Source organism: Dipodomys spectabilis, unplaced genomic scaffold, assembly GCF_019054845.1.
Source record: "Dipodomys spectabilis isolate Male_0828 unplaced genomic scaffold, ASM1905484v1 ptg000163l, whole genome shotgun sequence".
Lineage (NCBI taxonomy): Eukaryota > Metazoa > Chordata > Mammalia > Rodentia > Heteromyidae > Dipodomys > Dipodomys spectabilis.
This window is the reverse complement of record NW_024870840.1, coordinates 13,219,647-13,363,825: the sequence shown is the minus strand read 5'-3', so window position 1 is coordinate 13,363,825 and position 144,179 is coordinate 13,219,647. Positions and strand designations below refer to the sequence as shown.

General features: G+C 40.0%; 1 protein-coding gene and 1 pseudogene across 4 annotated transcripts; one reads left to right on the top strand and one right to left on the bottom strand.

The window, feature by feature from the left end:
• Positions 1-38,034: 38,034 nt before the first annotated feature.
• Positions 38,035-108,049, top strand: Igf1 (insulin like growth factor 1). 4 transcript variants are annotated; one of them, XM_042693207.1, is made up of 5 exons: positions 38,035-38,207; positions 43,288-43,444; positions 92,556-92,737; positions 94,367-94,418; positions 106,971-108,049. In XM_042693207.1, exons 1-5 carry the CDS (start codon positions 38,145-38,147, stop codon positions 106,994-106,996), a joined length of 480 nt encoding a protein of 159 aa, XP_042549141.1. In that variant the 5' UTR covers positions 38,035-38,144; the 3' UTR covers positions 106,997-108,049. The 4 variants fall into 4 exon arrangements, with proteins under 4 accessions (XP_042549141.1, XP_042549138.1, XP_042549140.1 ...); XM_042693206.1 differs by lacking the exon at positions 38,035-38,207 and adding an exon at positions 39,186-39,272; XM_042693204.1 differs by lacking the exon at positions 94,367-94,418 and having other exon boundaries at positions 38,063-38,207.
• Positions 108,050-117,876: 9,827 nt separating this feature from the next.
• Positions 117,877-118,151, bottom strand: LOC122119303 (annotated as a pseudogene).
• Between the last annotated feature and the right edge of the window lie 26,028 nt (positions 118,152-144,179).

Below are 144,179 nucleotides of genomic sequence, written 5' to 3'. Positions count from 1 at the left end.
GTAGATGGAGGACTGAGTCATTTCATTTTGGCCAACGAAAGGTGACCAGAAAGATATGTATGACCTCAAGAATCAATGCATGGTAGCTTCATGATCTCTTTTCCCTGCCCTCAGCAGGTTGTGAGATGGCATTCCCATCATTCTGTGATGATCATCTTCCTTTTGCTAACTTGTTATTGATATCCCATGCGTGAGAAACAAACTTGGTGTTAATTGCTACGCTCTGGAAGTGTTGCTTGCTGTGATACAACCTGACCTAGCCTAACCAATGCTGACAAAGGCAAAGTAGCCTTGGAAAAGATGAGACTTCGGTTGACACTTCAAAGGTCGAGCTAGTTAAGCAAAGAAGGTGGCAAGTCTAACACACACACATACAGAGAATAACATGAGGACAAGGCTGAGAGGCATGAAATAGAATGAGATGTGCCAGGGTAAAAATCCTTTGGCAGTGCTAGACCCTCAATTCAAAGAGAAAAGTTCAGGAGGTGAGTCTTGTGAGTCAAATTGAGTCCTTGAGTGCTAAAGTATTTCAGGTTGGGGAGATGCTTTAGCCAAACCCATCCCCCTTGTGGGGCTCAGGCTCCAGGACATGTGTTTTGCATGGTATCTACTCAAGGGTCACAGAGCAACAACTAGATCTAGAGTATGGAGGTCCCTTCCTTCTAAAACATAATCTCATAACTCTTCCACCTGCTATTTCAAAACCAAGGTTGAGCATCTTTAATCTAGAAATCTGAAATCCAAAAAAAAAATGCTCCACAATCCAAAACTTTTGAGCAACTACCTGTAGCCACAAATAGAAATTCCACACTTGGCATCCTATGATGGGTCACAGACAAAACCAGGCTCATCAAATTCTTTGAGGGTCATATTGAAAAGATACATTGTACTCATACACTGACATGTTGAGTTATAACCCTTTTGGACAACTACATAAAGACTTTTTTTAAGTGAATGAATAATAAATAAAATTTCCTTCAGGCTAGGTGGGTAAGGTATATGTGAAACATGAATAAATTCTGTATTTAGATTTGGACCCAATCCTCAAGATATCTCAATATGCATATTTGTGTGTGTGTGTGTGTGTGTGTGTGTGTTATGTATGAATATTCTAAAATCTAAAACACTTCTGATTCCAAGCATTTTCGTGAGACATCTATTTGGGCCACCCAATTCTAAGCCTTTGGTAAGTACTATTCTATTTAATCATCACGGCAATTATTTATGGTAGGGATGGTCAGGATTACTCCCTATATACAGATGAGGAAACTGAGGCAGAGAGAAATGAATGACTTGCTCAAGGACTCATAGCTAGTTCTATTCTAGATGTGAGGTAGGCTGAATTCAGAGCCAAAAGGCTTGTGTGCTGCCTAAGCTGCTTCGGTGTCACACACAATGGCTATCTTTCTATCTCCTTCAGTATATCAAAGAACCAGATTGTCCTAGCTGTGATCCCTCCAGGCACACAGGAGCGAGGGGCCTGTGCCCATGGACATGAAGGCCTGGGAAAGCCATCTTGCTTCCAACAAACAAATGGAAAGGCTTCTTATCTAGCCAAGTCATTCCCTGCTAGTGCTTCCTTTCTTTGAGATTCAGAGGGTGTTATTGGGAGATGATGGGGTCAACCTAGATCAGCATTTTTCCAGTGGGAGTGGTGAAAACACTGCAAGAGGAGCTACTGAGCACATAGCTCCAAGGTCCAGCAGGAAATGCTGTTTCCCCTCTCCCTCTTTGAACACTCACAAGAATCTCTTCAGTATTAAAGGCTCTGAAATGTGGAATGGTGAAGATAATGCTTGCCCTAAACACAAAGTTTCCCAAGCAGATTTTTTTTTTTTTTGGTCAGTCATGGGGCTTGAACTCTGGGCCTGGGCACTGTCCCTCAGCTCTTCAGCTCAAGGCGAGCGCTCTTACACTTGAGCCACAGTGCCCCTTCTAGTTTTCTGAGTGTTTTTTGGGAGACAAGAGTCTCACGGACTTTCCTGCCCGGGCTGGCTTTGAACCGTGATCCTCAGATTTCAACCTCCTCAGTAGCTAGGATTATAGGCGTGAGCCATCAATGTCCGGGTCCAAGAAGATTTTTTAGCAAGGGAACTTTCCCTCATCCTTACAATACAAGCTGAGCCTTCTAGTTCAGGAGCTGGAGAAGCTTTCTAGTACTGATGTTATCAACTTCCTGCAATGAGTTCAGATCCAGTGACAATTATGTCTCCCATCTTGTTCTCCCTGGATATAAGAGCAGAGGTACTTCTGGATATTCTAAGACTTGGGGATTCTAGATCCCATATTCTTCTGCCTGTCCAGTTACTTATTACTATTCATTTCCACTTCCCTCTCTTATGTTTCAAATCAACACCCATCCTTATACCACCACCATAAACCATTTAGACATTGTCAGCTGTCTTACCCTAAAGAAAAACTCTCCCTAGCCCTTACTCCTCCTTCCAGCTATAACCTTCTTCTGCTTCCTCCAAAGCCAAACTTCAAGACAAGAGTCTATTTTGTGTCTCACATCTTTTCTCACATATTTATCTACCATGATTCTTCAACCTGGCTGTGGACTCCAAAACTCTACTACTTCCAAAGTATCTCTTGCTGGGGTCATCCACAAACTCTAGGTCCCTAAAATCCATCTTCTTGCAGCATGCCACATTGCTGATGGAGCCTTCTTTCTTGTTGTTCACTCATACTGTGGTTTAAGGAACACAACCCTCTTGGGAATTCCTATTTCTCTGACAGTTCCACCCAAGATATGTATCTCTGTCTCCACCATAGAGTGTCTGAATCTCTCAAAGGGAATTCCCACTATACTCAGAGCAAGTATAGTAAGCAAATCAGAAGCCCATATGTCATCCTTACTATCTTCATTTCCCTACTCTTTCTTTCCTTTTATCCCCAGATTATAAGTCAAGCTCTAGTTTCTATTTATTTCTTAAATATATCTAGGTCTCTCTGTTATGGCTTCATGCACCTTAGCTAAAACCACCCTCAGCTTTCATCTGCTGGACTATGACATCTATTCCCCATTGCTTCTCCTTCTAATCAATACTAGTTCTTTCCCTAGACCCAAGATTGAATTATCCTTTCCTTAAAACCCTTTGGTAAACTCCTGGTAGTTTAGGCTGAAAACTGAGGTCCTTAACATGGCCTACAAGATTATGATCCTGGATTATCACGGTTTGGATGTGGTTTAATTGTGTCCTCTCAGGGTTCACGTGATGGAGGCCTGGTCCCCATTAGGTCAGTGAGAAATGGTGAGGTCTTAGGAGACAGACGTAGTAGAAGGTGCTTAGGTAAGTTGAGGGCATTCCCTCAGAGGAGACTGTGAGACTCCTAGATGCTTTCTGTCTGGCAATGCAATCTTTTCTTCATATGCACACTTCCACCACAGTGTGGCACAGCCAAAGGGCCCTCACGAGAATTAAGCCTACACTGGTGCCAGGCTCTTGGACTTCTAGAAGTGTGAACTAAACACATGTCTTTTCTTTGTAAAGTTAACCATCTCTGGTACTTCATAGTAGTAAAAGGAAACAGACCAAAACACCCATTGAGTCCCTGATCCTCCTCCCAGCCTTACCATCACCCTGGCTCTTGGCTGTGATGATAAGTGATGAATGATGACAAATAGTCTGCCAAGTGCAGGACCGTCTCCACAGCAAAACCTCTGTTATCCATCGTGCCAAGGATGAAAACTCTGAGCTAAGCTAATAATTCTCACCAACTCCTCCCCCAACCTGTTAACAGTTGGTTTAAAATTTCAGGCTTAAGCCAATCAGCATAAGGCCTCCACCTGGCCACTATTGGTCTATGGGTGAGCACATGGTCCAAATTAAATTGGACTTCAAAGATTCTCTCTCTCTCTCTCTCTCTCTCTCTCTCTCTCTCTCTCTCTCTCTCTCTCTCTCTCTCTCATACACACCCACACCCTCCCCCACACAAAACAAACACACACCCTCAAGAAAGCATCCCACCCCACATACTAATTCTTGGAAATGTCTCTGGATATTGGAGTATAGGAAAAGGGCATCAACGCAGAGAGAATTCAGTGAGGCAAGAATTTAATTCTGCAGAAAGACATCCTATTGACAGGAAACAAGTAAACAAGTAATTAAGTGTGGTAGGTGGGCCAGTCCACTCAGGTGTTAATCTTAATGTGTTATTGCCCCTCAATCTGACAGGTTCATGGTGGTGTGTGATTGGCTAGTTTGAAAGGGTCAGAAGTTTATCTGAGCAATCAGTCAAAACCAGGACAACTGATCAAAGCTGAAACTTGTTATAAATTCTTCCAGCGTGTGTGTGTATGTTTGTGTGTGTGCGTGTGTGCACATGTGTGTGCGTGTGTGCGCGTGTGTGTGCGTGTGTGTGCGTGTGTGCGTTTGTGCGTGTGTGTGCGCGTGTGTGTACGTGCTGGTCCTGGGGCTTAAACTTGGGGCTTAAACTTAGGGCCTGGGTGCTGTCCCTGAGCTGTTGTGCTCTAGGCTAGCCCTTTAACCACTAGAGTCACAGCTCTACTTCCAGCTTTTTGGTGATTAGAGATAAGCATCTCATGGATTTTGCTGCCAGAGTTGGCTTTGAACTGAAATCCTCTGAGCTCAGTCTCCTGAGCTAGGACTACAGTCATGAGCCACTGGTGCCTAGCAGGAAAACAATTCTTACTCAGCTGGCACTTTAATACTTGAGTCATACCTCCAATCTCTAGAAAAACATTTCTTATAACACGATGAGGCTTAACTAAAATAGCTTCTGGTAACATCATAGTTATCCTGAAAATGGCGGTGCTTATGTCCAGCAATGCTTTAACAAAGAATATTCTAACTCCTACATACTGACAAACATCTTTATTTTTTTTTAAAAAAGAGCCTACAAACACATGTTTTACCATGGTTGGTAAATAGCACAAACAGAAAACCTCAACTCATAGCATTATGGAGCTATATCAACCAAATCAGAAGCTTACCATTCTGGCTAAACTTCTTATTACATGAGATTAATAAACCTCCTGGCTGTCTACATTATCTCAAATCTTATTTTTGTTACATGAGATGCTACCAAATTGGTCTTTATGGTTCTTTTTAGTCCTTATATTCAGTGGGCTTATGATTCTACACATGATCCTTGTAGACCCAGCTCTCTTAAGAGGAAAGGGAAATAAATCTAGTTGAGTGAGTGTTGGTAGAAGAGGGCAAAATCTCATACATTTCAAACAAATTAAAAATAGTACTTCTTTTCATCTTTCCTCCTTAGGGAAGCCCACATGTTCTATTCTTTTCAGATCTATCTCAGATACATTCAGGACACTATGGAAGGCAGATCATTTATTTTACTAAGAGGCTGGCAGGTGTGTTCGTGACCCCAGCGACCTTACCTTCTGCCTTTTTCTCTGGTTTCAACCCCAAACAGATGCTTCTTCATCCCTTGTGGTCACTGAATAGTCAGGAACCATCTCTCCATCATGCATCATTGTCCGCCCTGGCTCCAGCCACAGGACCAGATAACAGCCAAAAGACAGATGCTGCTGTCACTTGTTTGGGGCCATTAGATGATGAATTTGGGGACAAGCTAGACTACATGGCTGGGTTCTGTGTGAGAAAAGCATTTGAATCCTACCAGTGATGTCTAGGATTCTCCTGTGCTTATGATAACCAGCACTTAGCAGCTTACACATGCATCTCGTTGAATCTTCGCAGTCACTCCCTACCCACTCCCAGCTGCAGACCTTCTTAAAAAAAATCTTATTTTCCAGATGAGGTAACAGGCCAAGAGAGGTTAACTAATTTGCCAAAGTCCACACAGCTGGTAAGTGAAGCCCTGTTTCCCAGGTCATAGAGAATCAAGGTAGAGGCCCCTGTGATTTATTTTGCTTTAATTAAATCGGTCTTTTCTAAAAATTTCAATTAAAAGTAATAGATATGAACGATAACCCAACCAAAAGGTGTAGAGACAGAAAGCCTCTTCCCTTGGGCCTCCCTTTCTAGTGGTCCCCTCCAGGCCTGCAAGGATTGACATTGCTAGAAGTTTCGGGAACAATTTTGTGAAAGCTCTCTTTGAAGTGTAAAGATGTTGTTTCTCCTTTTAAGTCATCTTTTCCTGCCTTACTTCTTTCTCAGGGCCTGATTTATCTCCCTCACACAAATCATCTCTCTGCCTGGCTGCTGACTCTTTGAGACCTCCCTGGACCTCGTTGCCTCTTTGCAGAGGGCAGGATCTGCCTGTTGATACTTTCTTGCACAGACTGTGGGGGCACATTCAGGGAGGAGAACTCAGCCACCAGCACCTTGTGATGAAAGACCAACAAAACAAACCCCCAAAAAAGAACCCTGAAAAGCAGATGTTTCCTAAATAGTCCTTCTTGTGGCCCTACTAGGCAGCTGTCCTTTCTCCTGTCTGAGACATCATCATAAATTTACAAGCTCTGCCTTGTTGCTGAAATGTCAGGGTGAACCTTCTGCTGGACAGTTAAATAAAAGCACCAGGTCACTGGCAAGGAGAGATGTTCCCAGAACTCTGAGTTCTGGACCTCTGTAAGTGAAGACAAGCCATGGGGTTCATTTGGGGTTCTATCCTTTGTTGTATTTTTCTTGGGAGCTACATAACTTTGGTTGTTGTTTAATTGTAGTTATCTCAACAAAAAAAAAACCTCACCTTTCCAATAGTGTCTTACATGTTGGCACTTACAAATGCTTGTTCTGTCTGCAAGTCCCATTCCATACTAATCCCAGTCCCAATACCATCTCTCCACTGCATGTCAGACACAATAGCATCAGCCAAAGTAGAGTGCCAGAGTGACAAACTTGTGTGTGTGTATGTGTGTGTGTGTGTGTGTGTGTGTGTGTGTGTGTGTGTGTGTGTGTGTGTGTGTGTGTGCCAATACTGGGCTTGAATTCAGAGCCTGGGAATTGTCCCTTACATTTTTTGCTCAAGACTTGTGCTCTGCCACTCAAGCCCCTGATCCACTTTTAGCTTTTTCTTTTTCTTTTTTTGGTGGTTCATTGGAGATAATAATCTCATAGACTTTCCTGCCTGGGCTGGCTTTGAACTATGTCTTCAGATCTCACCCTCTTGAGTAGCTAGCGTTATAGTTTGAGCAAGGGGTGTCTGACTAGTGATAAACATTTATTCCTCACAAATCCAGATGGACATTGGGTGGTGGGTTTGGAGTCTCTTCTGAGCCAAATCAATACTGTTCACATCTCAGAAAGAAGCCAGGCTGTGTCCCGGGTAAATGGAATGAGTATGCTGAGTACACACTTGCAGGATTTGGTGAATCCGCTCATAATCCATTCTGACTTTGACTAAGTGATTAAAGTCTTCTTTCCAAGATAAAGTATAAAGTGTAAAACTCTAATCTTGTTTTAGATTCTTCTGTCTCCTGCATCACCTCCATTTTAATGATGCTCCTTTCCTCCCTGGTCACACTCTACCATTCCCTACCACCAGCATCCTTGCCTTCATTTCAAAATTTAGGCTTCAGCAGCCTCATATCCATTTACTCTTGGGCCTTTGTGAGCACCTGGAAAAGACCATGTATTACTCACTGCACTAGTCTCAAGAAGAAAAAGAGGGTGAACAAGTGCAACAGTGGTACTCACTAAACACTATACACTATACACCGTGTGGGTGGGGAAAGGAGGGGAAAACTGGGAAAGAGCAAGGGAAAGGGTGACGTTGTCCAAAAGAAATGTAGTCTTTACCTGACTCATGAAACAGTAACTCCTCTGTATATCAGCTTTATAATAACAAAACATAGGAAAAAAGAAGAAAAAAGCCAACTGTAGCTTTACATAGAACCATGACTACCCAATCACAGACCTACCACTAGAGCTGCTTGCCCAAGTTCATCCTAGATAAGCAAACCACACTGAATCTGCGCAAGTGTTAAGCAAGGATGCATGATTATACTTTAAGCTATAGAATATTAGGGTGACTCGTTATACCAGTATCACACTCCTGGTCCATATTCTTGACCACTGATTAAATTTATACACTTCCAGGATATTGGGAGATAAAAAGAAGGACCTTTATTTTTTCCTTTTGCTTTGTGAGACTTCCAGGTAAAACATCGGATGTCCAGTTAACTGACATTTCCAGTAAACACTGAATATTTTTAGTATTAGTATGTAGCAGGAAAGACTGCCAAGTATTTGTCCAAAATTCAAATTTGACTTGGCATTCTATATTGTTTGTTCAGCATGACAATTCTGTCCCTGTAATAGTAACTCTGGTTAATTCTGGAGAAACAGATACTCTACCTCTTCCACTTTACGCTTAAGGTCATATTCTATCACTTCATGAACGTTACTTGCACTGAATGTTTAGCCCACTTGTTTTGGTTTGGTTTGAAGTGCCTGCCCTGTGAATATTTTTCTCCAAGTTCCAAATCAGCAAGATGAGGGATGGAAGACACATAGAGATGTTCGTACCCCACATTCAGTAATGACACCATTTCTTGTGAAGGATGATTTTTTTTAATCTACTTTCAACATACTGAAGGTAAACAGAGTAACTTCTACCAGCCTACTGAGATTACAATTGGCTTCTTACCATTCCTTAGTTTGTGGCAGGGCTATATCTTTTATTGTCAATTTGATTAAAGGCTTCAGCTTCAAAATAAAACTCATGTCCAAGGGGGTCTCTCATTTTCCCTTTGATAAATGGGCTTAATTCACTTCTCTTTAATGTTATTCCAAATAACATTGAGTTACAATGGGGTTTTTGTGATTTAAAAAAAAAATAAAACATTTCTGAAACTGTTCCTATCTTTCCAGGCTCTTACTAACAGCTACCACAAGCAACATTCTCCTGGGCATAAGTTTGCCTGTAGTATAGCAAAGATTGAAGAAATAAGTTTTGTGGCCTCTACTAGTTGGATTTGAGGGAGGAAAGGTAGTACCTAAGTTCTTTTGCACAAAAACTTCATTAAAGAAATGGCTGATTGATGAGTGAAGAGGAGAAGAGCGGGGAAATGTGGACAAGAATTCAATGTATATCCAATAAAATACATAAGTGTGAGGGAAGGGGTGCCTAGGGATAGGATGGGTGAGAATGTTGAAAGGGTGACATTGCAGATATGTTGTATTCATAAATGGCTTTGTTAAGTGCCAACTTCTTTGTGCAAGTATTAAAGTTAATAGAAACTTTTTCTCTTTTTTTGTCAGTCATGAGGACTGAATTCTGGGCCTGGGTGCTGTCCCTCAGCTCTTCAGCTCAAGGCTAGCACTCTACCACTTGAGCCACAGCGCCACTTCTGGTTTTTTCTTTTTGCTTATGTGGTGCTAAGGAATCCAACCCATGGCCTCATGAATGCAAGGCAAGCGCTCTACCACTAAGCCACCTTCCCAGCCCCAATAGAAACTTTTTGAAAAGAAAAATTAATAGATAAATAAATATATGGCTAAAACATAGCATAGCAACTAATTCATTGTAGATTCACTAGGACTTTTCATTTGTTTGTTGGTTTTATTGCTTGTTTTGTTTTGTTTTTGTGCCAGTCCTGGGTTCACTGTCTGGAGCTTTTTCTCGAGACTAGTGCTCTATTGAGAGAGCCACAGTTCCAATCCTGGCTTTTTGGTGGTTAATTGGAAAGAGTATCACAGCTTTTCCTGCCTGGACTGACTTAAAACTATGATAAGCTATAACCTTCCTGAGTAGCTAGAATTACAAGTGTGAGCCACCAGCACCAGGCTACAGTTTTTTTTTTAATCAGCATTTTGTGAATAACTACTATGTGTCAGGTAACTCATACATGTTATGGTTTGGGTCTAAAATGTCCACCCACAGTCTTATGTGTTGAAGGTTTGGCCTTCAACACAGCAGGGTTCAGATATGAACCCTTGGGGGAGTGAGTGGATCTCAAAGGACTTTATCAATGGGAGAATCCACTGATGGCTTCATAACTTAATAGGGGTAGTGAAGATGATAGAAACATTACGGGGTGGTGCACAGTGGAGGAAGTAGGTCATTGGATGTCAGTGGGCTTCACAATGAATTCTTTCAAGGTTCTATTTCTTCCTACCTTGGGCCTGAAGTCTACTTCCTGAGGTTGTATGCTGTTTCTCAGGTCTTAGGTAGACTAGGCCTTATTCTCTTCTCTTCTCCCACATTCCTCCCATCTGCGGAATTTGAATTCTGGTCCTTACTCCGGTTCCTGGGACCAGATCACGCTGCATGATTCATCACAGACCTCATCTGGATGCACCCTCATATCTCACCATCAAAATAGCTGCCATTCTCCTCTCCCTTATCTTCTCTGAAAACAGCCAGAACCCCCAATGGTGGGCTATAGTAAGTGCTTCTACATCAAAAGCAAGCAAAACTTGGCTTTGCTGATCCTTTATCATAGAGAAAAGGGTGTTTACAAGATATTGAGAAGGAAGAGCAAATGGTTCATTCTCTTCTAAACACCTAAAAAATAAAATAAAATATAAATATACGTTAGCGTTTCATATTGGAACAATTTAGTTAAAGCACATGAAATCATAGGCATGCTACCTACCCAAACCTGAACTTCATAGCAGCCTAACATTTCATTCAACCTGCCTCTCCCATGAGGACATGATGCACAAAGGTATCATAGATTGTGGGAAGAAAATTTGGAATTAAGGAAATATGACATAAATTAAAAAGTTTAAATGAAGATTAATATTATAGCCATTGTAGAAAGCAGTATAGAGATAGATGTGCAAAGTAAATGAAATTAATACATCAAAGAGATACTTGCATACCTGTATTTATTGCAAAACTATTGACCATGGCCCAGATCTGAAGTCAACCAAAATGTTAATTGGCAAATGAGTGGATGGAAGGGGGTAGAATATGTGTGTGTGTGTGTGTGTGTGTGTGTGTGTGTGTGTGTGTGTGTGTGTGTGTGTGTGTGTGTGTGCAGAATGGAATATTAGTGGGCATAAAAAGGATAAAATATTGTTGTTTGCAGCAGTATGGACAGATGTTAAGTAAAATTAGTCATGCTTTAAAAAATACTGCATTTTCAAACTCACTTGTGGAAGCTAAATAGTTGATCACTGTTCTGCTAGAACAGAAAGTACCCAAGGCTGAGAAGAGAAGGGCAAAAAGAGAGTGGAGAATGAGTATCAAAACACACAGGAAAAGTAGTTGAAATAGCATATCACTCCAAAGGGTTACAACTGTCTACAGCCATCCTGCATTTCAAAACGAACAGAGAAGAAGAGTTTGGGTCCTCACACAGAAGTGCTCTTTGAAGCTCTAGACATGCAGGTTATCCTGATTTTATTCTGATACGTGTGTGTATATTTGAAATACTGTGTCCCATAAGTAAGTACAAACATTTTTAAAGATGCAGACTGGGACCAAACAGCTCTGTGGAGGACAACCTTTGGCCAGCTCTTATTGCTGAGGATACTGATGGCCAAGGAGAAGAAGGACAACTGGGCACACACTTGTTCACTCCTTCAACAAAAGTATGTTCAAGCCCTGCAGCATGCTAGGCATCGTGATGTCAACTTTTAACATTATTTTGACACCTAACACATAATCTCTGTCCCACCGTCCATTTTCAGGAAGGCCTTTGGCAATCATGGATTAGCTCCCAGGTTTGTTATTAATTTGTTGCATGGCCCTGGGAGACATTTCAGATGCTCTCAGAGTTATCAGTTTCTGCACTGATAAAATGCAACCTATGGTTTTAGAATGGCATGAGTTGATTCAGCTAGCAAGTGCCTCACTATAGGCAGACTTCCCCCAATTTTTTTCATAAATGCTTTTCTTACTCTCTACTGGCAGCCATGGCCCCAGAGCTTATCAAGTGTGCTCAGGTGCAAGAGATGCTTATATTAAGTGGGATGAGTCATGGGCATCCAGTTAAGATTTCTGATCTGATGTGTGCTTAAACACTTCAGCACCTCTGGATGACTCTGACCCTGAGTGATCAATGCTACTGTTTGATTTCCTGTTCTATTTTCAGATGGATAATAAACACACCAACATCACAGTGTAAGATCAAAATCTGACTGTCACACTGGACTTTGTCACTGCCCAAAGGCCTTGGCTGATCTAGTCACTGGTTATCATTAATTGCTGACAAATCTGCCAAGAGAAGTTACTCTCTTGCCTTGACAGAGGAAAGAAAAATTGAGAACCATTTTTGAAAGACAATGTAAACCATCTCCCAATATGCATGACATATCCCCTTAGAAATTGACCACTAAGAGTATCTGCTAAGAAAGCATTCTGGATTCAGAATATCTGGTAAGGAAGTAACTTATTAATTGCTTGTTTATTAAAAATTTGAGAGAAACCCTCAATATCCAACCAGAGAGTCTTGATGAAGAACATTTTAGCTACCCATAAAACAAACCCAAGTGATTACTGGACATCTCATAATAAAATGAAAAGGTTTAATCCACTGATGAGTGAATATAGCTAATAATGAAATAGCATAATACTTTTTAAAACTAAATATACTAAAGGCTTAACCACTGTAATAACTGCAGGAAGAAATTATCAGTGACCTCTGTCTTCCTCTGTGACTTTATGTAGTCTTTTCCAAATTTTCTACTATCTTTGTAAAGTGCTGATTCAAAATTAAGGAAAGTAGCAGGATGCCTCTCTTTTTTGTCTCTGGGTAGTTGGGTTATAAATAACCCTTGACATACTACCTGATGACAGGGAGGATTTCTGGGAATGATGGAGTCACTGATGGCCATTGTTGCATCATGGTTAGGAAAAGTCTAAAGATCATCCTTGGTGCTTCACTGTTCTGTATTTGGCACAGGCATCTAAGACTACTGGTGAAGGATTCCTATGACAGACTGCATTCAACTCAGTACACATACAAAAGAATATCAAAGCAAGAAGAAAGAAATGTTAGAATTCATTGTTTATCCCTCCTGACCCTTTTCTTAGCTGATGCATCCAAGCTCAGAGAAACCGAGCACTGTCCTGGGTGGCAAAGATACCCATGACTTTTATACATGCTACCCTGGAGCAGTACATTGGGCTTCTTATGACGAATGGGAAGACACTATCACAGACAAGCAGACTGCTCACAGAGCGACAAGGTGGTATAGAAAAACAGCAAGATTAAAACTAGCAGCCAGCAATCCTCTTTGGAGAAGCAGTCTGTTTCAAGGGATGCTTGAAAATGCCTTTGGAATAGAAGCTGAGTCCTTGGAGCCATGAAATGTCTGGTGCAAATGGTTTGGGGATGGGGTCAGAATCCCTCTACATAAGAGGAGAGAATTATGTTCACTCCCAGCAGAGGAAAGTATAGAGAGAGAGGGAAGAGATTTGAAATATTGGTTATAAAATGTTAGCAAATAAACATTTTTTATGTTAGGTTCATGACTACTTATTCTGGAGATGTAGTCTATTAGCATAGACTTTCCTGCCTAGACTGCTTTCCAGCTGTGAACCTCCAGATCCCAACATCCAGATTTTCTCAGGGTTTTAAGGAAAATTATTCTGGAGGAAGAACTGTCAATTTGGACTGAAAATCGCTGAGACTATAAAAAAAATATAAACAGTGTTCAGAACTGGGATGCAAACTGAGCAAACACAGACTATAGTTTGGAGGACATAAAGGGTAATTGAGCGTGTGGAACCAAGAGGCAAAGGAAGAACTGAGCATGCGGGAAACCATTCCTAAGGAGGAGGAATCTCACCGTGCCAGGCTGATTTCAAACTTCCTATGACCCCATAATAGTTGAATATTTCTCCTTTTCCCCTCTTTGAAATGTGGATAAAGATTTCTCTGTATCTGTCCCGTATTATATATTGGATGCGAGGAAGCAGATAATTTACCTTCTTAATCACAGGTCTTCAAAATGGCACTTGGTTGTCTATGCCTGATGGAATAATGGAGTGAGCTTATAGATCTTAGGGAGAGGGTTATGCTTATGTTGCATAGAGATAGGTAAGGATGTTTTTGTCCAGAGGGTAGATCATGGAAGATTTTGTTTCCTAAAATCAACCACAACAGTAACTTAAATTCCACATGCTTTTCTTACAAGGTAGCATTGACATTCTTCTTAATCTGTTCTGTGCCTCTTCAACAGCATATCTGAGAGTGGTTAATTCATAATGAACCCATTTTTGTGATAATAATGTTAATGCGCTCAACATTGAGATTCCACCTCATCCCTGTTAGAATGGCTATAATCAAGAACTCTAATAACAACAGATGCTGGAGGGGATGTGGACAGAAGAGAACCTTACTGCATTGTTGGTGAGAGTGTAAACTTGCTCAACCACTTTGGAAAGCAGTATGGAGGTTCCTCAAAAGACTCCACATAGAGCTCCCCTATGACCCAGCAATCCCACTTTTGGGCATTTACCCAAATGATCACAAACAAGACCATACTAAAGCTTCCAGCACAACTATGTTTATTGCAGCATTATTTACCATAGCTAAGATATGGAACCAACCCAAATGCCCCTCAATAAATGAATGGATCAAGAAAATGTGGTATATATACACAATGGAATTCTATGCCTCCATCAGAAAGAATGACATTGTACCATTTGTTAGGAAATGGAAAGACTTGGAAAAAATTATACTAAGTGAAGTAAGCCAGGCCCAAAGAAACATAGGTCCCATGGTTTCCCTTATTTGCACTAACTAGTATATGTCTGAGACAAGCAGAAACGGTCAGATAAGTTGATGTTAGGTGAAATGAACCCCACAATAAAGATTCAAATGTTTTTTCTTTCTTGTGATTGTTTCCAACATATTTATAAGATATTTCTTTGTTGCTTTGTATGTCCCTCCCCCCACAGTATAACCCCTGTTTTCATTGTATTTGATGTTGGTATACTTTGTGGAGGGGAAGGGAAAAAACAAATTGTTTAAATAGGGATACAGGTGGACCCATTGCAACAATGAGATGTATAAGTCATTATGTCAAAAAATGAACTTTACAACTTTGGTGCAGGGTGGGGCCGGGGCGGGGGGGGGGGGGAGGGGTGAGATGGGAAGGGATGGGAAAGGGAAACAAAGGAGGAGGTAACAATGCTTGATAAGAAATGTACTCATTACCTTGCCCATGTAATTGTAACCCCTCTGTATGGTATTTTCACAATAAAAAAATATTAATACACTCAAAAGGATAGAGGCCCTCAAGGTCTGACCACCTCTTAAAAGTCCCATCTTTTAGAAAAAGAGTACATGTTTTCTCTCATATGTAGAACTTAGTGGTAAGATATAAACATATAGAAAAACACAGACAGGGCCATATGCACATACATACAGTCAAACTGACTAAAACATCATATAAACAGAGTAGATCCCAAGGTGTAGTCTCTGAATTGTTAACTGACAGTTTACCAAAATGAATACCAGGAAGCCGAAACATGTCTTGTGTAAGGAGGGATGGGACTTAAGGGGAGTAGATGAATGGAGAGAGGAATGGTGAATGGCTGTAGCTACAATATTTGATGTCCATTGAATGAACTCTGAGACTAGAACTGTAGCTAACCAGAGGAGAATGGTGGGAGGTGTGTCATTCGTCATACCCATACATTAGCATGCTGAGTTGAAAACCCGTTTGTACAGATACTTAAAATAATAAAAATTAATTTTTTCAGCCCCATCTTTTAATACTATTACAATGGTAATCACATATCAACATGAATGTAAAGAGGACAAGCATTCAAAACACAACTACACTGTTCTATCAAATGTGATGCTCACGGCTTCCAACGTTATGTCATTCAAGGTGATAGAGGTCCTGCCTGGCTATTTTGGAATGTACATCCTTGGGATCCAGTCACCATGCTTTGAGGAAACCCAAGGCATCCTGAGGAGAAGTTGGTGTGAAGACTGTCCCTGTGGATAAGCAGGAAGTAGGTCTTCCCAACCTTGGTTGGGCCTTCTGAGCGGACACCATGTGGAGCACAAATGAACTATCCCACCAAATCCTGACTAAATAGCAGATTTCCCAACCAAACAAATGAATGGGGCTGTTAAAGCAATAGCTAAACAGTGGGACTTATCCTGGCATTCTGATTCAGAAGTCATGTTTACAGTTGATAAGCTGTAAATATATATTCTTAAATATACTCTAAATATATATTCTTAAAAAATAGGAAAATTGAGGCAAGGCTGGGGTTAGGAGGGATGGGTAAGAATGAAAAAGAGATGACATTGATCAAGATTTATTGTATTCAAAACCTCCTTTGCTGAATAGCAACTGCTTTCTACAACTACTTAAAAAGATAAAAATAAAATATAAAGTATAAAGATGCTATGCTCCCCAAATCCCAATTCAGAACTGCAAAGATGTGTAACCTCAAATACTACAACTGTTGCCCACTGATACCTCTCAGTTCCCAGTTCTCTAGAGTGATTGCGCTTGACTGAAAGAGCCACTTGGTTCAAAGTCATCCTCCTTCTCAGGGACCGTCTGCATTCATGGGCTCCTATAGAGACATAAAAGCTCAAGTCTCTTTATTCTAACTTGGGCCAACCCTAAAGGACTGCCCCGGCTTCAGAGCTCTCTGTGGCATCAGCTAAAGCTTTGTTGCAACTGAATCAGAGACCAACTTCCCTCTTTTGCTTCTTTCACTTCCTCCTGGATCCCAAAGCTCTCAGAAAACTTCTGCATGCAAATCTCCATTACTGTGTCTTCCGAGACTTTGTGACAAACCCAAACTATAGCACTATTCCTGACCAGGATGAAAATACTGATATTGGAATGAGACATTTACAAAAATGGTGACCTGGGAACATTCAGTCATAAGCACTTGACTGGAAAAAAAAGAGTAGAAGGAATTTAATCCATATAAACAACCTTTATTGAATGGGTACTGCTCATTGTGTATAAAAAGAGTCTATCTATATATTTAAAAAAAAAAACCATCATCTCCTAAAGGGCATAGGTGCTAGGTATTGGTGGTGGCTCATGCCTGTAATCCTAGCTACTCAGGAGGCTGAGATCTGAGGCTCATGGTTTGAAGCTAGCCCAGGCAGGAAAATCTGTGAGATTCTTATCCCCGATTAACCACCAAAAAGCTGGAAGCGGCGGAGTGGCTCAACTTGGTAGAATACCCACCTTGAGCAAAAAAACGGAGAGTGCAAGACCCTGAGTTCAAGCCCCACAAAGAAAAGAAGAAGAAGGAAGAGAACCGAGGAAAGGAAAACTCAGAATGAAAATGCATGCAATAAAAGCTATAATAGCAAAAGATTTTGACAGGACTGTAGGAATTCAGAGCACCAGTATCTCTGTGCTTGGAATTACAAGAGCATGTGAACTACATAATGCAGGTCAGTAAACGTTGATGAAAATACTGAAGTAGGGGAAATGTTAAGTGATGTAGGATATAGGAAAATTAGGTGCCATTGAAGGGATTCAAAAAATGGACCATCAGAGTTCAATTTCCCATTTTGGCAAGATCACCCACTACAGCCACAGTTTTGAATGTGATTTGTAGAAGTTGCATGACTAGAGACAGGGAGATCACTGAGCGGCCATTGCAATAATCCAAATGACAATTATGATTTGCCATTATTTTTCAGTGACAAGGAGAAAGAGGGATTGTGTATCTCTTCCCCTCCTTCTTGCCAAAAATGAAGCATTCCATGCTAAGTGTGTCTGTCTCTAGTGAATAAATTGAGCAATTAACTGATTAATCTCATTTGCCACTGAGAGGCTGAGACAGCAGAAAAATAACAATTCACCAGTTTCAGAAGGGCAAATTCGTTCCTCTACCTTCAGTTCTCCAGAGAAAAACAGTTCCTCAAAATGAAGATATATGCTAATTAGGCACTTCTATGACAAACCGATGACCAGCTACATGTCGAAACATTCTGGGCACCCCTACAAGAGAAGCCATCCTGCAGGCTAACAGTGCCAGGACCACTTCAGTGGTTTGGCAAGGATGAGAATACTTTTATTGGCCACATGTTATCAAGAACATCTAGTATTTCTTGAGTCAAACTTTATTTATTATTTGTGTTTGTCTGGACATTGATCTGCTACTGTGTCTTTGACAAAAAGCAATAGAGAAAAAAAAAACACCTAGAGGGGGTCACTTTCATAATTGGCTTGGAATGGAATAATCATAATTCCAGGAGCATCTGAAAGGGGAAGGGAGGCCTGTGATTCCATTGGATTCAAAGGTAGGGAAGAAGGGAGGGCCTATCTTGTTACAGTCATTATAATGTACACACACACACACACACACACACACACACACACACACACACCACAACTGCAATTCACTTAATGTATCAACTTCTTTAACTATATATAAACATGTTAGAATGAGATCACACAACCACTTTTAGTGGTGGGGGGAGGTTGAAGTGTTTATCTTCCACCTTCTCTTTCTTCTAAGTTCCTACATCAGGGAAATCACTGTTGTTGGATCCTTTGAGCCCTTCCAGTATGTTCTACTCACTCATAAGATATGGATGTACTCACAGGTAACTGCATGCCATTCCATTATTATGAGTAATCATCTTAAATTTTTAAATTTATTGTTGAAGCCCCTTCTGTTAATACATGTTTATCATTTAACCAGCTCCTTACCGATAAGCATTAAGATTGTGTCCAACATTTTGTGGCTATCATAATTTCTGCAGTGAATACCCTGGTGTTGATATGTGTATAGTTATCAAATATATAAATTTACGGAGTGTGGAATTAGAACACACAAGGGTAAATGTCTTGAAATGTTTGGAGGATACTGCCAAATTTTTTGGCCTTATTATTTTGCTCTTGATACCCCACCATTCCCCTTTCTACTCGTAACATCTTTATCACTGTGCTTCAGGGATTTTCCCTAGCAATTGGCATGCACCTTAAGATATGTCAGAAGCTGAAGACTGGTGTTTCATGCCTGTAATCCTAGCTACTCAGAAAGCTGAGAACCGAGCGTCATTGTTCAAAGCCAGCTTGAGAAGCAAAATCCATGAGACTTTTATCTCCATTTAGTTACCAAAAACCCAGAAGTGGAGATGTAGCTTTAGTGGCAGAACATTAGTCTTGAGCAAAAAAAATCTCAGGGACAAGACCTAGGCCTAGGGCTAGGCCCTGAGATCAAGCCCCAGGACTGGGGCTTGATGTTCATGTGCATGCACACACACACACACACAAAGATACATGATATATGAATCACTCAGGTCCTTTGCCCTTGGGCAGGCCACAGGTCTGTGTTTTCTCTTAAAGGTACCCAGTGCGATTGAAAGTCTGGTCACAGTGCTCACCTCCTTATTCATGTTATTAATGCACACGTTTGTCACTGTCTTCTCCTCCTTCCTCTTTCTCTTCCCCACACCCCATTTCTTTATAAGGATTGCTTCATGCCTGAGATCACCTCCCAAATAAATTACTGCTGTCGTCTGAATGTGTCACCAAAAGAACTCATGTGTTGGTAATTTAATCCCGAATGCAGCAGTGTTGGGAAGCACAGCCCACTGGGGGGCCTTGAGACCACGAGCCCCTGCCCCCACCATGAAGGCACCTATACCTATCAAAATGGCTTGCTCTCTCACAGGTTTGCTCTCCCATCTGGTGCATGTGAAGACACCACAAAAAAGGCCTCACCAGACATTGCTTACTTAACCTGGTGATTCTCAGCTCCTAGAATCGTAAGAAACACATTTCTGTACTTAAGAAGTTACACAGGCCAGGCACTGGTGGCTCATGCCTATGATCCTAGCTACTTAGGAGGCTGAGATCTGAGGATCACAGTTCAAAGCCAGCCTGGGCAATAAAGTCCATGAGATTTTTATTTCCAATAAGCTACTCAAAAAATCTGGAAGTGGCACTAGGGCTCAAGTGCTAGAGTGCTAGCCTTCAGCCAAAGAAGCTGAACAACACCCAGGCCCTGAGTTCAAGCCCTAGGACTAACACACACATACACACGCACGTGCACGCGTGTACACACACACACACACACACACACACACACACACACAGAGGAAGTTACTCAGTTAAAATGTTCTGTTGTAATATTACAAAATGGACTAAAATAACTACTCTATTCAAATACTGTCTCAAATTCAGCTTCTGGGGAAATTCAGCTAAGAGGTACCCTTCAAAAAAAGTAATAACAATTTATACTTCCTGCCACAATATCTGTTCCCCATCCCTGCCCTAATTCTATTACTACTCCAACTCATCACCATTCATTCATTCCTTAAATGTCTGCTGAGTAGTTCCTGTACCAGTCACTATTCTGGCCTCTCAGTGCAATGTAGACACTGGAGATGAGATATTCTTTCTCTACTGGCTGTACTCTTTCCACAGTTAAGTTGACATCTGTCTTAGTCCATTTCATTCTACTACAACAAAATACCTAAGGCTTAGCATTTTATAAAGAAAAAAAGTTCATTTAGCTCACAATATTGGAGGTTGAGAGTTCAAGATTGAGTAGCCCCTCTTGTCTGCTACTAGCAAAGACCTTCTGTCAGGGTCAAAAAAGAAAAAAAAAAAAGAAAAGAAAAAAGACAGATGGCATCACCCACAAGAACAAGTATGAGATAGATCATATGGCAAGAAGGGAAGTGAGAAAGTAAGCCAAGACATCCGAATTTGCTCAAGAATAATGGCTTTCCTGGTAAACAATCATGTCCATCAGGACCTAAACCACTTCCTGCAAGACAAGCATTAATTCTTCCAAGCATGCTGCCTCCGATGATCTAATTATTGCCTCTTAGAAAGCCCCATCTCTGCTAGTTTCCACTTCCACACAATACAGTCTCCTTGGGAACCAAGCTCCCAGTACCTGTGTCTTTGGAAGATCAGTTCATATCCCAGCCATGGCAACTGGGAATGTTCTTTGAAGGACGGAAATTCTAAGAGTCAGATCAAGGGCAGATCATGAATTAGGATTACCAGCAAGGTGTCATCAACAGCAACAGTACTGCCCATGGATTCCTTCCCAGGTTTGCTAAGACTCAGACTGGGGAGAAAAAGCCATGAGAGACCTTTGAAGTAGGTCCAGGGGACCTGGAACCTAACATAAAGCTTCAGAGATCTCACATGTAGATCTAGACTACAGTCTGGTCCAACACCAAAATGAATCTGCACACCAAACAATGTTGTCATAAGGCTACAACTGTTCTGCTGTCATGATTTATGGACATGTTTGTTAGTTTTTTTTCACACTGCTTGTTTGCACAATAAAGAACTATTCCCAAAACACTCATTAATGAAGGCATTCTTGTTTGCAGAACAAAAAAAAGGAAGAAAGAAAGAACGAAAGAAAGAAAGAAAGTCACCCCTACTTTGGAGAAACCCCGATTCTGCCTTCTGTGTTTCCAAACCAGGGCTGCAAAGCATTTTGGGGGAAGTCCTTTGTCAGGACTTCATCTGCAGCTGAGCTATGGGTGGTCTGAATAAAACTGATGTCTAGTCATGCTTTCCTTATTTTCTCAGCAGCTACTATACACTTACTCTTCTCTCTTGAAATCCCTTGCCCTTCTACTTTCTCCCTTGCTCTAAGCCCTTGAGTCTCTTTTTTATTTTAAAGGAAGGGGAGGAAAAACTGGGCAATCCAAACATGGGCTCCTCCATCCATAAATCTCTGCACAACTGCCTCCAGCCCTGCTCTTCACAATTGGTACCGTTGACCTGCAAACCTGTTTTCTCTGGTTCTTCAGCTTGTTGTACTGGCTTTCATTTCCCACTCCCCCTCTATCTCCTGCTTTTTATGACTTCACTGCACTTCTCTGTCTGGCAGCATCTAGTATCCACTCTGCACCAGCTCTGTGCTTGGTTCTGAAATACAATCGTGAGCCCCAAAGTTCCTAGCTTAATGGAGCTGCAATTCCAGAGGAAAAGGGAGATGTAGATAATAAATTGAATAAACACATGAACAAATAAGCAGACAAATATAACCATAGGAGTATAAGGTGGTGAAGAGTGATGAGTTTCTGGAAGGGAAAACAAGCTGCTCTCCCAAGAGTATTAGAATGTGTTAACAGACAGATGGATGAATTCTGGGTAGGCAAAATTAACAGATACCCTCCAAATTTCCTGGTTCTACCTTTCTAACCATTATCGTAATTTGTCTTTTGGATCCTGACATTTAATATGGTCATTGAAATGTCTCAAACTGATATCATCATATCCCTTACCTCTTTATTTCCTAGTCAGTGTGTTCAGTAAGAAAAATAAGATGTTTATTATCTTCTAACTCCTCACCTTGGAAAGAGTAAGTAATGAAAGGTAGCGGGAAGAAGCCACCAAAGTAGGAATGGAATTAAGATTCAGAAACAGTATTTGAGAATGCTGAGGGGGGAAGTTTGTTGGAAAAAGATGGTCAAGTTCATAAAAATGTCTTCTTCTGGGTGCTGGTGGCTCATGCTTATAATTCTAGCTATTCAGAAGGCTGAGATCAGAGGATCGTGGTTTGAAACCAGCCAGAGAAGGAAAGACCATGAGACTCTTATTTCCTGCTAAGCACTAGAAATGGATCTGTGGCTTAAAGTGATAGAGTGCTAGCCTTGAGCACAAACACTCAGGGACAATGCTCAGGCCCTGAGTTCAAGCCCCAAAACTGACAAAAAATTAAAAAATAAATAAAAGTAAAAATGTCACTCAGGCCAGACAATCTGTGAGACTATTAACTCCAAATAACCACCAGAAAACCAGAAGTGGTGCTGTGGCTCAAAGTGGCAAGTGCTAGCCTTGAGCAAAAAAGCTCAGGGACAGCGCCCAGGCCCTGAGTTCAAAACCCACCACTGACAAAAGAATAAAGAAATAAAAATATCCTCTTAAAAAATCTCCTTTTAGAAGAAATCCTAGTTAAAATCCTCAGTTTAGAAATTACAATTTGTCTGTTTCTTCTCAGTTCCCCTGATAGTCCATGCAATAAGCAAGGTTGATCGTCCAGTTGTTCCTAAGTCATCTACTTTTAAACACTTCTCAAATTTATGCACATTCCCATGGTCACTTTTCTAATCCATACCCTTACTGCTTTTTAAAAATCTAAATTTCTCATCCAGTTTTCTTGCTGCTAGTCTTGCATGCGCTCTCTCGCTCTCTCTCCCTCTTTCTCTCTCTCCCTCTCTTTCTCTCTCTCCCTCTTTCTCTCTCTCCCTCTCTTTCTCTCTCTCCCTCTTTCTCTCTTTCCCCCTCTTTCTCTCTTGATATCATCCATGTTATTTCTGGAAAGATCTTAGATTGCTAGTAGTACTGAATGCTAACCTGTTATTCTGGTCATAACTTCTAAAGTGGCCAGTGGCAGGTAGCTCATGCCTGTAATCCTAGCTACTCAGAAGGCTGAAATCTGAGGATCGTATCCTGTGTAGGAAAGTCTGTGAGACTCTTATTTCCAATGAATCACCAAAAAGAAAAAAGAAAACTGGAAGTAGAGCTATGGCTCGATGGTAGAATACTAACTTTGAGCAAGAAAGTTCAAGGACAGCACCCAGCCCCTGAGTTCAAACCCCAGGAATAGTACACGTGCGCATACACATACACACACACACACACACACACACACACACACACACACACACACACACACACAGTATCAAGGACACCTCTCCATGATTTCTTAACACTGCAATGCATGATACACAAGAAGAAAAAAGTAAACCATTTCTACAAAGAGTGCTTGACCAAGTTAATAGACTAGATAAAGGGTTTCTGAGCAAAAAGAAGTAAAAGAGAATGAAGAAATGGGTGATTTTGCTGAGGATGTGCTCTGCGATCCAGATGGCTCAGCAGAAGCAGAGGGTTTGTTCAGATCAAGAGACCTGCAGAGAAGTATAGTTTCCATGAAAGGATGTCCAGAGGGATCCAAAGCATGGAGGACTAGTCAGAGTTGTCTTCTAGACAAAAGTGAGTAACAGTTCTGACTGCCTCCTGTTTGAGCTTAGTCCTAGAAGCACCTTTCAGCGTAGAGGTGGGAGGTATAAGAAGGCAACCATCATGTTAACATCTGTATGAAAAGCTCCTTAGTGAATTCTAGCTTTCTGGTACTGCTTATAATTTCAAGGGGAATCATTTTCTAGAAGTAGACAGAAGGAAGGGCTTTTGAGCCTCTGAGTCTTTCCTTCTCTGAAGCACATTTAACCCTCATTTTTGCATCCACTTCAGCCAGCTAATCACCTAGACAGTTCATCTGTGTGGGAACTGCAAGGGGGAGGAATGAACTAGAATCAAGTTGGGAGAAGGTCTATCACATGTGTATGATGATGAAAACAAGGTGATAGAGAGAGAGTCAGCTAAGAAGCAGGAGAGCTGGGAAGCACTTCTAGAGAGAGATCCTTGAAGAGGCAGGAGGGATGCGAGTGGAGAGTTCGGAGGAAGGACCTCCATCTCTATTACTCCAAAGCAAAACATCATATGTGTGGAGTAGAAAGTGGATGGGTGATTGTATGTGCTGCAGGGGAGCTTACAGAAGGCCTCATCTGACCTGTAGGGAAGGATTGTACAAATGATAAGGATGACAGTGGAGAAATGGGTGAATTGGGGAGAGAATCAAACAACTGAACCAATATCTACAACAAAGCACATCGACAGAAAAGGGAAATGGGGCATAATTGCCAGGAAGGGCCCAGAGACCCTTCATTCCTCTGTGCACCTTCACAATAACCATGTAACAATAACCACATACCTTTGACATTGGTCGTGAACTCAGTCTAACACTGGAGGGTCTTATCACCTCTACTTTCTTTATGTGTCCTACCTTTTAAATAAGATAGTGAGCTCCTCAAGGTCATCAATCATTTCTTGTATTTCTGGGTGCCTAAAGTGCCTACCAAATGGCCCAGGAACATAGCAAAGGTTCCATCAATACTGACTACATTCAATTAGAACTCCCACTGATACTTCTCTTGAATCAGAAACTGACTTGGCATGATGGAGCTCATAATCCTGTCGGCACTGAGAAATAAGGCCCAGGATGGTTGGTTGTGAGCTCTTTGGTATTTCTGGCCTGAGGGTCATGATTGGGAGGCTTCCAGCTGAGATATAAATATCCACAGTGGAGTGTGGTCTGTCTGCCCCAGGTGGACTTCAGATTACACAGGTCACTTTGGAAGACTTTACATGCGTTCATTATAATGTTGCCTGGCAGGCATGATGAAACTTTATCTAGCCCATGGCAGAAAGTAATAAAATTTTTATATGTAACAGATAGATGAACTGAGATTTGTTCCTCATTCATTTGCTTGCTCATTTCTAAGGAAGACTGGAGTACTTGTTCCTAACTCCATACCTTAATGTGCAGAAACTACAACTCCTACGGAGATGAACAATGTGATTCAGCTTGTAGGTCTAAATTTATTCTGCCAGGTAAGAAGTTTGAGGTAATTTGACATGGTAGCTTTTAAAAAATCATTTGTTTCTTGAAAATATGAATATTATCAAAGTATTACAAAAGGCATTGCTTACATGTTCTATTATTCTATTTTTTAAAAAAAAGAACTACTTCTAGATTCTTGTATTTCTAATCTTATTACAACTAAAATTACCTATTACTTCTTAATTCTAGCCCATTCTCCACTTACATGTTAAAAAAAACAAAACTGGCTTGGGTTCAGGTTGCTCAGTCAACAGGCATAGAAAACCCTTTCTCTTTGTGTTTCCAGAAGCCAGATGTCAAGGTAGATCTATGCCATGAGCAACTAACCCAGGTACTAGGAAGAAGAATCCAGGTGACAGAAAGCTACATCTCTACAAACATGCTGGTGAAAGGGATGGGGCTCAGTCCTCCCAAATGTGGCACTTCAGAGACGTTTGAGAAAACAGCAGCAGTAGGAAGGTCTCTCAGACTGCCCCCACCCCTTCCTCTCTGAGTAAGGTTAACAGAGCCCTTCCCCTACCCTGTATCTAGAGGTGAGTAGATTTTAAATGGAATTAGTTCTTCCACCCTATGTCTGCACAGGTCATATTGACCATATTTTCCATGACTGTCCATATCTACTGTATCCAAATTTATCCACAGAGAGTTGCATTTCCTTACACAGATTCTTTAGCCATATAAAACATGTGTTAAGAAAACCAATATGCTTTTGTTTGTCTGGCTTTTGTTATAGGAAATTTATTCATAAACCTGTGACAAGGGAGGAAAAGATTTGTTGTTTTCCTCTTATACAATGCATCAACATATGCAATAGAGGCTTTAAAAACAATCATGGAAATGAAACAGAAAGAGGTCCCTCTTCTCTACACAGGGTCATCTGAACTCCATTCCAGTTCTCAGGTATGTGTCACTACTACACCAGTATATTTGGAAATACCAAAAGCTGTCCCTCAGTTTTGCTTTCTCCATTATACTTTTGAAAATTATCTTTTTATCATACTCATTTCTTAATCAGGTGTTGGAAGGAAGGAAAGAAGGAAGGTCAGATAAGTTGATGTTGGGGGAATGAACCCCAAGATAAGTATTCAAATGGTTTTTTTTTTGTTTTTTTTTCTTTCATGCAATTGTTTCTATCATATTTATAAGATGATTTCTATCTCGCTTTGTATGTCCCTCCCCCACAGTATAACCCATACTTTCACTGTTTTTGATGTTGGTATAATTTGTGGAGGGGAAGGGAAAAAAACAAATCTTTTAACTAGGGATACAGGTGGACCCATTGCAACAATGAGATGTACAAGTTGTTATGTCTAAAAACGAACTTAACAACTTTGGTGGGGGGGGGGGGGAGTATGGGAAGGGATGGGAAGGGGAAACAATGAGGAGGCTACAATGCTTGATAAGAAATGTACTCGTTATCTTTTGTTGTTGTTGTTTTGTTTTGGGTTTTTTTTTCTTTTTTAATTTTTCTTTTTTTATTGTGAAAATACAGTACAGAGGGGTTACAATTACATTGGCAAGATAATGAATACATTTCTTTTTTTTTTTAGAGTTCAGATAGACAATTTATAATGTTTTAGTATGGCATGTCCCAAGTATCGCATTAAATACAAGCATCTTGTGTTTTATCCGGCAACCTGATCAGGAACCAGCACCACTATCCTCCTCCTTCTAGACTCCAAATTAATGGTTTGATCCAGTGCAATGGTGGTTGAGATGAAGAGGGAGAGAGAGATGGGACCTAGCCTCCAATACCACTCCACTAACTTTGATCTACCATTTGCTCTGCTTGCTCCACTGGGCAGGAATACTTTGTTGTTGTTGTTTTGAGAGTGTGTTGCATGCATGTGTGTGTGCACACACATGTATATACACATACACTACCCCATTTCTGGTACCTTCTTTTTTTTTTTTTTTTTGATTGAGGACCAAAGTTTCATAGGACTTCCTTGACTGGGCTGGCTTGAAACCATGATCCTCAGCACGCAGCGTCCTGGGTAGCTAGGATTACAGGCGTGAGTCACTGGTGCTCAACTCTTCCTGTTGTTTTTGCAATTGCCCACGGCCATCTATATCTGACAGAGAAAACTGTGTCTCAATCTTCGTTCGGAGACTTTTTCACCCGTAACAACACTCCATGCCATAGATTCTCAAGACTGCTGTGACTGAGCCTTCTCTTCCATCAGCTTCCAGAACTCAGCTGGGAGCTCTGGAACCAGGGGAAGGAATCTGGTTCTTAACCAGCGTTGGGAGAAAGGCCTGCGGTGCCGTGGATGTCACTGTCACCACTGTGGCTTCAGTCACAGCGCGGTGAGTCCCGCCACGAACTCTTCAAAGTGTGACCCGAGTGCGCCCCGCGTGCCAGCCGCCACCCACAAGAGGTAAGTCAGTCAGAGAGCCCCAGAGTGCCCGGCCGAGGGCTCCGGGACCAACATCAGCTCATGAGTACATTTCTTATCAAGCATTGTAACCTCTTCCTTTGTTTCCCCTTCCCATCCCTTCCCATTCTTCCCCCCTCCGCCCCCCTACCCAATCCTCCCCCCCAGCCCCCCCCTAACCCCCCTGCACCAAAGCTGTAAAGTTCGTTTTCAACATAACGACTTGACTTGTACATCTCATTGTTGCAGTACTCGTTATCTTGCCCATGTAATTGTAACTCCTCAGTACGGTATTCTCACAATAAAAAAAAAAAAGGAAAAAAAAGAAAGAAAGAAGGAGGAAGGAGAGAGGGAAGGAAGGAGAGAGGGAAGGAAGGAGGGAGGGAAGATAAAAGAAAGAAGGGAGACACAGATGGAAAGGCCTGAGCTCTACGGCTCTGCCTAGAACTATGGGAGATAAAGGTATGTGCTGGATTAAGTATGCCCATAAGAAACAGAAAACTATGGCCAAACACAAAAATAGCAAAATCTTTGCTACCCTGAACAAAAAGTTAGCAATACCCAGCACATCATTAGGCAGGGCATGCTGTTATGTGCATGTCAGCCCAGCTAGGTCAAAAGTCTGAGGCCCAGCCTAGGCCAAAACCATACCTGAAAAATAACTAGCAAAAAGTGTTGGGAGCATGATTCAAGTGGTAGAGGCTCAGTGTTCCAATCCTAGCACCACCAAAGAGAAAGAGGAGAAGGAAGGAAGGAAGGAAGGAAGGAAGGAAGGAAGGAAGGAAGGAAGGAAGGAAGGAAGGAAGGGAGAGAGGGAGGGAGGGAGGGGAAGGAGGGAGGGAGGGAGGGGAAGGAGGGAGGGAGGGAGGGGAAGGAGGGAGGGAGGGAGGGAGGGAGGGAGAGAAGGAGGGAAGGAGGAAGGGAGGAAGGAGAAACAAGAAACACAGATTAACTACTCCCACCCTTTTGTCTATGCATTCTCAACTCTAAGCAAAACTCCCTATATCTCCTTGCAACTTTGTCTGTATTTTGGTCAGGTGCCTTTATGCATGCCTTTAAACCATGAACAAATAGCAAAATAGAACATCACTTTCATTCAGGGATGGTAGTGCAGCCACCAGTATCCACTCCCTGGTATGATTATTGGATTAATGACTATCTCTGTGCACTAGACAGGAAGTTTTATGAGAGGAAAGATGGTATGTGTTTTTGCCATTCTACTCCTAGTTATCAATGCATTGCCTATTATGCTCAATAACTATCTCATGAATGGAAGAACAGTTGCATATATGAATAAGCACATACTTATTTACATACGTGAGTACAAAAAGGAAAGACATGACAAGTTGATAAGGAGTGCATACAGATGAGCCATTCCTTCTAGGTGGTGCAAAGGTCAGGGGCACAAAAGGGATGCCACCATGATTGAAGAAGGCCAGATGACAAATGTGTTTGACTTTTCAACTAGAAGTATGGGAGACAAGGTGAGGATGGAAAGCAATACTTTTGTAGAAGTTAAAGGAACAAACAACATAAAACATGTTAGGGTGCAGTAAGCAGCCCAATGTAGACAGGAAGACAGATGAAATTCTGTAATGCAAAAGGCTCTGATCAAGCTGAATTGTAAAGGATTTGGGATGCTGTACTGGTTCTACCACATTTAATGACAACAAACAAACAAATAAAATGATGTGATTCAACACATCACACTCTAGGGAAAAGAATATTTTGAAGTAAGTTCTGGGGTCAAAATCTTTTCTAAAGGAACTTACAAGAAATTGCTTAGCACTAATTCCTCTGAGAGGAAATTCTGAAAATCTACACAGTACAACAAACAAAAGTATCTCTTTCCAATAGTGCAGGTCATTAAAGGGCCTGATTTTACCTAGGTCAGTTATACACTAATACAGTTGATCTGATTCACATCTGAATTTGCTTTGCAATCCTTCCCCATCCCCCAGAAACCTTTTCAGCAAAAACATGGGAAGAGGCACGGTGTTGTAAAGTTGAACTGAAAGGTGAAAGGCTTGTAGTACCCTATTGTCTAGTCTTGCTTGATTACTTGCTGTCTTACTTGCTTCCTTCTTTTTCTTCCTCTCTTATTTTCTTTTTTCTTTTTTCCAGTCCTGGGGCTTGAACTCAGGGTCTGGGTACTGTCTCTGAGCTTCTTTTGCTCAAGGCTAGCACTCTACCACTTGAGTCACGGTGCCACTTCTGGCTTTTTCTGTTATGTGGTACTGAGGAATTGGATCCAGGGCTTCATGTATGGTAGGCAAGCACTCTACCATTATGCTATCTTTGTTTTGCACGCATACAGTTAACTAGAACTACGGGATTCAGCGTTCTTATTCAAAACATATCAAATTTCAAGCATGTCTGTTTCAGTCACTAAAATAAATCTTCCTGGGCAAGAAGCAATCCTCTGCTTTGCTGCTGGAGACAGGTAGGGCTTTAAGGCACATCTGGAAGGTATATGTGGGTTCTTCTTATGATTACTGGTAGACCCAATCTCATTGTGTCCTTCCAGGATTATAAAACCCCTTCACATAGTCACCTCTTACAATTGAGCTAGTTTGCCCAAGGCATGATTTTACCACATGAGCAGTCACTTAAAAAGCCAATAACAGCCATATTCCAGGTGATGCTGTCCTTCAAGGAACCCATGTGAACAGAGCCTGGCCTTTCTTGACCATTTTCTGGTCTTCATGTCAACTTGTTTGATATTGAGCTGCACAAGCATATTCTCCTTGCCATCTAGGTGATTAGTTCCAAGACAATGAAGTTTTGCCCCCCAATGATGAGTTACATGCTTGAGGAAAAGCTTTCCTCTCCCAAAGTAAAGCTCACTGTGTATGATAAATGAGCATAGGCTCTGGCTTCCTGGCACCCAGGTGCCTTTGGAAAAGGTTTCAGGTGATCCTGTGGAACCGTTATTTACAAATGGAGAACATGCCAATGTGCTGAATGCTGATGCTACTACTGTCTAGTTGATGGTGACTGCAGTTAGTGTCTCCATTCATCCCTCCACTGAAGTGTCCCCTCAGACTCCAGGAGCTGTGGGGATTTGGGGTTGTTGGAACAAACAAACAAACCGTTTAAACAAACTGTTTAAATAGGGATACAGGTGGACCCATTGCAACAATGAGATGTATAAGATGCTATGTCCAAAACACGAACTTTACAACTTTGGGGTGATCCTTTTGCAACACGATTCTTCCCCAGGACTTCTCCTTTAGCCCTGGGTTATAGCATAATTATGGTCTGTCACTGCATTCTTACTACGCCCCTCCCCAACTATACTAATCTCTGGTTTATGTACCAATCTTTAATTTCAAGAGAAGCAGGAGGGAATGAAAGCTGTTTCTCAGCATTTCAACTATTGGAGGAGGTTGCCGGCAGGGAGAGAGGCGGGGGTGGGTGATCGAGGGTCTCCATGTGCAGAACTCTGAGCATAACCTATAGCCTCATCTCTCACATCATGCCAATACTAGGAATCTTTGGGATCCTATGGGAACCTCCTGGCTCTCCCCATTCCTCTGCAGGGAATAATATTGTTCACCATCTTGGGAGTGATCTCCCACTTCAAGGCCTAACTCAAGTGTTCTTCTCTCTGTCAAACCTTTTTAACATTTCCAGACTCTCTGACTGAAGGAAAAAAAAAGAATGAGCCCCAAAGGCTTCTACACTACCTATAAGTGTAATTAGCACATTTATAGAGTGAAATTTTTAAAATATACAGAAGCTTTGTTCCCGGCCTTTACATTGTGGCTCTGTATTTGTTTTTCCATAACAGTGGCCTATTATATAGCAGATTCCCAAATATCACTTACATATTATCATAACTGTTGGTTGCTCTAAATATATCTTTTTTTCTGAAAATGGTATTTTAAAGATTTAGCTACATATGCTTTAAAAACTTGCTTTAAAATATTTATTTTAGCTAGGGCTCTATCTCCATGGTAAAGCACTCATCTAGCACAGACAAGGCCCTAAGTTTGGTCTCTAGCACTGCAAAAAATATAAAGTGATATATATGTATATTTAAATACAGAGTCACTTATCCTAAAGAAAAGGTTATTCATTTTTAAGAATTTTTTTTTAAAATTTTGATAGAAACTGCATTTGTAAAGTCTCAAGGCTTCAAATCCATTCGTGTGTGTGTGTGTGTGTGTGTGTGTTGGTCGGTTCTGGGACCTGGAACTCTTGCTTGTCTTTTTTGTTCAATGCTGGTGCTCTGCCACTTGAGGTATTCCCCCACTTCTGGCTTTTTGATGGTTAGCTGGAGCTAAGAGTCTTATGAACTTTTCTGCCTGGGCTGGTATCAAACCTCAATTCTCAAATCTCAGCCTCCTGAATAGCTAGGATTACAGGTATGACCCAACAGCACCCAGCTTTGTTCAACTTTCTTTTAGTTAAAAAAAAAAAAAGAAGAAGAAGAAGATGCCAGGTGCTGGTGGCTCACACCTGTAAACCTAGCTACTCAGGAGGCTGCGATCTGAGGATCACAGTTCAAAGCCAGCACAGGCAGGAAAGTCCTGTGTGATTCTTATCTCCAATAAACAACCAGAAAACTGGAAGCGGCGCTGTGGCTCAAGCAGTAGAGCACTCTCCTTGAGCTGAAGAGTTCAGGGACAGCACCCAAGCCCAGAGTTCAAGTCCCATGACCAACAACAACAACAAAAAAAGAAGAACAAGAACAAGAAGATAACTAGGTGTTAAAGAGCTATTGGAAACACTAAAACCAGACTTGCCCTTTCTCCTTTGATAGAAAGAGAATTACAAATGGTATTACTAATATTCTTATTTAAATGGTTCTGAAATGCTATGGTCTTCTATCTTACATGTTCAGCCACATTTTCTACACTGATGTGGTAGAACACCTGCAGAAGAAACATAAAACAAAGAAAACTTTGTTTTATGGGATTCATCAGTTTTCTACCCAACAGCCTTTTCTTCCTATTTCATTTCTCTTCTAAATCAAGCACGTTGGTCATTTTACTCTTAGAGACTTTATGAGTTTTCCTATTCTACATTCGATATTATTTGTTTTCCACACTTCTTTTCAATAGGAAAAAAAAAAAACATTTTTCAGCCCATGTAGGAGTTAAACTTCGGTACTGTGGGCCTGAGGAACACATCTACGACATGACTTCATGAAGTTTATGGTCTTTCTTTTGCCCTTAGCCCTCTTCCCTCTTTTAGACGACAGTTGGTCAAATATCTCTCTGCTTTATTTAAAGACTTAATAAAACCAAAGACAAGTGCTTAAGTGTGGCTTTTATTTAAATTTAGAGCTTTTCCAATGCTACCTCCCTCCTCCACCCCCAGACCACACATGGACAGTGGCGGTGAAGATGGCAGTGTCAGTTTCCCAGAAGCCCACTAGAGGGCGCGCACATTTCTTCGATTGGCGCTGTAAGTTGAATTCCAGTCCTGAGGTTTGAGCCTCGTGTCTCCTTGCCCACTTTTCTATTCAACATGGGGTAACTGTGGTGAGCTCTCAAGTTCTCATCCTTGCCCCATGCAGTGCCTCCTCCTCTTGCCATCACGAAGAATTTCCTTTGCTCACAAAACCACAACAATTTCGTTTCTGTTTCCAGCATTTGTCCTTTTGACATTTTAGAAGAAATAGGATCCAAATTTGATGTTGAAAAGAAAGCACTGATTTCTTTAGAGAGACAGAATTTCTCCTCCTTACTCTCATTTTTCCCTGGCGGTGGGGAAAATTATTCCCTTAAGCAGTTAGAGCAGCTCCTTTGAGAATAACAGGGGCCTTCTGAAGAGATTCTTTGAAGCTCACAGTAGACCCCCTTGCTCTGTAATAAGTCGCATGGGGGGCGGGGTATGGGGGAGAGACACAGTCTTTTCCTTCAAGCTTTACATTCTGCATCAACAAGCTCTTCACCTCAAACACTGGAGAATCCACTCCTGGAACGACCCTTGCCACAAATCAAGATCCAAGACAAACAGTGGCGAGGTCCCCTCAAGTGCTTTGTCTTGAGCCTTTACCCTGTGTGAGATTCCTAAGGTCTTTCACCTCCCAGTCTCCACTCTGCGCTCTTTGTCCAGGGTCAACAAAGGCATGAAGGGCATAAATTGTGGCTGTGCCCTGTTGCCCATGACTTTCGGGTGAGCTCCTCTCCAACGGACCTAGGAAGATGGAGCCTGGCTAGAGCAAAAAGAGGGGCTTACTGGGCCTTTCTCTCCACCCTTTCTATGAACCTCAGCCGGCCTGCCCTTTTCTGGAAATGAACTGTTTCCCTTTATTTTTATTTCTTTTAAAAAGGTGTCAGAAGTCTTCTGGAGCTGTAGCTTTATGCAGATCGGCTCTACAACACAAGTGGAAGGCTTTAGGGGAGAGTTATTTATATCCCGTAGGCATCACACATGCAAAGGGTGAAGCTGTGAACCTCTGAATCTCCCATGATGAGCGCATTCTTGCAGGTAGCTATTTTTGTGACACACAGTTCCTGTATCTAACTGTCAGATTTTCTTTTCTTTCTTTTTCTGTCTTTTTCTTTCCAGACAGGAGACTGCATAAGCACTCAGTAATTTTAGAATTACCCTGGATATTTCTCTCCAATGAGGTTTCCAGACCTGGACTTTTCCTGAACATTAGATTTACTACCACCATAGAAGACTCTAGAAATAGAGCCACTCAGTCATTAAGATGTAATAATGGGTTCACCTGTATCCCTATTTAAACAATTTGTTTTTTCCCTTCCCCTCCACAAATTATAGCAACATCAAATACAATGAAAGCAGGGGTTATACCGTGGGGGAGGGACATACAAAGCAACAAAGAAATCATCTTATAAACAATCGCATGAAAGAAAATACATTTGAATACTTACCTTGGGGTGGACCCATTGCAACAATGAGATGTACAAGTCGATATGTTGAAAAACTTTACAACTTTGAGGGGGGGAGGGGACGGAGAGGGAGATGGGAAGGGATGGGAAAGGCAACAATACTTGATAAGAAATGTACTCATTACCTTGCTCATGTCATTGTAACCCCTCTGTACAGTATTTTCACGATAAAAAAAGAGGTAATAATGAGCTGAGCACTGGTGCCTCAATCCTAGCTATTTGGGAGGCTGAGAGCTGAGGATCATGGTTTGAAGCCAGCCTGGGCAGGAAAAACTTATAAGATTCTCATCTCCAATTAGCCAGCAAAAAGCCAGAAGTGGAGATGTGCCTCAAGCAATAGAGTATTTTTTCAAGAAAAAGTTAAGGGAAAGCAGGCTAGTTCTGGTTCAAGCCCCAGTACTGCGTTCACACATGCACATACACACACACACACACACACACACACACACACACACACACACACACAAATAATGTGGTACACTTACTGTCTGCTCATTTTCAAATAGACTCCTAGAAGTTACTGCTCTGGTCCATGACCATCTTGTCTTCCTGTGAAATGCAGACAATTCTCCAATCTCCAAATTGAAATAGACATTTATCACCCCTCCAAAACTTGTTTCTCCTATTGGAAACTGAGAGCTCACCTCAAAATATTTCCATAGCACAGGCAATGACAATTATGACTCACGGAAATGTCACTTTTCTTTGATTGTGACAGAAACACTGGGGCCTAAATTAAAACTCAATTATCCCATAAGGGTAATTGGGGTTATAAACCAAGAGAGTGGGTAGGTTGGTATTGTAGGAGATGCAATGACGGATGGACTGCTATGTGCTCTGTCCACAGTGCAGCCTCTCAGACGATATGATCGAGGTAAGGTAATCTGTGCAGAGTACATGCCAGGAAAGCATCCCAGGAGGTTGCAAACATGGAGAAATGAAATGAGCCTCTTAAAATGTGTTGGAACCATTCAAGTAAGCCTCAACTGAAAGAGAAAGGTATAGGGCTAAGTGACGGCTCACCTGCTGGTGAATTCATCACCAAGACTTTAAACTGACTCTCTGAGCTTACAAACCAAGGTCCTTTCTCACCTGGGAGAGAGAGGCGAGATCAAGTTTGGGGTTCCATATCATCTACATCATTAAAGTGCCTAAGAGGAGGTTGGACTGTTTTGTGTTTGTTTGTTTTAACAAAAGGCATAATCCATAAGAGCTACAAAAAAAGGGAAAAAGACTTGGGGTAAATTCAGTCATAAATCAAGTACACAAGACAAGCCTGTGAAAGGAAGCTTTGCATTCTTTTGTGCCAAGGATCACTTGCCCAACAGCAGATGGCCATGGGGTTACTGCTTTGGTGATGCACTTAGTGTGTTCCTTGGGTCAAATCTGACCCACGGAAACTCTCCAACTTCACACTCCAAGCCTCTCAAGACATAGTCCTTCTTCCTCTGTGTGTGTGTGTGTGTGTGTGTGTGCGCGTGTGTGCGTGTGTGTGCGTGTGTGTGTGTGTGCACGTGTGTGCGCATATGTGTGTGGGGGGGGTACCCATCCTGGGGCTTGAGCTCTGGGCCTGAGCACTGTCTATAGCTGTTTTGCTCAAGACTAGCACTTTACCACTTGAGCCACAGAAGCTCCCCCTTCTGGCTTTTGGGTGGTGAATGGGAGATAAGGGTCTCACAGAGTTTCTCGCCTGGGCTGGCTTCCGATGAAGATCTTTAGATCTCAACCTTCGGATTAGCTAGGATTACAGAAGTGAGCCACCAGCATTCAGCCATTCTGGATTTTTGAAGGAAAAACCAAAAGGTTTCACTTCCCTGCCTTCCCAGAGACTTTGCTGTCCCCTCCTACTCTCGTTTATTTAAAAAGAGTACATATCCATCACATGACAATGACATCTTCTTGTCTTTCTGTCTCGTCTCTGTTTCTTGAGAGATGTGTACAGCTAAGCACACAGTAGGTGCTCACAAAATGAAGCTAATGCCCTGGAAAGCAGTACAATTCCAGATTTCTGACTTTTATTTCAATGCTATGTGGGATTATCTACATAGAAGACTGGACAAAACCTCATTCCTCGCTTCCCACCCCCCCCAATCCCTTGCAAAACCAAAAAGGTTTTGCTTTGAGGACATCCACCTTTGTAAACACATTTCTGGTCCTGGGAAAACATGAGGAGGTAGAGTAAGGTTTCCAGCAGAGTCCTGCGTTCAGCTGACACATCAGTATCCTCACATCCTCTGATAATCATGAGAGGCAAGGTCCAGTCTCCCCCCCCCCCCCCCGCCCCCTACCCCCTGGGAAAGCATGCCTAGAAAGACAGCCAGGAAAAGTGCTATGTCTAACCTGGGCTTTTGCAATATTTATTTCCCAATCTACTGTCTTATCTACTGCCTCGAAAACCCAAAAAGAGACAGGTACAAATTGTATTGACAAAATAAATAAAAATCAGAACTTGATTCTCCGTAGCAAAGGCAAGTATACATTATAAATAGCAAAACAGCTGGCTTGGACCATATTGTGGGTCACTTACCCAATTGAGGGATTTGAATGACATCATAACCCTGGAGAGGGTATTGCTAGCCAGCTGGTGTTATTTAGGATACACAGAATTGGAGAGAGAAAACACACACACACACACACACACACACACTGATTATACAGAAAAATATAATAGGAGAATAGCTTGCCCTCCTCTGGTGCTTTCCCTGGGGTCTATGGAGGTGATGGACAGCCAGCCTAGTAGAAGGATTTTGTTCAAGGATTTTATTTTTCAGTTGGTTTTACAGCTCAGCAAGTCTTTGCCTTGTCTCTGGCATAAAGCTAGAGCCAGTATGTAAAAAGAAGCCCATCCACTGCTGTAAGTTTTAGGAAATTAGATCATTCCTTTCAAGCTGGCAAGTAGGACAAGGGGTCGGCTGAGGGCTGGCTTCCAACCTCATTCAATACAGTCACTTCAGGGTTAAACTTGTAGGGTTTGCTAGAGATAGTCTTTGTTTCTTTTCTTTCTTTGTTGTTTTCTTTTCTTAATAAAATTTTGCATTTGCTCTAAAATATAATTGTTCCCCTAGCCCATTCCTATGACTTTGATTCTGAAAAGGTGCGTTAGCAGATGCATGTGTCTCTCTGGATAGAAAGTTAATCAGAGAATAGATCGTAATTTTCTATGGCAGCCTAAATATTTTAATGTCCGCTCTCCGTGTCACTAATGCTCATTTTTTTAAAGGGGAAAAATAAAAATGCTTCTGTGCTCCAGTTTTAAAATGCAAAGGTATGATGTTATTTGTCACCATGCCCAAAAAAGTCCTTACTCGATAACTTTGCCAGAAGAGGGAGAGAGAGAGAAGGCAAATATTCCCCCAGCTGTTTCCTGTCTACAGTGTCTGTGTTTTGTAGATAAATGTGAGGATTTTCTCTAAATCCTCCTTCTCTTTGCTAAATCCCACTGTCACTGCTAAATTCAGAGCTGATAGAGCCTGTGCAATGGAATGAAGTCTTCAATTGAAATGTGACATTGCTCTCAACATCTCCCATCTCTCTGGATTTCTTTTTTTTCCCCTTTTTTCTTTTCTTTTCTTTTTTTTCTTTCTTTTTAATTTTTTTTTTTTTTTGCTTCATTGTTTCTGCTAAGCAATTCATTTCCAGACTTTGTACTTCAGAAGCCATGGGAAAAACCAGCAGTCCTCCAACTCAATTATTTAAGTGCTGCTTCTGTGATTGCTTGAAGGTAAATATTTCTTCTTCTTTGAAGTGATGGGAGGGAATTTTCTTCAGATGGTATATACTCTTTTTTTTTCTCCTGCTTACAACCGTTATGCACTTTAGGATTTTCATTGTTTCAGAACTGGAAGTTATTTCTAAATTGCTGAATGTGCATTTCTGGGGGAAATCGGACAAAATAAGCTAGCTGCCTTTGTACAGATACCTCTATGAGCAGAAATTACTGCAAGGTACTTAAGCTAATTCCTTTACTTCTGCCTAGCTTTGCTGGTATGTGACAGAAAATTCCTTTAAGTCTTGACTATGGTTAAGGGCTATAGAACATGGATATAAACTTTGGGATTTTGCAGGTGCAGATGTTTAATTTTTTAAGATCACATGTGTGTGTGTGTGTGTGTGTGTGTGTGTGTGTGCAAGCGCGTGCACAATCTGTCAAGACTTTCCTTTACAAGGCATGCCATAGTTGAAGTGTTATATGTTAGATGATATGAAAGATTTTACAAACACAGCCTTTGGAACTAAGAATCCAGAACTCACTACACTTTTGTGTTCAGAGGATCAAAGTTGGAGTGAAGTTTAATTTGCTCTTCAAAAAAAGAACTCTCTAACTCTTACTGTCCTGACTAGCTGTATGATTTAAACAACTGCATGCTGCCTACAGAACGCTAGAAAGTTTCTAGCAGATGCTTATCTAACTTTTCTCATTGGAAGAGGACTTTCCGGGGTAAAGTTTGGACTTTGGAGTTTTGTGTTGTAAAATCTTGATATATTTTTTTTTTGTTTTTAATCCTCAGAGTTGTCAAATCTTTTTAGGTAAAAATTGGCTGCTGTTGTCAATGCACCCAACTTCTCCTTTCTGATCACTGGCCCCAGTTCAAGTTTCCATTCTCAGCAAAATTATATCCTGCAAGACTTGTGTTTTTTCAATTTGCAAGCACTTTTTAAGCCGCTGTCACTGGGCTTCTTGGAGGGGATTGCCAGAGGGCTCAATTCATAAAAGCTCCCGGCCACTGACAGCAGAATTCAGTTGCGCTTTTCAAAATGTTTCACGGCTAAGACTTTTCTTAGTCCAGTAAGTAGCTTGGGAGTTTAGGTTACAGCGTTGTGAGGCACCTGACTCTGCTGTCCTTGAGATACTGGCACCCGAGGGCCCCCTGGCTCTCACAGAAATGATGTCAGCGTCTCATGTACCCTCTGTTGTCTGGGAACTGGCGGGGTTTTGTTTGTTTGTTTGTTGTTGTTTTGCCTCTCTTCTTAGATGATCATCAAAGAGATGGCAGGAGGCAATCTCCAGTTCATTCAAAGATGGGCAAAAACTGTCTCCCAATGAACTTTGCAGGCTATGTCTGCCAAACATTTTCAGAAGCTCAGCTAGCAAAGTGTCCTTAACTTTTTCCTGGACTTGCAGCAGGAAGTGATTGCAGAGAGATGTGTGGTCTTTCCAGTGTATACCAGTGAGCCCAGGGGGTCCTGCCCAGGGGCCCTGATGATATTGGGAAATCTCAGCTCTGTTTCTTGGAGCTTGAGCAGGGAGAATGCAGGAAGGGAGGGCAGGAGGGAAGGAAAGAGAAGCCCGAGACTTAGATCACTGTTCACTATTCAGGACAGCTACAAGCAGCACACAATAGAAATTGGTGTCTTGACAGAAGGGAAAAGATTGTCTGCACTGGCAGCGGTGTGATTTGCTCATTGTCTGAATGGACAAAAGGCTCCTAGCCTACCTGCCTGGGTGTCCAAATGTAACTAGATGCTCTCCCAAACCCCACCCACAAAGCAGCACATGTGTTTTAAGTCTTCAGTTTTCTCTTTACATCAGCCTCATAATACCCACCCTGACCTGCTGTAAAAGACCTGGAGCAAACACAAATGATCACACCTCCAGTGAGTATTTTCCTATGACTATTCTCCTTCCATGTTAACTGGTCATTTGCATGATGACCCACATACCTGGAATCAATTAATATGCCATGTATTTAAGATTAAAAGAGAGGTCTTTGAAATGTGGATTTGTGAACAGTTCTCTGGAGGAGGAGAGTTCTGAGGTGATTTGGAGTTCTCCCCACCTCTTCTCTTGGGCTCTTTCTTCTTTCTTCTCTATCCTATCTTTCCTTTTTTTTTTCTTGATTTGTTTCTTTTGTGGTTGGCCAAAGAAAAGGCCAAGGGATTCATGAGTCTATGGGACCACTTGCATTCAAGTTTTAACCTCTCAGCAAGTTTGTTGGTTATTGTTTTCTGGTTTGGGAACATAATGTGATAAATTCTCTGATTTTCTATGGGTGTGCTGAACTGTTTTTCTGAGTTAAAAGAACATGTACCAGAGATTCTGTTATGTTCTAGAGTTATAAGTACTGATATTGATCTGACAATGTAATTCTGTAGTGGTGGGGGGATGGGGAGAAGAAATAGAAAAACTATGGAAATAATATTAAATGCTAGAGGTTGATGTGCATTGTTGGTCTTAAATGTGTTATGCTAGAAATAATTGTGAATGGCACAGCTTTGACATTTCATGAAGTTCTAAGTTCACACAGGGTGTAACTTTGAGTTTTCACAAAAGTTAAAGAATTTAGAGGCATCTATCATGGCAGGTGCTGGTCCTTCAGCGTTGTCAACAAAGAGAAAGGTGGAGAAAAAGAGAGGGAAAGAGAGAGTCCCATAATATTCCCAGTTAGACTGAATTTGCTCTGATTTCCACTGGAAATATTGAAGAAGACACTCCCTATTCCTTTTTCTTACTTAGAAAAAAGCAAGGACTGGATGATCCTTTGCCCCTAGCAGTCCTTGTGGCTTGGGCTAGTGGGGGGGGGGGGGGGGGGTAAAGACTTTCTAGGCTAAGGTGCACTGAGAAAATGAGATAAATGTTCAATTGAGCTTTTGCCTCCCCTTCTATTTTATGTCTGTTATTTATGATGATTTGACAATAGAGGGTGGTTTTTTTTTCATCTTTAGCTGTTTTGCAAGCATGGACTAAATATTGACCTTGTGGTAACAAGAATCAGGGAGTTAGGTTTTCTTGCTCTTTAGCTTTTCACCCAATTGCTGGTCTGAAGATCTGGCCACTAAATTAGAAATCTAGTTTTAAATGAGGATGTAAACTTTAGCAGTGGCACAGAGCCATTAAGTTGAGAGTTCCCCTGGGATGGAGGGAGTAGCCAGAACGTGAATAAGCGAGTCTGTTTCTCAAAAAAAAAGTGATGTAGTTGAATGGATGAGTGAGGTTCAAGAGAGCCCTTTGCTAAAATTATGACTCTGGCATGACTCTATAATTCTTTTAAGAGTCTTTCACCTGACAGCCTATCTGTGGCTCTTCCCAATGCTGATGAGCACACACATATCTCTGCAAGCAGAGCTGATCATCTTGGGAGCCTTCCTGGAAGAAATCACATTTTGGTGCCACAAGTATCAACATGGAAAATCCCAGTGATCATCTTTTCTACTTCTTAGGGTGAGGGCACAGACTTCAGCCGGAGGAATCCTGTGACTCAAGACACAGCTGTCTTTTGGCTTTGATCATTGACTAAGTCATGCTAACCAATGGATCCATTGGTAGATTTTGCTATAAAAAATGGATTTGATGACACCTAAATGCCTTCAAGAGCTGAATTCAGAATTCCTGTGATTAAAAAGAAAATACTTTTGCAAGTTTTTCTCTTAGGGTCTTGTACATGGAAGGGATTCTCTGCCAGTGTTTATTTAAGGTTGGAGACTTTCAAATTCAAGAGTACCATTGATTTAGTGTTGAAGTCTCAGAAAGTGGTATCTTAACAGTGTGGTTCTTTAGTATTCTAAGTACTTTAGACTGAAAGGGAAAGTTTCTCTCTAACCCTTTCCTGCCTTCCTTTCTCCTACCTGCCATTCTTCCCTTAAGGTAGATCCTAGAAACTAGAAACTCTCTTCCTCATAGGCAGCCATAAATCCTATAGATCTGACTTTAATCTGCCCCCTCCCCTCCCCCCCCCCCCCCCCGCCTTTCTGTGAAGCAGCTAACCATAAAAATAAAGTCTTGACCTATCTTGGCTGATAGTAGGGCATAAAATCAATCCTTGTTCTGGGTGGGGCGGGCAGGGGGGAGGGGGAGCAAGAATCCTGCCCCATGCTCAGAACACAGAAGAACCAAAAAGAGTCAGAACAGAAAAGACTTCTTGTCTTTCCCAGCTCAGTCAACTAGCATGAAATCCTATCATTTTGTGCAGTGACATTTCTTACCTAGCTCTCCATGCATCTCCATCCTGAAGGCTCCCTCATCATATACAACTTTCATTAGTGTATGGTGCCTTTTTCTTGTTATGAGGTGTAAGCTGTGACCCTTATGCTGGGTGAGGAAAGGAATCCTACTTTTCTGTTATGACCGCAAAAGTCAATTCCTAAATCCTCAATTTTCTTCCTATTTCTGTTTGGTTTATTTGTTTCCTTCTACTCGTGGTTGGGTTAACTGCTGATAGTCCCAGGTAATAAATCTGTGCCTGCCTCTCTCTCTCTCTCTCTCTCTCTCTCTCTCTCTCTCTCTCTCTCTCTCTCTCTCTCTCTCCCTCTCCCACCCTTCTTCTCTCTCTCTCTGATTCTGTCTCAATCTTTCCTCATCTGTCTCTGACTCTCCCCCCACTCCTCTATAAAGATATAACATTTTTCACAAGTACTTTTTTGGTCACTGAAAATGCTAATGAATCAGAACCCAGGGACTGATACTCAGAGTTTAATATTCTGGTCAATAATGAATGACTGTGCCATCTGTGGAAGGGCAATTTTTTTGGAGAATTTAAATTATCAAAACACATTTGGCTACAAGCCTGCATATAGCACAATTTAACCTTTGATAATTCAAACATTGTGCCAGGATCTCAGAGTGGTGTGTGATCCCACTGTCAAAATAACATCTTTCATGTACATGTTTGCAGAGCTCTTAGCCTGTTTCATTGCAAGAGGGAATCTATAAAGAAGAGGTTTGGGAGGACTTTTCTTCAAGGTTCCAGTAGCAAGGGGTTTAAGCACAGGCGGTTTGATACTAAGACATGCTTAGTAGTCCCAGACTCCAAGTAGTCCTTCATGTGCTTTGTAGAAGACTGACCTTCCTTCCGTTTCTTCTGCAGGTCAAGATGCACTTCATGACCTCTTCACATCTCTTCTACCTGGTCCTCTGCTTGCTCACCTTCACCAGCTGTGCCACAGCTGGACCAGAGACGCTCTGTGGGGCTGAACTGGTGGATGCTCTTCAGTTCGTGTGTGGAGATCGGGGCTTTTATTTCAGTGAGTAGCTCTCCCTCTCCTTACACTGCTAAAACTCTAAGGTACATGGCTCTGTAGAGAGTGTGTGAATAGCTGAATGGCTGCCAGGGGCTGGCAGCCATCCCCAGTCTCTGAAAGGCTTCATGTAAGCTTAGTTTTTCAGTGGGGCTTCAACAGGAGATTGAGGATAGAATCCTCTTCCTTAATGTTCTTCTTAGCCTGCCTTCTGTTGATCCTTCCTTCATATTGTTTTAATGTTTTCTAACAGGTGGATGGGGACTCTGGGGTATTGAGAAATTGGGGTTTGAGTTCTCTGGGTATAAAGGAAACATAGGATTGTTCTGTATGCTATAGCACTTGTAGTGAAGTAGTAAGGACTCTAGAAATGTGCCCTTGGGAAAAGAATTAAGGGGACACATTCACAAGATCACCATGCAATACGGAATCACCATAAACAGACAGAAGATGAACTTTGCTTAAAGCTGTGTTTACAAATATACAAGATTTCTGTAAATTCGTTTTGAAATGTCATACCCCTTATACAAGTTGATCCTGATTTTGTTTGGTTTTAGTCATTGCTCACCTTTGACATAGCTCTTCTCTTCTTTCCATCTGGTAAAGGGTAGTTGACAAGATCCAAGCTATTTATCCCATAAGTTGGTCTCAGACAATGGCAAAGTCAAGTATAAATGACAAGCAGCATAGTCAATACTTGCACACAATAAGCACAAACAAAAGGCAATAGTACCTAAGAGAATTGATCACTTAAATAATCTACCTCACAGGTATGTGTCTCACTGTATACTACAAGACAGGGAAAAACTTAAAGCCAGATGCTTCCTCTGTCTAGTTCTTTGAACTATTAGAGAGTTCCAAGAAACAGAGCATGAATCATTCACAACGGTTTATGTCACTCAAGTGAAGACAGCTCACTTAGTTACCTATGAAGCTCCAAATAGATTGTGCGATGACTCACACTTGAAGTCTCTCCCATTTTCTTCCCAAATGCCAGCCTCTCTCTAGGCAGGTGTGTGTGTGTGCGCGCGCTTGTAAGACTAAGGTAAAGGGTGTGTATATATGCCAGTCAGGTGATGAAGATGGGAGACAATGAGGAGACAGCAGATGGGGAGACTGGTGATCTGTACCATGGATTTTGCCAAAATAATAGAAGTATCAAGTTACAGAGCCTCAAAAGTGCTAATGTTTGAATGAACAAATTCCCATTCCACGCCTCTCACCAGTGCTTTCCTTGGGTGAATCCATTTGTTTTTCTGGCAATAAACCTTTCTGTTACAAGGAAGATGAATGGATTCATTGGGTAGATGTTTTTCTGGTAACAAATACGTTATACCTTTAAAGAATCCCATGGAAGGTAAATGTGGGATGTGGATATGGTTCAACAACAGGTTGTAATAGTTTTATAATTTGCTGCTACCAATCCACATTTTGTGAAAGAAAGAAAGAAAGAAAGAAAGAAAGAAAGAAAGAAAGAAAGAAAGAAAGAAAGAAAGAAAGAAAGAAAGAAAGAAAGAAAGAAAGAAAGAAAGAAAGCGGTTCTCCCTTACGCTTGAGAGGATTTCTTTTTCTGCCTTGGTAATCCATTTGTGTAATTTCCTTCCATCCAGTTCACTAGGTAACTGCCAAGCCTGCAAATGCCTTCTGCTATGTGCCAGGTTGAATTGTGATGATCATTCTGACATGCTCCAGGATTTCCATGCATGGTGTATGGAAACTGGATGCTTCTATACCCATGATGTTAGCACTGGATGATGAGAAATTAGAATGGAAAGAATGACTTTAGTCCCAAATAACTTCTCCACACTTAGACCCAAAGAGTATTATTGGACAATTAATTATCATGGAAACCAATGTCAAGGCACTGAGAAGATTCTTTTGTTGGGTCACTACCATGATTAAATTTAGCAATGCATATAGATTTCATTTTTATAAGTTGAACAAAGAATGTTATACAGAGCAGCTCTCGATTTTTAGAGTATAATCTTGGATAGAAAGTGGTTCTGTAAACCATGTGTTGTCAATATTGTTGCTGAGAGGTTATGTTTCATATGTTCTGCCTTACAGAATTCTATCACTCAGGTTGTTCCCTTCTGACCTAGTTCTTCAAGCGAGCAACCAACCCCTTTCACCTAAGAGAGCTTAGCCCCTTTAAATGGTTGTAATTTACTTCGAAACATGCATGGAGCAACTGCTGTGTATCCTAAACATGAAAGTGATGCCTAGAAATGACTTGAGAGTCTGACCTTGCCTGTAAGGGATCCACAATTTAGCTGGAAGGGTAAAAAAGACAGACACCTGCGCATTACCAAGTGTCAGGTGAATGAAACCACCTTGGAGGCAAGATTAGATCCTTACTGCTTTCTTAAAATATTTTGTATCGTTTTTGCCAGGCTCTCCCTTGCCATAAATGAACAGAGCTCTCTCAACAGGCTGCGTGGTGCCAAAGGCCATAACTATTTCCTGTTGAATCCCAGGGGCAAGTTAAGTGCCTAGTCATTGTCCTTTTTTTATGGCTGAAAGGATCCAATTGAATTCGATGGAACTGCTTATTTGGGGTCTTTAGACTCACTGAGAATTAGTTTGTCAAATACTTTGGACCACACTTCTTACTGCATGCTGCCTAGTTACTTAATAAAAATTGCTTTTCTTTCTTTCAATTAAATATAATGTATGTATACTAACAACAACCTAGAGACTATATTTTGGCCATCCCAGGCTATAATGACAGTCTGTTTTGTGTCTGAGCCAATAATTCTTGCAGGCATGAACTGTTGTCAACAAATGTTATTGTTTCCTTTCATCCCCCTGAGATTTACTGGGGGTTGGGGGGGCGGGTGGCACACGGGGGAGGGGTTGAGGGCAGAGTCAGCTCTAAACATTTAGTTTTCAAAATACTTCTTAGACGCAAACATTCTTTCTCATTCAGAAGCCCTGTCAGTTGACACTTAATTGTTTCTTACCCTTATTTTCAAAGGTTTCTTGTGTCTTTGCCTTTTATTTTAAGCAACACTATTTTGGAAGTTCAGAATTTTTTTTTCTCAATAGTATAAGGCACTCTCCAATCTTGGTTCTCAATTTAAACATATGAAATAAAATTACCTCCACCTCTGCCTTTGGCCAATGGAGCCTTACATAACAAGATGTTTTTAATGCTGTTAAAACCGTCTTGAATTAAAAAAAAAGTGTAGTGCTTATGTTTTCTGGAGTAACCCAATCTTACAAATGAGCTGATCTTCCCCTTCAAGCCCAAATTCCAATGATGGACAGTAGAAACAACCTTGTAGATGATCTGTTTTGTGAACATCTTCCCAGCTTAAGTGGTATAGTTCATCCATAATTAATGCAACTTCCCCAGACAATTTATAAAATGAAAGATCTAGAGAAGAGCTAATTACAATTCTTCCCTATGCATCATTGTAAGAGAGTCTATCAACCAGCCTTGTGTTTCCATAGTCCTTGAGGAAAACAGTGGCATAATGGAGATGAACGTGTGTTGGGAGAGACCTAGCTATTATCTTACCAGATGGATGGAGCCCTTATCAAAGGTGTGTCATTGTAACCTCATTTTGCACAAAACACAGCAATAAGTAAAAGAAAATGGGAGAAGACCAGCTTGCCATGGGTATAAGTTTTTGACAGTCATGGCCATTTTTACCCTTTTAATGTGTTGTTGAGAGGCTTGTGGAATTTTTCTTCTTGGAGATATTTTAGGAGCTAATGGACAACCAACTGTCTTGGATGGTTTCAATTAAGAATAACCAAATGAAAGAGAGTTTCTAGGGTCCTTTTTAGTTTTAAGAGTCCATAAACAGTCCCTTAAATAAACTATATTTGCTTTAGTTTGGGCAGTTTAAGCAAAAGGAGAAGTAAATCAATTAGAAAGGAAATCTGGATATCCTTTCCACCATTCCAGATTTATGGCTTTTGTAAAATATACTTCCAATGCATAGTTATTAAGATCAGGTCTGAATAAAAGAATGACATTTGTGTTAAAACATAGTGTTTTTAAAGAGCTTAAGTGAAACTCTGCAATCAACTTTCATTGTTAGTGATTGCATAAACCATCCTAGGTTTGGATTATTATTATTAACTCAAACTTCTTTTCTTTGATACATAGTGCTCCGAAAACTGCTCTGAGACCTGTCATTCATTAGTTGAATGACTTTGGCCAGTGTTTTTAAAACTCTTGAGCTTAAGCATCCTTGTCTATAAAACAAGAAGATTTTGTTAAAGTAAATGACCTCAACCAACTTTAACAGACTTGTAGTCTAAGTTGTAATTAACAAGGATCTGATGCTCTTCAAGAAAAGAAAACACTGGATTTAAATAGTGACTCAAAAGCTCTTAGCTTCCTTTATCTTCTTTGAAAAATGGAAAGAAGGCCCCCCAAAGATAGGAGCTTCACCCATTTAAAGAAAAGTAAACGAAGCCAGGTGCCAGTGGCTCACACCTGTAATCCTAGCTACTCAGGAAGCTGAGATCTGAGGGTCACATTTCAAAGATAGCCCAGGCAGAAAAGTCTCCATAAGACACTTATCTCCAATTAACCACTCAAAAACTGGAAGTGGAGCTGTGGGTCAAAGTGGTAGAGTGCTAACCTTGAGTAAAAGAGCTCATGGATAGTGCTCAGCCCCTGAGTTCAAGCCCACAACCGACTGAAAAAACAAAAATGAAAACAAAGCCAAACCAACTTCAGACTGAATCTCTCAAGGATCATATCAGACCTCAGACATGACCAAATTTACTCAGATTATGAAAGCAAAGGAATACACACTTCATGAAAACAGAGTGACATTTTCCAGAGAAGAAGACTGACACTTCTGACCTTTCTGCTTTCTTGGCTGTGAGGAAAAGTGAATAGGTTTGGTTTTAGCTGTACTTTATCGAGTTACCGGAAAGAAATAAGAATCTGTAGGTTTCTCAACTTTCACCCAAAGTCTTTTTCCACTAAAAGAACATTCAAAGATACAATTCCCCATCATTAGCACTGTTTTGAACCAGGCTGAAAGTCAGCTTAACCATGGCATTCCTGCATTTAGAACCTAATAAATGGCCAGGCGTGTATTTGTGCCACTGCTGGTCAAAGTTAGGGGTGGGAATGGTAACTAGCTGTGGAAAATCTATTCTCTTTGAAGCTAATTGGCACATGTGGAATTTGACTTTATGACCCTGGCCTCATTAGAGCCACAGGACTAATGGGCCATGGACACTGTTAAAAGAAAAGCACTTGTTTTTGTTTTTGTTTTTCAACAAATGCTCAGCTCTATTCTTTAAGCATACCCAAGAGGACCAGTCTCTGTCAGTAAGAAAATTATGGTTTCTGTGCAAAACTAGAAAACAATTTGCATTTTTATGACATGTTAATACTCTCTAAGGCCATCTTCTGTTGGAGAATTATAAATAGGAGAGTGAAGGGTACAAGATCAAGGGCTTGTCCTCTATTGCTAAGTATCCAGGATTTGAAACCCAACTCTGCAACTGACATGGGTGGGTGACCTTGACAATCGTAATTGACCTCATTGTTCCTCAATTTCCTCATCTGTAAAGTAGGGCCTGCAGTATAGTGTTGGTATTAGAATTAAATGGATAAATGGATTATAATCGATTAACTTAGACCTATAGGCTATGCCTGCCACATGCATGTTTGCCATTACATTTATTTTTTTTCTCAGCTGGAATCATTTGCAGAATTCACCCCAAAAGGAGAAATGGATGAAGAAATTAACTAATTATACACAAATTTTGTTTCCTTAAGGGTAGCTGAGAAACACTGTTACCAGTGGTAGTAATACTAGTACTAAAAAGGCAAGAAGAATGTCCTATGCTTGTCTATTCCATTTACTTGTTCAAAATCCAATTATAAGTGGGGCACCGGTGGCTCACACCTGTAATCCTAGCTACTCAGGAGGCTGAGACGTGAGGATCGGGGTTCAAAGCCAGCCCGGGCAGGGAAGTCCATGAAACTCATCTCCAATAAACCACCAGAAAACCGGAAGTGACGCTGTAGCTCAAATGGTAGAATGCTTGCCTTGAGCTGAAGAGCACAGGGACAGCAGCCAGGCCCAGAGTTCAAGCCCCACGACCAACAACAACAACAACAAAAAAAATCCAATTATACTGGTTCACATATTTTTTCTTTACCTCACTCTTGATGGGCAATATGAATTTTTACATTGGACAAGTAAGGATTGTATGTCATAGAGATTTTTGTGACTTAACCTCATAATGGATACATAACCAAAGCCAAGCATTTCTTGTTTAGTAATTTGCATTGTTTAAAAGCCTAAATGTTGTACCAGTCCTTCTACGATGGATAGGAAATAGGAATCCTGATAATTGTGAAACATTTCCTCAAAATGAGGTATGAGGGAATAACGTATGTAATACGGTCTTACATTGTACCTTTTGGAAAAATTGAGAAAATCCCAATAGACCAGAACTTCCTTGGGGTGCAAAAGAAGTCTTCTTAGAGTAGCTGCTGTTATTGTATAAAAGCCTCCACAGAATCCCCTCAGACAGAACAGGGCAGCTCACGTGTGACCTGAAGAACTTCTCCCTTGGCCAACTTCAAATCTGCTTTTCTCTCTCCTAACAAACCTTTAGTGCACTATTTCTTGCTATTCTTAGCTTTGATGTCTTTCCCAAACTATCCATTACAGAATAGCTGTTTAAAGCACCAAGCATCTCTTTGGGGTTTTGTAAAGTGGAATATGAGGTTCCATGATGCAGGTGAGCCAGGTAGGAAGACACTTCCCCAACTTGATGTGAAAGAAGAGGTGAAGAGGTGGAAGGAGCCAGGGAGGGAGGGGGTGTGATCTGGGTGTTAAATACTCATTCAGTTGTTTGCAGACCATTGGTACTGGACTGGCTCATAGCTTCAGTGGCTGGAAGAGTAGATATTTGGGATCCCAGAGCAAGTTTAGTACTCTGCAGCTTCAGTGGGATTCCAAATGTCTGGTCCAGACATGATGCACATGACAGCTGTCCTTGGGGGCTCCATTAGAGCCAATCACCTCTCTCCAGCATCCTTCCTTCGGCTTGCATAGCCTACACCAAAGAACCAGACACACTAAAAACAGGCATAAGGTACCTCCCAAGAAGACATTGGAGACAATAACAGGCTGCAACATCTTTGCCCCTTTTATGTAGCCAGTCTTCTTTGACAACCATGGTGGCAAAAAAAAAAAAAATCATTTTGCTGACCTGGCAAAGTTCCATCCTACACCTCTCCATGAAAGATCAACAGGCTCTTACATCCCAAAGAATTACTTTTGGTTGCCTGGAAAGTTCAAATCCCTTATTAGCTGTTAGACTAAGGAGATGACAACAGAGCATTTTGTTTGTCTTTATCTATATGTGAGATCATGTTTGAAACATAGCAAAGAGCTGTTATTTGACATGCAATTCCCTAACTGCAGTAAGCTGCATGCCTATTTAATGCATTGTTTAGTCTCACATTGGCTAGATCCACTTAAAGAAACACTTGGCAAGCTCTTGGTTTTCATTCTTGGCATAGCTGCCCCTTTTCATTTTTCACTGAACCTTAAACACCAAGAAAACCCCTCTTTTTAAGCCCTCACTTTATATCTGGCATATTGTTTCATGTAATTTGCCAGAACCATTGCACGTGGCCCTCTGCATTTGTCCTATGCTAATTAATGGCTTTGCAATATTTGATCAGCAGAAGCACGGACACAAAGAGAAATTGTGCAAGCAGTAGAGACCACACAGTTTTTAAATTAAAACCTTTTGCCTTAAATGCTCAGCCTTTCTGCACGGATAATGGTTTCCATTCTTTAAAAAAAATAAAGTTGTCTTTCTGAACCCAGTGAAAAGATACCCAAGAACCTATTTCTACCTCCTTAAAACCACCTGATGGTGAAAAGGAAATATCACTGAAGATTACTACAACTTTGGAAGGTCTTAGAAAATAGTCTTGTCAAACACCAAGACTGACACTCAGGGAGAAGAGCTGTGTCCAAGGTCACACAGATAATTAGAAACAGAAGTAGAAGGACATACTGTTGATTCTGTTTTCTGATCTCATTGAAGTGTTCCTCCATTTAATGATCTCAAACCATGCCCATGTCAAAGTTACCTAAAGTGCCCCGGAGAGGCTCTAATCAGGTTCAGCCACATGAGTAAGATCTCAGTAGATCCTCCAAACTATAAAATATCACCTGATCTGTAACAAAGTTAGAATCTGCCTGCAGGAATTTTCACCTTAAAGTGATTCTCTACCTGTCCCAAATGCACTTAAGGCATTTCAAGTCCATTTCAGGTCATAATTTAGACTATTACTATATGTTATATTATTCTGAGTCTCTGTCACTCTCTCCAATGTTAACTTTGGTAGAACTGCTTTGGAATGACTTAGCAAAGTTGTGTTCCTGGAAAATCTGAAACAGCTTGACCAGTTGTTGGATCAGCTCTTTTTTTTTCTGGAGATTTCTCTGATGATCTCAAGCCAAAAGAAATTTACACCTGATGACTTTGCAGACTCACAAGCAAATAACAGGATCTCTCCTGATTTTCTCCTTTCATTTGTGGCCTTTAGGTGGTACTAGAAAGACTGTTGAGGGGCCTTTTTATACTTTGAAAATCCATCAGGCTATGACAGAACTGCCAGGCCGTTCTGGGAAGATGGCACTACCTTTGTGCCATTTACCCTGATGAAATGGGTCTTTCATCAGAAGCAAGTGATTTAGAAAGACTGCACTGAGCCAGCCCACAGGCAGCCAACTCCTGATTATCCATGAAACTGGGGAAAGGAGCACAAGAGCTAGAATTCTGGACTGCACTGATTTGAACACTGTAGATTTCTCTTCTCTCTCCTCCTACCCTATCTTCAACCCCTTTATGAAGCCAGGTGGTTTCTTTTAAGATCCTTCTTCATGTTCATACTATGCGCTTATCTTTCCAAGAAGTGCCATTAGCAATAGGAGTTTCAACCTCGCCATGTTTGAAGTTTGGAGCCATATCATTTATTTTTGAAGGAGATGGCTGTCCTGTGCATTATAGGATATTTGTTACTATGTTGGCCTCTATCAACACCAGTAGTCAGCTTGTCTTACTTGTGATGACCCAAAATGTCTCAAGACATTGCTCAATGTTTCCTAGGGGAGGACAAAATCACCCCCAGTTGAGAATTTCTGAACTATATATGTCTCAAAAAGAGAAACAACTAGAAAGGTGATGAAAATCAAAAGCTCATGAAGATTTCCTAAGTGGAAGATCAACTCAGCCATGGGTCACTGATTAATCCAGAATTTGTGGCCCATTGCCTGGAATAGCAATGAGAATAGTCCTTGTGCTGTTGAAAACTTCCCTCTGAAAATAATACAAAGCTCTTCCTATAGGCTCTCTTATTGAACTCATTATGTTAGAAGTAAAGGCAGGCAGAAATGGCCAGGTACAAAACTTAGGTACCTGCTTAGAGGTTTGGTTGTGACCACATGAATCAAAGGAAAATGAAGGGGAGCTCTTTGGCCTCAATATTTGATGGCAATCCCTTCTTAGTCCTGTCTCGAGTCCTTACCTGTAAAAAAGTTCAAAAGGCAGTAGCTACAACTTTTCTCCTTCTTTCTCGTGATTTTCCTATCTGAGTAACATCATATTCATTTTATTACCCAGAAACATTAAGCAGTTCACTGTTTGGGCCTGACTCAGTTCCCTGACTGAACAGTATTGTGATCTTGGAGAAATCATTTCATGTCCTTAGGCCTCTCATTCTTCCTCATAAAATGGGAAATAAGAATATTTTTACCTCAGAATTGTTCTGAGACACAAATACTGGACTCTGGAAAGTGAAAGGCTATCCTGATATATCACTGGTAACTGATTGAATTGGATACTTTGCTTTGTGTATTTACTCGCTAGCCACAAATTAGCTCAATAAAATCTTCTGCAATAATTATAACCTAGGAAAGTTAATTTGGTAGTATAGTTTCTTAAACTCTGTGTGTGTGTGTGTGTGTGTGTGTGTGTGTGTGTGTGTGTATGTGTCTGTTGGTCTGTCTGTCTGTCTGTCTGTCTGTGTACCAGTACTGAGGCTTAGAACTCAGGGCACCTTACTCTCATTTGTCTTTTCACTGGTGCTCTACTACTTGAGCCACACTTCTACTTCCCACTTTTTGGTAGTTAATTGGAGATGAGAGTTTCGTGGACTTTTCTTTCTGGCTGTCATACTTCTTAATTAAGAAGAAAAGCATCTTGGCATCTTATATAGTCATATATCACTTTTGCATTTCAGCTGCCTGAGAGTTAATGAATGGGTTATTCGAATGCTTATTCAGTATGACCCTTTCCTCTCATTGGCAGAAGCAGAAAACAGAAGCAGGGGGCTGGGAAGGTGGCTCAGTGGTAGAGCGCTTGCCTTGCATGCCTGAGGCCCTGAGTTCGATTCCTCAGCACCACATAAGCAAAAAGAAAAAAGCTGGAAGTGGTGCCCTGGCTCAAGTGGTAGAGCGCTAGCCTTGAGCTGAAGAGCTGAGGGACAGCGCCCAGGCCCAGGCCCCATGACCGGACCCAAAAAAAAAAAAAAGAAAAGAAAACAGAAACAGCCTATTACCTATTACCTATTACCTTACCACAATGAGATACCTGAAAGTGTTTGTCTCCAAAGAGGTGATGGGTAGTTACTGAAGAATCATACAGAAGCAGAAGAATCTCATTCTTCCAAGTCAGCTCTTGATAACTTCTGCTTTGCCTCAAAACACAGTGTTCACCTGCAAGAATATATTACTAATCAGAAAAATATCTTTGCTCTTTCAAATCATTTATAAAAAACCATTTATAAAAAAAACTTTGTTTTCCAACTTCTAGCACCTATTGGATAGTTAAATGTCAAAACTGATCAGCCTAACGATTGGATCCTGAATGTTCATAAACCCTAGTGATTTGGTAGCTTGGGTAGTTGGAAGAAAGCAAGAAAGGAGGGAGGGAAGGAAGGAGGGAGGGAAAGAGGGAGCGAGGGAGGAAGGAAGGAAGGAAAGAAGGAAGGAAGGAAGGAAGGAAGGAAGGAAGGAAGGAAGGAAGGAAGGAAGGAAGGAAGGAAGGAAGGAAGGAAGGGAGCTAATTCCATTTTAGTTAATTTTACAAGCTAATGCATTTGGAATTGCTAACTCAGAAGATAACCACAACAGGTATTATCAATGCATTTTCTGCCTCTACAAATTCTTGACTTGTTAGCTTCCATGAAGGTCTTCCATGAAGAAGCTTAGATTTTCCTACATATTTTGAGTTTTATGTTTCTTTCCATTAACGTTTCCAGCCGCTCATAGACATATTTAGTTTGGCAGAAGGTAGGGGTGACTCATGGAATGAAGAAATTTGAAAGCAAAGCTACTGAAAATGGATCTAATTTCTTTTTAGGGTAATTTGGAAGCGAGAAATTGATAATTTGTCTAATTTTTTCTGGTTTCATCAGCTGTTACACTGCCACATATTTGTTCCATATGGATGTTTTGTTGTTTTGGAAACACATAACCAATTTCAGCTGCAGCTATATCTCATATGGTCAAAGAGTAAAACTATTGCTGGCTCATAGGCTCATTATGATTGGCTGGACACCCTTAATCAATAGCTATTGCATGAGAAAAAACAGGAGCAAATTGAAAGAAACCTTGTTTCTTCCTATGGATCCAATCATTTCACTTGGGGGTTGCAAATGTTCTCTATTAAAGACACAGTGATTTTTTGACATAGATAAAACTGCACAAAAATAGGAAATAATTCTAAGATCAATGGCACAGTCATACGTTAAGCTTCCTTGATGATCAAGAGTCTTTGGGTCCTAAGTCATAAGAGCCATAAGACTTGTGGAAGGCATCATACCCTAAACCTAACCAGCATTTCCTTGAATTATTAGTGTGACTGCTTTATAGAAACCTCTCTTACCAGATAAACCACGATTCAGTAAATATGCAAAAGTACCAAGATGTGAAAGCCAAAGACACAGAAGGGCTTATTTTGACTGGTTCTGAAAAAGATGTTGACCACTTAAAGTCAGTGAGTTAGTGGTTTCAATGTAAATGATTCTGATGATTGCCACTACCACCTATAAAACAACAGCAATGGGGTGGGAAGGTGGCTCAGTGGAAGAGTGCTTGCCTTGCATGCGTGAGGCCCTGGGTTCAATTCCTCAGCACCACATAAGCAGAAAAAGCTGGAAGTGGTGCTGTGGCTCAAGGGGTAGAGTGCTAACCTTGAGCTGAAGAGCTGAGGGACAATGTGCAGGCCCCACAACCGACAAAAAAAAAACAACCACAAAAGAGCAATATTAAAGAACAAGAAATGTTCTGAGAACATACATCAACATTGCTTAGTTAGTGTGTTAAGATAGTTCTAGAGCCTTTCTGCTCAAAACAACCTAAAGAAGAGAAAATTTAAAACACCTAACAGCTTAGGAGAAATGCCTAATTAGAAGACTCTCCTAAAATGAACTAAAAAATGTATTTAAACCAGATTCAGAGGCATTTATTATTACGCACAGTAGGATCTGTGGAAAATATTCCCCAGAAAATAATGGGTGACCCTCATTTCAGAGGAGAAAAAATAGCCAGGCACCAGTGGCTCATGCCTGTAATCTAAGCTACCCAGGAGGCTGAGATCTGAGGATCACAATTTACAGCCAGTCCTGGCAGGCAAGGCCATGAACCTCTTATCTCCAATAAAATACAGAAAACCAGAAGTGGCACTGTGGCCAAGTGGTAGAGTGCCCTCTTGAGCTGAAGAGCTGAGGGACAGCACTCAGGCTAAGAGTTCAAGTTCCATGACCAACATATATACATATATATGTGTGTGTGTACACACATATATATATGTGTGTGTGTGTGTGTGTGTGTGTGTATGTACACACACACACACACAGAGAAGAGAAAAAATAGAAAATCATGGGAGCTCAACTTCCACTGAAGATTTAGACAATGGCTTTGGAGCCAGATCTGCTTGTGGTCATTACCAATAAATAAGGTGATTTTCTGTACAGAATTCCCCTTCCTTCAAGATGGCAGCACCTTTCCTCAGAGGAAATATAGAACTGTTCTAAAGATAACCCCTGGATTGACTCTCTATGAACCTGAAATTGGAACTCCCAATTGTTTAAGCAGCAATTTCTAATCGCATCACTAAGGTCAAGAACTGAGCTCAGGAACTGAGCTCTAAACCTTAAGATGTTGCCCAATTTCTTTTCCAACAAATACATTTTCAAGTATAGCCAAGCTAGAGGAGCTTCAACATACATGTGCATTTTACACCTCTCCCTTTGCTGCCTTTGTCATGACTAGTCAGGGTCTAGTAGCCTTTTTTATGAGTCTGAATTGACTAAATCCATTACAGCTCCAATCAGGATTTAAAAGAAATCATTTAAAATGAGAAAAATGTATTTCTCTATCACCTGTCAGGAGGTAAAGTATAAACTTAAAACATGCAGAGAATTAGTCCCTTGTAACTCCAGCTTGGATTTATGCAACTGGTATTTCAGAGTTCTTTGGGCACTAGAGTGGAAGGACTTGGAAGGGATGTCTTCATCTTCTCCGGAATACTGCTGAGCACAGAAAAGATGCCAAGGTGAAGATTCTACAATTAAATTGCTTATTGATATAACTTCCATACATTAAAGTACCAAAGCAAAAGCTACCAAGGGGAGAATGCAATTAGCTCCATACCTAATTCAATTTCTTAAAATGGATTTTTAGAAATTTCCATGAAACAACATTAAATGTTCCTTCTAGAAAAGTCCTTAGAGACTGTTTTGCTGACATTAATTCAATAGATATAGGGCAAGGAGTCAGGAATATCACTGTAATACAATATAATGTGGGCTGAGTATAAACGAAGCAAAATAAATCATTTTGTGCTAAGTTGGCTTTAGCATTCCCTGACCTATGCCACTTCTGCTTCTGATATCTAGGGTCTCTGGATACAAACTATCCATCTTTCTCTTTTATTTAATCCAAGATGCATTTATTGCTTTTGTATTGTCACCTACACACTAGGATAATAACCTCTGGCTCAAAGGAATACAACAAACTTTGTCTTTCCAGAGCTCTTCCTCAGACACATCAAAGATACAATTCAACTCAAATTGAAAAGATAATCACCTTCTTCTAGTAAAGGAAGAACCCAGATCTGGAAAAGAAAAAAACCTACAAGAAACCAAAAACCCTGAAACTTCAATAATTTAGTGATCATCAAAGGGACATTTCTTCAAAAGCAAGTGGAAGTTTGGGCCAGTGACCTTGTAAAGCAGGAAGGGGCCAGGTTCCCGACCAATGTGCTGGGTGGTTTACACAATCACTCAGACTGTTTAGGACAGTGCAGACAGTCAAAACCAAGTCTTTGGACTAAGTGAGATGTAGCATTATAGTTTGTTTTGCACCAAGATCCAGAACAGCTGTTAGCAATTCATGGGAAGATTACACGTGTCCCTCCTTCCAGTCCCTTCACTGTTGAAGTCCTTCCCATCACTCACCAAAACGATTGCAACAGCTTCCTCCATGATTGCTCTGTGTCCAATCTTGCCTGACACCAGCCATCCCACCCATGAGATTAATCTTCCTCAAGCCCAGTTCTGATCACTTCATTCCTTTTCTAAACAATGCCAGTGACCATTCATGCACAGGCTAAAGAGAGTCTCAAACTTGACAGCAAGACATTTTATGGACAGCCTCTAGCTGACTTTGTGACTCTGTTTCCTAATGTCTTCCCCACAGCAGAGCTTACAAACCAACAATCTGTAAGTCATATCCAAGCTTTGTAAGTATTTTGTTTGGCAAATACAGTGTTTTCATAAAAATGTGAATCATTTTCCAATATTTACTAAATGACTCTTCCCTTCATGTTGGCACATGCTTTCTTACTTTACCAAAAGCTGCACCACTTTCTATTGCCTTCCTCTGCCCACTTCACTTCCTTGTATCACCTGCTTCAGGCACTGAATCACTGACTCGGTGGACTCATAACATTTACAAATGCCCCCCACGTATTCCAACATCCAACCGCGATGACTTACTACCATATGTTTTATTTTCCTAGACTTGCCTTCTGTTCTCTCAAATGTCACCTTCTCAGTAAAGCCTTCCACCATATGTCAATTTTCTTTTTCTGAAGGAGGAAAACCATCATATTACTCTTAAAGCACTTGTAATCTGCTCTATTTTGCTCTTTGTGTGTGTGTGTGAGTGTTCATACCTCACACCATCTGGTTAACTCTGAGCTCTTCGGAGGTGAGGGCTATGTTTTTATTGATCTCTGAGAGATCGCCCTCACTCTATCATACCCAGTAAGTCAACATCTGCATGGAATTCATTAAGTTCCCCATTTTCCTTTGCACTCACAGGCCTAGTCTAGCTGTGTGTGTGTGTCCGTAAGAAGGCAATAATTCATTTGAAATGCAGACATGGCTGAGTTGGAAGGCCCCTGTGGACTTTCAGGCATTTTTCAAGTAGGGAGTGAGAAATGCTGTATCTAAAAGAAACTACTGAGGGAATTTAGGTAAACAGAATCTGATCCTCTGTGTTGGAAGCTGGCTATGATCTCTAGATTAAAACATTCTTCATACCTCACAAAGAGCATCAGCAATGCCTTAGTATGCTCAACTTGTGTTAGTGTTCTAGGAGTGAATATATTCCTGAAGCTTCCACTGAGCCATTGCCAGGTAAAGCACAAATATCCCAGAAAGAAAGAAAAAGAAAGGAAGGAAGGAACGAACGAATGAACGAACGAACGAAGGAACGAAGGGAAAGATAGGAAGAAAGAAGGAAAGAAGCAAGGAAAGAAAAATGGAAGGAAGAAAGGAAGGAAGGAAGGAAGGAAGGAGGGAGGGAGAGAGAGAGGGAGGGAGGGAGGGAAGAAAGGAAGGAAGGAAGGAAGGAAGGAAGGAAGGAAGGAAGGAAGGAAGGAAGGAAGGAAGGAAGGAAGGAAGGAAGGAAGGAAAGAAGGAAGGAAGGAAGGAAGGAAGACAGGCAGGCAGGCAGGCAGGTGAAGAATTCTCCCTGCTGCTCTGAGTAAGGACTTAGAAAAGAACTCTCATGCCTATTTGCCTTAGCAGGAGGGCTGTCAACAAGTCACAAGGTTACAGAGTCAAATTTCAGCTCTAAAAATGGATCCAACTTAATGAATTTGGATTGGAATGACCAGTTGTAAAACACTGACTAAAAAGAAGAAAGTCACTCTTTTCAATGTAACTAAATTCAGCAATATTTTATTGACCACTGTGTATCTAGCATAGTGTCAGAAGCCATGAGATAGCTAAATAAGAAAAACAGAGGACACATTAATATTAATGAGTACCTATCATGCTCCCAAATGGGAACATAAAAGTGTTGTCTGAAGGTCCTTCAAGCTGATTTTAGAAGGGACACTTGTCCACATGTAGAAATAATTTCCATAAATTTACAGCATTAAAGGAAATAGTATATTTTTTAATGATTTTTTTAATTCTTTCCTGGACATGGGAGAGTTCAAAACATGCCATTGAATTTCTAAATGAACACCAAGCATATTTTGTTCTCTTTCCTTCATACACAATCCTGATTAAAAGTCATGAAGAATTTGTCACTTCATTTGCTGCTTAAGAAAGGCTAGAAAGATGATGTGACAAAGTTGCTTTGATTTTGAGTTGATGGAAAGCTCTTGACAGAAATCCTTCTCTTTCTGAAGTTGCCAGGGCCATCTTTCCAACTCAAGTTCAAGGACACCTTCAAATTCTACCAGGAATTAAAAGGTTCACCTCCCATCTGACCTCCAAATCCCATAATCCAGATAGGATCTGATGCCGAGAACAGCAGCATTCTCTGCTACTTCTCTTTCAGCACAAGTACTCCTCAAAGCACAAGGAATTTTTTTCTCTAAATTAAGCAGAATTCCACCTGTGAGTGACTGGACCTGTTGGCATAATATTTATCCTCCTATTAGAAAAAAATATTAGGTATCAAGAAGTACTTTTCATCTGAAGTGAGGAGACCTGGATATCTTGACTAGGTTTGAATAAACTGGTTGTAAAACCAGAGCACCTTTCAGTCATTCTCTTTTACAACACAGGTACAGACACTCCTGACTGCCTAACAAAAGAGGTTTTTGTGAGGAGGGAATGGGATAATTCCAAAGAATCAAGACTCACTACCAGCTTCTAGATAACTTGAGTGAAGACTTCTTAGAGTCAAAAAGATGCTGGGCCAAGAAGATGTCCTGAAAGCTGAAAGTGGGTTAGAAAATGCATTTGTGCATCTTCCTCTAGACTTTGGGGACTGCCTTTTCTTTTTATTTTTTGGGTCAGGTATGAGTTCTGTGGACCAGAATGACAAAGGCAAAAGGAGGAGTCGCTATATTATTGGTCAGTAGTTTTCAGATTTCTCCATCTCATGAGCAGGGATAAGAGGTTAATTAAATACATCTCTCGGGCAGCAGAAATGATCAAGGCTGTCCCTGCAAGATAGTTGCTTCAAAAAGTAGGCTTTTGTTTCAGGGGAAAAGAAAATCTCCCACAGAGAAACATGGAAAGCCGACGTGAACTATAAATAGGACTATCATTTATGTCAATTATAAATAGATTTGTTCCCTTTTTGATTAGAAGATTAATGCTAGCTAAGTCTGTAGTTGAACAGAAATGAGGGAAGAACTGACAAAATCTTGTTCCACTCTAACAAATTTGATACCTCTTTCCTTCCTGTGGTGTTTTCTCTGGATTTACCCTTAAATGAAGTTTTTTTTTTTTTCTGTTGGGTTTAGAATTCAGTATCCTTTTTGAAGTACATTTGCTCATACTTCATCTGCTCTCATTGCCTTCTAAAAGAGATAAGATACTTCTTGAAGGGGAAAAAATATGAATACAACAAAATGAAACAGAACTATTTCTTCAGATGCTCCTGGAGTGGCCACAATGTCCTGTTAGTCATGCTTTCCACGAAGGAGAATCTTTACCAGATTTCTACCTATGTGCAGAGCCTTAATAACCACATAACTGCATAGTGACCAAAAGAATACTGGAAAAAATATCAATGAGGGGAAAGCCAACATCTCATAGGCTGTTTCAATGGAAGGCTTATTGGGTATAAAAGAGTGTTCCTTTCACTCTAGAGGGAGCACAATGTAGAGGGATCTCAGCTCTTCAGGTCTGGTTAAGCCAACTCCTTGTCCCCTGATCGTGCTCATGACTCATCTCTTCCCAGGGCCAGAAAGAGAAATGGCAGCTTCTCATCCAAGCTGTCTACTAGGTTCATCCTGGGACAAGGAGTTGAGGATGGAGTGGCAAGGTGTCTCAGTTGTGTACAAGGCAAAATGGAATGCAATGAAATATCTCCTTTCTGCTAGAATGACAAGACAGTCCACCTTGCCCACTATCCAGCTAGTGCTGTGGGGGCTTTGGATTGTAGCTATCCCAGACTTACTTGGCGTTAAAGAAAGGGCTATAAATAAAGATGTCTGCAAGGAAAAGGAGCATCAGTGATTAAGGACCCCTCTAGGAAATTGCTCCTTCACCTGACATACCTTAGTTGGGTTTTCCTGTGGGATCTTTTTAAAGAAATGTAACTTGTCTACTAGAAAGTTATGGTTTGATCTGAGATGCAAGGGTGATTTCTGGGGAAGGGGGTGGGAATAAAAAATACTAGAAAGCTTAAGTCCTCAACACATAAAGAAATACATTGAATACTTTTAAAGATATAAAATTCTTAGAACTGTTGGACAGGCTTTCTGTTGCCTGACCTCTCTCTTCCAAGTGGCATTGCTCAACAGCCCAGCTCTCATCAGAAGGCTGACATCACTCTGTTGTTGTGCAACTCGCAGCCAGAGCAATGTCACTTTGATAACTGCACTTGCTATGCACATTCAGTGACTGAAAAGCTGAGCGGCTTTAAGTTTTGAGTCAGAAGTTCTAAGCAAGATCATTCCCCCTGAAACCCGAGCCCTTCGTTCTTCCAAAAAGTCAAAATGCATTTGGATCTTGCAAATGGAGAATGTCAGAGCCAATATTTTCCTCTTTAATCAAAACCTAGGACTGGCACTGTGGGTGGCTGGGGCCTTGGCCTCTTTTTCCGTTGCTTCCCTTCCCCCACACTCCCAGCCCAGAATTCTCTAGGCTTCTGAGGGCTCTAGTGGCAAAGCAGCTCCAGGCATTGTAGGGCAGTCCTGACTTTCTCTGCCCACCACTGCATTGGCTAATGGTGGACTCTGGCACAATGGAGCATGGAGATGGGCCTAAGAACAACAGCTTGGTTCCACACTGAGAGTTCAGTAGTAAAGAGCAAACGTGTTCCCTCCATCACCTGTGTCCCCACTCCCTACGCCCCATGAAAACATCATTTGGGTCTATGTAGAGGGTCCAATTCTGCATCCAATGTTGACTTCTGACTCCATTGTAGAAATCTTCCATCTATCTATGCGGGCTCGTTTCTCTAGCTTCTTCTATGAACAGTATTCAGAGGTGCAGATTATGAGGCCCCTTTCTCTTCTTATGTAGTAGCCTGGCCTGAGTTTGGTTAGGAGCTTCCTGAAGAGCACCAGGTTCTGGCTTGTTCACAAAAGTAGCAGTGCCTCTCTGACTCGGTGAAGTCAAACATTGGCACATGCAGGCAACCAGTGGCTATTAGTGTTTATCTTGTTCTTTCTTAGTGTTGTCATCCTTTAAGGAAATCTAGGAAAAGCAGAAAAAAATAGGATCTGCCCTTTCTTTTGGACTCCTGCTCAGGGAGGAGCAGTGAGAAGCCCTGTCTTTCCACTCCAGGAGGGGAGCTTGCAAAAACTTGTCTCATACACACACACACACACACACACACACACACACACACACACACACACACACACACACACCTGTGAAATGCAATGTGGATTCTCAATTTTGTCACAGCGAGTCACAGCGAGGCCGGGAACAGGTAAGAACTTTACAGGTGAAGAGATTCTGAGCAAAGAAAGAAACTTAAGAGGGGAGGAAAATGAGAAAAATACATAAGAAAAAAACATAAGAAAATCAAGTATGAACAGTGTCTACAAGTTCTAGAGACATCCAGCCAGTCATTTGGTATTATGTTAACGAGCTAGACTGCAAGATGAGATTGGAGAACAGGACATTTACGCTGATGAATACCAACTACTGCGTTCTGAGCTCTTACTGTATGCATGATGCCATTTAATGGACTTACGTGTATTATTATCTCACTTACGCCTCAACTCTGCGAAATAGGAACTGGCATTATCCTCACTCTGTAAGTACAGTCTCTAAAGTAAAGCACAAAGAGGTACAGAATATGGGTGCCTAACTTCTAATTATGTTCTAAGTAGGTTCTGAACTCAGGCATCCAGAATACCTGATAATCCTCACAACTACTCCAGGTAGCATGACTTTGTTCTTTCTTTTTCCTCATCCCTAGCTGAGAAATTGCTAGATAACCTCTTAATCTTGCCATAATGTATGGTCTTACTAAAGGAGTAAGACCATACATTATGGTTGGTCATTTTGTGCACCATTCATCTTGACATCAAATAATTTGTCCATAGAATAATTTCCCCTAAATTTATTTGAGTTAAATAGATATTTTTGTGTGAGATTCTTCTAGGCAGAATTGCTCTCACAATCTTTTTTTTCTACATCTCCAGAACAACCTAGGACAATGTTGCTTGTCTACAAAGTATTCAACTGATATTGCCTGACTTGAAGGAAATCACACAGGACTTCATTTAGTTAAGGCTTACAGGGAAAAAATAAGTTCCCAACCCTTACTATAAGACTTTCAGATTACCTTAAATAAACAAACCAAAATGTTTAAAAGTTTAAAAACCTAAGAAGTGCTGAGCCAATGGGAGGACTTTCCCACTGCTAAAACTAACAAAACAAACAAACAAACACCCCTACAAACTATAATAAAGAAAACCATTTGCAAAAGCACCATGTAGATGACCCCAGGCCAAGCTCACCATTCCAGGTCTAGCTGCACAAGGCTGCACAAACCCAGCGCTGCCTCAGAAAGCAAAACTTCAGCCATCCTGGGGATGAAGTGTCTCACCAAGGGCTGCACAAGGGGTTCTAGGCTTTCTGAGAAGTCTCCTTCATGCTAAAAGAAAAAAAAAAAGTTCTCAGCTTCTCCACACCTTCCCCACCCCTACACCCAAACCTGAACTCCCCAGGGTGATTCAGAAACACTCGATTTAATTAAAACCTTTCTCTTTTTTTCACATGCAAGTCACAAGTTTTCACAGGGTATAACGTGTTGCTAACCCAGCATTTTCCAGACTAGCCTGCTCAGCAAGGAGGGGGCTGATTTCTTTTTTAGGGACCATGTCCTTAAATTGCTTTGTTACATCGATGTCCCTAAGCACTCAATCTCCCTGGCAAATTCCAAACTAAGCTCCTCTTTTGTTCACTCTGTTCTTTTTCTGGACCCAAGATTTCTGTCTCTCAGAGGTGAGGTCAGCCACGAGGAAGACAATGTTGTTTTGCTTAAGTATACTTTTAATATCCACCATTAGCTATCGCCAAACTCAGAGACGCTGGTAACAACCTTAACACTAACACTTCATCTTAGGACAGGACATCAAAAGGGCATGTGGAATGGCCTACAATAGTCTAATAGGCAGGGCCCACCTAACACAGTTTGAAAGTTATAGATATGCAACGTTGAGTGCTAAAATGTGATCGGCAAGTACAGGAATACATTTACTGAGCATCTACTCTGTGGCAAGCTCTATAGCAGGTACTGGGGTTATGATACTGAACTGAACTGCCAGGGTTCCTGTCTTAGGTGGTTAGAATGAGTTAGAAAGGTACAGAATGGGCGAAGACAAAGAAGGGAGAGACCCCTGTGCCTTGGAACCACCTGATAATAGAACTATACAGTACAGTTTCCAAGGTTTGGTTACTCCCCAATTGTTAGAACAATCTCCCATCTTTTTACTTTTTCCACCCATCACTCTCTACAGAGTACACTGTTCTCTACTGACTCTTGTACTCATTGGTTTGGAGTTCCTTATGGGAAGGAAGCTTCACTCATTGATAGATTCTTTTCTTCAGCTAGCCAATGGAGGTCACTGAAGTGGTTTGCTTTGTTGATCTCCATCTGGAATTGGGCACATAGTTCCTCTCTGTTTGCCTAGACACTTTGGGACATTTCTGGCATGTTCTATTTTCTTGTCCTCAAAAGATCCATAGTACCTGAAATGTCATGTGAAGAGGAAAACACAAAATGTTCATGGCTCTATATTTTAGTACCTTGAGCTCTAGGAAGTGTGGATTTCCTGAAAGTTCATTATCCATCCTATATAAACAAGTGACACAGAATGATGGAACATCATCGTCGTCATTCTCACATTGTTTGTTTCAAAACACTGAAGTACTCTGCAGATGAATGAGTAAGAATCTCATATCCTTGAAGATCAAGTGCATAAAGAAATCACAAGGTTTCAATCCAGAAACCAGCTGATCTATCTAGAAGAGTTCTGGGAATATATGAGCTAGACTAGGGGCATGGAACCAGTCACTAAATTCCACCTATGAAACTTTTACTCACTTGATATAGCATTAAAGTGTTTTGACCTTTGCTTATTTTCTCACCAAAGGCCTTTCTGGCTTTCCAAAAACCCTCCTGCTTGTCTTTTTAACACCATCAGACTAAGCTACAATATCTTCTGAAACCACTTTCAATGCTGAACCTCCATAGCACTGTACCCCTAGATTCCAAAGCCTAACTCCATCAGAGGCTGAGACAAAACTACCTAAGGTCATTCTTCAGAAATTCCACCCATGGGATCGTGAAGCCTTATTGGAACTGGAAAGAATGAATCAAAACTAAATGCAGAGATGAAAAACTATTGTGTCTGCAAATAGCATGATGTAGATTGGAAAAGATGGAAATTTTTTTTTAATGTCAGGAGCAGGTAAAGTATGTCAAAAGAGGGGGAAAGAAAGGCAAATCTGTTCTTTATCTATATTTACCAATGAAGGGACTTAGAATATAGCCTTATCCTTGAAAAGTCCAGAAAGGCAGCATTTTTACCAGGTCTAATTTAGTACCAAAGACATCCCTCATCCATTTGTCTTGAAGAGGAGCATTGTGTGGTGGCCATGTTTCCATTAATGGCAGAACCGTTAGTGGAGCCCTCAGAACAAGAGTGCTTCATAAAGAAAGTTGGAGAGCAGGGCCGAAGGGCAAACACAGTCCCTGTCATATCCAAAATAGTTCACTTAGCTCTTTGTGCTACTTTCTTACTCTTTCATGGAGCAATTTCTAGGAGAGTTGTGTAAAAGTCAGAAGACTTTTTTAGCTTTGAGCAGCAAATGAGTAAACTGGGCACGGAGAACATGAAATTTAGTAAGGAGCGAGAAAAGGATTGACAGGGGAATAATATAAAAGCCCTGGAAAAAGAGTGCTTTCCCTTTAGAGAATCTACCCTGTGAAAATCCACATCTATAAAACATGCTCTGGATGGATTTTTCTCGGTCCAGAAGAAGCTGTCACGTTAATAAAATGCTTTTTAAGTCTTCATCTCCTGACCTCACATTTGACATGCTCGGGTTCTTCCTTCTTGGAAAGCTCACCCAACCTGCCCTCCACAGTACCTGACAAGATAAAAGGAAAGCCTGTGATGTGGGGGCAGGGTCTCTCTACATTTGTGCTTTACTTCTGCCCAGTTGGACATAACACCACAAACTTCAGAAACCACAGGTAATCCAAAGGGTAAGAGTTTATGTCAAGAACAGAAGCAAAAGTACCAAGCCAGGCGCTAGTGGCTCATGCCTGTAATCCTAGCTACTCAGGAGGCTGAGATATGAGGATCCTGGTTTCAAGTGAGCCCAGGCAAGAAAGTCCATGAGATTCTTATCTCCAGAAAACCTGAAGTGGTGCTGCAGCTCAAAGTTGGTAGAGTATTAGCCTTGAACTAAAAGAGCCCAAGCCCTATGATAGATCAAAAAAGAGGAGGGGGGGGGAGGAGGAGGAGAAACAGTATTAAAGGTTTGACTTTCCAACTCATAAAAACCTGCTGTCATATCCTGACAAAGGCCTGTGCTAGAATTCCTCCAACGATGGGAACAGGAAACAACTCTGCTGTCTCCCCTCTTCTGCAAACATATCTATACCAAGGGGTATCATACCCATGAGTGAGATGGATGAATGAGGGTTCCTCCTCTGAATCTGAATCCCTGTTTGCACCTGCTAAGGCACTTAAGCTTGCTCTGCTTTGTATGTTAGTTATTTGTGGGGTATCTCATCTCCCTGCTGGGTCATAAAAACTTCCTGAAGCCAGAGGCTTTGGCATACCCATCGTTTTTCACAGCATGTAAAGTAGTGTTTTAAAGATGGCAGGTAACCAATCGTTTTTTCTCCCTTTTCCAATTTTTAAACTGACTACCCGCTGAGCTGTTCAAGACTCTAGAAGTTATGTCTTGACCGTAGATTTTAAATTGCCTTCCTGTGCCTTCCCTATTTGATCTATTAGAAAGTATGCCTGACATGTCAATATGTAGGAAATAAGTGTGTTGAATAAATTCATGAATGAAAACCAGTGAATCACTGTTCCTGGCAGGTGCTATCCTTTTTCCCATACGAAGCTGAGTCACTGTGGGAAGAATGCTTTATTTGACCCTAATTCTTCATCTTTCACGCTAGTATTCCTGATATAAAGATATCACCATCGCTGTTAATCCAATGCTGATGTAACTTGAACTTTTGTTGTTCTGTGTAACCACAAATCTGTGGTAAATTATTTAGAAAAGACAAATGCAAAATTCTTAAGTGGCAAAAGATACCAAACTGGACCAAATCTTTTCATATTGTTGAGAGCAGCACAAAGGACTGCCACAGAATGATCTGTTTTGCGCCCCTTGCTCCATCCACTCTGCTATCTTCACTCCAAGAAGCTCTACATAGATATAGACTAATTCAACAGGAACAAAAGTGCAATGGAAATATTTGAGGTATCCGTAACCACCCAGGGTCTAGCATTTTGTTCATTCAAGAAGAGAATCATAGAAAAATGCTCTGTGAGTAAAAGAGCTCTAGAATTACATTGGTTTAAACAAAATGAAGATCTATTTTTCTCACACAGTAGTTGACACACAAAGTTGTTCTCACACAAAGTTGACAACTGCCTAACTATCTGCTCAATCCTCAAAGAACCTGCTTCTGTAGCTATTTGTTTTGGCAGCCTTGTGTAGAAGGCCTCATCTGCATGTCTCAAACACCCTACTGGAGATTTAGTATTACATCCATCTTCCAGTCAACAAGAATATTTTTTAAGTAAAGAGAAAAGAAAGAAAAGGTGCATTCTGGTAATCTGCTAGGAAAAGATCCCAAGGAGCTATCATGTGACACTCTCACTTATACTCTATTGTCTAGAACTTGAAAAAAGGACATGTATAGCTGCAAAGGAAGCTGGGAAATATAGTCAACTGAAAATTAGGGTTCCTATTATTACAGAAAGAGGGAAAATGAATAGTGGGACATGATTAAGGATCCCTATTAAACATCTCTGAGTTCTTCTTAAGGTGCATCTCTTGAGTACCCAACCCCAAGGCTGAGCTCTTGGCAGCTATATCCAGACATTAGTCCTGCTAGCATTACTTAGTGAGCCGTGAACCATTTCCCATTCAATCAAAAATGGAAACAATGCTTCTTTCTTAGGTCCCTGTAGGAGGATCTGGCATAAGCAGTAATATTCTGCACTGTGAAAGGTGTACGGTGGACACGTAGACCCCATTTATTGCAATTATCATTCTGTGTGAATATGACTGGCTCCACTCCAAGCTTTAGATCAACTTGGGCATGAAAACATTAACAAAGCTCCTGGTGGTCATGTTTCTTGAGCAATTTCACACCCTATCCATTAGCCAGATTCGTTAGAGCAAATGAGATTATTCTCATCTGCCCCTCCCTTTCTGTCTTTGTGGGACAGTGTCAAATAAGACAGAAACAATTAATATACTTCTTATTACCATAAAAATATCAAATAGGATCAACAGTGGACAAAAAGGAGCAGATGATGAAGATTTTTTTCACTTTCCCCCATATATCAGGTCAAGAAAATTAATGTGGGAAATTACTGAGGGAAAAGGTAAGGAAAAATTACCTTCTTAGGTATATCTATATCCTATATCTAGTAAATGGATTAAGAAGTGTACGAGTTTTTTAAAAAGTAAAAAAAAAAAGAGTGTACTGGTTTATTTTGCATTCTTGCATGCTAAACTATTCATTTTTAAAGAGTTGAGCACTTTTTTATTTCTTTCTTAATTTTATTTCTTTTGTACTGAGGAATGGAACCCAGGGCTTCATGAATGCTAGGCAAGCACTCTACTACTAAGCCACATTCCCAGACCCTAAATTACTTCTGTATAACATCCTCTAAGATGCATTAAGCTCTTCCCACTGATTTCTGTGTAGGCAAGAAGTTTCCATTCGAGGTGAAAAGCCATGTGGTGGAATGATAAGTTGCTCATAAAGACCCACGTTTGAGTCCTGGCATGACCACTTTATAGGTGGATGACCTATATTAGTAAACTTTTCTAAGTTTTGGTATTTTTCAACAATAAGTGGGATAATAATGGTGTCCATTTCATGGGACTGTTGAAAGAGCTACATGAGATAGAACATGGATAACTCAAGAGCCTTCAAGGTTTCCCAGTCTCCTATAGTCACATCCTCTCCAAATTTACATAAATTAGCTTGTGAGTTCTTCACATATTCCCATAGGAACACCAGGCTTTGATTAAGATCTCTGGAGACTCAGAGCATCATGCTTCTCCAAGTGAGTCTACTTCACAGCGTACATCCTAATTATTTTCCATTCTTTGTTAACATTCTTTGACACCTGATACCTAGATCCACCATCCTCTGTCACATTCCCCCTTAGCTCACCCAAAGGGTACAGAAAGAGTGGAAAGAGGAAAATCACGAGTGGTTGGAAATTTTCAGAAGAAACAGAAATGGACAGTAAGAAGGGATCCTGAGACCTTGACAGTAGGAGATAGAAAGCAACATATCACCTTCCTGAATAAAGGATAAAAGAGTAGAAAGTTGTTTTTTAAAAAGATGACTGTAAGATTCTGAGTCGTGGCAAATGAGAAGACAATAATTAAGACATGGCAAGATGAGAGGAGGATTTGACTTTGGTCAAATGTTGGGTTAGGGATCATAAGTAGAGCATTCAGAAGACAATTCTCGTGAGTCCTTAGAAGCTCGGAGAAAGGGCAATACAGAAAAATCAGCTTGAAGGTTTCATTATACAGGTGATTGTTGAAGTATGCTTTTGCCTTTGCCCAGCAAATGTTAAATGTGTGAATTTTTTAAGTAGAGAGATAAGAAAATTATTATTTTAATGGGAAGGGGAAACAAAGGAGGAGGCTACAATGCTTGATAAGAAATGTACTCATTATCTTGCCCATGTAATTGTAACCCCTCTGTATGGTATTTTCATAATAAAAAAAGAAAATTATTATTTTAGAATCTCAAAGAGACTGAGCACCATTCAATCATGCCACACAAATGATTGTCAAAAAGTTCATTCCTTTAGACCAAGAACCAAGTTTCTCTTTCCATTACTAGTAGCACTACTAAAATTTCAAATCATAGAATCAGAAAGTATTACAGTTAGGATAAGCCTTAAAATGATCCAAATACCCCACCTACTAATGGAGAAACTGACCTACTAGAGAGGTGGGAAAACTATGCTCTTTTTGCTCAGGTGGAAAAAACTACTACTCGAAGTTCTGCTATTAGAATTTCTCCTCTCCCTGGTTCATTATTTCACCTGAAGTCTAGCTCCTGAATATTGTGGTGTCAGATATTTTTTTTTCGCTGCATCCTAGAAGTTTCCCTCCAACTGAAGTACAAACACAGATAGCAAGGAGACTATGTAGAATAAGGAGCCAGAAGTTTGGAATTTTAGTCTGTCTCTCTCTCTCTCTCTCTCTCTCTCTCTCTCTCTCTCTCGCTCTCTCTCTCCCTCTCTCTCTCTCTCACACACACACACACACACACACACACAGGCTGCAGAGCTACAGAGTCATTTTCACTTTCCCAAGTTTTTGGTTCATTTGTGTAGCTGGAGGATAAGTCTAGACCATCTCTGAAATGTTTGGTTGATCTGACAGTCCCCAACTGTGTCTCGCTGGATCCATCTTCTAATCCCACACAAAATGGAGATGCAAGCCCATCCCAGCATTTTGGGATCTCCGTCAGGACAAAAGCTGGCCTCTCTCTGTGGGGGCCGAAGAAGGGAAACAGCTGAAGCAACACTCTCAGTTTCCTTCCCATTCAGAAGAGAACAATCAAGCCTCTCCCAGGGGAAACCCATTCGGATTTGGACAGTGTGGGGTCTGTCTTCTAACGGGAATGGAGGATCATTGAAGAACGTGGGTGCTTAGCGGCCATGATTCTCAACACAGAATCAAAGATGGAAGGAAAGCCAAGAGGTCCTTAGGTCCAGACCCTGCCTCTGTCTAAACTTTCCAAGGCAGATGGCTGTCATCCTATGTTTAAAGATCTCCAGGGTAGCAATTGCACAGCTTCACCACAGCCCTTGGGTCTGCGTGTTCCCCTCTTATAACCAAGAAGCTCTTCCTGATGTTTAAGTGGAAATACTTTGAATGCATCTTGAGTCTGTTTACTCTTGTCTAGTCCTCGGTGGAGTTGAGGGCGAATGTGCTGTGTAATCATAGGCCTCTCTAGACCTGCTTAGAGTCATTAAGTCACCTCTTAGCCTTATCATTTTTGAGCCACATCTTAACTTCATTTACCACCCAGTTAATCATTTTCTTTTTACTCCTTACTGGAAAGTTTCCAGACTTTCCAAATGAGTCTTAAAATAAGAGGCTGAAATCTGAGTACCCACTCTAATTAAAATGTCAGCAATGCCAAGTTTTGAAGAAAGATGATTCTCTGGGCTTTCGTTTTATAACTACATACTCCTGCCTTCTATTTGCTCATTCAGGGCCCACAATTCTTTGGCTATAACCTCTGTCTCTACCAAACAGAACTCATTCTTGTTCATGTTAAACAGCCTGTTTTAATGACTTCCCTTTTCCAATTTGTTTAAGATCTTTCTAAATTCTAACCCTACCTTCGAATCTTTTGAAGATCTTTTCCCGTCGCTGCTGCGCAATCTGCAAAATACCCTTTTCTATTAGCTGTCATTGAAGAAGAAATGACAGTTTACAATGATCCCAAAACACCCTGAGTATTATTCATGTCTCCCATTACTCGCAAGCATGGTTTGAGCCTGAATAACAGTGCAGACTACCTTGGTGTTCCAAAAGATGTTTGGGAATACAGGGATGAATAAATCAGTATCTCTGTATGTTTATTTAAAAATGTATTCATTAGGCATTTACTCTATTTGTGGCTGGTGTCAGTGCTGTGGCTATCACTGTGAATAAGGAATAGAAAACTCTAGCCTCCCACCGAGCACACTTTCCAGCAGGTTTGTGTGGAAGGGAGAAAAAGGACAAAGCTCTCCGTCAGTAAATGGGACCATGCCAAATTTAGATCAGTACTTTGGAAGAAACAATAGGATGGTAGATTTAGGTCATTTGGGGGGAAATCTACAGACACACAATTATACATCATGTAAAGGGTCTATAGGCCTCCTGCCAAAACATATCCATGAACTAGAAGATTTCTAATGCTACCAGTTGAATAAACCTTGATTCTTGGACCAAGTTGGTCACTTAGTTATGTTTTTATTATCCTGTGTGCTCCTTGAAGACACAATATCTTACTACCTCTGCGGCTCCATTCAGCCTTGGTGGGATGCTCAACATACACTTACTTAGACATACTTCTGTGCTAGTGGAAGGCCCTCCCCAAGGACTCTAACAAGGCTGCTGTGTGAGCAACTGCTAGGGGGCATGGGCAGTCAACACAGCAGCACCACCCAATCCTGGGATACTCCACTGACTTCTCAATAAAACAATGAGATCATTTTCTATTTTATCTTTTTCCAGAAATAGATCCCTGAAGAAGACATGTACTGAAAGGACCCAGGGAGGCCAAGGGAAGGAAGTGACTAGAAAGAAAATCATTAAAAACTCAAGTTCTTCTTAAAAGGGAAATGGAAACCGGGACATGAAGGAAAGTTGCAATTAGCAAGCCATCCATGGCCTCTGCCTCCTGTCCCCATGCAGCCAATATGGGTTTTCTGCCTGTGGGGCACTGTTCGATCTAAAACTATGAGCACCTCACACATAATCTCATGAGAAACTAAAAGAATTTCATTTGCCCCCTTCTTGCCACCTATATATAGAAACAGTTTGATTAATTAATCCCATTTCTTCAGCAAAATCAATCCTAACACTTGGCTAAGAAATGCTAGTGATTATGTATGGCCTGACTGACAACCAATCATAATTTTTCTTTGTGCAAAATTGAATATCCCCATGAGTTTTGAATAACCTACTAAAAGCTGTTATGATGATGTGGTCTTGAAGTTTTACCCCAAACCCGCCCCTACTTTTTTGGCTTCTCTGCATTACCATAGACCCAGAAGAGGTAGGTGTAGCTTTTCATGAATGTCTGTTTTCTGAACTAAGTTTTATATGAGGCAGATTGGCTATAATACCCACCTGATTATTTTGAAAGCTTAAAAATGAATTGATCTTAGTTGAGCAACAGTGGTTCATGCCTATAATGCTAGCACCTCAATAGGTTGAGATCTAAGGATCATCGTTCAGAGCCAGCCCAGGCAAGAAAGTCCATGAAAATCTTATTTTCAATTAACCAACAAAAAAAGATGGAAAGTAGAGTTCTGACTCAGGTGGTATAGCCTTGAGCAAAACAAAGCTAAGGGAGAATGCCTAGGCCTTGACTTCAAGCTCCACTACCATATCCCCCACTTCTCTCTCTCCCCCACACACATATATTCACACATACATACACAAATTGAACTTGGTATTTAGGAAATGCAGCATTCCGTGTTTAAGGACATCCCAATGCATGTGGCTTTCCATTTTGCCAGGGAGCCTGTTAGATCTAGATTTTCTAACCTGAGCCCTGGCTTCTTGCCTTCAGGTTGCTAGATGGAGTTCAGAATTGACACTGACTGTGAACATTAAAAAAAAATGTAAGGAAGGAGAAATAGCTTAACATGCATTTTTTTTGTTTCTATTCAGTTTCTTGCTTTGGAAGATTATGATTTTTTTCTCTGCAGTCAAGTTAGTTCTGCTACCAGATTAACATACAGATAACCTTTATTAGGCAGTTATCAAAGGAGATATAAAGGCTTCCTGGTTTTTCCCAGAACTGCAGTCCTCATTAGCTCTTCCCTTCTCTCAGGTGCTTGAGTACTTGACCCCATATTATACACACAGTTGGGAAATGAATTTCACACTGTGGTACTGATATCAATCAAGAGAGCTTTATGGAAATGCATATTTGCATGCACCTGCCCAGACCTATAAAAATGGAAAATCTAAGGCTAGGGACCATTGGTCTGAGTTTTAACGATCCCTTCAGGTAATATCAACCAACACAGGATCAATTTTAGAAACCACTGCTGCGTGTCCTTGTACATCCACCTACCCCAAGATGTATTAGTCTTCTTGGACATTGGCTGCATAGTTTCATGTGCCTGACATTCATCCTGTTTTGGGGCACGGAACACAAGAAAGTGAGTAGAGATAAGTCTTAACATTTAAAGGAAAGGAACTTCTAGATCCATAAGCCATGTAAACTCCATCTGCTGATCTATACAATGGGAATAAGTCCATCAGTGTCCGGGGGGTTGTTGAAATGGCTAAAGGACAGAAGGTATGACCATGATTTGTACTGCCACGCACTCTCTGGAGTCAGCTGTGGAGCTGACTCGTGTGGATCGATAATGCTGACGTGCGTTATGAACTGCAGGCTCCTGGGGGGGGGGGGGGGGGGGATGGAGGCAGGTACTATCTGTGCTCTTTGTCCACTTCTGCATTCTGAGCGCGGAGTTCACACAGCTAGTAGCCAGTTATTGGCTCTTTGGTGAATAACGTTAACTAGCATTTGTTAAGTGTTTACTCATGAATTCCTGACCAGCACCTTGTGAGGTGCTGACACCTAAGAGAATCAATAATTTACCCATGGTCATATAGCCAGCAATGGAGAAGCCGGTGTCTCAGTTCAAGAAAACTGGCTCCTAACCATGTCTCCATACACACTTGCACTCGAGTGGCAATGGTAACACTGGAGAGGATTATGTGAGATGGTGTTCTGTGAGTGCTTGCCCGATGCCGTAGGCTCCTCCACACTCTCTGTGTCTCATTGCTAATAATCCACAGAGGTAAGTACTCTTATTTGACTCCTTTCATGAGAGGAGAGGTAGAGACACAGACACTGGCTCATTGTTTTGGTTGGGTAGTTGTCTGGTTAGTTGGTTAGTTTTACTTTTTTTAAAAAAATCGTGAAAATACCGTACAGAGGGGTTACAATTACATGGGCAAGGTAATGAGTACATTTCTTATCAAGCATTGTTGCCTCCTCCTATATTTCCCCTTCCCATCCCTTCCCATCTCCCCCCCACACCCATCCCCGCCCTCCCCATGCCAAAGTTGTAAAGTTCGTTTTTCGACATAATGTCCTGTACATCTCATTGTTGCAATGGGTCCATCTGTATCCCTATTTAAACAATTTGTTTTTTCCCTTCCCCTCCACAAATTATATATCATCATCAAATACAGGGGTTATACCAGGGGAGAGGGACATAGTGTTACTTTTTTTAATATTTTTATTGTAAACATACTGTACAGAGGAGTTACAGTTACATGAGCAAGGTAATAGTATATTTCCTATCAAGTATTGTTACCTCCTCCTTTGTTTTCCCCCTACCATCCGTTCCCTCTCACCTCCACAACTACACTTCCCGCCCCCTGGCCTAAATTGTAAAGTTTGTTCTTCAACATAGTGTTTTGTGCATCTCAGGGTAACCTGTATCCCTATTTAAGCATTTTATTTTTTCCCTTCCCCTCCCCAAATTAGATAAGTGTATATATAAGATGCAGGGCACTGACATCAAATACAGTGAAAACAGGGGTTACACTGTGTGTGTGTGGGGGGGGAGGAACATACAAAGAAACAAAAAAATCACATGGTATATTATAAATACATTAGAAACAATAGCAAGAAAGACAAAATCCACTTGTGTTTCTATCTTAGAGTTTATTTCACTTAACATCATCTTATCTGGTCATATGCACATAGCTTTTGACCTTTTCTGCTTGTCCCAGACATACACTAGTTATTGCAAATAAGGGAAACCATGGGACCTATGTTCCTTGTTTGGGGAGGTACTTGGTTTTTTGTCTTGTCTTGCTGTGCTTTCCTTTGCTTTGTATAGTGCTGGGGATCAAACCCAGGTGCTCACACATGCTGAGCAAGTACTGTACCCCTGAGCCCAAATGCCCAGCCCTTGATATTATCTTTCTTTTACATAGTGCTTCTATCTGTGGCTATTTGTCTGCAGATGGATTGTGGCCCCAACCCCTGCCCAGAGCTGTGCATCTAGACAAGGAAGCATAGAAGCATGAAATTTCTGCCCTCAAAGATACCTAAAACCAAGTTGAGGGGGGGAAAATGGGCAAGTTCTCATGGAACAGAAGATAAAGGTTATCATGTATAGTTAAGTTGGAGTTGTTGATGCACAAAGTAATTATTTCACTTGTTCAAAGAGGTTAATAAAAAGAAGCAGTGGGAATAGAATGCTCTCTGACACCCAAAAGAAACTTCTCTTGGTAGACTCAGACTTCAGCTCTTGTTCGGAGCAAGTGTCAGCAAACCATTCAGTTCATTACCTGGCACTACACTTTCCACTAAGGTGCTATAATAACCAAAATCATAAGGGGAGGCTAAGCTGTTGTCGCATTTGTGTCTAAAACAGTGTAGGTGCTCAATAAATATTTGTGGTTGGGTGATTTATGCATGAGAGGCAGCATGTGGTGAAAGAGGGTGAGAATAGTTAGCCAATTTGGGGCTGGATAGGAAGGCAGGTTATCAGGGATATTGTACCTCAAAGAAGGTTGAAAGACACCAGACTGAGCAGAGCTAGGTTGTCCAGAGGTGACCTGAAGTCAGAGGGATCAAAGGAGGAGAGCCTGTGTCTATTGAAGTCTTATGTTATCTTGGCAGCTGTAATCCTTGAATCCACCCTAGAAAAGGAACTTTATGGGTACCTGGTGATTTTGAAAACTGAGAACCAGGATCTCTTGTCATCCATTTCATTTTCCTAGATTTTTATTTTTCTTTTGCTTAGCAAACCTTTGAAGGCCAAACCTAAGTCTCTGTTACAGCCCATGTTTCCTCCAGAGGAAACTGCACTAGTAATTGAAAACAGAAATTGGTACACTTACTCTAATTCATGGGACACAGGTAAGATCCTTGTTTGTGTTCTGCCCTAACTTTCTCATTCCTAAGTCTGGATATAATTCCCTGCCTTGATGATTAACTTTCTTTCTTGTATTTATGCATGACTGTGGACTTTTAGCAAAATAGACTCATCTGCCAGGCATGGTGATGCATGCCTGTAATCCTAGGAACTGGGAGGCTGAGGCAGGAAGATTCAACTTTAGGACAAGCTTGGGCTACACAGTGAGAATCTATCTCAAACAACTAAAAGCAATTTTGTGAGAGAGAATTCCACACGTAATTTTTTTGATATAAACTATTTATGAGTAGGATTGTGATCTGTATAAACAGATTGCTATATTCCTAACATTCAAAGTACTGCTAATAGTAGTATTCCTACTAGTTATAAGAAACTGGATTTTTTTAAAAAAATGATAGTAAATCTACCCAATAAAACAGTCTGCAGTTTTAAAATGACAATTAGGAAGATCATGTAGCGATGTGGGAAACACTTGCTATGTAAGCATTAAGTGCCAGAAATGCAACACATTCAATTTAGGCTATAGCTATATCCAAATATGATGTGTGTCTGGATAAGAATAAGAAAAAAAAACATTAATGTGTTGGGATATCAAAGTTTTGTGTGAAATATTCTCTGTCTGTTCAAGTTGTTATAACTTTATGCAATTCACGGTTACTGGAAATGAGATTGTCTGGCTACATGTCAGCTCTGACTGCTCCATCTGAAGCTGTAAGGGTCACAGTGTGCTGGGTAGAACATGAGCCTCCAGTGTCCAGCCATGTCCTCAACTGCAGAAATGAAATGCACAGACTTCTGTTTCAAGGGTGAAAGCCAGGCCTGACATTCCTTCTGGCAATCTCCAGAAGGCAAAAATCTGTGTCTAATACATATGCTTGATCCTTAGGGTGGAGGGGTCCACTTAGAAGAGCTCACCTATATCTGTCATAAGCATTGTGCTCCCTTGAGAGTCACAATAAAAGACTCAGCTTCAGAGTTTTTCATCACGGTGGCCTGACTTTATGAATTACTAAATATATGACTTTGGCCAGGTTACTGCTTAATTTTCCTAAGTCTCAGCTTCTTAATATTCACAGTAGATATCATCATAATGTCCTCATCACAGAGAGGCCACAAGGGTATAAATAAGAGAAGACATGAAAAGTCACATTTACATGAAAAGTAGTAAGACATGAAAAATGATAGTTTAATAGAAAGCACTCAGTAACAATGCGTGTTACTGCAAAGGCTCTGAGTTTTCTCAATGTCAGAGAAAGCTGAATAGAAAAGTTTCTGAGCTCATGGTGGTTGTATCTTCGGGTTTTATTATAATGCTTTCCCTTGTCACTAGCTTCCTGTATACAAGCCTTCTCACCTGTTGCTCACATGGAGGGATTATCTTCACTACTGTGTCAGGGAGCTTAACTAACCTTCAAAACAGATTTGAAGAAACACAACATTTCAGGTAGAAAGCTGGGAGAGATACCATGGGAGATGACTCAGATGACTAACCCAGATGGGGGAGACAAGAGATTTGGGAAGCCAAGAGCTACAGCCAAAGACAGAAGAGGAATTTGGTCTGAAAGTAGAGTGTTAAGACATCAACAGCCTGGAAAGAGAAGTTCAGGGTGATTTGTGGCCCGTTGAGTACCAGGGGAAAAACAATGTGGCAAAAGAAGGCACAGATGTTCTGAAGAATGTGAGGAATTTATGACAGTTCATAGTCCCACTGAGGGGAATGCCTGCCAAAGACAAATCTCAGAAGACTGTGTGAGCATCAGTTCACCAAGGAGATACAAAAAGATCAGGATTTTACAAGTGACCTTTACAAGAGCATCTTTCTGAAGGAAGAGGAGGAGGAGGAGGAAGACAAGGGAGGAAGAAGAGGAGGAGGAGGAGGAGGAGGGAGGGAGGGAGAGAGGGAGGGAGGGAGAAGGAGGAGGAAGAAGAAGAATATCAAGATAATAAGTTGTTTGAAGAGAAAAATAAAATAGCAAGCATTTAGAAGTAGATTCCATTTTTCTTGATCCAGCAGCTTCCATTTTTTAAAAACTATGCTTTTCTCTAAAAGTAATTTTTCAGTGTCTCGAACTGACAGTTCAGGGACAAATGCTAGGATCTGGGTAGGACTTGACCCCAGAGACTCATCTGCTGAAGGAAGGCTGATAAACAGCAGTGATGGTGATTGGATCATGGGGGTACTGAGTTCATCAACAGATGAATGTATGGGAGGAATTCATAGCTGAGTAGACTATCAGGAGGAGGAATCTGATTGGAAGTAGTAGGTCTCTGGGGGTGTGCCCTTGAGGGATGTATCTTTCTTGATACCCTTCCTTTCTCTTCCCTGCTTGCTGACCACCATGAGGAAAGCAGCTTTCCTTTATCATGTATTTTCTGCCATGATGTTTCTGCTTTGTTATAGACAGAAAAGCAATGGAGGCAGCTGATCATGGACTGAAACTTCTGAAACTTTTAGGCTAAATAAATCCTTCTCCCCTTAAGTTGTGCACATGAGGTATTCTGCAAAAGTGATGACACACATAGTATAGTTTCCTTCCGTACTCTCTACTTACTCTACCTTTTTTATATGGAAGGTGCTACAAAATCTTAAAGGTTTGAAGGTGCTATAAAGCCTTGTTTCTTTTCATGAACCTAAAGGTTTATATATGCAATGCTTATATAAATATGCATTATGGGCCATAGCGCAGACTTTGGCAACTATACCTACCAAGAGATAAATGAACTTTCAAGGATAAGAAACTTCACACGCAGTTATGAGGAAGAAGGTCCTGGATAAAAGGCAGAGGGGAAAGAGAGAGGGGAGGTGGGAGGAGAGAGAGGGAGAGAGAGAATGGAGGCTTCCCAAATGCAACACTATCCATCAGAAGAGAGCATTTAGCCTCTGCTTAGGCCCTCACTTCCTGCTGGAGTTAGGACAGAACTTCACTATTAGCATAAACAGTACTCACGGAGTTGTCCCAAACCCTTGTCTGAGCCAAAGAGAGCAGACAGAAGGCAAGCATCAGGGGAAATAAAATGGCCCACAAACCAGTCATCCTGGCCTGGTGTCCCTTCTCCGAAGGATTCTCCCAGCTGTGTGCAACATTAGGCTCCACATTGCTTGTCTGAAGGAGTCCAACTAATTCTGCAACTGTGGATAAGTTTGGGGATGAATTGGAAAATGACTTCTGGGGCAACACTTTCTAGTTCTCTGAAAGGAAATTCACAGAAGTGAATGACTGCCCAAAAGACCAAGATGCCATTGCTTCAGAGCAGGCCCCAGGGGCAGAGCTCTGTGGCCACTCACAGTATGTTTGAATGTGAAGAAAAAAAAATACAGATAAACAGACTATGATATCTCCAGCCGGTATCACAGCCAAAAGTATTGTTTCTTCACTGAATTTAGTAGGGTAATTAAGAGAATTGGAGGGGTTTTTTTCCGTGGTAGATAATTATATTTGCTAAAAAGCATTTAATGAGGTTTGGGATGTAGGCAGGATGTTGCTCCCAAATGAAATAAAGATGAGAACATCGTTTATCTTGGATTCAGACTGTAACTTAACCACCTCACATTTTCAAGTGCTTGCTCTCTCTCTTTCTCTCTCTCACACCACTTATAGTTTATTTATTGAATAATAGTCATATTGGAGGGAATATAGTGACTAAAAGCTAAGAAGTTCAACAATTGCCATAAAATTACTAATAATCCACTGCAATTGACTTTGAGGCTGCTATAACAACCAAAGACATAAGAAACTCTAAAATATAATAATCTAGGGAAAACACTTAAGTTCTCTTGATCATATTTAAGCAAGTAAATACTATGGGAAAAAGGGAAACACTTAATAGCAACAAAATTCTTTATAAAAGAAAGAAGTAATAGTCCAATGTGTCCAGATTTTATCTGAAATTTTCAGACATAATATACTCTAACTGAGCCATTCACCTCTAGTCTATATACCTGCTTGGTATTTTCATGAGTAATACTGCACTGTGCTTAATCATAATGTCCACTATCATAATGTCTGTCCACTAATCATAATATCATTATCGTATTCCTAAAATCAGGATAGCATTTAAGAAATCTACGTTTATGAACTTTATCTTGTGATTTTTTTTTCTCCCTTGGGCACATGTTGAGTACTAATGATAGGTCATGACCTGTCTGGAAACACATTCACCTGCAATAATATGAGCTACAGTTGGACATTTCCAAGGCTATTATGCATTTGTCCACCTAAACAGAAGTGATTATCACATGCAGGATTCATAACCATTGACAGACACCAAGGAAATGAAAAAGATAAAACATTGGCCTACATTGAGCACTAAACGTTAAGTGTTCTGGTTAACAATATTGATAACCCTCATAGGGCCAAGCATTACTTATGTGTCTTTCAAAATGTAGCTCTGTGAAAAGTAAGGGTCAAAGGTATTTTTAGGGAGACTTCTTTAATAAATCTCACTTGCAAAGTGAGAAAAATGAGAAACCATTATATTCTTTCTATTTTTTGGTGGGGGAGGGGTCAACCATGGGGCTTGAAGTCTGGGCCTGGGCACTGTCCCTGTGCTCTTCAGCTCAAGGCGAGTGCTCTACTACTTGAACCACAGCGCCACTTCCGATTTCCTGGTGGTTAATTGGAGATAAAAGTCTCACCAACTTTCTTGCCTGGACTGGCTTTGAACCACGATCCTTCGATCTCAGCCTCCTAAGTAGCTAGGATTACAGGCGTGAGCCACTGGTGCCCGGATGAAACCATTACATTCTTAACACACTGATTTTTACAACAGCTCCAGCAAATGGCTGGATTCAAAAAGTGGGTAATGCGGATTGGAGATTTAGCTCAGTGGACAAACACTTGCCTGGCAAATGCAAGGCCCCAAGTGCAATTCTCAGCTCTGGGGGAAAAAAAAAGTGAGTCGCATACCTATCCAGATACTATTGCGAGCTGTGTCTTGCTATTACTCAGTCCTTTGGCTAGCTGTATGAGTTTTGGATGACTTGTGAGTCAATACAAAGAATCTGGGGCTGAAATCAAGTGTTGTTCTCAAGATACCATATTGCTCTTCTTTTTTCTCTTTCCGATATGCAAATGGCATGGTGTTGTGAGCTATGGAAACACTCCCCAAGACCTTGTGATCCAAGAACAACATTGTCGACACACCAGAATGAAAAGGATGCCACACACAACCCAACTGGCATTCAAGTGCAAACCAGGCAGTAATTTATAGTCATGTAACATCCAAACCATCTCCTCTAGCTCGCCGCTCTCCCTCCTCCTCCCTTCTCTCCGTGTGTTCAATCTGTCTCTGACTCTGGCTGCTGCCTTCTCCGCCACATAGTGCCAAGGGCTGTTTCTGCTGCTGGGGCAGCTATCTTCCAATACTTTACACCCTGATGCAGGCCCGGATGCCTTTCTGTACAGGCTTTTACCTCCCGAGACTCTCCCTTCCTTCAGACATGCCAGGCTTCCCTGACAGCCATCATCCCTTCCTCACCTGCCATGGTGACCCTGTCACACCTACCCCTGGGAAAAAGTCCGCATAGGCTCCAGGCAAAAAAAAAAAACACCAGAGGCCTGAGCGAAAAGACTGACAGGGGGGCAGGGCCCCTGAGAACACAGGGCAGGTGCCAAAGTTGCAAAGAAAAGAGAAACCATAGACTTTAGAGTGAAACTAAAAATAAAGAAACTGTGCTTTCATTCTCCTCTGGCTGGTTCATCTTTCTAGATGAACTAGAAAGAGGTGTGTTGTCCTCTGTTCATAAATGCCTTGTGTTTTGCCTACTAGGCCTTTCTTTTCACACCTGAAATAGTAAACTAACAATCATAGTGTAAGCATAGGAGATAGATAATGCTGGTGGCAAGGCTACAATCTCTAGGTTGGAGCCAGACTCTGCTTATAATTTTCATCACAGTCATGCGCCAAAAAAAACCACGAAAAAGAAAGGAAGAAAGAGATTCTTCAATATCCTTTCTTATCCTTTCGCTTGTTTGTTTTGATTCCATTCGGTCCAGAGTCCAAGATGGAGTAGTGATTAGCAGAGGCCTGCTGATACTCTATACTTGGTGTCTGCTTATTCCCAAAACAAGCCTGGCAAAAAAAAAAAAAAATTAAAAAGAAAGGAATTCATATCTTCTAGTCCATCTAGAGAGAGAACTAACTTCTAATTCCCAGCCTACCACAAACTCTGCAGGGCATGACTTGTACTCTACATCCATTAGTGAGAAAAGAAGCATGAAGTAGAGAGAAGACAAATATACATGCTGTGTGAATGTAAGGGGACCACTTCTGACTATGTTTTTTACTCACCCCTATCTTCTGCCTCATAGACTTGTTTTGAAATAAGACAGGTGGATACTGAAAAGGCAATGATTTTTTTTTCTTCACCTGTGGGTTATTTGGGGAACAGACCAAAGGTAACAAGAGGTCAAGGAAAGCCCACCCGGCATTGCCTAATTGAACCTAAGGATCCAATCTCATAGAATATGTACATTAAAACTATTTAGAATGATACATGTCACATAACATTCTATTGTGTGTGTGTGCTGGAGCCTGAACTCATGGCCTAAGTGCAGTCCCTGAGCTTTTCGCTCAAATTAGCTACAGTTTTTTGGTGGTTAATAGGAGGTAAGAATCTTACAGCCTTTTCTGCCCAGGCTTGCTCAGAGCTGTGATCCTCAGAACCTAGCCTCCCAAGTAGCTAGAATTACCGGCATGAGTCACTGGTACCTGACTAGGAATGCATTTTTAAGGGTGAGATAGAAAAAACCTGCTTAGCAAGGTATGCTGAGAAACTTGACCTCATAACACAAATAACCAACATTTAGTTACTGATAGACAGATATTGTACAAAGCACTTCACATACATTCTTATCTAATTTGCCCAAGAGTGCTAGGAGGTGTTTTTGGTATGTCCATCTTACATGTGCAAACACAAGTCCTAGAAAATTTGGGAGCCTTTTCTAAATCCAAGGTCAACAGTGAATCTAGAACAGTCTAACTCAGATTCCATAACATGTTGCAAATAATAGAACTTGCCTAACTAGAAAATGGTAGCTAACTTACATAGCAGTCCCCATTGAAACAATTCAAACATAAAAATGACCTCTTGGCATTTGATTATCTTTTCCCCTAGCCGTTGATAAACCCAACCACTTCCTGAGGACGACATTTCTGTGCAGCACAGCATTTCTCTTTCCAGAATATAATTTTCTTGGCTATCTCTACCTCCTCCAAGCCCTGGAAAAGGACCTAAGCTAGTAAATTGTGCTGTCCTGGCAAGATGCTCATCCTCTAGGGCATTGTATAAGGCTAAAGTAATACATCATGCTGCTTCCCACTCGGTTGGTCCATCTCTCCATAGAGTCTTAAAACAGTCATGTTTCTGCTTTGAATCTCTAGTTGTCTAGGCTTTGCATGTTAGCTCCTTGGCCTTAACAATCAAGGTGGGCTGAGTGGTAACCTTTTCACACCTGCCCTTGCGTTGGGCTTCCAAAAGAAGAAAAGACTGTCTAGAAAGGGACAGCCCCAAACACTCTACTTCATTCCTTTTAGACTCAGAGATATATAAACATTGACTTGGTTGAGTAACAGAAAGACTTTGGTCCTCTGGATTCTGGGGATTTTGTAGCTGAGAAAAAGCTACTAAGGGTAGGGGTGGTGGCAGGTTATGCGGGGCCACGATTCCTAGAAAAGATGACCTCCTCCAGTTGAGAGGTAGTAGGACCAGCAAATATTGCCAATTAAAAATTAACACAGGCCAAAAGTGAAATCAATGCCTAAGTTTGATAGGTTTTCAAGAAAAGTTTATGACACCCAGTTCATAGAAAAGGGAACATTTTCTCAGTGTTCACTTTTACAGATGCCAAAGGTCAATCTCACTAGGACAGATCCTTCCACAGAAAAGCAGAAATGTACAAGGGCCACTAGCAAAGTATAAGGCAGGAGATACATACATACATATATACATATACATGTGTATATAATATCTTTAAAAACATAGATTCATAAACTCTGATACTGATAGAAATCCACCTAATTTTCTGATATGTGCCAGAGAATACATATGTCTGTACCCATATTATTCTAAGTGCATAGTGATGTGACCACCAATACAAGCTGTTTTATATATTTTTACTAAGTACATGGCTATATGTATTGCAATACTTTTCTTAAATAAAATATGATTTCCAAAGAGAGCTCTTTGAATTCCAAGGAATAAAGCTATTCACTAGAAGTTTGCTAGTGGATAAATATTCCAAAGTGGATCATTTTTAAGAAAGCAGAACAGAAGAGGTGTAAGATCATTCAAGATGAGCTTTTAGGGCTTTTTTCCTAGAAAATTCTCAATTATATGTCAAGTAAAAAGCACAAATGGGATTCTTAGCTAATAAATGAATTTTCACTTAACTTCAACTGAGGATTGATTGAACAGTTGGGTATCATAATTAAAATATGCAGAAGCCAGAAAATCAGGTTTCTTCTACCAAATATTTATTTCATGTATCTCAACACATTGAGATTAACTCTCAAAGGGGTTTAAGTTCAGGCAATATTTGCCAATTCCATATATTGTATTTAAAGTCTGGATAATCGTATTATCATAATTTTCTTTCTATTGGGAAGTTATGGAAAAAGTTGGTCTCTCATATAAAGCCATTAATGTGGGGAAGATGGGGAAGTAACTTCTGTTTCTACGAATGAACATCAAAATGATTCTGTAATCCCAGTCCTTGTAAAGCTGAGACAGGAGGACCAAAACTTTAAAGCTAGCCTGAGCTAGCTTTATAGACCTTATCACTAAAAAGCAAAAAAGAAAAGAAAAATTAAATACTAAAGTGTTTGGTGTGGGGGAAGAGTCCAACGGTACACTGCATATGTAGCCTGCACCTGGGTCTGAACCTTAGGACCACAAAAAAGAGCTAAAATGTAGACAAGATCATGAGGCCCTGAGTTTAAACCCCAGCACAGGTTAAAAAAAAAGATTACCCATATTACCTTACAACTTTTCTACTAGGATCCCTTGCCATATTATGTCAACTTAATTATTTTAATAGATAAGATGTGCCACAGAGAAATGTAGCCACAAAAAGCCAATTATTCTAAATTATTGTAACTTGTCGATGTGTTGAGATATGTGAAATAAATAATTAGTAGAAGAAACCTGATTTTCTGGCTTCTGCATATTTTAATTATGATACTCAACTGTTCAATCAAACCTCAGTTAAAGTTAAGTGAAAATTCATTTATTAGCTAAGAATCCCATTTGTGCTTTTTACCTGACATATAATTGAAAATTTTCTAGGAAAAAAAGCCCTAAAAGCTCAACTTGAATGATATTACACCTTTTCTATCCTGCTTTCTTAAAAATGATCCACTTTGGAATATTTATCCACTAGCAAACTTCTAGTGAATAGTTTTATTCCTTGCAACTCAAAGAGTAGTAAGTATATGTCTTCAAAACTAAGTATATCCCTAAATATGTAAGTATTGGAAAACTTAGTATATAATAAGTAAAGCTATTTACCTTTATATAAAGTATGTAAGTATTCAAAATTGTTCGCAATTGTCATTATTTAAATACTGGTTCTTCAAATGAATGTTTTCTCTCTCCAATGGTAAAAGTAAAAATAGTTTAAAAACCCTTCTCACAAAGCAAGAGGGGAAGTGTCCAAGAAAATCAAAGTCAAGTAGTGTTTCTACTTCATTTCCAGAAACCAATGCAATACCAGTAGAGGTAGATAGATTTACCAGTGATGAACAGCCAGCATTCTTCGCTCTCGAAGTGATAAGTCCAGTTGAATCTCAGCATCATTTGCATTTCTCTTCAACAACGAAGGAGTGCGAATTGCTTGCATCCATGACAAAATGTGAGACTCAGCTAACCGGTGTGGTTTTGATGATGCCACAGTTCTGCCCCAAACCCTTGTAACTAGCAAGTTTACCCTGAAGATTATCGAATTACTCCCCTGACCATGCATTATTCAAAGGGCAGTGCTATTATTATAGAAGCTAGTTGTTGAGCCATTGGAATTCTGTTGGCCAACTTTCAAGATATAGCAGTGTGTCATGACTAAATATTATGTCAACTCATAGGAGAGTCAGAGTCTAGATTAACTGGTGGTCAACTTGTCTGCTAAGTAATATTTTGGTCTACATACTAGGAAATCTCTGAAGCAAAATTTTTGACAAAACAAATAAGTATGTAAATTTTCAGTGCTAGGGCTTTGTCAGCAAGAAAAACATCTGTGGAATGTTATACATGCTTGTTTTCTCTAATATTTGAGTGAGTATGTAGTCATAACGTCAGTACAACTGAACTCTGTGCCTGTACCTCATTTTAGAAGGGACTGCCCCAGCCCACCTGTTGTTTACTGTTGCATTGAGTAAGGATAAATGAACAATGAAGCATCTTAGAGAATTCAAATGATAAATAGAAAACAAATTTTTACCACCTAAGTGAAAATATCTGAACCTCTATCTCAAAGCCAAAGCAAATGGCTTCCAACCATAGCAAATATTTACCCTCGAAGAGTTTTCTCTTCCATATCTTCATAGAATCTCTGGAATAGGAAAAACCACCGCAGACATTCACTGGGTTTAATACAGGAATCTGCTCCTAGAGACTATGATAGGTGTTCTTACAGCCTTTATTTAACTGCTTTCTGCCAGGGGCTATTCATTACTTTTGGAAGAAGTCTGTCCTGTTTTTAACATGGGTGTGTTAAAAAACTTTTTTCCCTATATTAAGCCATTATTTGTTTCCCTATAACTTTCCAGTCTTGATTCTGCCTACCAGAGCAGTTATATAAAGAGGGGGAGGGTTTATTTTTTTCTTTTAATATAATTTTTATTATTATTATTATATTGCATTTCATAAATCAGATAATGAATATAATTCTTTTTAGAAAACGTCATCCCTTTCTTTGTTTTCCCCCAGTTCCCCTTTCCAACCTTGCCCACAAATTGCATAGTTTGTTTTATACATAGTGTATACTGAATACCATGATTGCATTCGTTCACTCTTCCTCTGCTTTTAAAGAAGAATTTTTAAAGGCAAAGATGGAATGATTAAATTTGTTTCATTTAAAAAATAGTGACTAAAATTAAAATACCACTTTTATCCAAATAGACACTCCATCAAATTATTTTATTGACTTTCCAATAAACTATATTGTGTCATGCTTCTTGTTTTAGCCCATAACAGGAAATATTTTTATTGTGGCTCTGGAGAAAAAGAGGACTGTGAAGCATTTGAAAGGAAGGACAAAACATTGTCCCACAGTTGTTTTCTGTCTGTTAGTGAGAAACTCTTATTGTTTATCAAACATCCTAATATTGAACTAGAAATCAAGCCTACAGGACTCTTCAAAAGATGAATTAAAACTTGAAAAGGCATAGGTAAACACTTGTCATATTCATATATTTTTGAATAGGGCACAATGAGTCCATTGTAGGCATTATGAATAGACAAAGAAAAAATCTCTCTCTAGAATTATGGTAGCTAGTGATAGCTGATAGTTGTGTTTATGGGAAAATCCAAGTATGTATACCACTGCTTCAATAACTTTTCAGAAAACAAAGATGAACCTAAGATCAACTTTCCATATGGGACATTATGTTTTGTAAGTCTTAAAATTATCTGTTCCAAAGTTTACCAGCCTATGGACTAAAAAGCATAGTATTAAAAACCCTGGACTACAAGTTTCTTTAAAGACTGAGCCACATCAAACTCTGAGCTCATTTGAAAGAGACAACAAAACAGTTGTGCGGGGTGTGTTATTTTTGCTGTGATGATAGATGATTGCTATCTATTTCACAAGAGGAAACAGATCTGCAGGAAGTTTCATGGCTCTTGATAGTCACCAAAAATGAAATACGCAATGCACAGAAATGCCCCCTGCTGCGATGGGTCATGGCTCAAGTGGTAGAGTGCTTGCCTACCAAGTTCAAGGTCCTGAATTCAACACCAGTACCAATAACAGAATTTTCTCTGTCATACAAAGAAGAAAGTTGATTCCTCTTGCCATAGCAGGAATCTTAGAAACAAGATTAAGTTAGAGGTACTCAAAATGGAAATGGTCTTGGAATTCCCAAATCTCTGAAAAGCTCTCTGTTTTCAACTCATGAGCCCAAGTTTCGAAATCAGTTGTTTCTGAATTGGCTAAGTTTGAAAGTTTCTGGAACCACTCCTACAACCCCACCCCAAACATCAAATTACCATAATCAACGAATGTCTCCCATTTGAAATTTCTAATCACAACAAACAGCACTCATCACCTGAAAAAGAGACTACCAGCACACTTGCAACAAAATAGGCCAAGTCACCTTTTCCTTTCTCCTTACCCCAAGAGAAAAACCCAAGTATAACCTCCACTCTTGACTGGCTACCAGTTAGCAAAAAGAATGTAGAAATCCTTTGTGGATTACAAACAATCATGTAAGCCCATTTGTAACTTTCCTCTAATTTATAGTCCCAGGAAAAGATTATAAAAAAGAAAAAAAAACAACAACATTGTTTACATTGCTCAGGGGACCAGTCCAGTCTCTGCTTGCCAGCCCTGGCTAGCCAGCAAAAGCAGAGAGTCCACTTCTGAGCTAGACTTCCCTCCAATGGCCAGTGCACACACTGCTGAGGCTCCACTTGAGGCCAGCTGCCTAGTTCCTCCCAACCAGGAGAGAGCAGTAGGGCCCGCCCAGAGAGACCACAAATGAACCCTCCTTAAGTTACTACCTCCAGCTGCCCTAAGAATGACAATAAACCTGCCTTACTGGAGGAAGCAGCTATGAGGCTCCTGTGCCAAGCATCAGGAAAACATTTAGGTTCTTAGAGAATGCCACGAATGATTGGCCTTTCCACCATCAAGGCAGCCAAGGTAGTTTGGTAGCAAGCCTAGGGCCCTGATCTCCCCCATTGAGGAAGTTCAAAATGCCTCTGAGGATTTTGACTTTCCAATCCCCATCCTTAAGTATAATAGGTATTGTTAAATGGACAGAGGATTGTTTTATTTAACATAATGCTGTTTGGGGTTAGGAATTAAGATGGATGATGTGTCAGACTGTGAATTGGATGCTTATAGATGGGGGCTTCACACATCTTCTTCCCTAAAGTCTAGACATTGCATGTCAGTGGAGAAAACCTAGGCAGCTTACCAACAAAAGAGAAGATGAGAATGAAGCAACGATCCAGACCCCCTAACCCTTCCTGAACTAGCACAGCTTCATGTTTTGTCTGTTTTCTATACTTCAGTAGAGGCAAGATTGGGTTTAACCAAAGATCTCCTGTGACAAAAAGTTGGCAAATAATTGAAGTGTATGTTAAGTTCCACATGAGCTTGTTTTGCCCTTTCTTTTAGCCTTAGAACCAGTATGCTCAAAATAAAACAAAATAAAACCAAACTAAAACTTACTTGCCAAGAGGCCTAATTGATTTGAAAATATCAAAAGAAACTTGATTCATGGTATTCCCTCAGGGCAATTAGAATCACATGAAAGATGAACAATGATTTAGTTCATTCTGTCTCCGTGTACTAGTAATTCTATAAGAAAACAGAGACAATGTTCCAGTCTTTCTGTGGTGAAGGAAGAAGGGTACTAGCCCATTGGTATTATTATCATTTCTAAGTTCCAAGGCTTCTGGATGAGTTTTCATGGACCACATAAGACTCCACAAAGGCTATTTAAAGGTGAAGCAAATACTGAAGACCTAGTAGGTTTCAGGGATTATTCTAGGCACTCTTCATAAATTTATGTTATCTAATACGTTTCATGTCATCCTCAGTTTTGAACAGAAAGATGTTATTAACTCCACTTGACAAAAAAATGGAGAAACTAATACCTCAAGGTTTTGGTGACCTGTCCAAAGTTATGTATCAGGTCTCTTGATGATGCACTTGGACTTGGTAGCAAATATACCAAAATTTAAACAAGTCATTCTGAAAGTCTGTTTTCATATAAATAAAATGAGGAGTAAAATCTTGGAGACTTGCAACCTCTTCCATACCCAACCCTGGAAGCAGTTAGACAAAACAAACAATCAACTGAGCTGTCCTATATATAAAACTACACATATTTGCTACAAAGATTAAGGATAACCACTATTCTCAGTACCACTTATTGAAGAGGATGTCCTTTCCCAAATGTTTAAGGAGACAGATAAGCTAAATATCCTGATAAATATCCTGAGATGATCTTGGTACAATGTTCACCCATGCCAAAATATAATCCTGTATTTTACACATTTTAAAAATGAAGTAAACAGGGGCTGGGAAGTTGGCTCAGTGGTAGAGCGCTTGCCTTGCATGCCTGAGGCCCTGGGTTCGATTCCTCAGCACCACATAAGCAAAAAGAAAAAAGCCGGAAGTGGCGCTGTGGCTTAAGTGGTAGGGCACTAGCCTTGAGCTGAAGAGCTGAGGGACAGTGCTCAGGCCCAGAGTTCAGGCCCCACAACCGGACAAAAAAAAAAAAAAATGAAGTAAACAGGTAGTTAAAAAAAAACTAGTCCAATATATAAGCAAAAGCTAGGGTTGCATAAAAGCAAGATTCTTGATCACAGTTTACTAGGAATGTGGGGAGAAATAACAGAAAATAAAGTGTGCAATGAATGAGTGAATGAGTGTAGGATAGATTCCAAGAGCTACTTGAATACCAAAGTATCTGTGGTGTCAGGCACGGTTGGGAAAGTTTCAAGAAGATGAGATGATGGAGGATGTGTATGGACAATGTAAAGACAGGAGGTGTCAGGCCGGGCTGTCAGACAGATTGCACTTTAACAGCAGGCCACTATGTCTGATCCTTACAGACAAGCCCACTGGCTATGGCTCCAGCAGTCGGAGGGCACCTCAAACAGGCATCGTGGATGAGTGCTGCTTCCGGAGCTGTGATCTGAGGAGGCTGGAGATGTATTGTGCTCCCCTTAAGCCTGCCAAGTCTGCCCGCTCTGTCCGTGCCCAGCGCCACACTGATATGCCCAAGACTCAGAAGGTAAGCCTCCATAGGTGGGATCCAACCATCTCCAAGTAATCTCTGTCTTGGATGGGCCAAACAGAAATTCTGTACCATAGTTTTCCTGGCTGAGGACATAAAAACATCTCCATTCCCACCAACAAGATGGATTATCTGTCCATCCTTATGATTATTCTCTGTTGCACTGCTCTGGCAATCTAGTAACTAGAAGATGGTTAAAAAAAAAAAACATTGAGTAAACATAGGCTTTGTATGAGACAAATCTTGAAGTCACCTGCTCTGAGGCTCCTGGGCCAAATAACTTATCCTACCCAAGATTCAGTTTTATCTGTACATAATGACATCTACCACAACAGAATGTTGTCAAAATTAACTAAGTTAATGTGTATACTTCAATACGCTTCTCATATGCTTGCATAAAATTACTATTGGGAAGGGATTAATATCTGTCATAACTGACCTTAATAACAAAACATGTCAGTCCTGGGATTCTGCAGTGGTGCCCAGAGAAACAAGAGTCTCCAGCAGAAATTAATTGAAATTGGCAAATATAATTTAAACTCATTGATAATAGAATTTTCTGTGATTTAAAGAACACTTAGAACTTTCTAATAATCAAAATTTGCAGAAGTCTTTTTTTCCACAAGTGTGACTTTATACCAACCTGGGAAGTACCAATGATAACAGCAGAAACACATAAAACATATGATACACATTGGTCATGTGACAGGCTTTTGTTGAAATAAATGCATATCAAGATCAAAATAAAATGTTAATCTTCAAGTAGAAATAATAAGAGCTAAAGAAAAAGAGAGAGAGAAAGAAGGAAAGAAAGAAGAAAGAAAGAAAAAAAGAAAGAAAGAGAGATAGAGAGAGAAGGAAAAAGTAAAAGAATACGAGTAAAGAAAGGACACTTAAGTCTCTTGGGGGACTTTGTTAAAGAAAAATAAAAACCAACATGTGGTATTAAACTTTAAAGCCAAAACTAACATTGCTCAGAAAGTAGTACATAACTTAAGGGTATAGATAGGATTGGGAGGGATAAGGGATAACAATGAAAGTGGTAACAATGGTCAAGATCGCTGCATTGGACTCCTAATCTGATTTGTTGAATTGAAACCCATTTGGTACAACTACTTAAAATCAACTAAAAAATAAAGACAAGACAACCAATAATTCGTGACATCTGTGCTGTCTCCTGGTCCTAAATCACAGCTAAGGCTGAAGAAGGACCATGGAGGCTTAGTGGCAGCATCACCCTAGGGCTTACAAGGGGACCACTTAGGGCCTAGAACACACAACACACAATAGCCAACAGTGAAGCAGTAAGCAACAGCCACAGAAGAAATTGGTGTCACCAGGCAGGAAGGTGCACAAGAAGAGGCAAAAGCATGTTCATTTTTTCTGTCCCCATATGAACCTGTGCCTCTCAATGTCTAGGCTGGGGAGGAAGTGGGTGTCAGAGATGAGTCCCAAAGTTCTGGAATGCCAGGACTCATGACTAAGGTATAGATCCCTCTTCAGTACCAATGCTGTCTTCTGCTACCTATGGAACCTGGGCATCCTGGGCTGACTCAGAGACTCTGTCTTCAGGGACACCGTGGGAACGAACTATTCTCAATGCAATTGTTTTTGTGATGTTTACAGTCTCAGCCCCCATCTTCCAACAAGAAAACGAAGCCTCAGAGGAGAAGGAAAGGTGGGCCAAAGACACACCCACGAGGGGAACAGCAAGAGGGGACAGAAGCAAGTCAGCCTATCAGAGGAAAGAAGAAAGAGCAGAGAAGGGAGACGGGAGCTAGGAACTGTGGACACAAAGACACAGAAGGAAAATGGAGGACAGAAGGACTAAGCAGACAGAGACCAGGATGAGAGAGGAACAGACAGCAATACAGAAAAGCAAGAAATGTTGGAAAGGAAATGAAGAACAGTAGCACTGATAAAGCTAGATGATGCATGTTTTGAAGTAGAAGTAACCTGTTGTAGAATTCAGCTAATAAACATGAGGGGAAAAAATGGAACAGGAAAATTGAATGCCTGAGAAAATGCAAAGAATGTAGGGGGGGGGGGGGAGACAAAATCAAAAAGAAAACAAAATTATAAAAGAGGCAGACAGACAGACAGATCCTTCCCTTTTCCTTCCACCAAACTAGAGAGACAGAACTCAATACAAATCAAGGCTTCCATGTGCTTTTTAAATTTTTATACAACTCGGTTATAGAAGAAATGGCCCATGTCAATATATGTTCAGAGTTAAATATTAGCCTCAAATTCTCAGCAAGATTGAGTTGTGTCATGGAAGTTCCCAGATTTCCTTTCCTGCAATGTCACTAGAGGCTGCGTTTTCTTAGTCAAGTCCAGGGTTGAGGCCAAAGGGCATCAGGTATTTACATAAAGGCCTGTGACGTAACCTCTGAGAGGCCACTGAACTGTTTTTGCTTTTTCTGTCCACGTTTTCATATTCAACGTACAAGGCGTATTCATTTGCTAAGGTGACCATCACCAAGAACCACAGACTAAGTGGCTTCAATCACAGGAATGCTTTTGCTCACAACTCTGGAGACTGGAAGTCCAAATTCCAAGTATCAGAAAGGATGTGACTCAAGTGTTTCCTGAATCTCTGTTACCTTCCCTTTGTTTATCTCCCTGTGCCTAAGTATCTTCTTTCTTGGACATCAGACAGACTGGGTTAGTAGAGACCCTCACTTAAGGACTCCTACCACAGACCCTATCTCCATGAAATATGAAGGGTGGAACCTTAATCGGGGTGGGGTGGTGGGAAGCAGACACAATTCAGTCCATAAAGACGACTTCTGATGTCCAAATACAGCTCTTTGATTATGTATTGGAAAACCCACTACTTTGCCTCTCCTCCTCTTTCTCGTCCTCCTCTTCTTCCTCCTCTTCTCTCTCCCCCCACCACACATACTTTCTTTTTCTCTTTTTGACCATCTTCTCACTTCTCCCAGCCCCTTCATATGCATACAGACTTAGAATACTTTATATCTACAACCTAAGAGTTTCTATTCTATAAAAGACCAAGGCTGTATTGTTAGAGATAGAAGAGGCTTCAGAATTCAATTGGCTTGATCCCTTCATTTTAAAGACAAGGACACTGAGCTCTCCAAATGGGTAAAGATGTTCTTAAACACTAAGCCTGTTTCCTTCCCACCAGCAGACAACAGCATAATCAAAATAAAATCAACTAAGAGAATTTCAAAAGGAAAGGAGGGGGAAGAAATGGACATATGAAGTCTGATGAAAATGATTTGACAGTTTTCTGGTAGAGAAATAAAGGAAGTGAATAAAACAGGAATTTCAGTTTTCCCTGAAGATGAAGAAAAGCAAAATAGAATCACAGAAATTAGGTTGTAGATAGCATCTCCTTCACTTCCTTTGACTTAATCAACTGGAGATGAATCTTCATAGAAAATGAACCAAAACCTCTCAGTAGCATTCAGATTGTGCATTGTAGGTGCTAAGAAGGAGTACAAGAGAGAAGTGCGCAAGGAAGTAAATGATGACACATGGGGACGAGAAAATGATGCAAAACCAGGCAAAATATTTCACCCAAGTAGCCCACATTGAAGAAACGTCCTTCATGCTCCTGCCATGCGTTCTACTTCAGGATGCTCCTTCCTCAATGCCTCACTGACAACCTGGGATCTCTCCAATGTCATGGCAATGCCCAAAGCTCCATCCAGGAGGAAGAGAGCCAATGAAGCGTGGCAAAGCTCATATGGGAGCCAGACTACTGCAGCTCTGTTTGAAAAGTGGAACCTGTTTTCTCAGACTAGACAAAAGCCATGCTGCTATCATCTGGCCAGTCATCTTATTCAGAAGAGGTTGAGTTCCATTAAGAAAACATGCTTTGGGGCTTGTTTCAGGCACAGGCTAAGAGTACATTTATCAGCTTCGCAGAGCCTGCAAATGCATATGGCTCTTCCAGGGACTACAGCTCATCAGAAGCATTCAAAGTGTATGTTCTGTGGAAAGGTTTGGACAAACTATAAATGTTATTCAAGAACTTGAACAAAGCAATAGAACATTCTAGTTAGAGTCCCTTTGATCCCAAACAACGTATTAAAATATACTTCTTCATATTGTAGTTTTTCTCAACTCTGAAGCAACTCTTGCAGACCTGCACATGATCATCATATAATAGGAACTAAGATTCCAAATGCTAGTGGCTCCTACTTGTAATCCTAGCTACTTAAGATGTTGAGGTCCAAAGGATTGTAATTTGAAGCCAGTCTGGACAGAAAAGTCTGCAGGAGTCTATCTCCAAAATAACTGGCAAAAAGCCTGGTTGGAGGTATAGGTCAAGTGGTAGAACTCCAGCAGGGCAAGCAGGCCAAGCAAACAAGGCCCTTAGTTCAAACCCTGATGCTGACAAAAAAAAAAGAAGTAGAATAAAATAGCACTTTTCATCTCCTTTCCATTATTGATATCATGCCATAAGTCTTGGGTCCATGGAATATAATACTAAATGAATAGATACATAGATAGATGGGAAGATGGATGGATGGGTGGATGGATAGATGGCTAAATGACAGATAAATAGATGAACAGTGGGTGGATTAAGGGGTAGGTTGACAGATTCAGGCAGATGCATCATGGTAGGAAACAGATCATAAAAATAAGTCACACTGCTAAGATAAAATAATCCTGTTCTTTCTTCATCGGATAGCAAAGAAAGTACAGAATAAGCTAGGAAAGGCAAAGGAGATTTGTTAACAGAAATTTCATCTGTTTGAAATGTCCTTCTCTAGCCTAAATTGAAATTGTTCAAGGACCTACTCCAACAGGTTGAAGCTGGCTAAACACTTTATATTGAATGTTATTTATTGATTAGTCCCTTCAATGTTTTATTGAAGTGAGTTGAATATTAATAATTATTTAAAATTTCTCTCTCAATTTCAAATGCTTCTCTTAAAGAAAATGGATGATCGTGTATAAAGCTAATTGGGATATATATATAGTTTCATGATCCTGAAATAAAATTATTGGAAAATACTTGATCATCTATAATATGAAAAACAATGTGAAACATGAAGGAGCACTATAAGTATTTGAGAAACAGTACAATATAGTCATTTAAAGAACGCAAAAGTCAGACAGTCACATAATATAGAATCCGGCTGCCGGAGTTTAAGTCATGGATCTTTCACTAGCTCACTAGGCAAATAATCTAACTTACCAGTACCTTGGTTCCCTCATCTGTCAAACTTGGGTAACAAATATACCCCATAATAGTTGTGAGGCCCTAAGACTTATGACTTTATATATATATATATATATATATATATATATACTATATGTATATATAATTTATATTTGTATGAGTGTGTATATGAATGAAAAAGTGCATATGCATACACATGTATATGTGCATACATAATATTATATATGTACTACTGAAGTAATAGCTAATCTTATTGTAGTTACTTTTGAAATGTAGAGCTATATGAAAAAGGAGTCTCCTGAAGTAGAAGTAAATCTCATAACACCAAAAAGGTCAAGCCTAGCTTGCCAACACTTTTTGGTGTTTTGGTAGTAGATTCTCAAGCACATGACCGAAGAGAACTGGGTGATCAAAGGTCACGATCACTTCCAACTTGGAGAACCCCTAGTTCTTAAATAATTTTAATTTAAATCATAGTTTGTGTCTCCCACATGAAGAACTGGTAACATTTTTATTTTGGGGGTCATACAATGAATTATTCAGAAAAAAAAACCCACCATTTTTCTCAGCCAGTTAAAATCAAATGTAGTATGTGTTTTCATTTCATGTTGCTTAGGGAAATTTCAATGGTAGCATGAACTCCAGCTCTTACTAGTTTTAAGTAGAACTGCCAAAATAAGTAGAAAAGTGGGATATTTCCAGGCCCACATTGCTTCCGGGACACTTTAGTTTCTAGGACCGCCAATCCAGTGATATTTTTTTCACAAGCATTTGATCTACTTTCAAATATCAAATAAAAACAAACCAAATCTCATACAGCTTCCAATGTATTATTGGGGTGCAACAGTGGAAAAGGAAGCAAGGAAATTGCTTTACCACCATCCCCCCCCTCAAAAAAAAAAAAAAACCCTCTTCTCTCTCCAGCATCTCCTGACTACCTCCTTTCAACCAAGAGGGGAACAAGGCTTTTTTAGGCAACATATTTTGCAGATTCTCAAGTTCAGTAGCTTCTATGGGAGAAAATGAAGTCTATTTACCTGCCCATTTGAGGTTTTACTGGTAGCAATAAAAAGATTAATAGTTCTGAATCAAGCAGAATTCTTTTTTACGAATTTTAGAATATGTACTAAAGAATTCCTTGGTGTATAGACTTGCCTTAAGGCTGAAAGCCCAGTTATCAATTCCTTTGACCAAAGCAAAACAAGCCTACCTTTAAAGAAGAAATTGACAAAGCTAACTAACAAAGCTTCTTTAGGGTCTACTCAACTTCCAGACAATACAAAATTAGCACCACAAGCCAGGGATTAAATTCCTAGCTACTTGGTTGGCAGAGATTGGAAGAATCACAGTCCAGGCTGGCCTAGGCAAAAAAAAAAAAAAAAAGCGAAACTCTACCTAAATAATAACCAAATCATAAAGAACTGGAGGCTCAAGAGGTAAACACCTCATGAGCAAAGAAAAAAACCCTAAGTTTAAACCCTAGGATCACTAAAAATAAGTTAATTCATTTTTAGAATAAAATAAAAATTCAAGTTCTCCACCCTCACTGGCCTAACTAAAATCAGAATTTTTCCTTGATACCCACACATTTGTTAGGCTTTCTTTAATGGGATTTCTTAATGCCTATCATCTGCCTCATTTTCATCAAGTAACTAAAGCAGATCATTTAAAAGATGCAAACTTTGATTTGAACTCCAGAAGACAGAACTGTAGACAATTAGTATGACAAGACCAAAAGAAAAAAAAAATCCAAGTAATTAGGAACTACCATGGCAGGCTAAGAGTTGGGGAGCACTCCTATTCATTTGGCAGTTTTAGACTAGGGTCTGTGCAATATTCATATCGTGAAGAGCCACACCTGAGCTGTTCACGAAGGATTGCACTACTAGAAAAAATGAAAAACATAATGAGTCAATACACGCATGGCCTCTTTGTTGTTATTTTGTCAGTGTTGGATGGCAGAGCCACTATTAAATGCTTTGTTTTCTTTCTGTAAATAATACTTGTTTCCACTAGGGTGGACGTGAAGGAGCCTTTGGCACACTATAACAATTCTGATTTTTGAATTCTGTATGCACGCAGGAAGCATGGCTGGTTCTTGCACCATTTTCTCTCTTGGAAAAGCACTGGCTGGCACTCTCTGTGTTTACTCTTAGATGCTGAAGGCTCCCATCAACCTCAAACAGATGCAAATCACTTCAACTTGTCATAGTGTTATTTTGTTCATCCTAAAAGTTCAGGGGAGTCCTCCAGACTTCCAAAATTTCTTTCAATTCAGTGAGGAGGAAAATTCAGAGCACAGAGTTGGAATGTTCTGCCCAGATTTGTTACACACGAAGGCTGAGTGGAAGGGAGCAACACCCTTTCCTACTAACCTTGTGAACTCATCACAGTTGCATTGAAATGACACCAAAAGAAAAACCCTGGGCCTCATGTCTCTTAGGGACATGGTAAGAGAAATAGCCACATCTACTAGTTTAACTCTAGCATAAGTCATTGGTCAGGGGAAACAGTGGCATTTTAGAGGTGTAAGAGAGAAACAATAATCCCATCTAGTTCTTTAGATAAGTATTGTTGAATCCTCCACACATATCTATATAAATTTCAACCACTCCAAAATTAGCGCCCTTTGAGAAAGGTAGTATGCTTAAGCTTTTTTTGCTAACTTTAAAAAATTATAAGGCAAATACAAAGAGCTAACTAAACAAGCTGCCCATAAAATCAACACTCTGAGCAGCCCTGAACGCTTTGCTGTTTTACAACACCCTTCAAGGTGATTAAAGAAAACATAAATATCTCTTGCCCGTGAGGGATAGTATCTGTCAATATTTCCTTTATCTTCATCTTCTCTTTTTCCCTAAGATTTTAAACCATTTTTGGTAGCAATTTCCTATATTGCAGAAAGAAATACTTGAAAACAGTCATGTGGAGTCCTTTGAAAAGTAAGAAAGTTGCTAAATCAGGATCATTTTGTATCCGTGGTAGGATAAATATAAACTCCTTAATTCCTGGGGATTCTTAAAAGGTATGCCAATCACCAGGGGGTAAAAAGAAAGTGGGAGCTATAAATCTGCTATCCGAACACATAAGAGGATCTCTGGAAATCCAGAATGTAGCTAATTTTTCCCCATACTCAGCCGGAAGAAGGGTAGCAAGCTAGCATGGAAAGTGCTTGACAACAATAACTACTTTTCAAACTGTAATAAGAATGCCAGTATTTATTCTCTCCATACCCTATAGTCAATTATCTCATTTAATCCCCCTAAGGCTGAAGGTAAATGCTATAATTATCCTTGGGGTGCCTGTAAGAACATTCAGGCTAAGAAATGCTAAAGGTCTTGCCAAGGTCTTGCTTTAGCAGGACTCAAAATCAGACTACAAACCCAAGACGCACACTAGTGTGGTCAGCAGGTACTACACGTCCTCTGGCCCTTCTCTCTTGATATTTATTACACTACAACCTGCCCTGTGTCAGTTTTCAGACATGAGAGGGCTCGGGGATATTTTTCCTTTATGAAGCACAACAGGAAGAAGTTGGCTTTACAATACCTGCTGTGAGCTAGTCTATCACTCCTACAGGAAATTTACATCAGACGTTTGGGTCCCAAAGGATACAGAGGTAAAGGAAGCATGTGACCTCCTTCAAGGACTATACCTGTGAGTGAGTATGACCTTTAGGGCCCTGACAGCAGGGCTGCTCATATACAACTATCTCCATCTGCCAGGGAAACACATAGGGGTGTGTGGCGTTCTTTTGTAAGACTCTGTGAGGTTGCTGCTGTAGTTTCAGAGCAGTGAATGTTGATGACAACAAGATAGTAATTGTCAAAGCTCCTGCAAAGGAACTGGCATCCAAATGAAGCCTGTAAGCCCAGGACTTCTGAGAAAACAAGAGCCGAAATGGGAGCCTGATGAGCAATTATTTTATTGGGAGGATTGCTTGGTGAAAAGAAATAGGCGGGTATTTAGAAGCCTGTGTAAGCCATCATATAGCAACACAATATTGACCCCTAGTGAAAGAGAGAAGAAGGATTGTGTGACAAGGCTGTTCACAGTGTGAGGATGCAAGGAAAGTACCACAATGAAGTCCTTGAGCCACGGCTGGCCAGTAAAGAGTGGGTTCCCCAGGAATGGTTCTGCCTCGGTATCCCCATTGCACTCAGTCATTGGCTTATAGGAGGTGCCAGTTCACTCCGACCAAAGGTCATTCAGAGGACAAAATAGTCAATTCCACCACAAGAAAGGTGCTATGAGGTAGTTTCCAGCAAATAACATGGAACTAAGACAGAACTGACATGGCTTTCAGTATGTACCTCTCACTTGGTTAGAGAGGCTGCCATAGACAGGAGGAGTACAGGATCCTCTGGTATGTACCTTGTCCTTTGGCTTTATAGCCACATCCTAAAGTGTTGAGGAGATCATATGACACTCAGCTTGGCCCCTAGAGATGAAAAGCTGACCTAACCCTCCTGGAATTTGAACTTGTGATTGCCTGAAGTTAACAAAGATATCAACATGGACTCTGAGACTTCTAAATCATCCTCTACAATTTCATATGCCCCCAGGTCAACTCAACAAAAGAGCTATAACACATCTTCTTCAACAAGACAAGAGTTGATGTCTGGGCTATTTTTCAATCATTCACTACTCTTTTCTCTCCCTCCCCCACCCTCTCTCATTTTGCCCCTTTGCGGAGAAGGTTAATGCCAAGTTAGTATTTTATACTGTACAACAGGCTGCCACTATTCCATGCTAGACAGTATTTCCCCAGTCTTTTCTTATAGGATGCCAAGTTTTTCCTAGACAATATCACACAATACTTTGCTTGTTTGTGGAGTGGGTGGAGATGGAAATATAGTCTATTGAAAATATCACTGCTTCCTCCTTGAGATTTCAAGAACCTATTATCTTCTTTTAGACTGTCTCTCGGCAAAAATCTCATAAAGACAGGAAAAGGAACCATTTATGTTATCTAAAAGGTTTGCTTTTGCTAATAGAATACTGTATCTAAAGTATCACACAGATAGGGTCCAATTGACATGGGATATAGGAAAGACATTCACCCTTCTAAGAGTTTCCTTTGCACCACTTTCCTCTCTAAACCAACATCTGCTACCAGCCAGGGTCATGAATGCCTTGTGATATTTTCAACTCTTGCTATTGGAAAGAGATTTGGATACTGGGGCACTAGGCCTTTTCTTTGTCTAACTCAAATAAGTAGCAGAGGTATCAGAGTGGCTAATTGATGAGCTGTAAATCCAACGAAACAGGAGAAAAATCCAAACTTCTATCTCATCTTCACTGTAAAAAGCCAGGCAAGTTTGCTACTTGGTTTCCAGGTTTCAGAGTCCTGAAAGCTCAAGTGATAAAATATATCAATATCTTAAAATCTCCATCTCTAAGAATTAAATAAGGAAATGTGTACAGTGATAAGCATGAATAATTTAGACCCCAGCATGCAATAAATCCTCGCAAGATGTGGACTACTATTACTTCAGTCATAGTTCTATCAACATGCTACTATGACACCTCGAGGCATCAAGATACCTTATGAGCCTCCACTTGGAAATGGGATTGAGGCAATGGCACTTCACTAAATGGGCCTGAGAAGCCTTGACATGAAATGTCAAGAATGACACTCTTCTTATTGTCATTGTCTTTAGCCTTCAGTGATTTTCTTCATCTAAAATTTCATGGATATCGTTGCAAAGGAAAGTTTGGAGCTGGAATAAGAACCAAGACAACTTTAGGATGTTCATAGACAAAATACAACAATTGCTTATTGCCAATCAGTCTCTTCTTTTGTTTATTCTCTCATGAGTCTGTTAACCCTTCCATCAGAAGGATTTTCTTCAACCCACCCCAGCTACTAGAAGACCATCATTTTTTTTTTCTTTAATCCTTATACCTTCTCTGGTATCAATAGGAAACAGTATTTACTCACTACTGTTTTTCTTTTCAAAAATCTGTCTAGTTGCATACTAGAAACAGTTTCAGCTGGTTTGTTTGTCTTGGACAAGTTGTTGAAGTGAAAAGTTTTTGCTTGGCTGAATTCAGGACAGTTTCATAACCCTGGAAGAAGTGCATGGAACGTGGGTGCCAGCTTTGAGGCCGCTGCTTCTAATGTGTTTCCACTTGCTGCCCATTGTCAAGGGTGGCTGGCCGTAATTAAATTAAGACAATGAGCAACGCAACAGATGCAACTGAGACCACATCCCTGAGTGCTTTTGTTTTGTCACTGTCATTGTCTGCAACAAAGAAGTCACATGTGACAGCCTGGGAAGAGAGCCAAACGCAAACCAGACGATGTTCCAGCTGGTTTTGAATGGCCTGTATGTACGTGTATGTGCACATAGGAACTCTGCTACTTGCAACAATGATGGATATATTTTGGCCCAAAGCTTTGCTGTGATGCTGATGCCTCACAAGAAAAAGACCAGAAAGGGTGGGGGGAACCTCTGCTCAACTTTATACTTTTGACCTTTGGCTTTGAGAAACAAAGGAGGATCAGAAGATAAAGCTTGGTGAGATTGGTCAAATGAACCTTGCATGAATTGGAAGAATGAAGCACAAAGGATACCTGAATGTTTTTTTTCCCACCAATCTGTAATTAACCCAGCCTGACAGAACAAATGGGATTGATAGCTTGTGAGGCTTTCTTTTCCTTGTTTCTGCTTCATTCTTGAGAATTTCCTTAATTTGGGAATTTCCAATTCTTTAAAGTCTTCTTTGTGTCTACGATGGTATGCATCTTCAACAACAACAACAAAAAAGCAAACCTCAAGTATTCTGCTACTGATTAGTAGTTTGGTAGAAAGGTGGTACCCTAATAAGAGGTATTTTCAGTGTTTAATGGACCACATAGCATCAGCAGGTCCACACAGAGATGTCTTCAGTGTGTTTTCAGATGTCACAGATGTCTCTGTGACCCTATGTGTCCTTATCTTTCTAGAAAAAGCACATAGGAAACCAAGATGTAGGATTACTGGTAAATTAATGATAGATGTTTTGCACAACCACAAGTGTGTAGGAGCCAGAGCTGGTAAAAGCCATATGCTTTTTGAGAGAAAAGTGCCAGGATTTTAAACAGATGGTATTTCCAACTATTCTATTTATAAATACCAAGTTTCTTCTCACCAGTTTCTTTTGTGTTGTTCACTTAGCTAATTGTTTGAATAAATGTTTTTATACAATGATGCTACCTTCCTTCTAATCCATCAGGACAGGAAATTCACCACCAATCTATACAATGCTAGCTGCCTTTCATGGTAAGAACTGAACAACACATATAAGAAACAAGTATCAATTCTTTGAGTCTTGGCCAATAGGTATTACTTCCAAGGAATGATGGTGGGCTTCCCCCAGTTTCAAGATCAAATCCTTGCTAGCTCTGCGCATTCTGAAGATCATTAGCTCCTAACACTGTTGTGACTGGGTAGGTGTTCACCTTCACCAGAGGGCAAGTTTGGAGGTTCTAGCTATCCTAAAGAGAAATGCTGTTTTTGGTCTTATTGGAAACATTCTGAGGGTTGCACCACTCTGTACCAACAACTGCCCACTACATATTCTGGATCTAAGTAAAACCAAGCAAGAAAGGACCTCAAGTAAATGACTATAAACGCCATTTTTTGCTTCAAAGATAAGTCCCTGACCTTGTAGAGCTTCTATTCTAAACAAAACTCAATATTCCTTTTATCATAACCTTGATTGTTGAAAGACTGATAGCACTAGCAAAGATCTCAGGATTTGGGACCTTGGGATAGTTATTTTCCAATAGAGATGATAGCAATTAAACACCAATTTGAGTGGAATTGGTAAGACTTATGTGTATCCTGTGTCAGGTCCAGTGTTTGTACTTTTATGTACATTAATTTTAAATATTCAATTCTCTAAACTAATTGCTATAGTGGATTTTTTTTAAACTCTAGAATTGGCATTATCATTTGCATAAGTTTCCATTGCTGGGAAATGTGAAGAGCTAAGATTTGAACTCAGTTCAGGATCTCTGTAGCTTTACAAAACTTCCCAATCTCCTATTTCTAAAATGCTGCCTCTCTCCAGAGAGGTGGGCAAGGGGAGAAACTCTTCTTTACAAAAATTACAACAGAACCACTGGCAATAAAACAACCAAGAAGGAGCCCAAAATCTGATGCATATTTTTTATTCTCACTAGGAAAAGATTTCATAGAACAGAAGGATAATAATGTTGGGATTCTCTTTTTATTAATGAGTCTGTGATAGAGGCAGATGGGAAACAATACATCTCTGTTATTTCAAAGAAACTTGCGTTATATAGCCACCAAGCGTACACAATGTAGCATGAGTAAGTGTTAGCTGATGAATGCACCAAAAGCCTATCCACTTAAGTATGTATTTCTCAGAAAAGTTAATGTTCAGAGATCTCTTTTAGCTTGATTAGCAAGGCGTAAGATACAAAAGATTGAGACCCAATGTTAGAAATAGACGGGCACAGTTAGATAGGAGGAGTTAGTACATCTTCCATAGCACAGTAGGATGATTACAGTTTATAATATTTTACTTAAACAAAACTGAAGGTAGAATAATTTTCAGGGAGATTTTTTTTTTTTTGCCTGAACTCGGCCTGGGTGCTGTTCCTTAGTTCTTCAGCTCAACGCTAGCGCTCTACCACAGTGCCACTTCCAGCTTTTTCTGCTTATGTGGTACTGAGGAATCGAACCCAGGGCCTCATGCATGCAAGGCAAGCACTCTACCACTGAGCCACCTCCCCAGCCTAGGGAGATTAATTTTTAATGTAGAAATGCTAATTACTCCGTTTTGATAATTATATGTTGCATATACATATTGAATTATCTATTACACTGTATTACACAAAATGGGTAATTTTAAAATAAATTATTTCTTTTAACAATTTAAATCTTAAAAGGCATGGCTCGCGGGGTTAAATACCAGCTATGAGTGAAAAAGCCTGACCGAAAGCACAAGGCCCTGAGTTCAAGTCCCACAGCCAGCTCACACACAAAATACACACATCAGTATATATAAAACCTCACCAGACTAATGATGACCTTTCTCCTTTATTTGTAGGAAGTACATTTGAAGAACGCAAGTAGAGGGAGTACAGGAAATAAGAACTACAGGATGTAGGAAGACTCTCTTGAGACGTGAAGAAGAATATGTCACCATTGGATCCTTTACTCCAAGGGAGTTACCTATTAAACATTGGAACACCTACCAAAAAAATAAGTTTGACGACATTTCAAAGATGGGCATTTTCCTCCAACGAAATACCTAAGTAAACATTCCAATGTTGTCTTTAAGAATGATTTGTTAAGAAGGCTTTTTTGCACTTTGCAAAAATGGTCCTGGAGTTGGTAGATTGCTATTGGTCTTTTATCAATAATATTCTATAGGAAAAATATATATATATATATCTTAGTCCCTGCCTATCAAGATCCACAAATGCATGGATGTTGTATAGATCCAGTTGCACTAAATTTTTCTGTGAATCCTGGCTGCTGAAGCCATTCATTCAGCACCTTGTCTAAGTGTTTATGAAGTGTTTTCTTAATTGTGATCTTTCTATATAATATAAACCGTTGGTTTTGGAGTCTGATGATCCCTCTTTATGACATTTGTTTTTGTTGAATTTGGCCTCTTCCAAAGCAGTAAATACCAAGTAATCAAATGGCCCACTAATTTTTAACTCACACAATTCCACCTGTGGCATTTATACCGAATATAAGTTTGATGCATTTATTCTAGGCACAAAGCTTCATTTTTTCACATCACACTACAAAAAGAACATATATATATATATGTACATTGCAAATAGTTGCAACTTGAGGCCAATCATTTTTACATGTATGTTCAAAACAGAAAGTCTCCTAAAGCTCTCAATGGTTTCTTCGAATGAGTTAGTGTGTAACCTGATTAGTAACTGCTCTCTTTTCACTTCTCCCATATAGAGCACTATGTAAATTTAGCATATCAATAATACAAGATATATCAAACAGTATGTAAAACTTTGTTGGTTTTTTTTTTAGTACAATGGTGCTATTTTGTAGTTTGTTATATGAACGAGTCTGGTCAAAATGGTAAATGGTGAAAGCAAAAACAAAAGGGAAAGCATGAGGATGCCAAAAATGACCCAAAGAGAAAGGAAAGCGAAAAACTGACAGCTTGGGAAAGAAGGTAAAGTGCCCCAATTATGCCTTCCAAGAGGAACTTAAGACACAAAACCCACTAATGCACATTTGACAGGCTAGTCCAAAGAGGAAGCCTTAGCATGGAAACCACAAAAGGTCAGACATTTTTTTAAGTCTTGGTTTCTTTTTTCCTCACTGAACAAAGTAACATCTGCCAGCTCTGCCAGGGACTCACCACTGTGTGACCTTGGGCAAGTCACTTCACCTCTCTGTGCCTCAGTTTCCTCATCTGCAAAATGGGGGCAATATGTCATCTACCTACCTCAAAGGGGTGGTATGAGGATTAAAAGATAAAGCTTCAGATCTTTACTCTGAGTCCCTAGAAAGGTGGAACATCAAAGCCCTTGCACTGTTGAATACTCACAATAGGTTTAGTAAACAGCCGCAGTTACACACAACAGAGCTCACGAGTTATAAGCCACATGCTTCTGATAACCCCAGTTCTTTTCAATGAAACTATCCAACTAATTAATTTGTCTGGCTAATTGAGGAATGTTCAGAATGCAATCTCTTAAAATACTTTCCGAAGTAAGTGACAAACATGTGAGTTATAGTTTGATTTTTAAGTCTTCATGTGAACTTTGGAATATAAAAACTAAAAAAGAGGAAGGAAAAAGGTAGAAAAATAAAACCATTTCTTCAGTGAACGAGTAATTACTGTTAGCTCTGGGTGTTCCAGGAAGTTACTCTCTTTTAATTTTATAATGATAATCTATTCATTTTTAAAAACATGCTTTCCTTCTCTTTAGATAACATATGAATATAGCCCAAGGTTTCAAATTCTGAAAGAATACCTAATTAAAAGGTCACAAAATTTCTTTAGGGAACTTTTATATTTAATTTATATGCATGTATTTACTTTTTTGTCTTGTTAAAATGTGCTGTCTAGACTTGTGAGCTGAGAGTCAAAAATGCCCTTCTCAACCCTTCCTGTCTGCTTAGAAAAATGGCCCTTAGCTTTCTGATACAATTGAGGATATTCAAGAAAATTCAGTAATGAGGACAAGTCCGTGTGTTAACCTAAACCTGCCCCCTATCTCTGGATCAAGACTTTTCTTTTAAAACATTGAATCACCCAACGTTCAGATCTTTTTGATCTGCCTTAGACTTACTTTGTGTGAAAAATGTGCCAGTTTTATGATCTTATGCAAAATTCATATAAAAAAATTACATCCTGAATTTTCTTTCACTGAGTTACCTAAAGGTACAGAAGTGGGGATGGGGGTCTTCTTGGACCTGCATCTTTGACTGAGAGCAAAAAACAAACAAAAAGAAGGAAGAAAGGAAGGAAGGAAGAAAGGAAAAGAAAAGAGAAGAAAGCAAGCTATTCAGTTAGCAAGCATCTTAGCTCTCAGTTCTCAGTAGTGATTTCAGTTGAGCCCCTTGGCATGCTGGGAAATATTGTGATTACTATGGAGAAACAGAAAAGAAACTATAGGTCAATTTTACCTTCTGCCTGTTTTCCAGACAGGTGGTAAGATGAGAGGCTGGATGCTCTCCCCAGGAGGCCACTTCTGACTTTTACTTCTTGTTTCCAGTGTGTACCTTTTAAAATTGCTGACTCCCTTAAAAAACTTTACAGACAACTCTTCAGACTTATGGGTTTCATGACTTAGTTGGATATAGTAGTTCTGAGGCTCTATGATTTGCTTTATTCATTTAATTCTAGGATATAAATCTCCTAGCGGGGAAAGCTTAAACGTGCAATATATGGGTTTTTTTCCGATAACTTTTTTCCAATGCATAATCCTCTCTAACCAGATTATAAATCAATTAATAAAAGTCAATTATGCTAATCCACCATTTTACCTTCAAATAACTATGAAGACAATTCTATGTAAACTCGGGAAGTTTTATGAAAGAATGACCTGTGATGGATAGAAAGGAGTACCTCAAACTTCACAGTTCTAAACTTTACAAGCTTTGCTATGGAGTTACATTGTTTTAGTGCTTAGAAATGGGGCAAAATGATGATAAATGTAAGATTTGAACTAGTATGTTTATCTATGATTTAGTTGATATCACTCAATACCTAGATCAAGTTTTGGTCCCATTAGAGTTCCACTGAAAGGTAAATGCACCACTCCATCAGAATACATGCCTCTAAGGTAAAAAATATTCTTTATATTCATCCTAAACACAGACAGAGACACAGACAAACAGACAGACAGACAGACAGACACACACACACACACACACACACACACACACACACACACACACACACACACACAGAGGGACAAATATCAGCTTAAATATCCAATAGAATATAAAGAAGAAATCACATCCTTCCTTGCAAATCTTATTTAAAACAAAAATGAAACAAAATTAAATTTTTAAAAAAGATTCTTAAGCTTTCTTAAGAATCTCTCCTCTCCTTGGATGTCAAATTTTGTGCAGATAAAACCATCTCATGCTCTATAGCTTAAAATTTTTTCTTACTAGCTTGTGTACTGGGGGGAATGCTAGGCATAGAAAACGTAGCATATTTTTGCTTTCCCATTTATTGTTTGGCCAGCTATGCCAGTGGTGCTATTGTTTCTTTAAGAAAGTACTTGACTAAAAAAAAAAAGAAAAAAAGAAAAAAGAAAAAAAAGAAAGCATAGACATATTTTTTTAAAGTATGAAAACGACAATTCTATAGATAGATGGCTTAATAAAATAGCATTAGATCTAGCCACCTCCACCATCTTTCGATGTTTTATCATTTACAAGTATTATTCACTAAATTGTGAGTTTGGAGGTTCAGGGGCAGAAAATGGAAATTGCTCAAAAAAATTAGAAGGCTCGATTATTTTGTTGGCTCTTGAACTCAACATAGCAATATATCATATAATCTGAACACTTTTATCAAGAGCTTGAAGTAAAAAAAAAAAGAGGGGGCAGAGAATAGGTCTTACTGGTAATCGGCAGAAGAAAGAGAATTAAGTTGCATATTGGGTCTTGTGTGTATGTGTATGTATGTGTGTACTCTGCTTAAAAATAAATATTCAGCAAGTGGAGAAAACAAAAACAAAAAAGGATAGATTTTTCTTCCTACTAAAATATAGCTCTTGCCACATCCTCCTTAAGTATACTTTCCTGTTGACTGGTTTATAGAAGATGGTCTCCTTTCCCATAAATATCTGAAAGAGTAGTAGCTCATGTATAAAGCAATCACTGATCTCAGTGGAAAATGTTGGAAAGTATCTCCTTATGAGATTGGGGTTATCTATTGTTTTAAAAATGAAAAGAGAGAGAAAGATTTATGAGTAATTGTTGAAATTTGAAATGGCTAACAATCTGTGAAGATATTTTGGGGGTTTTGTTTAGGGATTTTTTTTCTTTATACAATCTTTATGAATATCTTAATGTTCAAAACAACTTCATCTTTTTTTTTTTTGTATTGGAATGAAGGATGGTGAGTTGAACCACTTCTTTAAACCACAGGCTAGATAGAAATGTAGGTTTCACTTATGGAATCAGACTATTTAAAATTTTTTGCTATTTTTCCATTTTTAAAGACTGTTCTAATTCATTAGAGTAGAATTTGCTGGGCACTCCTCACAGTGGGGGAAAAGAGAAGAAAAGTTTTCTCATTCCAATCACATAGGCTTTCCTATCAGGACTTTTTTTTTAAGATAAATTTGTTTATTTTTAAAAAAAAGTAGAAAAATTGCAGATTATCATGTGCCCCCCCACTTGAATAAGAAATAAAAGGAAGATTGCGTTGATGCTTTTGTTTTTGTTTTGTTTTCAATGCTAGTGTTTAATCAATCCTATAGTATATATTTGCTTATTGCTATTTTAATATTCTATAAGATTTTTCCTGTTAGGTATTAGGAATTGATACATAGATATCATATTTTTGTGATTTTTCTATTTTTTAAAGGAGACTGTCTGAAGCTTTAAGTGCATATGGTACAGGATAAATAGAACAATTTAATTACCAAGTTGTATCTGGAACAGTCCTTTTTTTTTTTTTTTTTTTTTAGGAAAAGTCTTGCAGATAAGTCATAGGCCAAGGGGATTTTATAACCATCTTTATTCCTCCAAGTCATTTTTTTCATTGTCTTCTCAGAACTTTACAGAGGGCTAAAATCCTAGAATTAAAGAAACCTCTTTAAAAAAAAAAAACCTATATTATAAGTATTTTCTTGTTATGTATAATTACATTGGTCATAAATATAGCCCACTTTCCTTAGTTTTCCACCTGTGATTGATATGAAAATTTTATTTTTCAATTTATAAAAACAGAGAACACAGAGTCCAGATGTCACTGTCCAATTAAGCTAAGATGGAAATCGTCTCTCCTACTTAAAGCCCCAAGGTGAATCACCCTCAAAATGACCTTTCACAATCCTTCGAATTCACCTTTGTTTAAATTGTCCAGGCCTAAAAGCAAATATTACTCATTTTCTTTGCCCCAAAGGCACTGATGTAACATAAAAAAAATGGAAAACAGAATTCTAAAATCCCTCCCAAGACACCCACTGACCCCACTCACAGACTCAGAGCAAAGCCACTTCTGCTGACACCTTAATCTGATTTTATTTGGTTATTTATCTTGTACCTGCTGCTAAACACACTGCAAGAGGGACTCTGAAACCTCAAGCTGTCTATTCATGTCTCCTATTTATGTATATGTATCATTAAATTGTCTATCCAAAATAATAAAACCTTCCAAACTTTGCACAGCTCAGATTCGGTTTACATAAAAGCCCTAAATACCAAGTCAGATCTCTTCTTGCTAAGAGAGTTAATGAACTATGAGAATTGGGATTCGATCATGTACTTTGCTTAATGTATTTTTATCACACTTATAGGCTAAGTATGATAAATAAACTTATACTTGCTGAATTAATTTGCCCTGCTACTCTGAAATCAGGAAATAATGATTGGTCATATTGTATCTATTTTAGTTCAAAAGCAAACTTTGTATCAAATTTATTCTAATTGTATTTGCAATTATTATTCAGTTCATTTATGGAAGAGAAATATCAGTCCTAATGACTTCTAAAAAATGTGACTAACTGAATCATTATCGTACATTTACTGTTTAATAATCATATTTTGAAAATGTATGGCTAGAGTGTCATAATAAAGTGGTATATCTTTCTTTAGTAATTACATTAAAATGAATCATGTTTGATTAATTGATTCTTTTGGATAATGTTGGTGTAATGTGTCATTCCTTAAGAAGCCTACTGTTCTTTAGCATGTTTTTCATTGTGGTCATTGCATCAAATAAACACAAAAACTTACCCAGAAAAATAAGCCTAATCATATGATAAAAATGACAATATCTCTCAGAATTTACAGATTATATTTTTAAATGAATACAACTCAAAGGACGTTTACAAAGTATGTATAAGTAAACGGTGTGTGGATTGTATAATATATGCATGAACAATAAAGTGGGTTTAAGAAACTGACCCCACTCACTGTGACTTGACAGTGAGTTAGTTATAATCCATTGTGCAAAGTATTTTGGAAAAAATGTTTATTGACAAAAGAAACATATCACAAAACATATCAGCTATCATACCCAATACACTACGGGACACTTAATACACACTGATCTCAAAAGATTTCATAATATGCCTCAGCATTGAGTTTTTATTTCAATAAATCCTCTAACTCTTTGCTACCTAGATACTGCAGATATCAAACTGGCATCAGCATTAATAGAAAGCCCAAGATGTAATTGCAAAGAAGTTCCATTCATTTAAAACATCGGATTCTACTTCCCTTTTCATAAACCCACCAGTAATGTAAAACAAACCAAAAAGAAAAGCTCACAAACTTTTTCCCTCCCTCAACACTTCTGTGACTGGTCCCATTCTTCATCCCTTCCCTTCCTCTTCCAAAATGTCCCATTCACATTCTCAGCATTCTGAGTGCCTCCTGCACTTGGTCTTCTACATAACTTTCCTCCACCTTCCACCCAGGAAAATACAATGTCCCTTCATCTACACTTAACTAATCTAGTTTTGTTAAATGCTTTGTAGATAACAAAGTAAAAGAAATTGAGAAAACAGTAGAGCATAGTTTCCAATTCATCGTTAAACCTCACTAGAAATCCATCAAGGAATTTCTGGCTGCCCACAGGCTTCCTGTGGGCAGGAACACACCCTTTACTTCCACAGTACCTCCTATCCAACTCCCTTCCTTAGAGAAAAAAAACTTGCAAGAGAATTCTATTGTGTTCTGCAGAACAACCTGCGTTGCTTGTCTATGGTAGCCATGAAGTCAGGCTTATTACTGAATAGATCCAAAAGGTGGATTTTTTTTCTTCCAGAACAAAAGAACAATTCTATCCTTCCTTCAAGTTCATCTAGGCCAAATGACTGCCTCTCTTAAAAATAATGTGTTTCTTTCCTGTTGGATTTGTATTGGTGATAATGACCACTACTATAATAATAATGATGGCTAACATTTGCTGTGTACTTACCATGGATCAGTCCCTATGTAGAGTAGTCTATCAACCTACACTGTCACATCCAGCCAAATACACACACACACACACACACACACACACACACACACACACACACACACACACACACATTTCTTATGCATCAGTCACTATTATGAACCCTCTTTTAAAGACTACAAATGGAGGCCCAATTACATTATTCAACAAACTAAAGGTGACAGCCAGGTAAAGAAAGGTTAAATCTGGATCTGAGACTTCAAAACCCAGCTGCTCACTACCTGACTGACTATTCATGTCCCACCCCAGATTTACAAGCATTGAAGTATATTCACTCCAATTTTGTTTTATGCACAAAAAAATGGCCAATTGCATCACTGAGTGATAAATTACATTTGAGTAGCATAGTATTGAAACAAATAAACATTTCTGCACAACAACTTTTGTACCTAAACTAAGCTGCCAACAATTCTATTGCCCTGCCCTCCTCCCCTCACTGCTTGAGATTGCAGTGTCTTTTCTTGACTGCTTCACACAGCATTTCCGACATTTGAGGATAAACCAGTCTCAGGAGACCACAGAGAGCTAGGCTATGTCTTGGGCCCCCATAGAGTTCAGGAATAAACAATTTCCACATGAGTGAAACTGCAAGTTAATCATAAAGAATCTTAGCAAGAGCCTTGGCAGGAATCCACCAGCTTTTCCCTTGACAGTTTATCAAAGTCAGGGAAATGGTCTCAAGGGAAATGGTTGAATCAGAGGTTCTGGAGGGAAAAAAATTATATATATATAAAATCTCCACAGACTAGAGTTTCATGAGACCCATACTCCTCTGTCTCTGTCCTTCAAACCAACCTCAGTCAGCCAGCCCACACTAGAGGCTCCCAGTAGGAATAGTGTTGGCCCTATATGTCTTTTTGAGAACATGTGGGGATCATCATTCATGCAATGGTTGTGCAAAGTGTTACTGGCACTTACTGGGCATAAGCCAAGGCTTCAGACTTCTCATGTAAGTGATAACCCTGTATGTACATTGAGAACTGGAATATAACCCCATTTTATTTATATTAAGTTCAACATATTTTTCCTTGACTTTAACCTAAGCTGAATTTTTCAGGAATGCAACTACTCTATAAACTAAGGGAAGGTTCTGTGCTTTTTTTTTTTTTTTTTTTTTTTTTTGGACATTTACCACGTGTTGTCTGCCATCTTGGAAACTTGCATCAACAATGGTAATGCTTATTTTGCTGCTACTGAAACTCTTAATTCTGTACCTGTGGCAACCTACACAAGAGCCTTCACTGTCACAATTCTCCACAGGGGTGCCAACATCTGACTTCAATATCTTTGCTAGTAGAATGCTGTCTGAGGGTTTCTGTCTTGTAATGCATGTTATTTCACTCTAACCTGTTTTTATTTTATTTCTCCTTGATATACAATTCAGGCGGCAGTTCAGTGATTTTTTTTCTGTTGAAACTGCATGCTGACACTATTTTTGAACTTCACTTTGGGACATTAAAGAATGTATCATAAAATACTCATTGTAAAAAGAGAGGTTTGAGGATGGTAGAATTGACTCCAGACATATTGTCTATTGTGACCCTCCCTGGATCCCAGGGAGTGATGATGGCAGGACTTTTGCCATCTGAAAAGGAAGGAATACTAAGTATTGGGTTGAGCTGAAAACTGGTCTTTTTCTCACCTGTTTATGGATAAAGATTAAATCTCTTTGGGAACCAATAAAGGATAATGGTTATGGTTAATACAACATCTGGTTTCTAAATGTTCTTTTCCTTCACCCTTTGATGGCATAAGGCGACTTTGAAAAGAATAAAGCAATCACTGAAAACAGAAACAGATGTAAATTGAATTTGAGATAATTATAGCAGTGCATCAGAAGTAAAATTTGACCTTGGATTTCAAGTAAGGTAGGAAATGTGGCCTGGCAGGAAGGCTCCACTGTTGAGTTAAAGAGGAGAGTTAAAGATTAAACAAGTATCCTGTAATTTCCCAGCCTGACTTTTGTTTTTAGCTCAGTGGCTTCTGTCTAACCCCCAGCATCCTTTAGAGGTGACAAGTTGGGAGGGTCTTCATTCAAATGGGAATCTGGAGCATCAAAGTCTCTCCTTATGGCAACTTCCCTATGTGAGTATTGTGGCTGAACTCCTGCCACCCCATTAACATGGAATCATTATTCCCAAGGTGAAAAGGACTGGGATCATTCCTGGAGAAATTAAAGGAAGCAGCAGTAACAGAGGCCGAAACTTGACCCAAGATTGTGCTGCTCTGTCTTATTTGGCCCAGAATTTCTACTTCAGCATCCTTATATAACTTAAAATATGCAAAGTTAGAGCTACCCCCAGAATCAAATTTCTCTATTACTTCCTTTCTCTGCTTGAAAGGTCATTTGGAAATAGAGACATTCTCACCATTCTCTCATAGCCAAATAGACTCTCTTATACTGTAAATACACTGTGAATATTTAAAAATCTCTTCTGATATGTATGTACATGTATATGTACATGTATATATATGTACATGTACATATATATATATACATTCATATGTATATGTTCTCACATCTATTTCCCAATATTTCTTTCTTCTCTGTAAACTACAGAGATGTAAACTACAGTTCGCATCAGGCTGTGGTCTCTGATCTTGGAGTAAAAGTGTACAATACAGGGCATTAGCTAAAGATGGAAGATGAGAGGAAGAAAGAAGCCAGCATACTTTCCCCCTTTCCTCTCTGATTTACAGTAGTATTTGCAGCAGCTACTGCAGCTTTCCCCTCCATGAATCCTGACCCCAAGCCAAGAGGACTCCTCCATCCTGACAGACACTGATGGTTTTCCCAAAGGGGGACACAACACCCTCTCTGTCCTCTCTGCCTTGGGCATAGTGACTTCCTGAGGGCATTTGTCTCTGGGTTGGCTCCTCACCCTCATTTAGCTGCTTATCTCTCACGATCTGCACTAATTCTCTCTGTTTAAATACCTAGCTACCTAGAATGTTCTGCTCTTCTCACCGGACACTACAAAATCAGAATGAGAATAACAGTGGGGCTAGGAAATGTAAGTAAAGAGATTGGGCAGAGGTGGATTTGTGTCATGACCCTTGACATTTCTAGCCAGGTGCTTTGGAAAAATTAGAGTAATTTCTGTGTCTTCTCCTTTCATAAAGTGGTCATAAAACTAATACCTAATATTCTATGAGGATTAAATATTGTGGAAGAGTTCATAAGCTTCTAAACTTCTCAAAATAGTGAGAGGTTTTTGGTTTTTTTGAGAAGCAAAAACTTCTTTTCATTATAGTACAAGGGCTGGGACCGATGGGAAGGTGTAGATGTAGCAGGCAACTACTGCCCTGGTTAGCATCGTACGCTCATTCCCACAGCCATAAATGTGCCAAAGGTGCCGCCACTCTGCATCATAGTTTTCCCAATGCCACCCATCAGCTCCCAGCCCCGCATTCCCATCCTGAGACAGGAAAAGGTGCCAAAGAGCGCTGAGCGCCATGCCCATGGCGCAACCCATAACAAAGCCATCTTCACGCGATCGAAGCAGCTGGGCTGTGACTGCCCGTAGGGACCCACGGCCACCTGCATCTCGCTCTGGGCCTCGGTCGCTCGGCTCCACGTCTCACATGGAAAGCAATAGTGAGAGTTCTTAAACTGTTAAGTCAAAATTGGGAGATAATGAAATGCAGTGGCACAATCTTTATTGGACTAGAATAACAGGTGTCAAAGTAATTATTTATGAGCAGGTGCTGGTGACTCAGGCCTGTAATCCTAATTAGTCAAAGCCAGCCTAGCTGGAAAGTCTGTGACACTCTTATCTCCAATCAACCATGCAAAAACCAGAAGGGAAGCTCAAAATGGCAGAGTGCTAGGCGTATGCACAAAAAACAACTCAAGGACAGCACCCAAACCCTGAGTTCAAGCCCCATTTGTTGCAAAAAAAAAAAAAAAGTAACATTTTGTAAAAAAAAAATCATTTAAAAACATGTCAAAGATGTAATCTCAAGATAAAATATTTCTTTAAATCGAATTAATTAAGATTTTATAGACAATTCAACACATTCTTTTAATTCTTCTCCACTCTCTAGTCTATGGCTGTGACACCAATAGTACATTCTAGCATTCATCTGCGAATTAACTCTTGTTTGGGTGGTTTCTGAGGTTTATCATTACTTTCCTGGTCACAGCAAGTGTGAGTTTCTGAGTGTATATTCCAGGGCTGCTGAAGAGAAGATAAGGAAAAGGGAGGAAAAGGGGGAGGGGAAGGAAGGAAGAAGGAAGAAGGAGGAAGGGAGAAAGGAAAAAAGAAAACAAAAGAATGAAAAAAATAAGGCTCTAAGATTTCCAAGGTACAGTTCTCTGCATTATTCTGTCGTATCGTTTTCTGTGTACACTCTGATTCCATTTTTCTAACACTAAGTAACTACCTTTCCTTGAATCAATCTCACTGTAAAAAAAAAAAAAATAAAGAGGAAAGAGGTTGGTCTCAAATTCTTGCACCACAAAGCAAACATCAAATTCTAAATCTAGCATTTTCTTGTGTCATAATTCTCTCTCTCTTCACCCCGGTTCAGCCCAGCCTTGCCAACTTAGCTACAAACTTCCCACATCATGATCTCTCACTACTTATTTGATATTTCCAGGCTATGTCTATATCCTACCAAAATAACTACTCTTGTCAATGTAATCAATTCAAAAAACTACTATTAAGTCAGTTGTTTGTTCATGCCCACAGCAAACACCAAGAAACTTTTCAGTTATTCTGTTGGATTCATGAATCAATCAATGTAGTCTTTCACTTGTAGGCCAAATTATTCAACAGAAAATTCCTCTAACACATCATTGTTATTCTTAGGAATCTAAATTGTCTACTACTTGCTTTTGTGTCTACGAAATCTTTAGATCTCAGCTTCCTGAGTAGTTATGATTATAGGCATGAGCCACCAGTGCCCAGCTTGATTGTTCAGTCTTTTACTCCTCAGCCTTTAACGTTTTCTTTTATATTTTTTAGTATCTCTGGTATATCAAATGGCAATTCCATGAAAGGAAACTTAACCTATGTTTGAGTCCCTAAGAAAAGGAATCCTTTTGAGTCTTTCAAGATATATGTAACATTATTCCAAATCCTTTACAGGGTCACTTCTGTACTACCCAGTAATGCATTCATCAACTAGAAAAGCAAATTTGAGAACTTCTAGGGACATTTTGTTTTTGGCGGTCATGGGGCTTGAATTCAGGGCCTGGGCACTATCCCTGAACTTTTTCACTCAAGGCTGGCACTCTATCACTTTGAGCCATAGCACCACTTCTGGTTGTCTGGTGGTCAATTAGAGATAAGAGTCTCACAGATTTTCCTGCCTGGGCTGGCTTCAAACCATGATCCTCAGATCACAGCCACCTGAGTACCTAAGATTATAGGCGTGAGCCACTGGCACCAGGCTTAGACTGATTTTTGAAACTGAAGTTTACACAGAAGCAGACCCTAGATATTATTCTAGAACGTAACTATATTTGTGTGGAAGGTATCTCCTGGAGACTTGTCTAAGGGCCAGTCTAGATCTTAAAAGAAAGATGAGCTCTTTCCCAGAAAGACTATGCAGTAAACTAAAGGAGCCTGATAGGATAAGAAGCATCTGCCAGTGAATGTTTTGCTTGAGTTGTTGGATACAATCATGTTCTCCAAGATTTACTTGTATATTATAAAGATACTCCTTAAGGTCAAACTGACAATATTCCAACACTTGCAAGCAGACACAGCAAAGAAACCACACACTCCTGCATCATTATGTGTCTCTTTACCTGAAAAGCAAATGAACACGTGGAGGCAGGTATGAGTGGACACACATGGGAGAGGTCCATGTATATTTGGTTGTGATGTTGCGTCTGAAAATGGAATCTCTGTCCCAAGAGCTACTGGAGACAGGCAGATAAAGCTTCCTGGAGAAGCAGCTCAGACACAACCCACTGGAAGCTCTTCTTCCAGTAGTTTTAATGGACTGTGCACGGGCACTCACTCTTTCTCACCAGGCCCTCCTGGGACAATGCTACATAGTTTGGAGACAAGTAGACAGGAGTAAGGGTGACGTCTGTGAACCATGGAAGCACTTTTCCTCTCCATGAAACGAGCTGGTCCTTCTAGGGACCAAACTCATGACCTCGGGCTCGTTAGCACTGTACTCCAACCATGCCCAAAACAAATACAGGTTTGAAGCCAGAGGATCTTCAAACCACACATAAGAATGTAATCAACTGAGCCACAGGGAAACACATAAAGCAAACACTTTTTATATAGGAAAAAAAAAAGAACTGAAGATCTGGAAGGAGCCCATATTCTCTGGCTTACTAGAAATTTCTACTTAGATATCTCTGACACTTTGATTTCAATGTATTTTTTCCTTTATTGGTCCTTCCTTCTAAAAGCTATTTGCTATTTGGAACATTCATTCTATGGTATCATCACTCAGTCTACCAAGTTCCAAATCTTAAGGTTGTCCCTTAGCAACATATTGAGATCAAAGCAAAGTCCACTGAGACAAGTGTCTTATCTGTCTCCTCCTTCTCCTCCTCTTTCCTGCCAATCCTCAAAGGTCATCTTAGTCTACCCCTTATTGTTTTCTGGACAGGTACAATAGCTACCCACCAGCTCTTCTCTCTCCAGTTCATTGTATATTTCATTCTTAAAATTCTGTTTATCCTCTTCAAAAATGTCAGTGGCTTCCATTCCAACTGGATGGCTTAATGTATCTCAAGATCTATGACAAATAAACTATCCACATGCATTTTGCCTTTGCATGCCATTCACCTTGCTTGGAAATTGCCTCCATCCCTTTCCAACTACTCAAAGGCAGTCTTCATGGAAGACATGATCCATGTTCAAGTTCTTTCTTTCTATGATCCTTCAAACCTGTGTATCTTTCCATTGAACTTCTGGATCCCACATTTGCAATTACTCACTGGGATTCTAGTTCTCTACTAGAGAACTATATTTAACATTATATTATATCTTCTATGTAATACTCCTCTACCAAGTATCTTAGAAATTCTTGGAGTGCACAGAATGTTGCTTTTTTCTGTCATAGGCATTTATTGTATCTTTGTGTGTGAGAAATATTCTTTTGGGAATAGAGTCAAGAGAAAGTCAGATTCACATGACAATAATAGAGAAAGGGATAATAAATATACTAAAAGGATACTTTCAACTAGAAAAAAAAACCAAAGAAAACAAGAAAGCAAAATGACAAGATATGAATTGAATCACTCCTACTAATTCATTTCTTTCCTGGGGCCAGACAGACTTATGGAGAAATCAAACTTTTGCAAAAATAAATTGTTCCCCAATTCTGTATTAGGTTCCCTTTTCCTCTTATCATTCTCTCCCTTTCAAAAACCAACCAATTGTCTAGTTTTCTCTGCCATGCGGGACATGTCAGATTTATTTCCTCTTTTGGAATCAGTCATTATAACCATCTGCTTGACAGTCGCCCCCATCTCTAGTTGTATTTTCCATTATAGCAGCTATAAAACTCTCAAATCGTAGCTGGTCCAAATTGGGAATGGGTGCTACAATTCTCAGAGTACCCTGAGGTTTACTTACAGGAGTTTGAGCAGATCCCCACAGCAAATATCACAGAAAAATCCCTTCATGCATCTAGTATGGGGGTGAGGGATATATATTTAAATAGACTATTCTGTCCTTCTTAAAAAGACTTAGCCTTGAGACAAACTAATTAACTAGTTAACTAGAGCCTAATCTGCTGAAGTATCATCAGAATTTAAACTGCTTGTGGGGGGAGAGGGAGAAATGCCTAATTGCAGCCATCTAGGAAAAGGGAAAGGTCCACTCTAGCCATTCTAGTGTACCTAAGGGGAACAGAAAACACTTGTGAAGTTCACAAGTCAGATTCCCCTCTCCAACACTTACCATCACATCACTGAAGACCTATTGATAGCAGTTTCTTTTAGAGAGCAAAAGGAAAACTTGAATAATTTAAGTCCTTGCAAAACTGAGAAGGAAGAAGATCCAGAGTCTGTAGGAAATGAATGGTTTTTGATGGGAGAAAGTCTCCTCCCCTGAGAACATCAGGAGGGAAGGTGGAAAAACAAAGCACAGCTACAAGTAGGTTGCCAGAAAGGGTGAGGTATCTCTTTTTGATACTGTTGATATTCTCTGTGATGGAGGATGCAAATCTGCCATTAAAAGGAAGGACAAGGGGCCCAGTGGTAGAGCACTTGCCTTGCATGCATGAGGCCCTGGGTTCGATTCCTTAGCACCACATAAGCAAAAAGAAAAAAGCCGGAAGTGGCTCTGTGGCTCAAGTGGTAGAGCGCTAGCCTTGACTGAAGAGCTGAGGGACAGAATTCAGGCCCCACAACCGGACCAAAAAGGAAGGACAAAAGGGAAAGGGTGGAAGCAAAAGGTATAAAAAGTGCATTGTGGTTGGTAAAGCAATCTTAGAAGAAGAATGGTTCAACCAAGAAGGATCATTTGAAGATGAAGATTATGAATACACAATGATACCAACATGATCATTTTTATGTACGGCTACAAATGAAATATACCAGAGAGAGAAGTCAAGGTCTTTGTTAAATGCAGCAGTAACTTTGACTTTCTTCTTCTAATCTCAATCAACTATTTATAGCTCACAAAAGCATATATCTGAATTATTTGGTATTTTTTTGTTGTTGGTTCATTAAAACTGTTACCAATAAGCAGTGTTGTTGGTTTTACAAATAAACTAAGAAAAGGAGGATACTCTTTGGAGAGGAACATAAAGGCACAATGTCTATATGCACCTGATCATACAAACTAATATTTATCAAAATGAACTCCAGAAAGTGGAAACAAGAGGTTTTGTTTTTCCTGTTGAAAGTTGTGGTTTTCTTTTCTTTTTGTCTTGTTTGTCTATCTGTCTTTGGGAAAGTAGAGGAGGCACAAAAGTAGAGGGCAAAGGGTGAGTGAATGCAGCAGTGGTACTCATTAGACACTGTGTTCAAATGAACTTGTGGGTGAGGACAGGAGATAAAAACTAGGGCAGAATGAGGGGAGGAGCGACACTGTCCAAAAAGAAATGTACTCTACCTGACATATAACTGTAACCCTTCTGCATATCACCTGTATACAAGCAAGTAAAATTATTTTTTAAAAATGAATTAAGAAATAATATATGAGGGGCTGGGAAGGCGGCTCAGTGGTAGAGCGCTTGCCTTGCATGCATGAGGCCCTGGGTTCAATTCCTCAGCACCACATAAGCAAAAAGAAAAAAAAAAGCCAGAAGTGGCACTGTGGCTCAAGTGGTAGAGCGCTAGCCTTGAGCTGAAGAGCTGAGGGACAGCACCCAGGCCCAGAGTTCAGGCCCCACGACCGGACCCAAAAAAAAAAAAGAAATAATATATGAGGAGGAGGCAACAATGCTTGATAAGAAATGTACTCATTACCTTGCTCGTGTAACTGTAACCCCTCTGTACAGTATTTTCACAATAAAAAACTTATTAAAAAGAAATAATATATGCAGATGTGCCATCTGCCTCCTAGGTCTTTCCTTAGTATATCTTCTTGTTCTATATCTACTGCTAGGACATGAGCAGTAGATACTGGGACACTGGGACCCTGAATCTCCAACTTGATATGTTCCCCTAAAATGATACCTCTTAGTTAATATCTGTCCATAATTTAGACACAAATATGCAGCATGTATTTGGACTTTTCTTGACTTTAGAAAGAAACACCCCCACTAATAGCAAAACAAATGTGTAGAAGTGAGATATTTCTACTTCTGAGCCAATAAATCACCCTCAGACATAACTACTTGAGTCTAAAGTATGTAAGGCCATTTGCATGTAACAATGCATGTGGAATCATAAATGCATGTATTAACAGTTGAGCCCTCAGGAGTAGATGGGAAAATGTGGCCTATAAGACTCATCAAGAATTTTGCACATCCTGTGTTGAAGGGCTGCCAGGAAGAAAAAAAAAAATTGACCAAAGCCAAGGAAAAGTTGTGTAAAAGAAAAACTTAAAGAAGAGTATGGACCCTTGGAAGAAGTAACCTATGAGATAAAAGGTCATTTATTCTTTTCTAATCACATCTCAGTTTAATGAGGGGATTTGGCAAGGAAGGGGCCTGGGTTGTAATAAAGATGTTCTATTAACTAAAGAAGCCAGTGGAGAATACAGTAGCCAAATAAACTGTACTGGCCTTCCCTCCCTTTCCAGCTGTTTCCTTTCTGTTGAATGGAAATAGGAAAAATTAAACCTTCTAAACTCAATACGAAAATAATTTTTCAGACTCCAGACAGCCTGATCAGGTCCTTACAAGAGAAATGACTTAGTGGTGACTTAATGATACACCCCCAGAATACAAATTCACGGGGCCAGACGTGGAACGTTCATCAGCCTTTCTAATGACATTCACAGAGTTATTTTTATGCTTAATCAAATGACTCTCAGACAGCTTTTGAATATGGAAAGGATGATACAAAATGTTTGTGCCAATTTCTGGTCATGCACTTTGCTTAAAAATTGACTTGGACTAGTTGAAATTTTGGCTGAAGGGGTTCTTGGTAAGTACACAGTAAAATACGCAGACATTTCATTGGACTGGATGAAGATGCCACTTCAATTTGAATGTTGGGGTTGTCAAAGGTCAGCTAGGTGATGAAGTAAAATTCTCGTTACACTATTTAGCAAGATTTTATAGTTTATATGTTGAAGTAAATAATTTCCATTCCTATTTGTGGATGGGGAATTCACTGAAATTTTCTAATAAAAGCACAATCAATCACTCTAAACATCTAAAAGCAAAAGCCGGTTGTCTTTACTTGCTTTTGTAGATTATAAACACAAGTTTGTCATATAATATTGTGGAGAATGAAACGGAGACACTGGTGAACATTTCATTGAAAATATGTATTTCACAGTAAATATAAGGCATTAAATTTAGCTCAAAGGACACATAACAGGTGGCAGGATCTATCATAGAACTACCAACTTAGAATGACTGAGCGCTTAGTTTTAATGTTTCCATGTATATCACATACGGAGAATAAGACAGGGTTCTAATGCTCCCTTTAATGATCAGTCTCCTCTAAGTCTGTCTTTGTATCATATTAACCATGTACTGGTTTCTAGGAAATGCCTGGTAGAAGATAGCAAAGCAGGAAAGGGAAGACCCCAGCAAAAACTTACCCAAACTAATTCATTTGAAGAGAAAAAGAATTATTTTTTTCCTTGGCTAAAGTAATTTGGTTTGGCTTTCCACATGACCCAAATTCACCAGATAATTACCAGTTTTCTGTTTCCCTTCATGCCATTTTGGTCTGGCCTTTGAATCCTGGGTGTACCCACAGTCCATGGGATTAACTGAAAATTTCCCCTGACATTATTAAACCCATATACCATGCATTTTATGGCCTGCTGCAGGACCCCAGGTTGCCAGCAGTGGGAAATATGCTCTGAAGAATGGCTTGGGCCCCAATTCAGATAAAGGGAAAGAAGTTATGAGAATACACTGCTTGAGGTCATCAACTAAAACAGGGAAGGGATTCTATCCCCAAAACTTTGCATGATTACACAGGAGGGGCTCAACAGTTATTTCTTAAAGGCATCTACGGATTGGTGAATAGAAAATCATCTGAACACCACAGAAAATTAAGATAGTGAAAAATCTAACTTCTTGCTTAATTATAAAAATTTGTCAGCTTGTCAGATCTCTCTCTCTCTCTCTCTCTCTCTCTCACACACACACACACACACACACACACACCCTTGTTCATGCTGTGCGCAGACAGTATGAACAAGTACAATTAGCAATTACTCCACTCCACTGTGAAACCAGGCATTGTTCTAACCAAGTCCTTCATGTGTATTAATTCATTTAATCACTACAAACCCATATGGCAGAAATTATGATTCTGCCATCTAGCAGACAAAGGAAGCAAGGCCTGGAGAGTCTCGTAAACTTCCTTAAAGTTTCTCAGCAAATAAGGAGAGAGAACCAAATCATTCTGGCTCCTAAGACCATTGAATTGACTTCAAAAATAAATTCCAAGTAATACAGATGGTCGGTGTACACAGTACTCAGGACTGGGAGCTAACCTTCCCTCCAGGTCCTCCTCTAAGAACTGTATCTGTGTCTCGTGACATTTATTACTGTCCCTGACCATTGAAGAGACAGCAATCCAATTAGGTAGTGCAATTGAAGCATAGGCAAGTGAGAAGATATTGTTTCTGTTTGTATGAATTGACATGCAAGCAGATGGTTTACAAAACATTATTAAAGCCAGGCTTTAATGATGGCTCATGCCTGTAATCCTTGCTACTCAGAAGGCTGAGATCTAAAGATTGTGGTTCAAAGCCAGCCTGGGAAGGAAATCCATGAGACTCTTTTCTCCAATTAACCACCACAAAACTGAAAGTGACATTGTGGATCAAGTAGTAGAGCACTTGTCTTGAGCTGGGAGCTCAGGGATAGCGCCCAGGCTCAGAGTTCAAGCCCCATGACTGACCAAACAAAAAAGGAAAAAAAAGTTATTAAGTGAGAAGACTGGGAGAAAAGGCTTATGCAACCACACGCTCCCTAAAAATGAACAATGCAGGCTCTGAAGGGCATACACCTTCTATGCTTACCAGCGACTCTCCATGTGTCCTCAGATCTGTCCTTCTCTCCCCATCCTTCATCCCATCACTTAACTTTTTCCCTCTTGTTAGGTGATTAGCATACACTGGCTCAGAGATATAATCGCATAATCTGATTCTTCCCCTCTTCTCTTTTCTTTGTAGCATAGTTTGGGTTTTTTTGTTTTTTGTCAGATCTCTCTCTTTTACACACACACACACACACACACACACACACACACACACACACACACACACACACACCAATGTTCATGCTGTGCACAGTTTTCTGAGTGGTTTATTGGAGGTAAGAGTCTCACAGATTTTCCTGCCCAGGCTGGCTTTGAACCACAATCCTCAGACCTCAGCTTCCTGAGTAACTAGGATTATAGGCATGAACTACCATTACCTGGATGTAACATAGTTTTATGTCACACAAACCACAACCTGCTCCCTAGTGGATTCCCTTCCATCTTCATGGACCCTTATTTCTCTCCACAAAACCCAGATCTGGTAAAGCAAAGCTTTGTCATTCAAATCTATGTTTCTATTGGGGAGTACAGGAACTTATTTTATATGTTTCATTATTTTGCTGTCCTAATCAAGCAATCCTAATTCTCCACAAAGTAATATTGATGTTTCTCACTGAACAGGAAAGATATGCTACAAACATAAGCAGATATTAACTCTGTGTGTGTGTGTGTGCGTGTGTGCGTGCTCATGAGCGTGCGTGTGCTAGAACACAGGGCCTGGTACTGTGTGCTGGGTACTGTGCCTGAGATTTTTGTTGCCCAAGGCTAGTGTTCTACCACTTGGGTTACAGCTCCACCTCCAGCTTTTTGGTGATTAATTGGAAAGAGGAATCTTCAAGGACTTCCCTGCCCTGTTTGGCGCTGAACTACATGATCCTCAGATCTCAGCTTCTTGAGTAGTTAGAATTATAGGCCAGGCATAAGCCACAGGCACCTGGCAGAGATTAGCATTGTAAAGACAAAAACATTTCCTTTCCATGCCAGTCAAGTCAGCCACTTAGCTTAAGAAGTCACGAAAGCATAATCATTCATCTTGTTTTTGTTTCATTTTGCTTGTTTCTCTTTTTGTTGTTGCTGTTGTTTCCTCTCCAGCCTTTCAGAAGCAATCCTTGGGGATGGCCCTATTTGCTCCAGAAGAGAAAACACTGCTGGGTCTTATAAAGTTGTTATCAACTTGCTGTAAAACTTAGCCGCATTATGGCACCTGGAGATGCGTCTCACAATCATCTCACCCGTGGTTTATGAGGCAATTACTGAGGACCACACTGATTGCTTCCCTTGACCAAAAAGGAATCCTTCAGGTAAGAGAGATATTTCTATCCCCACTTCACAGATAAGGCAGCAAAGTCTATTATCCGGGCATAGGGATAAAAACCAGATGAGAAACAGGTTTGCTGATCTCTGAAACTCTTTAGGCTGTATAGCTCTATTGCAATTAGATTTGTTTTGTGAGGTGGTGGTGGTATGTATGTAGGTGTATGCATTTATATTATGATAGAGCTGCTAAATTTATTATAATGGACAAGAATCAAGTCTTATACATGTTTGTGCACTGTACTGAAAAAGGAATGCCTAGTATTTAGTCACCAGTCAAAGGGCTGAGCCATGGGGATATCTTTTCCAAGAAGATACAGGCAGCAAATGTGAATGAACAAGCAAATTCCCTTTGGTTGACCAATCTGGGCTGATTGCGTCGATGGGACCATTCTTCAACCTCACTTAGAGGAGAGTGGAGTTGCAAAATCTTGAAAAAGGGCAAGGCAGAGACCACAAGCATTCTGGCAAAATTCTGGTTTGCAGTGGCTTCTCCAGCTGACTTATTTTTGCTAAAATGATAAGCCTCCTCTCTGGGAAGGAAACTCTAGGGAAGGAGCCTAATTGGAAAATGCACAATGAACCATATGTAGACCCTTATCCCTGACACAGCAAAATATTCCCTTTGCTCTGGATGAAGAAGTTGTTTTCCCACTGCTTGCGTGGGAGAGAGATGACGCATTCTGTGACAGTAACTGCGAACAGGTGGAGGGAAAGCCATGGTCACTTCCAAGAGGCCTGTTAAAACTCTCCCTTTTCAAAGTCTGTCTGAAAATAATAATAATGTGGCTGCCCAGATGAAAACCTATCTGTTGCTATGCATTCAGTATACACCTTCTTATGCACTCAAAAGTCTCAATTAAAATCACAGCTGTTATTTGTGTGGGTTCAGAGGGTCTGCCACAGACATGGCAAATGAACAAAGAAAAGTACTCATGTTGGTTGATACACCTGCAACTGGGCTGCACGATGGTTGATGTCAGCTGCATTCATATTATGCCTGGAATAATAATGATGCCTTTCATTTGCAGAGAGCCTTGCAGTACATGAAGTCCTTTTACATGCATTTTATGTACTTGTTACAATTAAATATGATACACTGCTTTCTTTATAGTAAACAGTGTAATAGAATATTTTCTCAAAAGTTGGTGTCAATGGCCAGATTTTCCAGAGTATTTGAAGATATTTATTATAATGATCCCAACAATAATACACACATACACACATACACATTCATGCACGCATGTGCACACAGAGAAAAAGTCTCATTTTTTTTGGTTTGTCTATATTTTTGGGTTTTATTTATATAAATAATTTGTCATTCTTGCTGCGACTACTCTGTGACTTCTATCAGATTCATAATGAATGAATATCTTTCAGTTGTTTATGAGATCTGTTATAGATAGATAGATAGATAGATAGATAGATATAACTTGTTTACCTTTAGAGTTACAAAATTGGCCAAGATTCTCTAGCCCAAGTTTTCAGGGTAAAAGGTCACTAAGAAGTTCATATGGCTAAATTAAGATTAGAAACCAAATCTTTTTGTCTTTTTCTTCTGGACAGTAGCTATATTCTATACTATATATACTACATACTCTATACTCATGAATTCTTGACTTGTGGTAGTCATATGACTCTCATACAGCAATGAAAATAAAATTATTTACCCAGCAACATGGACAAACCTCAACTATACTGCTGAGAATTTATGCACGATTACATAGTTATATACTGTGTAATTCATTTACATGAAGTTTAAACCTAGTTAAAACCAGACTATGATGACAGATCTCTATCCTTTGGGAGAAGGAAAAGACCAAGAAGACTATAAAAGAGAATTTGTTCCTGATGTCAAAATGGTCTATATCTTAATTTGTGAGGTAGTTACATGGGTGGTGGAAACTCATCAAGTAGCCAGACACCAGTGGCTTGTGCTTGTAATCTTAGCTACTCAGATGCTAAGGTCTGAGAATCATAGTTCAAAGCCAGCCCAGGCAAGAAGGTCTGTGAGACTCTTACCTCCAATTAACCAGAAAAATGTTAAAAGTAGAGCTGTGGTAGAGCTGTTAAGTGGTAGAGCATCAACCTTGAGCAAAAAAGCTAAGGGACAGAATTCAGGTCCCCTGAGTTCAAGCTCGAGGACCAACACACACACACACACACACACACACAAAACCACCTGCACCACCATAACAAAATACAACCTCGTCAAATTATACATTTATACATTCTGCATCTATAAAATAAAGATTAACAATGCCTTATGAATGTGACAAATATTTAGCAAAAGAGGATTATGTTGGGCCTAAAGTGATTTTTAATCAATTATTCTCTTTGGCTGACTTTTCACTATTACACAAACAATGAAATTGCCAAATCTCTACTTCTCTGAATAATCTGGCTTTGTCTTGAATAAGATGTGTGGGTTGAGCTCATTGACCTTCAAAGTTTCTCCTACATCCAAGTTTTCAGGGTTTAAAAAAAAAAAAAAACAGATGAGTGGGGAGACACATCAGAAGTTGTCTCACTCTTGTCTAATATTTTAAAGGAGATTGGAGTGGGTTTGGAGAGTGGAAATGACTTTCCCAAGATTGCCTGGATAATTAGGTTCAGGTCTGCAGACATCATCTCAAATCAATTCAACAAATACCTTTAAGTTCCTTCTTTGTGCTAGACACTGAGTCAGACAGTGAGAGTTCTCAGACTCCAAAATGCCACAGATAAAGACACCAGTGCACTGCTTTGTGAGAACAGCGATGAGCTCATCTCTCCTGTGCTGACATGAGGGCACCAGCAGACAGGGTCAGAAGACTTAAAAAGGAAGCAAAACCAAGGTCAAAGCACCAAAATAATATAACCAGAGTGTGTCTTTTTCTGTACTTAATCTTATTATCTTCAAAGTCTTTCCTTGTCCTAGTGTACTGGTTTAGGGAGTCTATATGCATGGATGACATATCTATGCCATTGTCATATATATTATGTTATATATATATATATATATATAAATACATATACACACATCTGGCATAATATAATGGTATATATATTCTCTATTTGGCAAATTTCTATATTCTTGCAAGTGAAACTTACATGTTTAAGGCAAAAATATTTTTTTTCTTTTTCAGTAAATTTAGCTATCGTGACTAATTGATGTAGCCATCTTAGGAAGTGACTATATGACCCAAAAATGATAAATATATAAGTGACAAAGACATCACCTATATATACAACTCCCTAAGGGAGCATGGAAAAAACTTTCCAAATGTGTTAGCCTACATGATAACATATAGCAGGTCTCCAGGAGCCTGCTTTGCCTTCTTGAGCCTGAGTCTGTGGTTCTGGAGTTTTAAAGCTTGGATGCAGTAGTTCTCCATGTCAATACCACCAAGGGGAACTTTTAAAAATCCAGTCTCCATGTTCATTAACTGACAACCTATAGGGTGAGAGAGCAGGCACTGATATTTTATTAAGCCTTCCTTGAAATTATAGTGCTCCTCAAAAGAGAATCACTGCTTTAAAATTCCAGAGGGGACTAGTAAGAATAAAGATTGACAGATGAGATTCTGTAGTGGAATAAGGTAGGGATTTGAAATTTGCATTTCCAATAGTTCTTAGGAATTATGATGCCTCGAGGGCCACACTTCATGTGGAAAAACTCAGTCCAAGTTGCCTAAGTTCAATCAAGCACTCACTCGCCTTGGCTTTCTCTTGGCTTTGCTCTCTGCCTGGAATGCCTGCCTCTTCCCCTGACCTCTATGAGAACTTTTGATCCCCTCCCAAATATAAACTCTTCTCTGTGACTTTTCCTGACCTTTCCCCAGGAGGAATTCATCACTCCTCAGTCTGAGTTTCCATAGCACTTTGGACATGCTTCTGCTAAAGCATTTATCACATGGTGTTAAGGCTGTTTCTTTATGTGTCTGTCACACCCTTTAACTGTATTTTCCCTTTTTCTTCTCGCCAGCACCTAGCACAGTGCCTGGGACATAACTCAAGTCAGTAAATGTTTATTGAATTAAATGAAGTTGTTTGTGCAGTTGCTCATCCTATCAGATACCCATCCGTGTGTGGCAAGACTGCAGATGCCGAGATGGGGCCCAGGAAAGACCCTATTGTCAGAGGAGAGAGTTGGTCATAGGAGGCTAAGAAGAAACGGCAGCACCAGGGCTAACACGACTCTGACAACACAGAAGCTAAATACAAAAAGAGCAGGTTTATCCCCTAACCCCAACACAGACAAGGATAGAAATTTTCGTAATCTTAGTTACACAGGAGGCTGAGGTTCAAAGCCAGACTAAGCAAAAAAATCCAAAAGATTCTTCTCTCCAGTTAACCAGAAAATAAAATGTCAGCAGTGGATCTGTGGCTCAAGTGGCAGAGCACCAGCTGTGAGTGCAAAAGCTAAGGGAGAGTGTAAGGCTCTGAGTTCAAGCACCAGGACCAGTACACATACATAAAAGGATGGCAATTAAAATTGAAAAGTAGATATAAAGCCAAATTCCAGGCACCTGGCTCTATTGGATGATCATAGAAATAACTGGAGCAAGCCAGCACCTGTAGCTCACACCTGTAATCCTAGATGCTCAGGAGGCTGAAATCTGAGGACCACAGTTCAAATCCAGCCAGGCAGGAAAGTCTCTGAGAAAACCAGGAGCAGTACTGTGGCTCAAGTAGTAGCCTTGAGCTGAAGAGCTGAGGGACAGTGCCCAGGCCCAGAGTTCAAGCTCCACAGCTGACCAAAAAGAAAAAAAAACTATCTGGAACATTAATTATTTAAACTAAAATAAAAAGACAAGTGAATCAAAAGCTAGAACTACAGTCACACATTTCTCTGACATATGCTAAGAGTCTGAATAGTTACAGAGTCCTAGGAAATTCTTATGCTCAGTCGATGCCTTCACTTAACTAAGCCAAGTGAAAAAGTGCTAAAAGTAGATAGAAAAGGGTTTTAGTGAAAAGGATCCTAGCATACCCAGGTACTTCACCCTGTGATCTTCCTGGTGGTACTATGTCTGTGATCTGATGGGAAGCTTGAAGAAAAGAGGCCAGATCCAACTTTGGAGAGTCTTCATAATGAACAGCATCTGCTGACTTGCAGCTCTCCACAGCTATCCTACCATGGGAGCTGGAGCAGGGCTGAGCACAAGGAAAAGACATTGCAAAAAGGGGACTAGAATCTGAGAGAGGCCAGAGGAAGCAAGCTAGCACTGACAGTGTGGGTGGAAAAGGATCACAACAAAGGTCATCTCTTTGTCTCCCTAACTACAACACTGCAAGTATTAATTCCAGTATCTTCCTTTACTCTGGGGAAAAGAGCGGAACACAAGTGTGTCATTACCTAGAATGAACCAGGCTCAAGGCTTACAGGTAAAGGATTAGAACCAGGCGTAGGAAAAGACAGAAGGCAGAGAATAGGAGACTAAATACGAGGCTTCATACATGGCCCATCTATATTGGTTGAACTTCAGCACCAGCTATTCTCTCCTCCCCCCAAAGCTGAGAGGTTGAATTAAATGAGGCTTGAGGGATGGCAGGGGTGCCTAGACTTTGCTATCTTTGGAATGAAATTCATATTTGCAGAATTGAACGTGAATTTTCTATGGAATACTAAAGCCTTTGACCATATTACAGAATCCTAAAATCAACTCAATTATAGATAAGAACTAGTTTAATGCTAATGAAAGTTTGGGATGGAGGCTGTGTTTGCTAGATCTTTCATTGCTGTGATGAGTACCTGAAGGTATTCATGGTATTCATGGTTCGGAAGTTTCGATTCGAAGTTGACTGATTCCATTGTTAGGGCCTGCGGTGAGACGATGCATCATGGTGGGGAGCATTTGATGGAGCAAAGCAAAAACCAAAAGAAAGCAGGAAGGGTTAAGATATATTTTTCTAGAGCACACCCCTTGTCTCCCGCTTCCTCCATCCAGACTCCATCCCCTATTTCACTACCTCCCAATAGTTCCATCATATTTTGAATCAATCCAGGGATTCATCTATTGATTCTGTTTGGGCCCTTAGAATATAATCAGTTCCCAAAAGCCATAATTTGGCCACCAAGCCTCTACTACATGAGGCTGTAGGAGACATTTCATATTCAAATCATAACAGATATAGCCCTTCAAATACATGCACGATAATGACTTACCTGTATTGTAGTAAAAAAAAAAAATCAATTAGGATTCAATCCATTACTGAAAAAGTACCCATTATTACTACCTCATACCTTAAATCAGTGTTTGGGAAAAACACCTTTGAAATAGGAGACAAACCAAGATAGAGTAAAGCCACCAGCACAATCATTATTTATTGCAGCACTATTCACCATAGCCAATGTATGAAATCAACAAATAAATCAAGAAAACATGTAATTTATTCATCTATTAGAAAGAACAATATTGCACCATTTGTAAATAAATTGAAGGACCTAAAAAATTTTTGCTAAGTGAAGTAAGTCAGGCCCAGAGAGATGCATGTTTTCCCTTAAATGTAGAAGCTAATTGAGCTTATAAACTTACAAGTAAGTGTGTTGGGTAGTACGCAAGGGTATGCAAATGTATTAACTGAAATTTCATATATTCAAGAGAGAACTCAAATAGTGGAAGGCAAAGTTCAACAAAATAAACACCAGGAAGCAAGTGAAAGGGATGGGTGGGGTTAAGGGGAAAGGGGAAAACTAATGAAGAGACAAATTGGGGGGAGAATCAGTTAAGAATTCAATGTACATCCTACAAAGTTAAGAAGAGTGAGGGAAAAAAAATAACCGGGCACCAGTGGCTCATGCCTATAATCCTAGCTACTCAGGAGGCTGAGATATGAAGATCACAGTTCAAAGCCAGCCTAGGCAGCAAAGGCCTTGAAACTCTTACTCCAATAAGCCAGCGGAAAACCAGAAGTGGTGTTGTAGCTCAAGTGGTAGAGAGCTCGCCTTGAGCTGAAGATCTGAGGGACAGTGCTCAGGCCCAGAGTTCAAGCCCCATGACTGACAAAAAAAGAAAAAAGAAGAGTGAGGGAAGGAGTGGGGAGGGGAGGGATGGGAGAGGATGTTGAAAGGGGTGACACTGATCAAGATGCATTGTATTCATAAACTGCTTTGTTAAATGGCAACTCCTTTGTACAACTACTTAGATAGTAAGTTTTTTTTAAAAAAAAAATAGGAGCTATCATCTCAGTAACCACTAGCTAATTGAGGGAAATAATTCAGATAAATGAAATAAGCAGATATCTTCAAATAAAATATTTTGGGGCTTGTCAAACCCTCTGATACTGATGATCCCTGATAGACACAGAGGTGATAGGAAGATACAAATGTATAACTATGTAAAAGGGGGGGAAGCCACTAGAAACTCTGCTGGAGATTTTTGTTCAGTGTGCACACTTAAGAGCTTAACTGTGGACTATAAGATGTAATATGAACTGAGCTTAAAGGGAAAAACTAGATGAGCTTCTGGGCCAGCCTTTCAACAGCCAGATGACTCAGTCAGGACAAGTGGAAAAAGAAGGCAACATTGACCACCCTGACAGATAGTAAAGTGTTAGCACTATCTGCTCTGTAGGCAGCAGTTTGTACATTCTGACAATGAAAGGAGCAAGAACAAGCTGTAGAGGTGACTTCAAAACCTGATCTATGAAAGCAAACGGCACACATTCATCACCATGCTAAACACAAACCCATAAAGCTCTTCTCCCACCATATTGATGAAGCAGCTGCTGGGTTTAATCAAATGTACTCCATACATTAGTACAATTTTTATGTCTCAATTCACATTTAAATATAAATAAAAGATACAAAATCATACACCAGTTGGAGAAGAAGATGTTAAGATGTTAAAATTTTAGATGCTATGAAGTTAGAGATGTCAATTGTTACACAGAAAAGGAAACAAGAGTCATCAGAAGTGGGGCTTAAGGGGCACTCTCTGAGGAATAGAGATCAACACAAAAGCATTCTGAAAGTAGAAAACTCCACTGGCACAATTCTGAGTGATTAAAAAACTTGAAAGGTATCAAAGGCCCCTGAGAAATTTCCAAAAAGTTCTTCTATTGTATGCTTATTTAAGCCATTTGAAATTTAAGGGGTCCTAAATGATAGTCTGAGTCTAAGGCTTTTATGATCTACTACTGAATCTTTTCTACCATTAATCAATTAAGTTAACCAAATAATTTGTGCCTCAAGTATATGAGCATCGCCACTGTTCTAGGCTCTGGGGACACAACAGAAATCACACAAAAGGTCGGTACCATCATAGAAAGAGACAGACAATAAGCATACACCTCTAATGTCTAATATGTAATATTGTTTACCAGTTTTGTGATGAGGAAGGGATGACAGAAGAGAGAAAGGACAAAGAAGAATGGAGGAAGAGAGGGAGGAGTAGACAGAATGATGTAGTACTGCCTCTATAGTAAATCTACAATTTTTTCATGTAAAAACATGATTTCACTCTTCTTATAGCAGAACAATGTTCTACTGTTTAAATATGCCACATTTCCTTAATCAGTTCTTCAGTCGTAGGGCATCTTGACCACTTCCATAGTTTGGCTATTGTAAATAGTACTGCAATAAACATGGGTGTGCCAGTGTCTCCCTGTACTCCTTTGGATTTATGTCCATTAGTGTTAGCACTGTATTGTAGTGTCCTCTATTTTTAGTTTTTTGAGAAACTTTCATACTTCTTTCCATAGCGATAGCACTAGTTTATTTTCTGCCTCTTGCCACCCTTACAGTTTTGTAGTGATACTTCTTTTTTGGGGATGGGGGTCCGGTCGTGGGGTCTGAACTCTGGGCCTGGGTGCTGACCCTCAGCTCTTCAGCTTAAGGCTAGCGCTCTACCACTTGAGCCACAGCGCCACTTCCGGCTTTTTTCTTTTTTCTTATGTGGTGCTGAGGAATCGAACCCAGGGCCTCATGCATGCAAGGCAAGCACTCTACCACTTAGACACCTTCCCAGCCCCCAGCACCCTTACAACTATGACACATTTGTTGTCTGTTCTTTATTATTATTATTATTATTATTGTGAAAATATCGTATAGAGGGGTTACAATTACATGGGCAAGATAATGAGTACATTTCTTATCAAGCATTGTTGCCTCCTCCTTTGTTTCCCCTTCCCATCCCTTCCTATCTCTCAATCCCCAACCCCCCACCACCCCCCCACCTCCCCCAGCCAAAGTTGTAAAGTTCGTTTTTTGACATAACAACTTGTACATCTCATTGTTGCAATGAGTCCACCTGTATCCCTATTTAAACGATTTGTTTTTTTCCCTTCCCCTCCACAAATTATACCAACATCAAATACAGTTCTGAGGTAAGGTTTTCTAAATGTGTATCGGATATGAACTGGAAATCATTACATTCAGCAAAGTAAGTCAGAAAGACAAAGCAAGTTAGAAGGACAAAAAGTTGCATGTCTTCCCTCATATGTAGAAGCTAGACCTGAAAGACACACACAGACATATATGTACACAGACATATATCTATACATGCATGCATGTATGTACATATATGGAGAGAGAACATGTTTGTAAATTGTGAGTCTAGAGACAGAAGGGAGAGAAAAGAATGATGGAAGATGAGTAATACTGAAATATAAGCATTATAAAGATGACAAAATGGAACTCTGAAAACATTGAATAATGAGGTAGGGATAAGGGATTAATCTAATTTGAAGCATAGTATGTGTGAAACTTTTTGAACAATTAATATATCCTTAAAAATGAATTGCAGAAATGTAAAACAAATTCTTATGGGTAATAAATGTTAGTGGGAGGAGGAGGGAGAACCAAGAGAGTTAAAGAAGGTAAATGTGGTTGAAGTACTACAATATGCATGTATGAAAACAAAGCAATGAAACTTATAAGAAAGGGGGAGAGGAGAAGGAGACTGATGAAGAGGGCTGAGTTGGATCAAGACATAGTGTATAAACGTATGGAAATGCTGCAATGAAACCCACTCATACAACAAATAGATGCTATTAAAAAAGAGTAAACAGAGAAATAGAGAAAAATTCTCTTTCTCCCCTATTACTATAGGGAAAGATGAAGTGGAGGATTAACCCATGTGGCCATCTGGAAAAAAATATTCCAGATCAGGCAACAGCTAGTGAAAATTCCTAAGGCTGGAATGGCTTCACCTGTGTAAGCTTAGACATGGCAAGCATTGGGATGAATGGAATGAAATGAGGTGAGAGAGGCAGGCAGGGGCCAATTTGTACAGACTTTTGTAAGACAAAATAAAGTTTGTAGTTGCAAATGAAAGTCTTTGGAAGGTTTCCTTTATGCTTGTATGAGCTCAGTAAGAGTTGGATAGATGCAGGTATTTCCTACTCTTTTCCATGTTCATTCCTGACCCACAAGTTCCCTGGTACCAAGATGTGATCAGTCATTATTTCTACTTTCCATTACTCTTACCATGATCTTTTTTACTTTCTCTTCATTTGGGCAGTGTTCCTACTATGGAGTGACCCCAAGCTTTTTTTAAAAATATATTTTATTATTTTAAGTAATTATACAAAGGAGTTGCCATTCAACAAAACAGTTTATGAACAGTTTATGCCTTGATCAATGTCATCAAGTTTTATTTCTGAGGGATCTGAAGTTTCCATGGTTCCTACTTAGGAGGATTTCTATTGTCTTCTCCAAACATACTGCTCAGTGAAGAAATCATAGGAGCTTCTTCAGGATGTCCCTCACTCTCTAATCCTCCTGTGCATCAGAGTATGTATCAGAAAACTTTGATAACCAGTATCGATCACCTCAACCAACAATATGGCCTTATTTTCCCTACCAAATGAGAAAGGAAGACTGAAATACTATAGTGTTCATTTCTGTTTTTTCCTCTGGTGGGAGCACTTGTCCTCCAAGTACTGAAACTTCCACATAAGATTGCCCAGAGGAAGAGGCATAATATTTAACAGAATTATGAGAAATGGTATTTGTTTCTTCACTTTGGTCCAGGAGGTCCATGTTTTTTGCAAGAGCCTAACCATATATCAAAACCAAGTAAATACACTGTAGTCATAAACTGACATGTTAAATTGAAATCCCTTCAAACTAGAGTGCATATTTATTTATTTATGTGTGCATGTACGTATGTATATGTAAACATAGATCTCAGCCCCAATATGACCTCAAACTTTCAAGATACTGACTCCAAATCTGACTCCAAATTTGTACTATTTACTGATCCATTCCACTGTTTTATAAAGCCAGATGTTTCTGAGATTTATGATAAGAACCTGTGTTTCCATGGCATTAGTCTATTGGCTTCCTTTCCTAAACATGGTTTTTTATTGGAAAGAAGCAATATTAGGAAGAATACTGTGATAGAGCACAAAGCATAAACTTTACTATGATAGTGCACAAAGCATAAACTATCTACAGATGATAGCTTTGGCAAAAATATATAGAGGGGGAAGGAAATAAATTCAAATCCAAATAATGTCTATTTTTGTGAGACCATTAATATATTTCTACCAAAACAGAGAAGTTTTGCTAACCTTGAGTCACCAGGTGACTCACTCTTCTCCTTGCAAAGGTGTCAGATAGGAATAACAGGGTTGGTCACTAGAACTGACAAGTTGGAGCTGCCAGGAAAGCCTTAGTGAAAAGAAGAACATATTGCTAAACTGGTGCATTCCTACCATTCTGACCACTTACCCATGGAGCCCACTGAACACCACTGGGCTGAGAGTGAGATTCTATTTACATTAAAGGACTTGGACATCTTGATTATCATCTTATAATTGTCAGAAGCCTTTTGGCAAATCTTACATGGAACTTAAATACTGTAGTTGTATTCAAACAATAAATGAGAGCAGGGTATGTCAGGATACACCAAAATATACTGCTTTTGTAGATCAGAAAATACTGTTGCTAGGTCCAACTTCCATTTTCATTCTTCAGTTGTAAACACCCTGGTTTTTGATGATTTATTTTAAGAGAAGTTTAAAAATACCTCTAGGAATATCAGTGAGCCAGGCTCATATAATACATACTCAACAATCATGTTCAAAATCACACTGAAGAATGCAATTTGTCACGATACCATTGTCACCACCACTAATACTACATGATACCTGCTGCCCTTCCCCCATCCCTGAACATTACTGAGAGCTCTGCATTCATGGCTATCACCCAGATCTGATTAGCTGCTGCTGTGTCCACTCATAACTTTATGATCTTTTGAGTTTTTGGTGCTCTGCCTCCCTAGCTTGCTTTTTGTTTGTATGGTTTGTGTTTGTGTGTGTGTGTGTTTGTGTGTGTGTGTGTGTGTGTGTGTGTGTGTGTGTGTGTGTGTGCGTGCGTGTGTGTGTGTTTCTTTTTTTGTCATGGGACTTGAACTCAGGGCCTGGGCTCTATCCCTGAACTCTTTTGCTCAAGGCTAGCACTCTACCACTTTGAGCCACAGAGCCGCTTCCAGGTTTCCTGGTGGTTAAATGGAGGTAAAAGTCTCATGGCAACTTTTCTGCCTAGACTGGGTTTGAACCACAATCCTCATATCTCAGCCTCCTAACTAGGCTTACAGCACCCAGATTTGTATATCCTTTTTAGAGGCTTCTATCAACATCAAGTTTAAACAGGATAATATAGCATTTATAACATAAAGGAAACAAAGAAAAATGAGAAGTTGATGATGAACTAAAATCACTCTTACCCTAAAATAAATTTAACTGATAAGTAAAAGAATTTTTTAAAAAAGAATAATCAGAAGAAGATTGGCTGTTTGTATAAAGTCGTTGACTATCTATCTATCTATCTATCATAGAAACAAAAGCCCAACAGGGAATTGTGGTTCTTTGCAATACACATGACAGGACCAGCAAGATATATGCACTATGACAACTGTTGAACTTGACCCTCTGATTTATAAAAGTCAATAATGGTACTGCAAGTGGGGAGCCATAACCAAGCTGGAGGTGCTTAGTCCCTCTTAGGGCTCATGGCCAGAAGTGAACCAACATCATATGTATGATGCCTGGTAGTAATTTTATAACCTATGACAAAACAGAAGTGAATGCTGATGCAGCCAAACCTTCATCCTGTGTTCTGGGACAGTGTGGTTAAGGGTCAAAGAGGCACCTAAATATGTCCCCTAAATATGACTACCGATCCTAACTCTTCTCACTCAGAAATTGGTCCTATTTGCTATCATCTTTCACCTGGAAAAGACCTTTAGGTTGACCTCAGTAAAGTGAAATTCACATAGAACATGCTTATACTGGTCCCATTTGCACCAGAACTCCATTTCTTATGGTATCAAGGATCAAACCCTGGGCCATGTGCATGCAAGGTGAGCAGTGGGCCACTGAGCTACATCCCAGACCATTTTCACCAGTTCTTAAACTCAACCCTGTGGTGGACTAACAAAAGCTTAACTCACTAGGGAGTAAAAATAATAAAAGAAGTCTGAAACTGGAAAATGAAAGAAATAATGGATGGTCCATTGAACATGGGAATTTGGCTATGTCTTTAGAGCGAAGCGTTTGAGACCATCACACAAAAAAGAGCTTGCCTTCTTCTGGTGGAAGATCCTGGGATTATTAGAGAAAAAATAGAGTAAGCCTCTAGATTTCTGAAAAGAAATATTTACTGGAGGACAATGGATGCCACATCTAGCCTTGGTACTTCGAATATTATTATCATTAACTCTCACTCCTTTAAGAAATAAAGGAGAACACCCCCATTTTATAGATGAGAAAAGGTTCAGATAATTAAAGCAGTTTACTGAGAATATAACTAGTGATCGGAGAACCAGAGTTTGAGATAAGAGTGCTCCTCTTCCCAGAAAACATCTGATGAGCTCCTGTAGAAGGAGGGAGCAAAGGAAGCAGCAAGCCAAGGAATACTTGAGATCCCGTGATCCAAAAATGGAGGATCAAAGTCCCTTAAGATTGAATCAAGCCAGGTACTGGTGGCTCACGCCTGTAATCCTAGCTACTCAGGAGGCTGAGATCTGAGGATCCTGGTTCAAAGCCAGCCCGGGCAGGAAAGTGCACAAGACTCTTATCTCCAACTAACCACCAGAAAACTGGAAGTGGTACAGTAGCCCAAAGTGGTAGCACTAGCCTTGGGCTGAAGAGCTCAGGGACAGGGCTCAGGCCCAGAGTCCAAGTCCCATGACCAAAAACAAAAAAAGATTGAATCAGTTATGTAACTGCAACCCATCTATACACCACCTTTACAATAAATCAGATCTAATTCAGTTGGAAGTCATAAAGATTCCATGATAAGAATAGGTAATAAGCTACTGAGATCTGAGGGTTACAGCTTGAAGCCAAGATAGACAGGAAAGTCTACGAGACTCTTATCTCCAATTAACTACCAAGAGGATTCTGGAGCCTTATCTAACAGTGGTTTCTTCTCAGAACATTTATGTGTTAGTTTCAGATTATCATTGACTCCCTACTGTAGTCTATAAACAATGGACATGTTATCTAACACAATAATCTGAAAGCAACCTATTTAGGGTTCCCCATTCTGAGGAATGCTGGGAAAAGAAGAGGGAACAGCCCTCATTACTACTTGCTTTCCTAGCACAGTCTATCTCTCCTACCCCTCCTCCCCAGTCCAGCTCTCATTTGATCGAGTTTCTTTCTTTTGCCATGCTCTCCTTTACCATGTGTTTATCTGGTCAATGGCCAGTTGGTCATTTTAGCCACCAGCACTGGGCTAGGCACTTTAGAAATTTTAGAGCCTCAGATTTCCAGAGTTGAAGTGGATTGCCACCTGCTGGCAAACTCAGCTCAGGTTCAACATTTCCCATTGCCCACACTCATGGATTCTATAAAAAGAATATTTTTTTAAGCTAGGGCTTTATCTTATGAAACATATTGGGACAGGGACAAAGGGAGGAGATCGGTTGTAGTATGCTTCTACATGGTCTTTGGGTCCCTGGAAAAGCAAGGTTCTTTCCTATTATCTCTTCTCCAGTCAGATCATAACTTAGGTCCTTTTAGAGGATGTCCTTTTTCCTGTCTGTGGACTAAACCAGCTGGAATTCCCTCTGACTTTTGTCTGTAGCCCTGCCTATTTTCTGTCTCTTCTCTGATCTTGTTCATTTTCCTGTTTGAGTTATTCTCTCCTTCCTCCACTCTAAGCTCCCTTTTCCAGCCCTCTGCTCTTTCCTGATCCCTGATTTCCCAGACTGTTGGAACTCAAAAACCCAAATGACTATCTTCTCTACAAATAACCTTGGCCTTACCCACTCACATCTGACACATTATCATTCCCATCCTCTTCCTCTGCCCTACCCAATACCGTTTTGCTCATGCAGTTTCACAGCTACCAGTGTGCCAATCCTTCAATCACTAACAAAACACTTGTATATTTTAATGAAACATTTTGAACCAATCACAGCTATTCTTCAGGAAACTAGGCATTCTCTCCTAGAGAGAACATAGCAAATACACACAGCAAGTTAGAAATAAATACTCCTGCAAACATGTTCACATGAAATATTTTAGTATGATATTTTAAGTCTTCTCTCTTTAGTGTCACCATCAAACAGAGGCTAGTGGCTCATGGATATAAGCCTGGCTACTGAGATCCGAGGGTAACAGCTTGAAGCCAATATAGACAGGAAAGTCTATGAGACTCTTATCTCCAATTAATTACCAAAAAGCCAGAAGTAGAGCTGTGGCTCAAGTGGTAAAGCAATAGCCTTGAGCAAAAGAGCTCAGAGACAATGCCC

What these genes read in the sequence shown, in the direction of transcription:
- Igf1 (XM_042693207.1), top strand. Translation starts at nt 38,145, where the DNA reads ATGGGAAAAACCAGCAGTCCTCCAACTCAATTATTTAAGTGCTGCTTC. An exon ending in GCTTCTGTGATTGCTTGAAG is followed by an intron (nt 38,208 to 43,287) that starts GTAAATATTTCT and finishes TTTCTTCTGCAG; the next exon opens with GTCAAGATGCACTTCATGAC. An exon ending in GCCTCAGAGGAGAAGGAAAG is followed by an intron (nt 94,419 to 106,970) that starts GTGGGCCAAAGA and finishes CTTTATTTGTAG; the next exon opens with GAAGTACATTTGAAGAACGC.